Source organism: Lepus europaeus, chromosome 17 (assembly GCF_033115175.1).
Source record: "Lepus europaeus isolate LE1 chromosome 17, mLepTim1.pri, whole genome shotgun sequence".
Lineage (NCBI taxonomy): Eukaryota > Metazoa > Chordata > Mammalia > Lagomorpha > Leporidae > Lepus > Lepus europaeus.
Genome location: NC_084843.1, coordinates 62,896,984 through 63,007,795, shown reverse-complemented (window position 1 = coordinate 63,007,795; position 110,812 = coordinate 62,896,984). Strand labels below are relative to the sequence as shown.

Here is a 110,812-nt window from a genome sequence, read left to right as displayed (position 1 = left end):
AAGTTCACATATTGGGACTGGCACTGTGGCGCAGCGGGTTAACGTCCTGGCCTGAAGCGCCGGCATCCCATATGGGCACCAGTTCTAGTCCTGGCTGCTCCTCTTCTGCTCCAGCTCTCTGCTATGGCCTGGGAAAGCAGCGGAGGATGGCCCAAGTCCTTGGGCCCCTGCACCCGCATGGAGACCAGGAAAATGCTCCTGGTTCCTGGCTTCGGATCGGCGGAGCTCCAGCCGTTGCAGCCAACTGGGGAGTGAACCAGCGGATGGAAGACCTTTCTCTCTCTCTACCTCTCCTCTCTCTGTGTAACTCTGACTTTCAAATAAATGGATAAATCTTTTAAAAAAAAAAAAGTTCACATATTATATGATTCCACTTACAAGGATACTTCAAGAATTTGTGGAAAATGGAATTCAAAGAAGTTTGTGTTAATCTAAAAATTTTTTGTTTATTTATTTATTTTAAACTCCTAGAGTGACTGTGTAAGTGTGTGCGTGTATGTGTGTGTATATATGTCTGTGACAGAGAGACTGTGAGAGAGAGAGATCATCCACTCACTGATATACTTTCCAAATGCCTGCAACAGGAGGGGCCAAGCCAAAGCCATGAGCCTGGAACTCCCATCTGGGTCTCTCACATGAGTGGCAGGGGTCCAAGCGCTTGCGTCATCATCTGATTCCTCCACAATGCAGTAGCAGGAAGCTGGATTGTAAGCAGGGCAACAGAGCCTTGAACCAGCTTTCCAATACAAGATGCAGGTATTGGAAGCAGTGGCTTAACCCGCTGCACCACAGAGCTGCCCCTCAACCTTTATATTAATTAATTAATTTTTGGAGAGGCAGTGATGGAGACAGCAAGTGAGCTTCCCTCCCTTTTGCTCCACAAATACAACAGCTGGGACTCAGCTATATGAAAGCTGGGAGCCAGGAGACTCAGCAGGGAGGTGAAGCAGGAGCCAAAGCCAGGAAGTGGACCCAGGTATTCTGATATGGGATACAGCTGTCTCCAAAGGGGTCTTAACCACTGTACCAAATGCCTACCCTGGTGGAAAAAAAAAAGAGAGATAGAGAGAGAAAATTTGAAATGCATACATATGAGGGATCTTGAAAAATTTCATAGAAAATGTCTATTATGAAAAAAACTGAGTGGATTGAAATGCATGGATTTCAAAAATCCATGTTTGGGCTGGCACAACAGGTTAAGCTGCTGTTTGCAAAGCTGGAATCCCAGATCAGAGTGTTAGTTCACATTCTTGCTGCTCCACTTCCAATCCAGCTTCCTGCTAATGTGCCTGGGAAGGCAGCAGAAGATGGCCCAAGTAATTGGGTCTCTGGCACCCATGTGGGAAACCAAGATGGCATTCCTGGCTCCTGGCTTCAGCCTGGCACATACCTGGCCATTGAGGCCATTTGGGGAGTGAAGTAGCAGATGGAGGATCTCTTTCTCACTCTTTCTCTCCATTTCTCTGTAGTTCTGCTTTCCAAATAAATAAGTAAATCTTTTGTAAAAATTCATGCTCCAGAAATCTGAGTATTCCATAATCCCAGTCTTTGCTTCTATCCCTAGGAACCTCACTAGCCCCTCACCTCTGAGAATTGGCCTTTCTCTGTGGTAGCACAACCGCCATTGCACATGAGGTACCTGGAATAGGTAAGTTCAGGGTCATAGAGTAGAATAGCTATTACCAAGAGAGATGAAGATGGGAGTTACTAGTTTTGAGTGCAGAGCTTCTGTTTTGAGACAATGAAAAACTTCTGCAAATGTACAGTAGTGATGATTGCCCAACAGTGTGAAGAGCCCTGAACTGCACACTTAAAAATGATTTTAAAAATGAAATTATGTTATGACTACTTTTCCATAAAAAAATTATAGGGGCAGGTGTTGTGGTGTAGCGGGTTAAGCTGGTACTTGGGGTACCCACATCCCATGTTAGAGTTCTGCTTCAAGTCTCAGCTACCTCTCTTCTGATCCAGCTCCCTGCTAACACACCTGGGAAGCAGCAATTGATGACTCAAGTACTTGAGGTCTGCCACTCCACAGGAGACCTAATGATGTTCTTGGCTTCTGGCTTCAGTCTGGCCCAGCCCCAGCTATTGCTTCCATCTGGAGAGTGAACCAGCAGATAGAAGATCTCTCTCTGTCACTTTGCCTTTCAAATAAACCAATTTTTTTAAAAAAGTGCAGTTCCAACACAGAGCTATTAATGTTAACAATATTTTTCTAAATTACAAAACAAAAATAAAAAGAATCCAACTACACAGAGATCTACCAGGCTTTGAGAATGAGACTCAGAGACACAGGACATGAAAGGGCAGCAGCAAAGACATTCAGAGGTGTGAGACGAGCTGGGGATGGAGTCCAGAGTGGAGACAAAGAAACCTGACCACAGGTAAAACTATGAAGTCTAAGGGTCAGACGTGAAAATATAGAAGCTGACCCAAAGGAAGCACTGCTAGAGAATAGGGCTAAGTATAGAGAAAGAAATGGAATTGGCAGATCTGATTTCAAACATGACTCTGTAGTCTGGACCCTTCCTGTGGCAGGCACGTGGATTCCCGTGTTTAACCCCCACAGAGCTTGTGGTGGACTGCTTCTAGGACCTTTAGCCACTCCGAGGTCATCAGTCCGCAGTTGCTCTCTGAAGTTTCCTGTCTCATTTTAGAGCGGAAAGACACCACAGTGAGTCAATTCTACCAAGGCTTGACTCATTTTTGACCCAGTTTTAGTGATCAAACACATACACTGGAATTCGGCACTGTGGCTCAAAAGATGTGGTGGGAAGACCCAGGCTCCCAGCTGCTTCTTTGTGCCTCTATCCCATTGCTCTGTAAAGGCTGAAGTGAATTTGGGCTCAAGAGACTCGGGTTCAAGTTCTGGCTACTCAATTACTAAGCTGTGAGACCTTGGAAAGTTACTTAACTTCTATGAGCCATGGTTTCCTCATCTGTAAAATAGCACTGTTTGGGAAATTAGATGGATAATATACTCTATTTGCCACAAAGAAATTACCCAGTAAATTAAGGTTATTACTATTACAGGTTGAATATCTCTTATATGAAATTCTTGGAGCCAAAAGTATTTCAGATTTTGAAATTTTTTGGATTTTGGAATATTTGCAATATACATGAGGTATCTTGCAGATGGAACTCAATTTTAAACCCAAAATTCCTTTATTTCATATCTACCCAGGCTAAAGATAATTTTATGCAATATTTTTAATGCACCTGAATTTTGACTAAAAGCCATCACATAAGATTAGGGTGGAATTTTCTACTTGTGGCATTATGGTAGTGCTCAAAAGTTTTTGGATTTTAGAACATTTTGGATTTCAGATTTCCATGTTAGGGATGCTCATCCTATATTACCACTACTATTAGTACTCTCAGATCTTTGATTATTTAAAAGCACTCGCTAACAAAGTCAAGGAATACTTATATGAGGAGCAACAACTCAGACTGAATTTAGAGCCAGAAGACTTGAATCTGCCCATTTACTAGCTGTGTGCCCTTGGTTATTTTTCACATTGAGTTTCAGTTTGCTTATTTGTAAAATAAGGAGAATTACAAAGAGTTGTAAATGTCCAACATAATAATGGGTACAAAAGTTTTAAAAATAACCAAAAAAAATTTTTTTTAAAAAAGCACAAATGTATAGTATACTTGGCATTAGAAATAAGGATATAGAGAGCCGGTGCCGTGGCTCAATAGGCTAATCCTCCACCTGCGGTGCCGGCACACCGGGTTCTAGTCCCAGTCAGGGCGCTGGTCCTGTCCCAGTTGCTCCTCTTCCTGTCCAGCTCTCTGCTATGGCCTGGGAAGGCAGAGGAGGATGGTCCAAGTCCTTGGGCCCTGCACCCGCATAGGAGACCAGGAGAAGCACCTGGCTCCTGGCTTCAGATCAGTGCGGTGCTTTGGCATCAGCGGCCATTGTGGGGTGAACCAACAGCAAAGGAAGACCTTTCTCTCTGTCTCTCTCTCTCACTGTCCACTCTGCCTGTCAAAAAAATTAAATTAAAACAACAACAAAAAAAGATACAGGCCGGTGCCACAGCTCACTAGGCTAATCCTCCCTCTGTGGCGCTGGCACCCCGGGGTTCTAGTCCTGGTCGGGGTGCCGGATTCTGTCCCGGTTGCCACTCTTCCAGTCCAGCTCTCTGCTATGGCCCAGGAAGGCAGTGAAGGATGGCCCAAGTGCTTGGGTCCTGCACCCGCATGGGAGACCAGAAGGAAGCACCTGGTTCCTGGCTTCGGATCTGCACTGCCCACAGCACACCAGCCGTAGCAGCCATTTGGGGAGTGAGCCAGTGGAAGGAAGACCTTTCTCTCTCTTTCTCTCTCTCACTGTCTAACTCTGCCTGTCAAAACAAAAACAAAAACAAAACACAGAAGTAAGGATATGCCTTGGCTAAGGTTAGGATCAAGATGAGAACCAGGGTTGGGGTTGGGGCTGGCACTGTGGTACAGTGAAATTAAGCTTACTGCCATTCCATTTTGGAGTGCCTGTTTGAGTCCTGGTTGTTCTGCTTTCAATCCAGCTCCCTGCTGCCACAACTAGGAAGGCCGCAGACGATGGCCCAAGTGCTTGGACCCTCTCCCTCTCTCTCTCCCTCCCTCTCTCTCTCTCTCTCCTTCCCTCTCTCTCTCTCTCTCTCTCTCTTTCTTTCTCCTCCTCCTTCCCTCCCTTTCGCTCTGCCACTTGGGCTTTCAAATAAATAAATAAAGAAAACCCCTTTTTAAAAAAATCAAGTCTAGGATTGTCACCAGGGCTATAAAAGCAATTGTGATCAAGATCAAGGTTGGCTGGAGCCAGTACTGTGGTGCAGTGAGTTAAGCCTCCACCTGCAATGCCAGCTAGCATCCCATTTGAGCAGCAAGTCCCCACTGTTCCACTTATGATCCAGCTTTTGCTAACGTGCCTGGGAAAGAAATAGAAGATGGCCATTCGTGTGAGAAACCCAGAAGAAGCTCCTGGCTCTTGGCTTCAGCCTGACCCAATGCTGGGTGTTGTGACCATTTGGGGAGTGAACCAACAGATGGAAGATTCTCTCTCTCTCTCTCTCTCTCTCTCTCTCCAGTCTCTCTCTCTCTCTCTCTCTCTCCTCTCTCTCTCCTCTCTCTCTCTCTCCTGTCTCTCTCTCTCTCTCTCTTTCTCCTCCTCTCTCTACAACTCTACTTTTCAAATAAATAAAATATACCTTAAAGAAAAAAGATCAGGGTTGGCACTGGAGTCAGAGTTTTGGACAAGGACAGGGAAGGTGTCAGGAGCAGGATCACGGCAGGGGGTTGGGTGCAGTTTGGGTTTGGGATGGGAATTCAAGCCAGGAGGCGTGCTCGTCTGAGCCCTGAGGAGATACAGCAGTGCTGTGCAGTGACTCAGAGGTGGCCGTGCTGCCTCAATTAGGGATCTAACCCAGTGATCTTGGCTTCAGGGAAAGTAGAGCGTGGGATTTAACAAATCCTAGGACTCCTACAAAAGTATAGGCTTTTACAGAGATAAATCACTAACGTAGTTCCACCACTGCATTTCATTCATGCACCTCTTCCACACTGGGGGGCAGTTTAGTCAGATTAAGTAACAACCTGTGTGTGGGGATGTCCTGCACAGTGCTGATCCTCGTGGATTTCTGATTACCACTCCTCCACCTATCACCCATCACCCACCACTCATCATCCACACATGCATCCAAAAAAGACTTGCTGAGTACTTTTGAGGTGTCCAGAACTTTGCTAGATCCTGGGGAACCCCCCAAGGACCCCCTCAGCAGGGAGGGAAGCACGTGACCTATTCCCACGTAGCTTCAGTCTAGAGGGAGAGATACATGAACACAGTGGATATCCAACTTCCGCATTTGTGAGTACTTATGGCAGTAGTGGTAGATTCTAAGATCAGTTTAGAAGATAAAGATTGCAAAATGGGAGCTAGCGCTGTGGTGTAGTAGGTTAAGCCTCTGCCTGAGGCACCATATGAGAGCCAGTTCAGTGGCTGCTCCATATCCAATCCAGCTCCCTACTAATGACCTGGTAAAGCAATGGAAGATGGTCCAAGTGCTTGGGCTTCTGCACCCATGTGCAAGACCTGGAAGAAGCTCTTGGCTTCTGGCTTCAAACCAGCTCAGCTCCAGACATTATAGCCATTTGAGGAGTGAACCAGTGGATGGAAGACCTCTCTCTCTCTCTCTCTCTCTCTGTTTGTCCCTCTGTCTGTAACTCTGCCTCTCAAATAAACAAATAAATCTTTAAAAAATTAAAAAGAAGATTGTAAAATTATTCTTGAAAATCTCTCAAACGACCAGAATCTATGCTAATAGAAGCACAGAAGCCTTTGGTTATAACCCTAGGGCAATGGATGTCATGGTAGGCTTTAAGGGTGGCATGTGACCTTAAATAAATGAAATTTCTTAAGCAAACTACATACATAATGGGGGTTCTAGTGCCAATGTAAATTAAACCAATATGTATGCCGTTACCATGAATATGTTAAGGAGGCATACAGAACATTGTGAGAACGCATAGCCGGGGACATCCTGACGATGTGGAAATGGAAGGAGTGGATGATGAGAAGGTGATTTTTTTTTTTTAAGATTCTATTTATTTATTTGAGAGGTAGAGTTACAGACAGTGAGAGGGAGAGACAGAGAGAGGTCTTCCATCTGCTGGTTCACTCCCCAAATGGCCGCAACAGCCAGAGCTGGGTCGATCCAAAGCTAAGAGCTTCTGCCAGGGCTGCAGGCAGAGGCTTAGCCCACTACTCCGCAGCACCAGCCCTGAGAAAGTGACTTTTTTTTTTAAGATTTTATTTACTTATTTATTTGAGAGGTAGAGTTACAGAGAGAGGGAGAGATAAAGAGAAAGGTCTTCCCTCCCTTGGTTCATTCCCCAGACGGCTGCAACTGCCGGAGCTGCGCCGATCCGAAGCCAGGAGCCTGGTGCCTCTTCCTGGTCTCCCATGCAGGTGCAGGGGCCCAGGGACTTGGGCCATCCTCTACTGCCTTCCTAGGCCGCAGCAGAGAGCTGGATTGGAAGAGGGGCAGCCGGGACTAGAACCTCTTAAACTGAGTCCACAGGATGAGTGTGAGCCAGTCTGTCCTAAGGGGGGAAAGGACTTTCTAGGCAGAGGAATTAACACCGAGCGGAAAGGAACAAGGTGCATCTCGGGAACTGAAAGCCAGTCAGGCTGAAGATGTTGCAAAGATGACTTAGCACCTTCCCTCGTTAGCCCTCCAAGTGAAGATCTATCTCACATGCCCTGACACATTGGATTTAATAGCATGGAGGTCAGGTGGTCTGCGACTCAGGAAATTAAATAACTCAGATTAGAGGGCTAGAGAAACAGAAATAATCAGTCAACATCTTTTAGAATCACTGAAATAACTGCCCTGCAGGATGAAAAGTTGAATAGGAAATAAACCATTGGAAACAGAAACACCGGGGTTCGTGGCTAGAGTGGAGTAGCCTATACATAGACATAAACCAGGGGTCACAAAAGCAAGCACCTGAGAGACTGACAGGTAATATCAACAGAGAAACAGGCTAAGTGTAGGACAGTAGGGAGAGGTAAGGACTATGGAAAACCAGAAAACTCTTGCCTTGACTAAAAGGATATCTGTTACTCATCTCTCACTAATTCTTGCCAACTTGAAACTGAGGCCAGTTTTACTAAATCCTTTCTCATAACACATGCTAGCAATGTCAGCTTCCTCCGGCCTCTGTAGCTCACTCTTCCCTCGTGCACAGCAGGCCAGAAGTTGCACAGGAATTTCCACCATGGTTACCTGTCCTCCCCCACAATGTATCAGCCCCCAGACAAGGATGATGGGTTTGGTTGATAAATACTCTAATACCTTTGCCTTCCAGGTAGAATAACTATGAGCTGTGCATTCTAGATTTTCCCTGATGTAACCCAGCAATACTAAGCTGTCTTGCTATTTGATAACTTACTCTTGGGCCGGTGCCGTGGCGCAGTGGGTTGAAGCCCTGGCCTGAAGCGCCAGCATCCCATATGGGCGCCGGTTCTGGTCCCGGCTGTTCCTCTTCTGATGCAGCTCTCCGCTGTGACCTGGGAAGGCAGTGGAGGATGGCCCAGGTCCTTGGGGCCCTGCACCCATGTGGGAGACCCAGAGGAAGCTCCTGGCTTCTGGCTCCTGGCCCCTGGTCCCTGGCCTCGGATCAACGCAGCTCTGGCAGTTGCAGCCAATTGGGGAGTGAACCGTCAGATGGAAGACCTCTCTCTCTCTCTGCCTCTCTCTGCAACTCTGTCTTTCAAATAAATAAAATAAATCTTAAAAAAATAGATAACTTACCTTATTTTTATAAGATTTATTTTATTTCTTTGGAATACAGAGTTATAGAGAGAGAGGGAGAGACAGAAAGACCTTTCACCTGCTGGTTCATTCCCCAAATAGTCATCATGACCAGGGCTGAGCCAAGCTGAAGCCAGGAGCCTGGGACTCCATATGGTGGCAGGGGCCCAAGTTCTTTTTTTTTTTTTTTTTTTTTTTTTTGACAGGCAGAGTGGACAGTGAGAGAGAGAGAGAGACAGAAAGAAAGGTCTTCCTTTGCCGTTGGTTCACCCTCCAATGGCCGCTGCAGCCGGCACACCGCGCTGATCCGAAGGCAGGAGCCAGGTGCTTCTCCTGGTCTCCCATGGGGTGCAGGACCCAAGCACTTGGGCCATCCTCCACTGCACTCTTGGGCCATAGCAGAGAGCTGGCCTGGAAGAGGGGCAACCGGGACAGAATCCGGCGCCCCGACTGGGACTAGAACCCGGTGTGCTGGTGCCGCAAGGTGGAGGACTAACCTGTTGAGCCACGGCACCGGCTCGGGGCCCAAGTTTTTGGACCATTTTCCACTGCTTTCCCAAGTGTTTTAGCAAGGAGTTGAATCGGAAGCAGAGAAGCCAGGACTGGAGCTGACACTCCAATAGGAAATGCGGGCATCCCAAGCAGCAGCCTAACCTGCTGTATCACAACACTCACCAAGAAATTTAGATTATTTAATATTAAAATTTCCCAACTAAACCTGTAGATATCAACAAAAATAAATCTGAAGGCTGTATTTGGCCAAGAGACCATCAATTTGGAATGCTGACATAAACGAAGACTTTGTCTTTCTTACAGCAAGCACTCAGGAAAGGAACACATACACTAAAGTGTTTGAAAGCTGGATGAGAAAGTTCTAAGGATGGAGACTTACGCCACATAGAAATGACTGCTTAAAATAAAGGGGATTCAAGAAGGACTCAGCAATGATGAATGTTCCTGCTAGAACAGCAGTTCTTACCCACGGCTCCCTGCTGCAAGCTTTCTCATTTGCATCTGTCCTGGCAGCCACCACTCCCACCAGGGTAAGTCATATGAAGGCCCCATGGGAAGTCTCAGTGTTGAGACAAGCCCAGCAGCCCACAGAGAGGCACCCTAGCAGCTACACACCAAACTGGTTCTGTAGCTATAGTGACAAGCCAAGGCCTGCTGGCTGCAGGGTCCACAGAATCAGACTTGTCTGCCACCCAGTCCACAGCCCTCCTCAGGGCCACAACAACAGCTGCTCACTCTTAGCCCAGCTCACCTGACCTCTTGGTACAAGGAGAGATCCCAAGAGTGCAGGCATGAGAGCCGTGAGAGAAACAGAAAGCCCCCTCCCCTGGCACCCTGAGCCAAGCCAGTTTCTAAATAGTCATCCAATTCAGCCACCCAAAGTGCTGACAGCAGGCCCTGTCATGCTGGTGCTGTATAAAGACAGACCAGACCCTGGAGGGTGGAGGGCTGTGCCTGGCTGGGATGCCCCGACAGGCCCGCGGGTAACAGCAGCACCTCATGCCCCAAGCCCAGTCTTCAGCCGTGTTTGCAGAACCTGTGCTATTTTAGGTTACTTTGCCATCACTGCAGGCAAACTGGACTGGAGGAGTCTGATTAGAAGAGAAAGAACCGGTTTAACAGAGCTGGGGACTGGGGCTTGCTTCCCTGGGTTGGCACCATTGCACCAGGCAAATGAGTCTGCGTCGAGAGTCCTGGCTCAGGACTGGGTTAGGATTTCAGCACTGCTTCAGAGTAACTTGTCAGATGAAAAAGAAAAAAAAGAAAAAAGAAAAAAAAAAAGACTCAAAGACTCTGAGGTGCAGGGCCAAAGGCTGGAATTCTTGTCTGAGGAATAATCATGACAACAATAATCCCTTACCACAGCTGTGCTTTATGGTTTGCAAGGTACCATCATAGACATTATCTCTTTTGATCCTTGCTGCAATTCTATAGGGCACGCAGGTTTTATCCATCTCCCTGAAATAAAGGGCGTCTAGGTGTCACCATGGTAAGTGACTTGCTTACTGTCCATCATAAGAAAGTGGCAATGGCAGGCCCTGAATCAACTGTGGAAGGTATGGGGACCCAGAACTGTGCACCTGGAGGGCTTCACAGAGAGAGGGGAACTCCAGGAATGAGAGGGAGCCCTGACCTTCTGCTGATGGCCCCAGGCATTATGAGGCATGGATCTGGGGTCTGAGGAATGGACTCACACACAGAGCCTCTAGGTGGTCTGGCACCACCAGACTAGGGCGTCACAGGGACCTCAGGGCAGCTTTGTCTGCTCTCTTAGCTGGTGGGTGGGAAGGGTTTTTCTGTTCCCCTCGTGCCGCCCCCTGAGTCAGCTCTCTGGCATTGCCATGGCATGTCCTGGGCCCCACGCCCAGGCAGTGAGGAGGCACTGGCAGATTGCCTGGGGAACACTGCTGTCTTTAACTCAAGCCAAGTCCTAATTCTGACCCCCCTTCCCCAGAGACACCCCAACAACTGCCACACTGGGGGCCATGACTTACAGGCACCTGGCCCTTGGACTTCCTGCTGCAGGTGTCACTGGGCACATGCCTCTCCCTGACAGCCATAGCCCGAAAGTGGGGTGCAGTAGCCAAATCCATTTGCTGGACCTTGGCTGAGCCAGGCTCCTACCCTAGAACCCTGCTTGGGTTTCTGGTCACATCCAAATAGCTAGGGAGGGAGTTGTTTTTGGACAGAAAGGGGGAACGTGGAGCCAAGACTCCAGCCTGAAGCTGCCTCAGCTCTTTCTGGGGCTCTGACTCAGAAGCTGCTTCTCAGGAATGTTGAGCTCAGAGGCCCTGAGTCCCTTGTCCAGGCACAGTAGAGTGACCAGCCAGGTATAAAGGGGCTTTGGCCTGTCCATCTGTCCTCTGAGAATACTCCTTGCAGAGAAGCCCACTGCTGGGCCTGTTGAGGGCAGCTTCTGGAAGGCCCCAGCCAGCTCGCTCCGGAAGGCAGTCTTTCCAGACCCTTCAGGCCCAGCAGCAACTGCAACAACCAACTTGCACTCATAAAAATGCTGCATTGCGTGGGAGTCTGTCTTTTTCCTTCTATCTTATCTCTCCAGTTTTGTTGTAACCATCTCTTTCCTCTCTCTGTCTTACCTCTCCAGTGCTGCGCTAACTTCCCTGACCACATGCTTCTGGGTGAAAAAAAATGCACTGAATATCACATTTCATCTCATATTCACACAATATTCATTTTGTGAATATGTTGATTGACGGACGATCTGAGAAAAAGGAACTAAGACAAGAAAGAGGCAAAGAGAAATCAGTGAGAAAGCCAGCAGCTGATTCACACCCCAAAATCTGGAGTATCTGCTTGTTTCCCAGGCTGCTTAAAGAAAGGAAAACAGCAAAACAGTGTCAGGTTGGCCTGGTGCTTCCTCATCTCCAGTGCCCACCTCAACCTCAAATGCCTCAGAGATGCCCAAAGACACAGGGAATCCTTCCATACCCACAGAGGAGTGAGCTCTGCAGTGATTTTCCAAAAGCTGGCCAAGGTTCTCTTTTTCTTTCTTTCTTTTCTTTTTCTTTGACGATGGCCTCCTTTCCCTCAAGCAGGTAGCTTTCCCATGGGATATGCACAGTGCAAAGAAACCCAAGAACTAACCCTGGAACAGGAATCACATCAGCAGCTTATCACACAATGCAACAATTTTAGGCGTACTTACTTCATTATATCCTGACAGCTGGGAGAGCAGGGACAGAGTCTGTATTGTTCCCCAGACCCTAACACTCTGCGGGGTACACAACTGGTGCTTGGTAAGGTACTCAGTGTCCATTTGTAGACCTGGCAAATTGAAAGACGGCTGGAACCAGCCGGGACATCATGCTATGCAGCTGCCACCAGCTGTTTTTTTCACTCTGGAGCTCATCTCTGGTACAAGACTCTGATGATCTGTGGGAAGAACCACCGACTGTCTCTGAGGCCTTGGGTTCTAGGATAGACTTGGGGTTGGAGATGACCCCTGAGGTGGGGTGGGCTGAATTGCTGGCTCTCTAAAACTGGGCTTAAGGCGGCCTCTAGTGGACAAGCAGAATCACTGCCCTTTGGGGTGGAAGCCCCGTTCCCTCACCTCCCAGGATTTCCTTGATCTCCCTCATTGGGACCCAAATTAAGAGCAGTCAAGATGGCACCACCAGCAAGAAAAGTGGGCTATACCAACAATGGACCAGCCATCCAACAGACCCAACTGCAGAAGCACTCGTTAGGTGCAGTACAGAGTGCTGTGGTGAAAGCTGGGAAGAGAGAAGCAAGGGAACTATGAGGAGAAAAGGACAAGGGCTCTTCCCTCAGGGAACCTATGAGCTAAACCAGGAGGCAAAAATTAACATTTTTAAAAAGTGGGCCGGCACCGTGGCTCAATAGGCTAATCCTCCGCCTGCGGCACACCGGGTTCTAGTCCCGGTCGGGGTGCTGGATTCTGTCCTGGTTGCCCCTCTTCCAGGCCAGCTCTCTGCTGTGGCCCGGGAGTGCAGTGGAGGATGGCCCAAGTACTTGGGCCCTGTACCCCATGGGAGACCAGGAGAAGCACCTGGCTCCTGCCTTCGGATCAGCTCAGTGTGCTGGCTGCAGCACTTCGGCCACAGCGGCCATTGGAGGGTGAACCAGCAGTAAAAGGAAGACCTTTCTCTCTGTCTCTCTCTCTCTCACTGTCCACTCTGCCTGTCCAAAAAAAAAAAAAAAGTGAGGGGCCGGCACTGTGGCTCACTTTGTTAATCCTCTGCCTGCGGCACCGGCATCCCATATGGGTGCTGGGTTCTAGTCCCAGTTGCTCCTCTTCCAGTCCAGCTCTCTGCTGTGGCCCAGGAAGGCAGTGGAGGATGGCCCAAGTGCTTGGGCTTCTGAACCCACTTAGGAGACCAGGAGGAGGCACCTGGCTCCTGGCTTCAGATCAGCCCAATGCCGGCCATGGCGACCATTTGGAGAGTGAACCAACGGAAGGAGGACTTTTCTCTCTCTCTCTCTCTCTCTCTCTCTCTCTATAACTCTACCTGTCAAATAAATTTTTTAAATTTTTTTTATTAAAAAAAGTGAGCCTACAAGCAGGCGTCAGCCATTCCAAGGGCTACATTCAAGGAATCAGTGCAGCCTCTTTGTGCCTCAGTTCTCTCATCTGGCTCCTGGCTTCAAATCAGCACAGTTCCAACCGTTGTAGCCATCTGAGGAGTGAACCGGTGAATGGAAGATCTCTTTCTCTCTCTCTCTCTCTCTGCCTCTCTGTAACTCTGCCTTTCAAATAATAAATAAAACGAATCTTTGAAAAAAAAAACTATCAGAGATGAGAGCTACTAACCTAGGGCAGTGGGTGAAGCTGCTGCTTGTGACACTGGCATCCTATATTGGAATGCCAATTTGAGTCCCAGCTACTCTGCTTCTTATCCAGCTTCATGCTAATGTGCCCGGGAAGACAGGAGAAGATAGTCCAAGTACTTGGGCCCCCGCCACCTATGTGTGAGATAAGGTTGGAATTAATAGCTCCTGTCTTTGGCCTGGTCTAGCTCTGGCTGTTGTGGCTATTTGATGAGTGAATCTATCTAATGATGTATATGCCTAAGTATATGGAACATGTCTGCAAAAGCAGGGGCACTGTGGGAGTAGGAGAAAAATCATAATTAACTAGAATTAAGGATGTTCTAGAAAGTTGTACACGGGCACTCATACTTAATCCTGAAGGAGACAGCACTTCAGCCGAGACATGGCCTTAGAAAGTGATATTATTTGCTGCAGATCTCTGCTTCTATGTTCATTGTAGCAGGAGGCCCTTCATGACCACTTTATTAAATAGCACCATCCCCATAACTCTCTATCCCTTTTTCTTGCTTTAATTTTCCTCATGACACTACCACCACCTGATATATTAAATATTTATTTGTTCACTTGTGGTTTTTTAAAAGATTTATTTATTTATTTATTTGAAAGGCAGAGTTACGGAGAGGCAGAGGCAGACACAGAGAGGAAGAGAGAGGTCTTCCATCCGATGGTTCACTCCCCAAATGGCCTCAACAGCAGGAGCTGGGCTGACCTGAAGGCAGAGGCAAGGAGCTTCTTCCAGGTCTCCCACACAGGTGCAGGGACCCAAGGACCTGGGCCATCTTCTACTGCTCTCTCAGGCCATAGCAAAGAGCTGGATCAGAAGTGGAGCAGCTGGGACTTGAACCAGTGCCCATATGGGATGCCAGCACTGCAGGCAGCGGCTTCACCCACTAAGCCACAGCACCGGCCCTTGTTCATTTGTTTATTATTTGTCCCTCTTATCAGAAGATAGGCTTCTTGAGGGCAAATACGTTGTATGTTTTACTTCCTGTTATATCTCCAGCACTGAGAAAGAGAAGCTGCTCTGAAAAAAGAAGTTGTTCAATTAATATTTCTTGAGTGAATCAATGAAAGTGGAATATAAAATAGGGCAGCAAAGTTAGGGAGAAAGCCACTGCAGTAACTCTGGAGGGTGAGGCAGGCCTAGTTTAGAATGGTAGGAAAGCAATAGAAAAAGATGGGATGAGGGCTGGTGCTGTGGCCATGCAGGTAAAGCCATCGCTTGCAGTGCCAGCATCCCATATGAGCGCCGGTTCAAGTCCTAGCTGCTCCACTTCCGATCCAGCTCTCTGCTGTGGCCTGGGAAAGCAATGGGAGATGGCCCAATTCCTTGGGCCACTGCACAGGCATGGGAGACCTGGAAGAAGCTCCTGACTCCTGGCTTCAGATCAGTGCAGCTCTGGCCATTGCAGCCTTCTGCTGAGTGAACCGGCGGATGGAAGCCCTCTCTCTCTCTCTCTCTGCCTCTCCTTCTCTCTCTGTGTAACCCTGAATTTCAAATAAATAAATCTTAAAAAAAAATGAGATGGAGTCAAGGGCATTTAAAGAGAAAAATGCATGAGTATTGGTTCCTAATGATACACACGATGGTGATAATAGCAACTACCATTTCTTTAGCCCAAAGCATCAAGCCATCCAACTACAAATATTATCTCCACGTTACTGAAACAACTCCACAGTGATAATTATAACATTTAATTTTACTGATAGGGAACGTGAAGCTCAGGGAATGTAAGTAAATTGCCCAAGGTCACAAAACTAATAAATGGCAGTGCCAGAATTCAAACCCTCTGAGATAAGGGATGACTCAAAGATGAACTCCAAGATTCTGAACTAGGTGATGGGCAGACAAGTTAGATCATTGTCAGAGCCAAGGAAATAGGAAGAAAAGTGTCAAGGGTGGTAAAGAAAATAGCTATAATAGTTAATATTTATTGAGCCTTTGCTATTTAAAGCACTGTTTTGACTTTTGAATGTACTAAGAATTTACTCCTTATAAAAAACCTTGTGATAGATAGAAGGAATAAGTTCAAGAGATAGGCAGTAGGATATAGTGACTATAGTCAATAACAATGCTTTGTATTCTCAAAATTGTTAAGATTGTAGATTTGCATGTTCTCATAACAAAAACAAGTATGTGAGGTACTACATATGTTAATTAGCTCTACTTAGCCATTCCATAATGAATACATATTTCAAAACAGCATGTTGTACATAATAAATATATGCAATTTTTAATTTGTTGATGAAAAAATGTAAGTAAGGGCCGTCACAGTGAGTAAAGCCACTGCCTACAATGCCAACATCTCATATGGGCACTGACTCATGTCCCAGCTGCTCCTCTTCCAGCCCAGCTCCCTGCTAATGGCCTGGGAAAGCAGCAGAAGGTGGTCCAACTGCTTGGGCCCTTGCACCCATGTGGTAAACCTGGAAGAATCTCCTGGCTCCTGGCTTTAGCCTGGCCCAGCATTGGCTTTTGCGGCCATTTGGGGAGAGAACCAGCAGATGGAAGATCTCTCTCTCTGTCTCTCTTTCTCTGTAACTGTGACTTTCAAAATAAATGATCCTGGCCAGCGCTGTAGCTCACTAGGCTAATCCTCTGCCTGCAGCGCCAGCACCCTGGTTTCTAGTCCCGGTTGGGGCACCGGGTACTAGTCCTGGTTGCTCCTCTTCCAGTCCAGCTCTCTGCTGTGGCCCGGGAAGGCAGTGGAGGATGGCCCAGGTGCTCGGGCCCTGCACCTGCATGGGAGACCAGGAGAAGCACCTGGCTCCTGGCTTCGGATCAGCACAGCGCGCCAGCTGTAGCAGCCATTTGGGGGGTGAACCAACGGAAGGAAGACCTTTCTCTCTGTCTCGCTCTCTCACTGTCTAACTCTGCCTGTCAAAAAATAAATAAATAAATAAATAATCTTTTAAAAAAATACTTTTTTTTTTAAGAAAAACAATGCTATGAGGTGAGTACTACTGCTTTGCAGATGATAAACCTAAGGCAGAGAACTTGGCAGGCTCCCGAGTAAGAGGCAGAGCCAGGATTGGGCTTCAGTGTTGGGTGTGTTTTTTTTTTATTTAAATGTTTAAAATCTTTTATCTCATGTGTGTCACACATATACCCACTTTCTGTTTTGCTAAGACAGAGGTATTTAATTGTAGAACAGTTTCTTTCCCACAGTGGAATGCCACAACTGCTACCATAAGAACAGCTGCAGACCAGTAGTTGCGGAATCAGTGTTCTTTTTTATGTTTATTTATTCATTTTCATCTACTTGAAAGTCAAAGTGACAGAGATGGAGGAGGGTAGGACATCTCTTCCAACCACTGGTTTACTCCCCAAATGCCTGCTACAGGCCTGGGCTGAGCCAAATCCAAGCGAGGAGCCCAGAACAACACCTGAACATTCCACTTGGGTAGCAAGGGCCCAAGGACTTGAGCCGTTATCTGCTGCCTCCAGGAATGCATTAGCAGGAAGCTGGGTCAGAAGCAGAATAGCCTTGAATCAGCACTCTAGTATGGGATGCTGGCATCCCAAGTGATGATTCAAGCTACTGTGCCAAACACCCATCCTTGTTTCAGTTTAAGATATATTTGTTTGAAAGGCAGAGTTAACAGAGAGAGGGAGACCAAGAGAGATCTTCCATCTGCTGGCTCACTCCCTAGATGGCTGCAGTGGTCAGGGCTGGACCAGGCCAAAGCTTGGAGCTTTTTCAGGGTCCCCCACGTGGGTGACAGGGGCTCAAACACTAGAACCATCTTCCACTGCTTTTCTCAGGCCATTAGCAGGGAGCTAAATGGGAAGTGGAGCAGCTGGGACATGAACCAGTACCAGTATGAGATGCTCACGTTGCAAGCAGCAGTTTTATCTGCTACACTACAACGCTGGCCCCTCCTTCAGTGTTCTTTCATTTATTTAATTTTTTTTAAAGATTTACTTGTTATGGGGCTGGAGCTGTGGCATAGCAGGTAAAGCCACCGCCTGCAGTGCTGGCATCCTATGTGGGCACTAGTTCAAGTCCCAGCTGCTCACTTCTGATCCAGCTCTCTGCTACAACCTGGGAAAGCAGAAGATGGCCCAAGTCCTTGGGCCCCTGCACCTGTGTGGGAGACATGGAAGAAGCTCTTGGCTTGAGGCTTCGAATCAGTGCAGCTCTGGCCATTGCAGCTTTCTGGGGAGTGAACTAGCAGAAGGAAGACCTCTCTTTCTCTCTCTGCCTCTCCTTCTCTCTCTGTGTAACTCTGATTTTCAAATAAATAAATAAATATTTTTTAAAAATATTTACTTGGCCGGCGCCGTGGCTCAACAGGCTAATACTCCACCTAGCGGCGCCGGCACCCCAGGTTCTAGTCCCAGTCGGGGCGCTGGATTCTGTCCCTATTGCCCCTCTTCCAGGCCAGCTCTCTGCTGTGACCCGGGAGTGCAGTGGAGGATGGCCCAAGTGCTTGGGCCCTGCACCCCATGGGAGACCAGGAGAAGCACCTGGCTCCTGCCTTCGGATCAGCGCTGTGCGCCGACCGCAGCACGCCAGCCGCGGCAGCCATTGGAGGGTGAACCAACAGCCAAAGGAAGACCTTTCTCTCTGTCTCTCTCACTGTCCACTCTGCCTGTCAAAAATAAAAAAATAAAATAAAATAAAATAAAATAAAAAAGATTTACTTATTATTTGAAAGGCAGAGTTACAGAGAGGCAGAGGCAGACACACACACACATACACACACACAGGTCGTTCACTCTCCAATGGTCAGAGCTGGGCCCATCCGAAACTAGGAGCCAGGAGCTTCTTCCAGGTTTCCCATGCAGATGCAAAGGCCCAAGGACTTGAGCCATCTTCTACTGCTTTCCCAGGCTATAGCAGAGAGCTGGATCATTAGTGGAGCAGTCGGGATGCAAACTGGCGCCCATGTGGGATGCTGGTACTGCAGTCGGTGGCTTTACCTGCTGTGCCACAGCACTGGCCCCGCTTCAGTGTTCTTAACTGCCATTTTATACAGCCTCTCAATTTGATTAATTTGGATTTGCATCATGTTAAGTTTGTGTAGACTGCAGAACATTCAAGTGGAAATGTCTGGTACGTAACCAGGTCTGGGAACTTGGAGCCTCTGGACCTGCCCTGGAGTACAGAAAGTTGAACAGTAGGTGAGTGGGCATGGCCATCTGCCAACACCCTTCCCCTCCTTCCATATTCTCCATTAAGTTTTTGATTGGCCCAATTAATTGGATTATCCCTCCTTTAAAACTGTCATACATAGTATTTTTTCTTTTTCTTTTCTTTCTTCTTCTTCTTCTTCTTCTTCTTCTTCTTCTTCTTCTTCTTCTTCTTCTTCTTCTTCTTCTTCTTCTTCTTCTTCTTCTTCTTTTTAACCTTCCAAGCATTTATTGAGTGATTACTCCACCCCAGGCACTTTAGATGCTGGAGACAGCAGGATGAACATAAATAGACACAGACCCTACCCCGACGAGACATCTGAAGTCACACAAACACACGTAAAATGACACTTGGGACAGTTCTTATCGGTCCCCCCAGGAATGTTCTTGTTTGGATCTTCAAAGGACTAACTCATTATCGTCATGTACATATCTCCAAAGTCACTTTCTGAAAGGAGTCGTATGTGAGCACCTCAAGGAGAGGAATTCCCCATGCCCGCCATGATCCCCACTATCTACCTGCATTGCTTGGTTTTATTTTCTCTGCAGTAAAACTCACAAAGGTCTAAAATGACCTCTTTCTGTTTTCATTGCCAACCTACAAGAACGCAAGCTCCCCGAGGACAGGAACCTTGTGGGACTGTTCTCGTCCATTTCCCAGGTGACTGGGCCAGAGGAGGTCATCAGGAAAATGAATGAATGAATGAATGAATGAAAGCATGAGTGTCCCCTCTGAGTAAGTGCTGGGTGTGGGGCGGGGACTGGATTGGGTCAAATCCACCTTGAGTTTAAGATTCTGATCTAGTTGCTACTAGCAGAATGAACACCTCTGAATTCCCCCTTGACGCCATCTACCACTCCACACCACCAGCCCCTGCCCTGTATCCCGCTGTTCATTTGCCCTCAACCAAGTTCCTACCTGTTTGCCTTTGAACAAGCTGCTGCGCCTTTCTAAACTTGTTTCCCTCTCTGTAAAATGTGGCTGATGGCTGCCACAGTCACAGGGTGGTGGTAAGGGTTAAACTGAATAGCTTATTGTAGAGTGCTTAGCGCGCGTGCCCTGCAAGCAGCAAACGTTAGCTACCCTGGTTTTTGTCATCTTCACCACATCCCCATTTGTGTTCACGTCCCTTCGCCGAAGCGCCCCGAGCGTCTCCGTCCGCCCACTAGGGGGCCCCACACGCCGCTCTTCTGCCTCGGCCATCCCCGCGGGTGCAGGCAGCAAGCCGCGTAATCCAGGTCCCTTCCTTTTGCCTCTGATGACAGCTCCGTCACCACGCCACTGGCGCTGTCTTCCCTGCAGGTATCTCCGTCCCTCATCCCCAATATTTCAGTTACCCCACAAAGAGTTGCTGAGCGCCTAGGGTGCATGGGCTTCTCAGCAGGAGTTGAAGATGCAAGGGAAAAACCCCCAAAGAGTGGGTGGTCTCTAGGGAAATGGCAGAGAGCGCAGAGGCAGGGGGAGACCGAGCTGGGTTCGAGGGTGAGAAGGTCTGGATCAGACTGCCTTCTGGAACCAAGCCTCTAGCGGAAAAGTGGAAGGGAGTAGCCCAGGCAGCCCTGAGCGCCCCACTTGGAATACCTCGGCTCTGACCTTTGTGGGACATTGCGTAGTCCCACAGTTCCCCAGAATCTCTGAGCTTGGCTCTTCGTCAGCGCCTCAGTTCCTCACATGAAAATCTGAGGCCCTTAAGCCCAAGCCTTCAGGAACCCAGCCTTTCACCTCAAATAACTCAGCTTCTCCTCTAAGAAATACCACAGTCTGATTGAATCTGTGGTTCTTTGCCCTGTTCCAGCTGTTAGACACAGAAGGGATGGGAAACTACCAACGACAGTGGCTCTCACCAGGTTTGAGGCTTTTCAACTTTTCTAGGCATGGTTGCTATGTGCCAAAGCCCATCAGCTTCTTCTGATGTGTCTTTCAGGGAAGAATCAGGCAGCCCTCACTCCCTCCTGGTTTGGGGATTGTTTATATAAATATTTTCAGTTGTCTGTCTCACTCTATCCCTTTGATCACATCTCCTCTCCAGTTTCAAATACCTCATCACTAATCATCCTCTCAGAGTTCCTTGTAAAGAGGCCACGCATTCTTCACCTCTAATTCTCCAGAACTAGTCCTAGAATCTTTTTCTCTAAGTATTTATTTATTTTTTGAAAGGCAGAGATACAGAGAAAGAGAGAGAGAGATCTTCCATCTGCTAGTTCACTCCCTAAATGGCCACAATGGCTGGACCTAGGCCAAGCCAAAGCCAGGAGCCATGAGCTTCTTCTGGGTCTCCCATGGTTGCAGGGGCCCAAGCACTTGGGCCATCTTCTGCTGCTTTCCCAGTCATTAGCAGGGAGCTGGGTCAAAAGTGGAGCAGCCAGGACTTGAACCGGTGCCCATATAGGTTGCCAGTGCCGCAGGTAGAGGCTTAACCTTCTGCTCCACAGCGCTGGCCCCTAGTCACAGAATCTTAGAATTGGAGGGAAACTCAAAAGTCACTGTGTATTTCAAAACTTTTTTAGCCAGGGACTCTTCCCCAACCAAACCTTATATGGAACCAACATATGTATGTTGAACCCGCATGGGAGATCAGGAAGAAGCACCTGGCTCCTGGCTTCGGATCAGCACAGCGCTGGCCAAGGCAGCCATTTGGGGGGTGAACCAACGGAAGGAAGACCTTTCTCTCAGTCTCTCTCTCTCACTGTCTATAACTCTACCTGTCAAATTAAAAAAAAAAAAAAGTGTTAAAAGTAAAAAAAAAAAAAAAAAAAGAAAGAAAGAAAGGAAAATCTCTCTCGGACATAAAACTGATTTCTGGCCGGCGCCGTGGCTCAACAGGTTAATCCTCCGCCTTGTGGCGCCGGCACACCGGGTTCTAGTCCCGGTCGGGGCACCGATCCTGTCCCGGTTGCCCCTCTTCCAGGCCAGCTCTCTGCTGTGACCAGGGAGTGCAGTGGAGGATGGCCCAAGTGCTTGGGCCCTGCACCCCATGGGAGACCAGGAGAAGCACCTGGCTCCTGCCATCGAAACAGCGCGGTGCGCTGGCCGCAGCGCGCTACCACGGCGGCCATTAGAGGGTGAACCAACGGCAAAGGAAGACCTTTCTCTCTGTCTCTCTCTCTCTCTCACTGTCCACTCTGCCTGTCAAAAAAAAAAAAAAAAAAAAACTGCTTTCTCTCTGAAGCAGTTTTACAATATCGCCCAACAAGTGGGTAAATAGTTTTCCCTTCCAGTGGCATCATCTCCCTTACACTTAAATACCTCACCTTCCAAGGCCCTGTTTTCCCTAGGTCTGAAAAGTGAGTGCCTTCATGCTCTAAAATTGGGTTCTGAAATTCAGAGGTTAAAGATCAGACTGACAGAGGGTACTGCCCTGTGGGGCATTGATTTGAAGACACTGATTTCTTGTGTATTCCCTCTTCCCCAAGCTCCGGGCAAGGTCTGAGTGCCTTGCTGCCCAGGGGACCAGCTGCAACTGGAACAGCACAGCATGAGGACCCCATGAGGTTGCCATAGATACTGATGCGCAAGGAGCTGGTGAGCTCGTTATTATTTACATGTATCTTCTCTCTAATTGCTGTGGGGTAGCTAGAGGTTGTGTGGGTGCTACAGCAATGAGGATCAAGGAGGGTGTGTGTTTGTGTGTGAACACAGAAGTGTCTTGAGGCTTGAAATTGCCACCAAGGACACATCAGAGTCTGAGCGGTTGAGAAGCAGTGAGGGAGGGGGAAGGGAGAAGTGAGGTGGAGATAGAAAAATGGAGAGAACAGATTGAGTTTCCTTTTTATGTGTAAATTCAAATTTTCTACTTTATTTGAGTGATTTGCAAAGTAAGAAGCCATGGCAAGCACATAGTAGGCAGTTGATATTTGCTGAAAGGCAGCTAGCTCCACATATACAGGAACATGAGTCATCCCCAAGGCTTCACCCCAATATATTTCTTACCACTCTTCCTTTTAACCCAGAGATGCAAGGCAAAATGCTTTAGATGGTCACCCTGAAATGCCTAGTGCAGGGCCCTTTCCCTCAGCCAGGGTGATAGCCCTCACTCAGCAAGCAGGTGAGACTGGTCATTGGTAACCGCAGTTATGTTTACCCCTGGGCGGCAGTCCTAGTCTGTGCTGTTACAACCTCCTCATTGCCTCAAACCACCTTCTATCCAAGAATGTAAAAAGTTTCAGATATTGGTGCCTGGAGGTCAAGAACCAGGTCTCCTTGAGCACTCTGGAAGGCACACTGATCACCAGCTGATACGAAGCCTCCATGCCTGGAGTGCAGGCCAGCAGTACTGCTTCTGCTTAAAGGTGGATGACAGAAACCCAAGACCTCCCAGCATCCCCAGGTACACATTCTCACTGCTCTACCTCATGCTGGAACCTGGGACCTGGCTGTTAACCCTAGTGCTTTGAGATAGGAAGTGGCCTTACCCCTCACCGCTTTACTTCCTGTTGCCCTGGGGCGAGGTGAGGTTCGGTGCTCTGTCACCTCTCCCCTTTCCCTCTGTCTTTGCTTTCCTTCTCCTAAGCACTCTCTGAACACATTTCCTCTTAGGCACCACTCCCTTCTACTCCCTACTCACCCCACACTGGGCAGTCTGGTTTTCAGAGCGGCACCCAGGGCTGTTGGGTAGGGAAAGGAGGGAGCCAGCCCTGAGAGCTTTGCTCCACCCACCCCTCGGGGAGGCAGCTCGGAGGGCTGGGGCGCCTCTCAGCTGCCTCCTCCAGGCAGAGCGAGCCTGCAGACAATGGAGGCCTGCCTCCCAGTGGGCGTCCTGCTGTAATCAAGACTGAGCTGCTGCAGTTGGCTGAGCGCCACCCTGCCCAGTCGGGGCTGGCGCTGGACTTGGGGTACAGCTCTCTCAGGCAGGGTGGAAAACTTTCCAGCCTATTTCTCCTCCATTGAGAATTCCGTGTCTCTGTCCCACCAACCTGTCCTGGTAGGGACAGAAGAAGGGGTGATAACTCCCTTGGACATTCTGCAAATATTTACTGAGTCTGCGGCTGAGTATATGGTGGTGAACAAAGGAGGCAGAGGCCTTGCCCTATTGGAACCTATAATTTAGTGAGAAGGCAAATATTAAACAAATTATAACAGCAAACACAGTTCTATTTAGGTACCAGGTACTATTCTAAATGCTTTATGTGGTTTAGCTCATTTAATGCTCACAATGCTATGAGGTAGATACTATTATTATTCCTAATTTCAGATAAGGTAACCGAGGCAGACAAAGATTAAGTGACTTGCCCAAGTTCACACAACTGGCCCCTGAGTTGCCCAGAAGTCTGAGCCTGGTGGTCTAATCTGAGTTCCCTCTTTAGATAAATATGCTGTAGTTCTACTTGTCTTTCACACCAGAAAATCCATCCTGCCACACAAGTGCAGGGTGCCCGGCAAGAAAATGGGGATGTTTTCTCCATCTTTCCATTTGCTCTTGTAGTGCCCAAGCACAGAGCCTTTTGAAAGCATTACCGCACCATCCCTTTCATTCACTGGCCTGAAAGAGCACATTCTCTCATCTCTAAGATCCAGCGCAGGGCAGGAAGGCACAGCTCTACTTGTATCCTTGTCCCTGGCCTGGTCGCTCTGATCCAACGGCACCTGATGCAAGTTCTCCTAATAATGGCCCTGATGCTTGCCCAAGTCTAGACTGTCAGCTCCACGACCTCAGGCTGCTAGCAGCTGGCTCTGCACCAGCTGGGCTGTGACTCGGGCTGCTTGACCTTGGCACGCTTTGCACTCGAAGTGAGCCCTGGGTAGGGATGGGGGGAGCCTTGGGACCCCGCCTGTGGGGCCTCTCCGGTGAGCTGGATGGTCCAGACCCTTCCACCACTCCTAACACGTACACCCTTGCACACACATTCCCAAGCCCTTGCAGGGTGGGCTCCGGGACGAGTCTACTGGTCGCAAACCTCTGTCCGCTCTGGCGGGTGGCCTGGAGCTGGGACCCCCTCCTCCAGGTTCCCTAGCACGCCTGGCCCAGCCCGGGCGGCTCCCGGGCAGGGCGGGGCCAGTGGCGGGAGGCCCCACCCCGGGGGCGGTCCGGGGGCCGGGCGGGGGGGGGCCGGCGAGGCTGGGGGCGGGGCGGGCGGGCGGGCGCGGGGGTGTCCCTCCCTCCCTCGCTCTCCCCGGTAAAGTCTCGCGGTGCTGCCGGGCTCAGCCCCGTCTCCTCCTCTTGCTCCCTCGGCCGGGCGGCGGTGACTGTGCACCGACGTCGGCGCGGGCTGCACCGCCGCGTCCGCCCGCCCGCCAGCATGGCCACCACCGCCACCTGCACCCGCTTCACCGACGACTACCAGCTCTTCGAGGAGCTCGGCAAGTACGGCCCGCCCGCCGCCGCCCGCCGCGGCCCCCCACCCAGCCCCCGCCGCCCGGGCGCTATGCGGCTCCTCGCCCCGCCCCCGGCCCTGCACTGGCCGCTGCAGCGCCCCCTCGGCCCGCCCCACCCCCAGCATTTCCCGCCTGCTGCCTCCGGAACCCCCGCGACCCCCACTTCATGCCCCGCAGCCCCCACTGCGCCCCGCAGCAGCTGCGCGGGCTGCTGCACTCCGCTCTGCCGCGGGGACTGCAGCCCCCCAAACAGCTCCTGGGCGCCCTCCAGCCCCGCCCCTCCCTCACCCTTGCCCCGACCCCTCCTGCTCGCCGCCCCCTCCCCACCCTGCTCCGGAGCGCACTGTACACCCTGTCCCCACGTCCCACGCGCCTGGCACTCAGGACCCTCCCCAGCCCTGCAGCTTCAGACCCGCTGCGGTGCCTGGGAGTGGGGGGGATGTTTGGTGGCCGGCCCCGCCCCCCCGCCCCCCGCTAGTGCCGCTTCCAGGATCCCAACCCCGCTGCTGGGCAGCGCTGCAGCACCCCCGGCCCCTCCCCCCACCCCTGCAGTGGTCCCGGGAGCCGCGCGCCGCAGCCGCAGCATCCCCCTCCCCTTCGCACTGAGCTGGCCGCTGCTGCAGCCCCGGCCCCCCCACCCCCACCCGCGGCGCCGAGCCCGGCCACTGCAGCCCCCGCCCTGCCCGCCCCCCAGACGTTTCTAGAGCCCGGGAGTGCGAGCTCCCATTTGGGGGGACGTAGAGGAAAATATCATGGGGAAAGGGCGCTGTTGATGTCAGACTCACAACTGTGTCCTCTCTTTTCCTTTGCTGTCAGTTGAGCTGGGATGCAGTGGGATGAAGCCGAGTGTGTGTGTGTGTGCGTGCGCGTATGTGTGCGCGCGGAGGGGGATTGAGCCTCACTTTCCCCATGGCTAAGAGGGATTGATTATATCCTGTTTTTGACCTCTCCTTCCCCTACCTTCAACTCTTCCTGCTGAGAAGGACAGGGTCTCTGTGTTTCCTTCTCTCCTCTGGTTGTGTTACCCAGGGTTATCAGTGAGATGCAGCAGGTGTGTGTTTTAAGCATCGCCCACTAGCTCCTGATGTGCAGCCCAAAGCTAAGGCTGCTGTCTTGCCCGGGGCCTCCATCAGGGGTGGGAGCAGGGTGGTACTCCAACCACGTCTGTTCAGTGTCACGAGGTGGTCACGGCGCAGTGTGTGAGTGTGGCTGGAGGTCTGGTGGTGGGAGCATCCCTGTCCTCAGACCTGAAGTGTGTCTGTGCCACACTGCGCTGCTCCGTGTCCCAGTTCTTTCCCCCTTCTCCCTCCAGGGGTGCTTTCTCTGTGGTCCGCAGGTGTGTGAAGAAAACCTCCACGCAAGAGTATGCAGCAAAAATCATCAATACCAAGAAGTTGTCTGCCCGAGGTGAGCATTCCTCCTTCTTGGCCTCTCCATAAGGGGTCCTAGGGGATGTGACTCTGAGAAGCTGCCCCAGGAGTCGGGTGCTGTGTGTTTTAGCACTTGGATAAGAGTTGAAATTTCAGGGTGGGTGGACTTTGAAGCAAGACAAGGAGTTGCACTGGGGAGCTGAAGTGCTTAGGTTAAAAAGACAAGACGTCAGCAGCGCGGCTCTGCCCTGGTCCCTGAAGGCTTGAAGGAGTTTGGTCTTTAAAGAGGGGGAGGGCTGGGGGTGGTGTGTGGTGTAGAACGGAGAACTCTTAATATGAGGCACGTGGAGCCTCTGTCTTTGAGGCTGTCGTTGGCCATTGCAGGCCTGTCCTGGTCCCCATGCCCTGGTCTGGTGGTGACTTAGGATAGACGTGCAGTAAGTGAGCAGCTCTGACAGACCCAGCCTGCCCTGCCCACCAGGCGGCAGAACAGACTCCCAAGGGAAGGGAATCTGTAAACATCAGGGGAGGCTGCTACTGGCGAGGGCTTCTCGGGAACAAATCCTGCCAGATGAACTTGATTGCTTTTTTGATCAAATTACAAAGTTGGTGGTGCAGCAAGCAGATGTAGTCTGTCCAGAGTGGAGGGTGATGCTTCGTGGGCTGCAAATCCCAGTGGCCTGGTCTGGGCAGGAGCTACGCTGCCTTAGGCTCTGAGGAGCAGAAGGACTCAGGCCTTGGAGCCTCACCTGTGAGATCCTCCTTAGTACCTGAGGCTGGGAGGGTCAGGGCCGGTCTTTCACACCTCGAACGTATGCTCTCTGAACCTTGTCCTGGGTGCTTGCCAAGCTTACCTCATCTGATAGGTGTAGACCCAGCCGTGTGTAGAGTGCTCCGTGAACAAAGGCTGCTGAGTATGGAGGTGAGGTCTTAGAGGGTTGCAGGATGCAGCCAAGGGGACAAAGGTCATGACACTCAGAGGAGGGAATTAGGGCTGGGCTGAAGGATGCCACAGGTATGTTAGGAACCAGGACAGATGCCCTGGGGAAGATATGGGCTTTGGCCGGTAATGACCATCTCTGGGGCAAGAGATGTAATAAATGTTCCCAGCACTCAGAGAAGCTAAGAAATTCCAGAGATGACATGGAATTCTGACATGTTGGCAGGTGTTCTAGGACCTGTTTAGCAGGGTCCTCTCTGCCTGCTGGCTGGGGAGACTCTCCGTCCCACCAGCTGGGCTTGAGCTGCCTCCTAACCAGTCCCTCTCTCTTGCTGTTCATGTGTACATTGGCTGTAAGGTTGACTTGTTTATTTTCTTTCTCTCTGGGTACCTTAAGTCCAAGACGGTGGTTGCTGTAGAGATATGTGGGAGGTCAGATGCCCTCTTCCCTTGGGTCATGGGATACAACGGGGGCACTGGGCTCTCTGGGAGATACCCGCTGGCCAAGGGTGCAAGGTGTAAGCAGGGATGACTGTTCCATTCAAGAATGGATACTTCTCCATACCCACACAGCATAGCCCTGGGTACATCAGAAATGGGACAGGTGTCTGGTGTCTTCAGTTGATGATGCAATGCTTTGCTTTCCTCTGACCCGGGGTAAGGGAGGGAGACACAGCTGGGAGCTAGATTTTGGGATGTGAGGGCCACTGTGGAGCGGCTGGCCTTCAGCTTTGGTTTTTTACTCCTTCCTTACCTGCTGGAACTTCGCTGACCCTCTGACCTGTGTGATAACATCCCCTTCCCTCCCTCACGTCCTTTCAACCTTGTCCTGTCTTTCCCCCAACTGGTGTCTTTATTTTCTGGCCCAAACTAGATGAGATTTAATTTCCCTTTGATTTTGTTGTTGTTGTTGTTTTTAATTCCTTGAGAAGAGGATCCTTGTGTAAAATCATATGCTTCAGACAACTACTCCCCCTCCTGAGCTGGTTATGCCAACGGAGGCGCTGTTGTATGACGTGTGTTCCAGGGTAACTTCATGGTGGAGGCCTAGTCTTGGCGAATAGGGGTCAGAGATGGGCAGGTGGCAGAGTGGGAGGATGTTGTCTTGGAGATGGAGGGAGTAAGGGGGTGGCTGGGCTATATAGGTGCAGGCATGAGGGATGTGAGTCCCTGGAGAGGGGCGGGCCAGGGTCCCTACTGAGCTGGTGCCCCTGGGGTTAGGGAGCGAAGGCCGTGGCTTGTCTGCAGCCTCTCAGTTTACGCTGTATATTTTATAAAGGTGCAGTGGCTAGGGCTGGGTTTCACTCGTCGCTGTCTGTCTGTCTCGGGCTCTGCAGGTGTTGGATTTCTGTGTCTGGGAACGTCCCGGGCCCACCAGGGTCATCTATGAAGGTCTGAAAGGGCTTGTTTTGTTTGCTGGGTCTCCCTGCCTGCCTTCTTTCTTGTTTGTGATTCTCTATACTGCAAGCCAAAAGAAAAAGGTATAGAGCTTCTTCCTCCTTGGTGTCTGTGGTGAGCTGGCCTGAGAGGCAGAGGCAGAGACCATCGTTCTTCCTGAGGCTCAGATCTGGATGGGAAACCTTATTTTGGGCTGTTCTCTTGTCATGGTGGTCTCCAAAGCCCCCAGTGTTGGCTGGATTGCGAGGTAGGGAGTTCATGCCGATAGGTGATGAACACCGTCTCTGTGGGCCTGTCTGCGTAGTCACTGAAAGTCGCGTGACGTCACTCCATTTGCTTCAGAAAACAGCCTTAGGTGTGGGGTTTGGGCTCTTAGGGGAACCATGGTTCCAAGCTTAGCTCCACTAGGCCGAAGGAGGCATTTAAAATAAGCTTGGATGCAGGAGCTGGTGGGCCAGGTGATGGCAATGATAAGTCGTTATTTTAAGATTTAAGAGCACCCCCCCACCCCAAAGAGCCTGAGCCCTTATGTCTTTTTTTATTTTTAAATCTTCATATTCCCTTCTTATCTTTATTCATATGCATACAGATTTTCACCTCGTGGAGCATAACATTTTATATCCTGCTCTCTTTGCTTGTATCCAAAGTGTCTTCCCCCTATTGCTACAGCTGAAGGGCAAATGGTCTTTTCTTTCTTCTATGCAGTTTAGGATTTGTCCTTGCAACAATTAGCATCCTAAGAAACCTCTGCATTTGGTCCATTTATCTGGATCCCAGACGCCTTCACTAAGATGGATACTGGGGTAATGCCCTTGGCCTTACTAAGAGATGCTGCCAAAAGTTCTTATAAAATGTATTAGGACACTTGCTTTATTCACTTATTTATTTAATCTGTGTACCCCATGTGAAGAAATTTCTGTTGAAACAGAATGGAAGCTAAAGCTTTCCACTTGGTGAGAATCTGGCAGGTGAGAGAAGGGGTCTTTACCTGTTTCCCTGCTTCTGTGCAGGGTGTCACTGATGCAGACCGAGCGGATACACATGAAATGATGGGTTGAGGGGACTGTGTAATCCATCATGGTTGCCTTTTGGCTTTGGTTCCCAGGAACTCAGAATCAAGTTGCTGGAGCCCTTGTACACCAGTGCTGGCTTGGGTTCTCCCTTTCAGATCCAGGGAGCCAGGCAGCAGGCCTCAAACGGCTACCGGAGGAGAGGACAGATGAGGATAAAGACCTGTGCCTGGGGCGTAAGGCAGGGTGGGAGATGCAGGAAGCCAGATGTAGTTTATGATTCATGAATGACCTTCTAGGGATGTTGTTGAGACCTCCTCCGGGCAGTGATTTTCAATCAGTGTGTATGGGATCCATCTGAGTGCGAGTTGAAACTGTAGATTCCTAGGCTCTGTTCACCTGGCTTCTGCTTCAGGAAGTCTGGGGTGGGGCCCTAGAATCTACATTTTTAACATATGCTCCAAGAAATTTTGTGTGCGTGGTCCGTGAACATTCTGAGAATGCCCTCTTGAATCAGCAGCAGCAGCGGCAACACTGGCTCTTGCCAGGTGCTCTGGGATTCACCAGACACACTCGGCCCAGCCCCTCTCCAGGTGGTGTCTCTGCGGGCGCACAGCCGTCTGTGCGCATGGGCTCTTCTGTGACTAGGGGCCTTGTTCTAAGCCCCCAGATCAGAGTGTCGGTCTGTGTCCAAAGCTGTGGCAGGCTGAGTGGCTGCTGTGGTGGCCTGTGGCCACCAGAAGGGTAAAGGCTGTCCCTTTCTGGGTCCAGCTGGCCCTGGAGATTGAAATGGGATCCCCCTGGATGGTGCCAGCTGAAAGCCCCACCCCTTGGTGTTGGCCTGAGTAGCCCCCATGACATTTGTGTCCCCTGTGGTATCTCCAAGTGAGACTTTCCTGTTAAGGATCTGGGTGATGGGAGGGGAGGAAAAGGGAGGGTGAGGCAGTAATGGAAGGCAGGGGAATAGGAGGAGAAGCTCCGCAGCCCTGCCGCGCTGGGACTCGAGGAAGCATTGAAGGGACGCTTCAGAGTGCAAAACTGCTTTCCTCCTGAGGATAAAACAGGCCAATTTCTGTTAGCAGAGAAACGGGCGTCCTGCATTTAAGTGATTGGACTCCTCTGACTTCTCTGCTGAAGTGGATGAGGAAGCAGGATGCAGGAGCCTCCTCTGTGCCAAGGCGTCTGCTGGGCCGGTGTCATCCTGCAGTCATGATGTGACCTGTGGGACTGAGTCCTACAACGCTGGCCTAGCACCCTGGTCTCCACACACCTTCCCAGCGTAACTTGAGGGTGTGCATCAGGGAATGGGGTTGGAGGTTGGAAGGTGGCCTCACGCTGTAGGAGATACCCCCCTGCTTTCTTCCTGCTGCTTGCTCTGGTCCTCTGTCATCATACCCTTGTCAGAAGCTGTGCTGAAACCGTAGAGGTGAGTGGCTGATTCGGTTCTCTGCAGAGTCTGGAGGTAGGGGAGGAGGGTGGGCGTGACCCACTCCTGCCCCCGTCTCTGTGCCTGCGGCTTTCGGAACAGCCTTGGCAGGCCGACAAGGCCTGATCCCATGGGTGCCAAAAGGGTGGTGACAGGAAGAGATGGGTACTTTGCACCTCTTAAGTGCTCTCTGTGGAGGGCCTTAGTCATTTGCCCATGGCTAGACAGATTTGCCTCAGGACCATTGGCAACACAGAGGCCCATAATATTTGTTTGGGGGTTTTGTGTTTTTGTTTATGAGCTTTCAGTTTGCCCCGGACCGTGCCATGCTCAGACCCCAGCCTCTTCAGGTGGTGTGGCCTTGACTTGCCCTGGAGCTGTTGCCTTTGAAACCCAGGTTCTGGGTACTCTGGTCCTACGTTGAGCCCTGGTGTATCACCCCAAGCTTCTTCATGCAGGCCCTGTGCTCTCAGCCTGCTGCAGTAAATCCCTGCTTGTTGCTGGCTGAGGTCCCACTCTTGTCTGTACCCATCTTTTCGGATTTGGTGGTGGGGAGATTTCCAGCCACTCCCCCCCAACACCATCTCGACTTCCTGGGCCCTATCAGTAGCAGCAGCAGCTTCCCATCTGCTCCCCTCTTTTCTCCTCCCTCTCTTTCCCCTCCCCCTCCGCTTGCTGCTGCCCTGGGAGGAGCTATTTTTAGGGGCTGCTTCCTGGGATGTTTTACTTGGGGCTGGTTACCATGAAGGAAATGTCACCAAAACAGTGGGCAAAGGCTGCAGGCACCAGGAGCCCTGCCGGGGGCACAGAGAACTCAACGGCTGACCCTGTTCTGACCCTTGAGAGTGGCCAGAGTGGCCACAGGCAGAACCTTGCCTTTTTGGGGTTTGCTAGTGACCCCCATGGGGATTTTCTCCATCAAAACTGGTTTGGGAGCCTTGAACTTTGGGGCACTTCTTGGCCCCTCTCTCCTTCCCCTCAGTAGCTACTGCTTCCCCTATCCTGCAGTCCAAAGGCCACAAGGTGCTCAGATCTTTGTGTGGCCCAGTTCAAGCTGCCAGAGCTAGGGCTGAAGAGAATGGGGGACTCTAGGGGCTGAACTCTGGGGAGTCAGGTAGGCTTGATTCAGCCCCCATGTCCCTTGTATTCACAGCCATCAGCTTGTCCCTGGGTGTAGGGGCGTGAAGGAATTAGAAGCCAAGGTCCCTTATGTGGTGGCTACACTTTGCTCTTAATTGGAGGCTCTTTGCACCTTTCGAGTGAGACTGAAAGAGGAAGGGCTGTGGCATCGTGGTATCAGGGTGAGGTCAACGGGATTGTGGCTTGAGATTCCCACTGGTCAGTGCCCAAGGCCCAGGGCCGTTTATAAGCAGCTGGGGAAGGTGGATTATGACACCAAATCCCTGTGCTGTCCTTGTTTCTGCTCTTCAGAGTGCTGCCCAGGGGGCCAAGCAGGGCCTCTGCTCCTTGGGCAAGGGGGAGGGGGAGCACTCCAGAGGGCAGCACGATGAAGTCCCCCCTCCCCATCAAATGTCTGAAATCGATAGGACTGCAGGAGACATCTCATGATCTCTGCTAGGGATCATGGACACAGACCTGCAAAATATTCCTGGCAAAATTCAGGGCATATTTGAGTTGGAACTGTGAGAGTCCTCTTAGCTGGAGTAGGGCTCTGTGTCCTTTCCCACTTGCAGAGGGCTGCACGTTTGGGTGGTAGCAGGATCTTATTTAAAGCTAGTGCCGCATTTGTGATTTTAGAGAAATGTGTCTAAATCAGCAGGCATGTCCCTGGCGGGTATGTGGAGAGCCAGTGACTGGCCGTCCCTGGCCTCCTGATGCTGTAGGGGGAAGAAATGCACTTGGAGTAGGCTCCTCTCATGGGGGCTAAGGGGGTTTCGGGGCCCCGTGTGCCCCTCGGCTGCATGCTGTTGCTGTCGCCTCACTATCTGCTTCCTCTTTTCTGCCTCCTTTGGTGTGGCTGGTCATTTTCTGCTGCCCTTCCTGTGAAACTGCAGCATCCTGGACCAGGCCTGGAAGCATTTGGGCAGCAGGCGGGAGAGGCCAGGCTTCTAGGGATCCTTGTTTCCCAGGGCCTGGCTCGGCCCTGGCTGGATCGTGGAGAAAGGACCCACACCTAGCCTGGAAGGCCGCAGCGGGACCCTGATCAGGCCGCTTCTGCTTTCTGCTCCTGTTGCCACCTCTGCTCTGGGGGGGAAAACCTCGCAGAGGGCTGTGGTTGGAGCTGGGCTGAGGGCCGGCAGGGGTGGGTCTCCATGGCAGTAGCACACAGGCAGGCAGGAAGTGGCCCTGTGCAAAAGCGGGAAGTGGCTGTTGTTGAACAGGAAGGGGGGGCTGGGCTGTGGGAGGGGGTGGGGACAAGCTGGTAGAAAGGTGGGTGGGAGGAGGGTCAGCTTTGGAAGGTCCAAGCTGCTCCCTAGTGGTTACTGGCAGGAGGGGTGACTCCAGGGAAGAAGTGACCCTTGTGGCGAGAGCTTGGGCTGGTGTGTCACCTCCCCGAGATGCTGAGCCAGGGCCTATTCCTGCCACTATGGACCAAGCCAGGTCACTGGCCTTGCCCGCTTTGGGGTTGGGGGGGGGGGGGATGCTGTGTTCCCGTGGGACACCCCTGCCCTTAGGAAAGATGCACTTTGCACCATGACTTGTTGCTTCTGCTGCCGCTGGAATGAAGCACTCTGCTTTTCCCAGCCATGGACCAGCCCTGGAGATGACTACAGCACGGTAGTGTGAGGGACCGAGACAGGAGACAACAGCAGGAGTGGCCCACCTGTGTGTGGCATAGGAGGCCAGGAGAGTGTGGTAGGCAGAAACCGCACGGCTCATTGAGCAGAGCGCTTCTGGATGGCAGAGCGCCACTGCCAGCGAGGCCGAGGAAGAGGAGGGACCCGGTGGGGGAGGCCATCTTATCTCTGAGGAGCCCCTGTTGCTCACTTTTACCTGCAAGCTGTAGACGCAGGTGCCCCCCCTCCCCCAAAATGGGCAGGAACACTGCCCATACCTAGTACAGCCGTGAAGACCAAGGCCAGGTCAGACAGCTCTGTTGGGGTATTTTGGATCCTGCGTCGTCCCCGGCTGAGGAGAGAGCATGTCTGACTCTCATCCCTGTTGCCCAGCAGGACACCTTGTCTGCTTTCTTCAGATGGGGGCCCTCGGGGAGGAGGCTCTTAGTATGTGCCAGGCAGCACGTTAAGCCCTGTGCCCATATTACCTCGTTAAACCTCAGCTAGGGCTGCCTCTCTGTGGAAGTGCGGAGACTCTCAAGATCTGCACCTGGCTCACGTGCTTGCATCTTCTGAAGTGAGAGTCAAGTGTTGTCTCCTTGCCGGGGCCTGCCTTCCCCGCCTTGTTTGCTACGTGAGTTTTCCTATTGTCTGCCTCACCTCGCACCCAGCCCCACCAGAACGTCAGCTCCCAGAGGGCAGGCCTTGCTGTCTGTTTTGTTCCCTGCTGTCTCCCCAGCAGTTCGAACAGTACCTGCAGCAAACTGGACCTCAGTAAACGTTTTTTGAACGACGAATGCGGTTCAGGTGCGTTGAATAACTTGCCGGATGTGGCAGAGCTGGACTCAGTCCAGGGCTGTCTGACTCTAACACCGACGTGTTAATTGCTGTGCCGCATGGCTGAGAATCAGACTGAGGACCAAGGCTGAGCTCCGGGGTTCAGAGAAGACGTGGACCTTGTCCGGAACGTGGGGCTCAGCTCCTCGGAGAGCGTTGAACTAAATGGCTGACGAGGCCCTTTGGACCTTGTGTAGCTCCTTCGAGGAGCTGGAGCCTGAGACTGTGTCTATCCTCTCTCTACTCTGAGCCACTGGAAAAGCCAGAGTGTCCTTATTTTTAGTGCTGCTGCTGTTGTGGGGCTGTAACCATTAGCCAGTAAGAGACTTAAGGGAGGAGATAAACATTAATCTCTAGGCCTTCCCCTCAGCTGCCACCTCCTCATTGCAAGATGCTGTTCTCTTGCACCTGCCTGGGCAACCGAGCTGGAGAATTGTGGGGTGAGGATGGTGAGGTGCACGGTTAGAGAGGAGAGCAGGCAAGTAGGCCTGCTGCTTGGGGCAGGCTAGCATGGTCCCTCCATCTTGAGTCCCGGGGGCTAGGAGGAAGCTGGGGCTGCCTGCAATCTGGCCAGACCTGGGGAAAGCAAGCCCCTAGCCACCAGGAAGGGTGGTAGCTGCTTCCTCGGGTGTCCCAGCTTTTGGAGGTCCCTGGCCTGATCCCTGTGCCTGGACCAAACGATACAAGGCAGTGTGGGAGATGGGGTTCCCTGGGGGTTCTTCTGACTGCGTCCTGGTCAGTGGTCATGGACCCAAGTATGGGAAGAAAGGCCTGACCCAGATCTTTGGGCAGCTGGCATGGATTAGCTGGGCAGCAGGAACTAATCTCTGCCGTCCCCACCTCCTTGCACAAAGCAGAGCTATCGCTAGAGGGAAAATTTAGGACAAAGCTGGGGGTGCTTGGAGAAACAATACACACGAATTGCTTCTAGTCTAAAATTTCTACATGATCTCAGACTCAGAGGCCTGGGTTTGACTCCCAGTTCCCTCTCTTTCCTGCTGTGGATCTCTGGGTAGGTTATTTAACTTTTCTGGTCCTCAGTTTTATCATCTGTAAAATGGAGACTATCATAGCACCTTTGTATTGGGGTCATTGTGAGGGTCATGGGCGACTTTACAGAGGTACAACACTGTTTAGAGAGTGTTGGGGTGAGGGGAATCCACTAACAAGGGAGATTGGAGTCTCTTGGCAGGTATGTGTGTGAAGGCACCTGCCTGGGCCCGGAGAAGTCAGGGTGCAATGGGCTCTGCTCCCCAAAGCCTGGAGTCTTTAATGACACTCTCTCTTTTCTTTATCTGTTCATCAGGACACAGTGGTGGGGAAAGAGCTCTAGGCCCAGACCCCCTGTAGTCACCTCCCATCCCTGTTACCTTGTGCCGGCTGCTTTGTCTTCTTACACCCAGTTTCCTCATTTGTATTGTAATAGAGCTACTCAGACCCCTGCTTCCCAGCATCAGTAAGAATGAAATATGATAACCCACGCCTCTGCCTTGGCATAGGAAATGGTTAATAAATGATAGTGATTATTACTACTGCAGTGATTGATAAACCCATATTGATAGAGGAACTCGGGGAAGTACTAGTTAGGAAGCCTCTCCCTCCCTTACCGAGTTTGTGACTGAAAGGTAACCGGTGGCATATAATATGAGGATCGGGAGAAGCCGCAGTCTGCTGAGAGGAGCTGCAAGGACTTGGGGAGGGCGGTGACCTTTGGCAAGATTCCAGCAAGCAGAGGTGGGGCAGGAGAGCAGGGAGGGCTTCTTGGCCTCCTTGCTATGAGTAGCGTCCTGTCCTTCCACTTCCTGGAGTTCTGTTTTCCTGAGGAAGGAATTGACCCATGTAACTCACTTAGATCTGGGGACTCACGGATTCTGGTTGTTTCATTAAAACGGAGTCATCCCAGAGAGCCTGAGTGCGAAGAGGTCAGGTTTCACAGTGGTGGGTTAGCTAAGAGGATCCTAGAGAGAGATGTAGGATGTGTGTCCTGGTTTCTCTTTCTATAAAATGGGCATCATAATTATGCCAGTCTTGTACAGTTGTTATGAGGATAAATTAAAAGATATGTCTGCATGATGTAGAAATGAGCTCTCCATAAATGTTAGCTGTTATTTAAATCATAGTTATCTTGATCATCAACATCTTCATTGTCAGCATCATTATATATATATATATATATATATATATTTTTTTTTTTGACAGGCAGAGTGGATAGTGAGAGAGAGAGACAGAGAGAAAGGTCTTCCTTTTTGCCGTTGGTTCACCCTCCAATGGCCGCTGCGGACAGCGCATCTCACTGATCCGAAGCCAGGAGCCAGGTGCTTCTCCTGGTCTCCCTTGCGGGTGCAGGGCCCAAGGACTTGGGCCATCCTCCACTGCCTTCCCGGGCCATAGCAGAGAGCTGGCCTGGAAGAGGGGCAACCGGGATAGAGTCCGGTGCCCCAACCGGGACTAGAACCCGGTGTGCTGGCGCCGCAAGGCGGAGGATTAGCCTGTTAAGCCACGGCACCGGCCAGCATCATTATATTTTAAGATTGCCATGAGGGCTACATGAGAATATAAGCAAGGCTCCTAGTGCTTGTGTGTTCATATGGTAGACTCAGTACAGCTTAGCTGGATTCAAACCTGGCGTTGACACTAGTTGAGGTGTTCAACCTTTCTAGTTATTTCCTCATGTGGAAAAGGTGTTCAGACTTTTCCCACATCTAAAAGCAAAATTGTGGGAAGTACAGGGTTGATGCCTAAGAATTGAGAGACTGAATCGCCAGCTGACTACGAACAGAGTGGATGGTTGATGGCTTTTGTCCTCTCTCTCCTGCTTTTAGATCACCAGAAGCTAGAACGTGAGGCCCGGATATGCCGACTTCTGAAACACCCCAACATCGGTGAGTGCCCCGACACAGTATTTCATGGGTTGTGCTATGGAAGGCCAGGAAAACAGAAATCTGCTCTTTTTGTCTTTTTTTTTTTTTTTTTGCCAGAGGGGTACAGCAGTTGTGTCTCTGAATTCTAGAGCATTCCAGCTTAGAGACCTGGTTATCTGTCTTACAGTGGTGCCAACTCAGGGCTTGGATGGGAGGCATTGGAGTAGGTTTCAGACTCATTTTTTTCTCTTTCTCCTCCCATCTTTGGGCTAAAGTCCAGGGTCCTCAGTGTGTGGGGTTCCGGGCTAGTAGCCTGCCAGTGTCCCTCACCAGGCGCCATCCATGGCCCCTGTGAAAGGGTCAAGATTTTGTTTCTGGACCTGAAAGAGTTTTGTTCCTGTTGCAGTGTCCTGCACCCTCTGGGGGTTTCCATGGAGCTTCCGTTTGTATTCCCCAGAGCCAGGAGAGTGAGCTGCCCACCCGCCTGGCCTCTCTGGAGAAGAGATGGCAGGAGCCACTCAGATGGGGAAGGAGAAAAAATGAAAAGGACTTTTCCCTGCTCCCCCCCTGACTGTGGGACAAGAGTACATTGTTGGTTGTTCTAAAGCCCGAGGAGGGTTGCCTGCCACAACCCACTGCAGCTTAGTTTTTACATTGTTCCAGGGAAGCAGTCTTTGCCAGACGCCTTGGCTCTGATTTGGTGTTTCTCGCTGCTGGCTGCAGTGTGTGAGCAGAAGCCCCAGTGCTGCCTTGAGACAGAGCAGGGAGCATCTCCTAGGTTTTCCCTGAAAGCCCTGAGTCATCACAAAAGACAGCACGTGTTCTGTGCTCCTCAGGCATGGCCTAAATATCAGGGCTCCCACAGTGCCCCGGAGGCTGCCTGCTCCGTTCTGCCGGCGGCCAGCATGGCGATTTGCTGGAGCTTGGTGCGCACTCCAGAGTCACCCGGCCTCTGGCTTCCCAGCTCTGGGGCTCGAACCTTCAACGTGAGCTCTTGTGTGGAAGAGCTGAGGTCGCACTCCAGCACATGGGGAGAGGAGCAGCCCTGGGGTAACCAGAACTCCAGCTATGCAGGGCTTTATAGATCGCAATCAGCAGCTTGGATTCCATCTGAAGCAGATTGGCGTAGCTGGTGCTCTGCTCTGCCCAGTGCAGTGCGTTCCCCAGAGCCAGCACCTCCGAGCCGGCAGATCCTGGCCTTGGAACTGCTGGGGCTCCTGGGTGGTCTCTTCACCTGCAAACAGCACCATGGGAACCAACATGTTGCCTTGGGTAGGAGAGGGCCAATGGAGAGAAACACCTAGAACAGTCACAAATTCAGGCATGTTTTGTTTGGCTGGCTCAATGGTCTAAAAATATTTTTATTATTTGCCAATATTTGCAACTGAGATTTCACATTTTGAAAAAAATTCTGTTTCTCAGCCTTTTGGATCTCGAGGGTTGGCTCTGCTGAACCAGTCCTGTGCATGGCCAGCATCAGCAGAGGCTGAGCGTGGCTGTCCCTTTAGTCCCACTGGCCACTGTCCTTGCTACTCCCTCTTGTCTTACATTTGCCTAACTGGTCCCTGTAGGCTCTGTGAGCTTCTGACTTCCCACCTGGAAGTCCCAGAACTGGAAGAAAAAAAGCATGTGGGTGCCAAAAGGCGCCCACCAGCACGGAAACGTTTTGGTGTTCCAGTCCCAGGTGTCAAGGTCTGAAGACAGCAACTTCCTTTCCTTTATGCTTCTTGCAACCAACTCATACAGCAGTGATGAGTTGTCTTCAGGTAGGGAAGAGAACAAGGTGTAAAGGGACGATGATGCTGGAGGCAGAACCATGCCTGTGTCACCTGCAGCCCAGGTGTGGTTGACTGATTAAGGGATCAGGGGTATAGTGAAGACAACAGAGAAAGAACAGGAAGGACAAATATGAGATTCTAGTTGAAAAGAATGAATTGTAGACTTTTTGACCTCTTCAGCTTGACTTGATAGCCTTTTCCCGGCTGCCCCAGCTCAGAATGAAGGCAGATGAGGGGCCATCTGTCCCAGCCTTCTGTGCTGTTAGGAAGGTAGAGAGACCCAGGAAGGCCAGGCGTGGCATAGTCACTTTGAATGAGTTGCCTAGAACTGTGCTTCTGGTTTGTGACTGCTCCTTGGTCCCAAAGGATGTTGGTCTGAGGACCTGTTCGGGGTCAAGGGCAAGCTGAGGGAAGGGTGAGTCAGTCTGTGTCCTGGAACTGCTGGCTGGCCAGGCTCTCTAGCTTGTGGTGGGAACCAGGGCTCTCAGAGATGTGGCAGAGCTGCGGGTACAGGAGGCGGGGGTTGCCATGGTTCCAGGCCTGGCTCGTGGCAGAAGAGGAGGCAGTTTTGTGCCCCTGTTTCGTTATTCCTCTCCTCTCTCTGCTGCTCCATCCTTCAAAGCTGTGGCCCCTCTGGCTCTGGCCTCTGTAACTCCATCCTAAAAGGAGACAGGCAGATCAGGCCAACAATGGCACACTCATTATTAAGGAAGCAGAGAGCAGAGAACACCCCGTCAACCTCTGGTTACTCTCAGACCGGGAGACACTGAATTCGGAAGGATATTTGGTGCCAGAGGCCAGGCACACCTGGTTTTTTTTTGTTGTTGTTGTTGTTTGTTTGTTTTCCTAATAGATATTCTGTCCCAGCAGTTAAAAGCCTGTTGGAAGGGTGAACCCTAATGTAAACTGTGGGATTTGGGCAGTGATGATATGTCAGCATAATCTCATCGGTTGTGAGGGTACCAGGCTGGTGTGGGATGTTGCCAGTGGGGGAGGCTGTGTGTGTGTGGAGACAGGGGGTACGTGGGAACTCTCTGTACTCCTCATTCAGTTTTGCTGGGAACCTGAAACTGCTCTACAAAGTAAAGTTGATTAATTAAAAACAGACAGATAGGTGCCTGTTGGGTGTGCGGCTCGCAGCTGAACTCAGAGCGGCCCATGGTGGGGAGTTGAGAGGAGGAGCGCTTAACACTGAGGGTCAGAGTCTGAAGGGGGTGCGTCCTCCCTGTGATCCGCAGGCTCCCTGCTCTCAATTCCTCTAATGAATAGACTCTGTCTTCTTTCGTGCTGAGCTGCCCCAGCAGTTTCGATCACAGTCTAGCATTGTGGTTTAGAGCAGCACTTTTCAAACTTTTATGTGCGTGTGAATCAGCCAGGGAGCGTGTCAAAATTCAGATCCTGAGTCACTAGGTCTTCAGGTGATTCTGCTGCTGCTGGTCTGTGGCCCATGGTCCCTACTTGGAGAGGGTAAGGTTTGTGGCTTCAGAGTCACATCCACTAGGCTTGAATTGGGGGTTGACTGGTTAGTAGCTGTGACCGCTGATGAGTTATCTGAGTGGTCTGCCCCTGTCTTGTCATCTGGACCCCTACATGAAACTGTTGTGGGAGGGTTCGGCAAGGTGGTGAAGATGGTATCTTGGAAGTGTTAGATCCTAGGCTCAGCCCTAACTCAGCTCTTCGCTTACTCAAATCCTGATGCCCTTTACCTTGGCTAACAGGGACCATTCAGCCAACAGTAAATGGCAAAAACAGTTGCAAAGAAAAAGGAAACGTTGAATCAGGACGGAGCAGCTCCTAAATCCCTGGAGTGGGCGTGGGGGGATGAGGTGAATCCTGGCACAACTGGCTCCTGGGGGGTGGAGGACAGCCGGCTCAGCCCCCACAAGCTTCACTGGGTTGTTGCCAAGGGGTTTTTAACAGTGACTCTTTTTTGGGTGCTGTTTTGTGCTGTTGGGTGGTTTTTAAAGAATTGTAAAATGCCACAACATTTGGGTGGTGACTTTGAAGGTATGAAATACCAAGAAAGGTGTTTCAGTGTTTTGGCCTGTCCTTCCTTCTAGTGTTTTTAAGGAATGATAATTAGGTGTATTGCCCGTATGTAGCAAATGCTTACTGCTGCTTTTCCTGGATGTTACCGTCTGCAGCCTTCATGCCTTGCTGTTACCATGACAGATTATTACTGCATGCATCCCTGGTCCCCATTCCTTCTGCCTCAGCACCCCTGACACAGTGGGGCTTGGTTACGTGTTTGTGTAATTACTGGGTTAAAGCCTGTCTCTCCCCTTGGCCTGGAAGCTCTGTGGTAGTAGGGCCAGGCTCCTCACCGGCGTCAGGGGAGGTGCCTGCTGGACACTGCCGAGCCAATCACGGTGGCCATTGCTACTACTGGGGCTGGATTAGAGCTCCTTTGCCTAAGAGGATGGAGAAAGTGGCTCGCTGGTGAGGTTATGATGTCGAGAACCGTGATGTCAGATTGTCTTGGCTTCAAGTCCCATTCTTCCACTTAGTCTGATGTTGGGCAAGTTCCAGAGCCTCAGTTTCCTCTCCTGTCAGGTAGGGGCATTTATTGTGAGTAGGAACCCAGCGTGAGAAGCACAGAGCGCCACACCTGGCACAGAGGAACAGCTCCGCTAACTGTGGGTTGTGATAATTCTGATGACTAGTTGTAAGAATCTGCTAGGCAGGCACTTGGAATGGCATACTCAAGTGTACCCTCTTGTCCTCCACTTCCTATTAATTTTCTTTACAAAAAAAAAAAAAAAAAAGATAGCAGTCTCCTGCAGATAGGCACCCCCTTGTCTTGGCAAGCAGATGCCTTGCTCTGGGCCCACATCAAAGCCGTTCCCTGGGCTGGGTGGCCTGGAAGGATTAGCTTCCTTTGCTTCCTCTCTCTCAGTTCCCCTCCCTGGCTTCCACCCACTTGTGCTCTGTGTGTGGCCTCCCTGGAGAAGGGCGATCGAATGCCAGTGACTCCATGTCTGGGCATGGAGTGGGTGCCTGCACTTCTTGGTCTGTTCCCAGTCCTGCTGTGCTGGACCAGGGCGTTGATAGGGGGTTGGGGCTTTAGGTGAGGCAGGGCTCAAGGCCAGACAGAACCAGGCAGAGCGGCAACTGCACACACACACACACACACACCCCGGGAATGGTTGTTAGCGAGGTACCTGCTGTCCTGTCAGCTCACTGTGCTGCTGCTGTTAGTCACCTCCCTAATGAAGCCAGTCTTTGGCTTCTGGGACAGCTGATTTCCAGGGGATTATTTGTATTACACACTTTAATGCTTTTTAATAGCAAATTTTTAATTAAATGGAAAGTCCTTTTGGAAGCGAGGGAGCAACAGCCGCAGCAGGACTCAGAACGAGGCACCGACTGTGACCAGAGAAGCACAAGTAAGGAGGTGGTGGCAAGACTTTGGGGAAAGGCGATTAAGTGGGTCTCGGTTCACCTTGTGGGAGGAGGCAGGGGTCTGGCTGATGCTCCTTCCTCCTGTCCTGAAAGCCCTCCTCTGTCCCTGGCAGGCCCAGGGACGCCTGAGCTTGTTTGTGTAAGTCCAGGTGATAGTGGTTAGAGGAGGAAGGAGATTAGAAATTTTGTCTGCCTTTGGTCACATTTGTAAACCACAGAAATATTGAGATTGGGGTGGGATTGCAGGGCTGAGAACCAGAGCTGATTAAATGAAATAGGCAGTATTGTGTGTCATCGGCAGGAGGCCCTGGCCCAGCCTTCGGCAGGTGAGAAAAAGGGGGTGGGAGGGGTGGTGCTGTGCATTTTGTTTGCATTCTGCCTGATCTTATTTGGTGGGGAGGGGGGGCTAGGGCAGGGCCTCAGCTCTCAGGAGACCTTTGACCCTTTAAATGAGTGCAGCCCGGGCCTACCTAGAAAGAGATGTGGTGATTTCTATGTACCCTAGCATTCCAGCAGTTGGTTTGTGTCAGGCCATTCCTCAGGTGCTCCTGTGCCTGCTGAAGATTGGAGCAAAGGTCAAACAGAGGGAGCTCGTAGGAAGAGAGGGTCTCCATCCAAAGAGTTCAAGAAAAGGGAAGGCTGGGAACAGTGGGGACCGTGGGCCAGAGTGAGTCCTGTTTGCATTGGGATGTTGCTCAGGGCTTGGCATTTGACCCGAAGGTGCCTTTGTGGGCAGAAGCTTGAAGAGGACACCTCGGAAGACACTAGCTTGGAGCTGGGGTGGGAAAGGATTCTGCTTGCCAGTCTGTCTCTTGGTTGGTGGATTGCCCTTGTCTCCACCTGTGATGCTGCTGTTGGGTGTGTCTGTGAGCACCTCTCTCCTGGGCCCCATTGCTGTTGCACAAGTGTGTGGGCTGATTCTCCCTTCATACTGGAAGCAGTGGTGTGGACCAACCTTTAGGTCAGAGAGCACTGGTTTGACATCTTGACCTAGCACCTACAAGCTTTTTGACCTTTGGCAAGAGACTTCGTATCTGAGAACTTCCAGTGTCCTCATCTATAAAATGGGAACCACATTCGTCTCGGGGGAGATTAAAAAGAACAGTCAACCCTTCAAAGGCAGGCGCTGTGTCCACTGTTCCTCAGAGTCCTACCACCTAGCACAGGGTCCAGCACACAGTAGGCACTTGAAAATGCTGGGGGAACCAATGATGTATGCCAGGAGCCTCAAACAAGGCCCAGAACATAGGACACACTTGATAAGTGGCTCTTGTTCTTGTCGCCTGAATGGGCAGGTGGCCTCATGAGCTCACCATCTGTTGTCCTGCTCCATGTGCTTCCTGCTAGCTTGGCTTTTCTGCTTTCTTCCCTTCCTCTTCATTTTGCTGTTCCTCTTTGCTCCTCAGGAAGAGCTCTCAGTTTCCCATTTTGTCATTCTTTGTCCCCTGCCCTGCCCGGCCCTGCTGTCGGGTGGATAGTTGTTTGTCTGTGGGTCACACCCTCATGCGTCAGAACCCAGGACCACCTTCTCTGGCACTAGTCCCTCTGGGAAGGCTCCTGCTTTTCTCCCTCTTGACTTTATTTTTAATTAAAAAAAGACTTTTTTTTATTTGAAAGTAGAGAAGAGTGAGAGAACCCCCAGCTGCTGCTGGTTCACTTCCCAAATGCCTTCAATAGGTGTGGCTGGGCCAGGCCGAAGCCAGGAGCCTGGCACTCAATCTGGGTCTCCCATCCGTGTGGAAGGGAGCCATCACTGCTGCCTCCCAGGGTGTGCATTCACAGGGAGCTAGAATTGAGAGTGGAGCTGCGACGTGAGCCCAGGCCCTCCGATGTGGGATGTAGGCATCCCAAGTGGTGCCTTCCCCACTGTGCCAAATGCCTGCCTTGGCTCCTTAGCCACAAAGCTTCCATCTCTCACCTAAGTCTAAAGTGGAGATCAGAATTCCAGTCTTTGACTCCATGGTGGCATAACCTTGGGCTGGGGTGTTGGAGCACTTCTCCCTGCAGCTCCCTTAGGAGGGAGCCCCAGGAGGCTGCCAGGATGGGATGGGGTGGGCTGCTGGAGAGAGTAGGATTTCCAGGTTTCCTCTCTGTTAATCTCTGTCCCCATCTCCTCTCTTGCAGTGCGCCTCCATGACAGTATTTCTGAAGAAGGGTTTCACTACCTCGTGTTCGACCTGTAAGTGCTGTCCGAGGGCGTGGGGACCTTTCTTTCCTGCTGGCTCAGGACAGAGGCTGAGGAAGAGGCCTGTGCTGGGTCTCCAACCTCTACAGAGGCTTCCTCTCCTATGCTTGAGGACGTGAACCTCCTCTGGTAACGGGACGGACCTTGGGGTCTCGGAGCTCTTTCAGTGACTCCCCCAGGGCCCTGAATCCCCGATGGCCTTGTTCTCACATTCTGTCCAGCAGCACACCTTGTGCGGACGTTTTTTTCTTGTTTTTCCCTGTGTCGTCCTTACTGGAGGAATAAAATACAGCTCTTTGCATGACCTTAAAGATTCTGGGAAAGTGAAGATAGTTGTGATTAGTTGTAAACGAGGCTCCACTTGCTTTCTCCTCTACTTCGATTGTGGTCTAATGTCTTAAAAGTGGCTCTTCACGCCTGGAAACACATCTCCCTCCATTCTCCTCCGGGTTCAGTTTCTGTGTCTTTGATTCTTCAACTTTGTACCAGGCCTGTCCTGCCTGGACTGCTGTAATTGGAGTGTTCCTATTGATGTCAAAGCTCTGACTTTTTGGGTAGGCTGGTTATTTTATCTTCAATCCCTGAATTTTATCTTCGTCTCTGCCTGAGTAGTAGCTTATCTGTAGGTTATAGAACTGTCCACAGGAAGGGAGGGCTTGTGATACCCCAAGGGGAAGCCCTGTGTTGTTGAGGGATCAAGCGTGTTCTGGTCTCAAAAAGTTCATGTAACATGACATTATGACAAGACTATGCGTGGATTTTGAACATTTTTACACCAAAATAAATCTCTTTTTGTAAATTTTGAATTCTAAATTTTTAAATTTATCTGAGAGAGAGAACAGGCCCCTATAGACTGGTTCATTCTCTAAATGTCTGCAATGACACCCTCTGCCCCCCAACTGAGGCCAGAGCTGGAAGCCAGGAACTCAGTCCAGGTGTCCCACGTGGGTGGCAAGAATCCAATCACTGGAACCATCACCACTGCCTCCCAGCACATTAAGAGAAAGCTGCTGGCCGGCGCCGTGGCTTAACAGGCTAATCCTCCGCCTTGCGGCACCAGCACACCAGGTTCTAGTCCCGGTTGGGGCGCCAGATTCTATCCCGGTTGCCTCTCTTCCAGGCCAGCTCTCTGCTATGGCCCGGGAAGGCAGTGGAGGATGGCCCAAGTGCTTGGGCCCTGCACCCGCATGGGAGACCAGGAGAAGCACCTGGCTCCTGGCTTCGGATCAGCGAGATGCGCCATCCGCAGCGGCCATTGGAGGGTGAACCAACGGCAAAAAGGAAGACCTTTCTCTCTGTCTCTCTCTCTCTCACTATCCACTCTGCCTGTCCAAAAAATAAATAAATAAAGAGAAAGCTGCTGTCAAAAGCTGGAGCTGGGACTCGAACCAGTGCGGGATGCAAGCACTTTAATGGCTAGGCTGAACATCAGCCCCTAAGCTGACCTTTTAATTCTGTTTTTCCATGAACTTTTTGAAGGACCCCCATACACGTAGGTTGGCATTTCTCTCCACACTGTTTTACCATGTGATTCTTTGACCTGTTGTGCGCCAGGGCTGGCTAAGGGGCTCCAGCCTCCTCTGACTCTCCTTTTCTGTTGGTTGCAGTGTCACTGGAGGGGAGCTGTTTGAAGACATTGTGGCCAGAGAGTACTACAGCGAGGCAGATGCCAGGTGAGATGAAGGCCCCATTGTTCAGGTGCAGCTGTGGAGTTTAGGATTGAAGTAAGTGTCGGCTGCCTTAGGGGGCCAGCATGGTGCCCGCTCAGATCATCTTTGGGGAAGATCAGAAGAGCTCTTATCTGGACAGAGGTTGTATAGAGCTGGGCCAGGACCGCATTCTCTGGGTGATATTAGAAGTTGAAACATCAGCACTCCCAGGTGAATTTTTCTATAACTCTTACTGGTCTCCTTTACCTCTCACCCTGGGAAGAACTGTTCATTGCACTGCTGTGAACTCAGTAGCTTGACGAGGGGCCTCTCCACCCCCTCCTTCTCCTTTAACATATCCTAGTGTATGCACATCACTGGGCTGAGGGCCTGGGGTATTCGAAGATGGGGAAAATGTGGTTCTGTCCCCAAATGGCGTGAAGTTCTGGGGCAATAATTCAACAAGGGAGCCTCCTTGGGAGCCTTGGGCTTCTCACTTCACCTGGTCTCGCTCTCTCTCTTTTTTAAGATTTACTTTATTTATTTGAAAGGCATAATACAGAGAGAGAAGGAAGGGTGAGAGAGAGAGAGAAGCTGGTGCCGTGGCTCAACAGGCTAATCCTCCGCCTTGCGGCGCCAGCACACGGGGTTCTAGTCCCAGTCGGGGCACTGGATTCTGTCCCGGTTGCCCCTCTTCCAGGCCAGCTCTCTGCTGTGGCCCGGGAGTGCAGTGGAGGATGGCCCAAGTGCTTGGGCCCTGCACCCCATGGGAGACCAGGAGAAGCACCTGGCTCCTGCCTTCGGATCAGCGCGGAGCGCCGGCCATTGGAAGGTGAACCAACGGCAAAGGAAGACCTTTCTCTCTGTCTCTCTCTCTCTCACTGTTCACTCTGCCTGTCAAAAATTTAAAAAAAAAAGAGAGAGAGAGAGATTGATCTTCTATCCGCTGGTTCACTCCCCAGATGGCTGCAACAGCCGGGGCTGGGCCAGGCTGAAGCCAGAAGCCAGGAGCTTCATCTGAGTCTCCCAAATGCTTCGGGCCATTATCCACAGCTTTCCCAGACTATTTGCAGGGAGCTGGATCGGAAGTGGAGCAGTCCAGACTCAAGACTGAACCTATATACAATGCTGGTTCTGCAGACTACTTAACCCACTGCCCCACAACACCAGCCCCTCATCTGGTCTCTTGACTGCCGTAACCAGTCTCACTGTAGGGCTCCTCTGGCCGGAGACCATTCCCTGGCCACACACCTTAGCCCCCAGCCCTGCTCTCCACGGAAGCCCCTGTGCTTCTTCATGTGACACAGCAAACTGTCCCCACGCCCGGGTTCTCAGGCACTCATGGGGCCTGCCTTTCCCGCCTCGCTCTTCCCCTGTCCCTGCTGCTCTCTGAGGGTGCCGTCCCAACAGCCTGGGTTTGATCATCCTGCCTGTAGCTTATCTGGCTTATGCCTTCGCTCACGCTGCTGCCTCTGCCTTGGGAGGGTGGGGGAGTGCAGCCTCCACAAGAGAATTTCTCAACCCCGGAGAGGCCAATGTTTGCTGATCAGCTTCAGATGCTTCAGCCTCAGGAAAAATTCTCAAGTGGGGAGATGGATTCCAGTGCCAGCAGGGGAGGACCAGGCTGTGGGTGGGAGGAGGTGATAGCTCCGGGAGCCTGGGGGGGTGAGGGGCGGTGACTGTACCAGTGGGCTTGGCCTGGCTCTGCTGGGACACTTCGCACTTTTGCCATTTTTGGCCAGAAGGCTCTCCCTGCTAGCCCGGCTCTGTTCTAATTATACACTTCTGCGGAGCCTCGCCTCTGCAGCTCGGTCTCTGAACCTCTTTGGCCCACTCTTCGGCTGTGTCCTATGGCGAGGCCTCAACCTCAGCCTCTAGGGGCCTAGTCGGACCCCTTTGGCTCCTGCTGGAGCCCCAGCATCAGACTTTTGAGAAAGGAATCAGAAGTGCAAGCCACCCAGCCCAGCACACCTGGATACTGCAGGCCTGCCCAACACACCTAGTAGTGCCTGTTGATATCGCCTCCCATTCTCTAGGCCGGGCCTCCTCAGCTTCAATGCTGCTGACCTTTGAGGCCAGATCATTTCTTATGGTGGGGGCCATTTCTGTGCATGGTAGGCATTTTTTGTTTTAAGATTTACTTATTTGAAAGGCAGAGTGACAGCGCGGGAGAGACAGAGAAAGAGATCTTCCATCCACTTGTTCACTCCCCAAATGGCTGTGATAATTAATAGGCCAGGCTGAAGCTAGAAACCAGCAACTCCATCTGGATCTCCTGCGTAGTATACTTGAGCCATCTTCTGCTTCCTTCCCAGGTGCATTATCAGGGAGCTGGATCGGAAGCAGATCAGCCAGGACTTGAACCAGTGCTCCAGTGTGGGATGCTGGTGGTGCAGGCTGCAGCATAACCTGCTGTGCCACAAATCCAGCCCCCATCTTAAACACATGGAGGTGTCGTGGCCTCTGCTCACTAGATACCAGGAGTACTTTCTCCCCTCACCTCCCAGTTGTGACAATCAGAAATGGCTGTGGCACTGCCAGATGTCCCCGGGAGACAGACTCACCTCCTAGTTGGAAACCACTGCTGTAGACTGCTCACTCTCCCTGCCAGAAGTGTGACCACAGGGCCACCAAGATGGCCTGCAAGATGGACAGTCTGATTCAAGATCAGCAACTGAATCGAAGTCTGGGGTAGTTTGTCTTTTGCACACGGAGTCATCAGAAATACTTCTTAGGTGTCCCATTTGGAACCTTCTTAATCCATCACTTAAATGTATCAGTGTGCTGGTTTTATCTGCCCTGCTGAGTGAGCAACTTAAGGGCAGTCACTGGGTCTGGTTCCTCTTTATATCCTCTGTGGTACCGAGCTCAATGCCTTTTAGGTTCTCCATAGATGTTCGGATAAACAAATGAGCGCACCCTTCCCCAGAACAACTGAGGAGACTTAGCTTCTCCATGCTGAGTTTCTAGCACAATCCCATTCTCGAAGAAAAAAGTTATTGTATGGGAAAGGAGAAAGAAGGAATGGGGTTAAATGGTTTCGTCTTTCTCAGGAGACTAGAGTCTCTCCTAGCCTCTTGGAAAAAAATCGGTTGCATTGGACGCTTACAGAACAAAGCAGGCAAGGTGGACGCCTTTTCCAGTCTCTTCTCTGCCTTTATCTGTGTAGCAGGTGACTGGGAAAAACACCAGATCTGTCTGTGCCTCGGCTCTCTCCGTGTAAAATAAGTGTTGATGAGGCTGTGGAGAAAAGAGAACCCTTCCGTCGTGTTGCTGGTGTCATAAATGAGTACAGCCATTTTTGAAAACATTACAGATATGCATCAAAAAAAAAAAAAAAGGGAAAAAGAAAAATGGAATTCTCCAAGAATGCCGGTAGTGGGAGGTTGCTCAGGAGCTGCCATCAGTTTCTTGATGAGATGCCCGCACTCCCATATTTTACAGCATTATCAGCTAGCCAAGATGTGGAAATAAGCTGCGTGTCCCACGACAGATCAATAGGTTTTTAAAATGTGCTATGAATACGGTGGAATACTAGTCAGCCTGAGAAAAGCAGAGAATTCTGTCATTTGTAGCAACGTGGATGAACCTGGAGAGCATTATGTGACGTGGAATTAGCCAGACACAGAAAGACAAATACCCTGTGATCTCACTCATGTGCAGAATCTAAAAGAGATGGTCGCATAGAAGTAGAAAGTAGAATGGTGGTCACCAGAGCTGTTGGAGAACAGGGAGTGGGGAGACTTGGCTGTGGGGTACTGAGTTACAGTTAGAGAGGAGGAAAAAGGTCTGGCATCCTGTTGCACAGCCCTTTGATGGAAATTAATGATATATGTTTCAAAATGAGAAAAATGAAAGATTTTAAGTAGTTTCACCAGAAGGAACTTGAGGTGATGGATATACAAAGTAAGCTGATTTAATCACTGCTGTGTGTACATGGATTGGAACATTACATTGTACTCCTTAAATATATACAATTCTTTTAATGAAAAATAAAATGAAGGAGTGGGTGCTTAAATGATTAGTTAAGATACTACTTGGGACACGCACATCCCAAATCAGAATGCCTGGGTTTGAGGCCTGGCTTTGCTCCTAATTCCAGCTTCTGCTAATGTAGATCCTAGGAGGCAGTGGTGATGGCTCAAGTATCTGGGTCCCTGCCACCCACATAGGAAACCCAGATTGAGTTCCGGACTCTTGGCTTTGACCTGGTCCAGCCCTGGCTGTTGCAAAGATTTCGGGAGTGTTCCAGTGGGTAAGAGAGCTCTGTCTCTCTGTCCCTCTCTCTCTTTCTCTCTCTCTCCCTCCCTTTTTCTCTCTCTGCGTTTTTCTGTTTTTAAAATAAATTAACTTTTTAAAATAAAATAAAACAGATTTTCAAGGTATGTTGAACTAGATGAGGTCAAGGTCCTAGCTCGTCATTCAGTGATTCTCTGTGAACCTGGGACCCACTGTTCCCCATGCTGTTAGTCTGCAGCGTGTAGTTGTGGATGAGGTGGTTTAACCATGCACTGACATTTATTTTCCTTCTGCTCTTTTAGCCACTGTATACACCAGATTCTGGAGAGTGTTAACCACATTCACCAGCATGACATTGTACACAGGGACCTGAAGGTACTACCCAGGCTCCGCATCCCTTGCCTCCGGCTTGTGATATGTTGGCGCCACCTGGTGCCAGATCTTGGTACTGCGTGGGCCCAAACTAGGCTCCCTCTGGGCTGCAGGGTGGCTGCCTCATAAGATTTTCTGTTCCTTCTGCAGCCTGAGAACTTGCTGCTGGCGAGTAAATGCAAGGGTGCCGCCGTCAAGCTGGCTGACTTCGGCCTCGCCATCGAAGTGCAGGGAGAGCAGCAGGCTTGGTTTGGTAAGGTGACCCTGTCTTCCCGGAATGCAACCCCCGCCCTTCCTCCTCTTCCTGATCTGCCTTCCTCTTTCAGAACCAGAAGCCAGACCCTAAATGGTCTTGGCCTCCTTGGAGACTGGAGGAGGGTGGGAGGGCACAGAGACTGCGCCTGGCCCTATGTGACTCAGTATGGCGAGTCCAGCTGTTGTCAGCACTGCGTTCTTGCGAGCTCTGGGGAGGAGTTAGGAGTTCCTGGTAGGCATGTAGACTTGCCCTCTGGCTTAGATTCCAGGCACTTGCAAGAAGCCCAGCCTACCATTTCTTGCAGTCTGTGTGCTAGAAGCTTGCATAGCGAAAATAGCAGGAATGAGAAGGGACTTAGGGGGAATTGCTGATGTGGATCTACTGAGAAAGAAAGGGGGTTCACTGTGCCTCTGCCTTCTTTTCTACTACAGGTTTTGCTGGCACCCCAGGCTACTTGTCCCCTGAGGTCTTGAGGAAAGATCCGTATGGAAAACCTGTGGATATCTGGGCTTGCGGTAAGCCCACTCCATGCCACCCGCTTTCCTGTGTTCAGGGCCCTCGACTTCCAGTAATGGCGAGAAAGAGGCGTCACGCTTCCTTGCCATGGTGCCTGGTGTATGTGAAATCACAGTGTTTGCTCTGATCCCCTGGGATGGCTGTTCCCATCACACTCCCCCTCCCCGTACTTCCTGGATTATGTCCTCTGCTTCTTGGAGAGGGATTTGCCCACGCCTTGGATGGGTTGTGCCTGAAGAAATCCCTGGTGTGACTTGGTGACGTGAGGAGTGAGGTGTAGCAGGAGGGGCTAGCGGCACAGCATTGTTGGCTGGCACCCACTTCCAACTCCGGTTTGGCCCTTGCCTTTCTGGGTGGCTCTGAGCCCTGCATGGCTTTTCTTGGTTCCTCAGGGAAGTAGGTGACTGACCCCCGTGACCTGTGTGTTCTGTCTCGCAGGGGTCATCCTGTATATCCTCCTGGTGGGATACCCTCCCTTCTGGGATGAGGATCAGCACAAGCTGTATCAGCAGATCAAGGCTGGAGCCTATGATGTAAGGACCGGTTTGCTGGAGAGCCGAGCAACCAGGCCGGGCTGGGCAGATTTCTGCCCCTCGGGCTCTGTCCAAGGAAGGGGGTGTGTTCAGTGTGTCACGTGACACAGGGGGCTGTCAGGGGACTTTGAGGACCCAGGGACGGGCATACAGGGCTCAATTCTTGCCACCCCATTTCACAGGGAGCAGTTCACTTTTTTGGGCAGCCTTCTTGGTAGCTATAAAATTAAGAAGCCCAGTGAAGCACTTTGATCCTTATTTACAAGGATGTGTGGTGTGTGACACAGGGAGACAACATCCAGAGGCTCCCGCCACTGCAGTGGTACCCAGACACAGCACTGAACCTCTGTTTCCTCCTAAGTAGAGAGATGGGCTTGAACCCGAGGATGCCGGAGTCCCCTTCCGGCTCTGCTGTGATGTACTGGCATCCTAACCATGATTGTTCTGTCTTCTTTCCCAGTCTCTAAGCTGACACAGGTTCTGGGGTACTCTCAGGGCTTCTCTGGCTCTCTGCTGAGTAGCTCTGGGTACCACAGACAATCCCAACTGTAGTATTTGGGATGAAGACAGAGCCTGCGTTCGGGGGTGTGAGGCTCACATGTTTCAAATCACTCCTCCCCCTGTTCCTGCTTCTTAGTTCCCATCGCCAGAATGGGACACGGTGACTCCTGAAGCCAAGAACTTGATCAACCAGATGTTGACCATAAACCCGGCAAAGCGCATCACAGCTGACCAGGCTCTCAAGCACCCATGGGTCTGCGTAAGTGTCTTTACCTGGGGCCAAAGAGTTCCATGGTGTTAGTCCTCCACGGGTCTTAGGTAAACCACAATCCCACCCCCCACCCCACCCCCCGCCGTCCTTTGTGCCTGCGGGAAATCAATCTAGGCCATGAGTGGGGACCCAGCAGGAGGGAGAGGGCCTGGGAGGTCCAAAGTCCACACATATCAAGGGGGGAGGGACACAGGGAGGCTAACAGATCTTTACCTGTTTCTTGTGCACTCACTGTCGTCAGGCTGTGATTTGGTTCCATTACCGTGTGAGGGCTTAGGCTGACGGTTGCAGACTGCAGTAGTGGATGACAGAAAGCAGTTGACAGAACCCAAAGTGGGTGCCAAGCTCAGGGCACACTCAGAACCAGCTCTTACACAGCTCTAATGGAGCTGTTACCAAGACCTGACAGATAAACACAGGGGCCTCGGAGCAATTAAAAAGAGCATCCTGCAGCTCAGTGGCCAAGCTGCCACACCGAATCCCTGGGAGGGCCCTGAGAATATGGGTGTGGCTTGACAGACTGTTTTCATGCAGTCCTGCCAAGCTGGAATACCTGCTTTCCGTCAAAAAAAAAAAGATCTAGTACACTTGGGACATCTTGGCAACCATGCTGTGTGTGTGTATTTGTCCTTTCCTGTGTTTGTTGCATGTCACTTTGACGCAGGTGTGGGAAATATAGAGATGACTAAGGCACTGGTCCCTACCCCCAGAGACCTTAAAGGTTACCTGGGAAGAAAGGTACTCAGACAGGCAGCCCTGCTACATTGTGACAAGTATATAAAAGAAGCTAACCAGAGTTCAGGAGTTCCTGCTGTCCCTAGTGGACAGCGGAGTTACGGAAGGCTGCATGGAGGGGGTGACCTTTGTCCTCATTCTTGGAAGATGAGTACGAGTTCCCTAAGATGTTACCCTGCAGACAGAGGCTAGCATGGGCCAGGGTGAGAGGCCGTGGGAAATTGTGGCAAATCTGAGGAATGTTAAGTGGTTTGATTGTAGATGAGGCTGTGACTATAGGAATACAAGAAAATATGGCTAAGAAGATTCCATGACATGCGAGTTTCTCCCTAAGGATTTGGCTTTTATTCGGAAAGCATAGGGAACCATTTGAGGGAATGAAGTTGCACTTCCGGAAAGATCGCTTTGGCAGCTGTGTAGAAAATGGAATTGAAGAGGAGCGGCTGTAGGCTGAGCACTCAGGAAGCTGCTGCATTTGTCCAGGCAAGACCGGATGAGGTCTCATCGGAGGGCAGAGCTGGGCGAGTGGGCAGTGTGGTGAGGAGTAGACAAACTCAGGAGATATTTGGAAGACAGAATCAAAAGGATTTGGTGACCAGTTGGGTCTGGGGAATGAAAGAGAGGGAGGAATCTTTGACTGCCAGTTTTGGGAAATTGAGCAAAATTGGCGAGAGTTGGACCATTTGCTGACCCATAGGAACCCCAGAGGAGGAGCTGGTATGTGAGAAATGATGGTTTTAATTTGGTGTCTCTGGAGAGAACCTGGTGTCTGAGGGCCTCCAGCTGGACACATTGGAGGGGCAGGTAGAAATAGGGTTCTAGAAGTCAGAAGAGGAAAATTGGAAATGTCGGTTGTATGGCAGTTGTGTACCGATGATAAGACTGTCAAAACAGAGGCGCTGGTTGTGATGCTGCCCGCATTCTTCTGTGGGCTTGCATTGTTTCGGTGGGAGAACAGAGGGCCGCTACACGCCGGCATCAACGGCAGGGAGAGCTGCAGCAGCCAGCAAAGGGGACTGAGAGTGAGAGCTTGCATCCCGAAGGATCAGCAGTGAAGGTTCCGAAGGTCTCAGCCAGGGAGAGGCAGTGCCTGGAGGGGCGAGCGAGGTGCTGAGCTGTCGCTCTGAGCAGCCAGAGACCATTGTGTCATCGTTGCAGGGATAGAGCGAAATAACTGGAGCCGCTCTCAGGGAGGCGAAGAGGGGGTGGGGCCCCGGAAACCAGGCCGTGAAGGGGAGAAGAGTGTACTCCCTAGAGGAGAGGATGGCGCAGGGCAGTTTCAAGTCTTTTTTTAAAAGATTTTATTTAAGGAGAAGCTTAAATATAATTTTACAGACGACAGAGAAAAATCTAGTCCAGAAGAAAGAGTTGAAAACAGCGGCCAGTCAAGGAAGCAAGGTTTTGACAGCTAAAAGACAGGGGCCTCTCACGCCCAGGACGAGGGTTCCACCCCGGGCATGAGGAGTGGTGCTTCGGGGACTTGGGCGAGGCTGGCGGCAGGTGAAGATCTGCTTGTGGGTGGGAGGCTGAAGTGGAAGCAGCTTGACAAGCTTTCATTTCTGCTTGTGCCAGTGGTTCCACTGAGGTGGAGGAGGAGGAGGAGGTGAAGTGAGAGACTTGGGAAGATGGAAAAGGTGGGAAGCACTGCTTTGGGAACCAGGACAGGGAGTGACCAGGGATGAGGGGAAGGATTTGGGGTTGTGGGCCCCAGGCGACCAGTCTTGGGGTGTATTTTCCAACAGGCTGGTCAAGAAAGCAACCCCAAAGGGTGAGGGTGAGCAATGCAGAACAGGCACTCAAGAATCAGAGACATGTTCTGGGGGTCATCGCTGGGACCCCACCCTCTGCAAGCTTGGATGTCTCTGTGACCCCTGAGGACATGACTGTTAGGACCTTACGTAATACTTGATGCTCATCTTGATGACCCTGAGTCATCAAGGAGATGCAGGGGGAGGCAAGGAAGTTAACAAGTACACTGAAGAAAAATTTCCATCCAGAATGATGAAAAGAGTTGATGCTTCAAGGTAAAGACCCTTAGCATCTTAGATCCCAGTTTCATTCAGGATGTAGTGGGGCAGTGTTGGGTTCTGGGAAAGAATGAACGTTCTCTATCGAGAGCAGGAGCCCTGCTGCTCTCTCGCCGCTCAGAATCTGGAATGTAACAGGTGCTCGGTGCACAGTGCCGAAGGAGTAACCGAGTGAGGATCACAGCATGTGGGGCACTCGCTGTGTTCTGCAGCCTCCACTTCCCAAGGAAGATTAGAGCCGTCTCTTGGCACCCTCATCGGCCTTCGGTTATCAGTGGTGTTTTCATGTTCAAGCTGTCCTCACGTAACCTTGAGTTTGGGTAGTGCTTTTGTTTTAAAAGCATTTGCACATCAGTGACCTCATCTTATCCTCTGAGCAACTCTGGGGTGGCTGAGTGTACAGCCCTGCCTAGGCACGGCCATCGATGCTGGGGCCATGGTAAGGGGCAGAGGTTCTAGACTGGGGGCTCACGGGCCTGTCTGTTTGGCTTCCAGCAACGAGCCACGGTGGCTTCTATGATGCATCGTCAGGAGACCGTGGAGTGCTTGCGCAAGTTCAATGCCCGGAGGAAACTGAAGGTGAGTCTGGTTGTGGGGCCACGGTGAGATGCCACAGCTCGTGCCTTTTCACAGAAGGAAGCCCCCTTCCTGGCTGCAGCTGAACTGTGAAGATTGTACCTGGTGTCGTTGGGCTCCAGCCAGGAGCTGTCTTGGCCCAAGACAAGGTTACCTTTTTCTGGGGCCCAGGTGAACTCATAGGACCCTCCTCTCTCCCCAGGGTGCCATCCTCACGACCATGCTGGTCTCCAGGAACTTCTCAGGTACGTGTTCTCAGCTGCGCACTTTAATAGGCCCAGGTGAGTGGGTCAGGAACAGGCCGCCGCCCGCCCACGCAGTGCTGGGTGTTGCGGGCGGCTCTCTGGCCAGGACGACCGAGGACTCCATTCTGAGGGGCTGCCGCCGTCAAGTCCTGTTGGTGAAACTCTGGGGAAGGGGGGTTTGCTGGGGCTCCTTGTCCCTACAGATTCTTACTGCATTTCTGGAGACGCGGAGAACTCTGAGGGTGCGAGTCGTCCTTGGGAGATGAGGGTCAGGGAGTCTTCTCGGTCAGCACAGTTGCCTTGCCCCTGGGACGATCACTTAACTCCACCTGTGTCCACACAGTGATGACTAATAGGAATTGCTCCAGATGCTTAAACCTTTTGCAGTGACTTGTGCTTAAAACATTCTCCGTGACACCAGCTGTCAAAAATGAAGAAACAGGCCAGAAAGCGGGAGAGAAAAGTTGCATGAGGAGTTTGGGGAGACCAGTGATTTGAAAATCATCCTTGATGTTTCTTTTTAAGATGCAAGACACTCCCCTCCCAGAACCCACCCCCCCAATACACCCTGTACCCCATCCCTGTGGGCCCTCAGTTGGTAGCACAGTGGCTTTTCCTGTGCAGAAAAGATTAATGTCCAGGCTTAACCGAAGACAGAGGGGTGCCTTCCCGGCTTGCTGTTTGCCCCAGGCTTCCCTCCCTCTAACCCCCCAGCATCGCTCTTGTGGTTTAAGAGCCCCACCCACCCCTCTCATCCTCCTAACAAGACTCCCTCCCTTGCTTTCTTCCTGCACTGCCGTGGACAGGGGCTTGTACCACTGCTCAGGATGGGCAGCCACTTCTAGGCAGAGGTTGACCCCTGAGCTGAAGTCCCAAAGGCTCTGCTGTGCTGGCTCTGGGTAACCCCAGTGCTTGAGCTCTGAGAATACCACAGGCAGCAAGGCCTAGCGCTTCAAGAGCCTTGGTCTAAGAATTACCACAGGGCTGTGGAATGTCCGAGCTAGCCAGTGAGCCAGGGGAGCACCCCACCTCAGGCCAATCCCCTTGCCCCCGATCTGGGCTTGTTTTTGTGCTTTGGGAACCCATGAGGGGAAGATGGTGGTTCTGGAGTCTCCTTTCACAGTTGGAAACGAAGGTGTGGCTGGCCACCTCCAGCAGGTGGGCAATTGCAGCCCCATCCCAGGTTTTTTTTTCTTTTTTTTAAGATTTATTTGCTTGAAAGTCAGAGTTACACAGAGACAGGAGAAGCAGAGGGAGAGAGAGAGAGAGGTCTTCCATCCGCTAGTTCACTCCCCAGTTATCCGCAATGGCTGGCTGGAGCTGTGCCAACAGAAAGCCAGGCGCTTCTTCCAGTCTCCCACGCGGGTACAGGGGCTCAAGGACTTGGGTCATCTTCTACTGCTTTCCCAGGCCATAGAAGAGAGCTGGGTTGGAAGTGGAGCAGCTAGGACTCGAACCGGCACCCATATGGGATGATGGCACTGAAGGTGGCGGCTTTACCCACTATGCCACGGTGCTGGCCCCTATCCCATGGTTCTTGTCCTCGAATTCGTTGCAGCTTCTACTCACTGGGCTTAAGAGCCACCTTAGAGGATACTCAGGGCCTTTTGGTGCTGCCCCTAGAGTGATGATCTTTCCTCTCTCCTCTCTCAGTCATGGGAACATGAAGACAGGTGCCAATCTAGCCAATCCGCGGCAGGCGCCCTGTCTCGTGGCCTCGGGCCTCCACAGCCACCTCCCCCTCATTTCAGGAACCTGGTTTCAGGAAATTGGGCTCTCCCTTAGGAAAAAGCACTTTAATTCATCCCTAAAGAGCTTCCTGCCTTTGTTGCCTGGACCTTGTCTGGCCTTTGAGCCCACTTTGCTCTGGGCCAGAGGAGACCTCCCTCCCCCCAGACGCTTACACGTGTTCTGGGGCGGCCTCTTCTGCCCAGTCTCCGGGCCAGGTGGGGACAGTCAGTCTCCAGAAGCTTCTGCTGTAAGAGGTGTCTAGATGCAACCGAGAAGGAAAAGCACCCGTGTGTTTCCTTAGGGACAAGCTAGGCTGTTCCTTGAGATGACCCCGAACAGGAGGTGCGGTGCAGCCCTGGATGCTGGTAGCTCAGCTAGTGACACAGTTGGGGCCTCTACATTGTGTTCCTTCAGCAGCCTCTGTTTTCTATCTGGGGGCTTGTTTTTTGGGCATCCTCACCTCTAGCACTCTGTGAAATACAGGCTGGGAAAAGTGCCTTTCTTGGCCCCATCCCTTAAGAGGGAAGGGACCTGTGTCTCTGAAGAGGGTGGGGTACATGCAGCTGGGTCCATCTGCATTCTTAGCAGCACAAAGGCCTGGGACCCTGCCTGGGCCCCCAGAGCCAGTCCCTCTGCTGTCCCGAGTGCCATGACGGGGAGGGGCTCCTGAGTGCCCCAGGCTCCCTGCTACGGCGCTCAGGTAGGTCCTAGGGAGGAAAGGCCTCGCGGGGAGGCCCAGTGTCCACACAGCCTTCCGCTGCCGCTCAGTTACCTCAGAAAGGGCACCAGCCTCTGCAAAGCAGGCTTTTCCCTGCAGCTCCTCACCGGGAAACAGTCATGAGACACACCGAAGCCACCACGTCCACCAAGTGCAGCGTGGCTTCACCCACGCCCTGTCCCCGCCCCAGCCCTGCCCTCCCAGGCCCCCAGACTGCCGCAGGGCTGGTTGCACCTGCATCATCAGCCTGCCCTCCCCACCCCCGCCCGGCGCCTCCGCTCCCCCGGCTCGGCTGGCTTGGCCACGCCGCCTGGGCCCTGCTGTGCGTGGGCAGCCAGCGGGTTCCGCGCTGGGGCATGCTGGCTGCTGACGCCCCCGTGGCTTTGCGGCAGCGCTGTGCACTGAGAGATTGTATCCCCTCAGTTGGCAGGCAGAGCTCCGCCCCCGCCTCGCCTGCCGCGAGCGCCGCCGGCCTGGCCGGGCAAGGTACGTGGCATGAGTCCTCCCCGACCGCCTGCCTCGGCTCCCTGCCACCCCACCGGAGGGCCAGCATGCCAGGCCCGCTCACCAGGGAGACGAGTCCCATGCTTGCGGGCTGAGATGGGCATGCCAGAAGGACCACCTAACTTGGCATCTGCGAGCGCATTGGTGTTACGGAGCCCCCTAACCAGCCGTGCATGCTGGGCGCTTGCCAGCTCTCAGGAGGCAGAAGCCTGGGGACGTGGAGCTGGGCAGGCGAGCCTCTCCTCCCGCCGGCCCGAGGACCTGGCCTCCCTGGGAGGACTGTGGCTGCCGGCAGCCCTGGGCTCGGCCCCAAGCTGCCCAGGGCGGGGACTAAGACCCCGACAGAGGAAGCTACGCCTCTCAAAATTTCCAAGTCTGGCGTTTGCAGGCCTCCAGCTCTGACCTTCTCTGGTGTGCAGAAGCCTCAGGGTCCCTGGGTTTGGATCCTAGCCCTGCCACACCCTGAGCAAGTTACGGCAGCTCTCCCATGGAGATAAAACAACAACAACAAAAAATCCCCCATGGAGATAAAAAAATATATATATATCCATGGCGATGCTTAAGATCATTATACGTGGAAGGCTCTCTCAACCCTGCCTGCACAGGACAACCAGTTATCTGGGAATGTGTTTAAACAAGAAAGAAAAAAAATCTGTTGCTGGGACCCCACCCCAGCAACATCAGACAAAGCAAATCAGAATTCCTAGGAGATGGGATAGGCGTTGTTAAGCACTCTTAAACTCCCCAAGTGATTCTAATGGGCAACCAGGATTGAGAACTGGTTGATGTGTCAGAAGCACCTAATCAGTAAGTGCTCAGGCATAATAATAAATCCACTTAAAAAATAACTTTAAAATCCAGTGTAACTGGAGATGTTTTGGAGCCAGAACCCTGTGATGGAAGGACCCCTGTTCTCACTGGCGAGAGATGGGACATAGCTTGGGTAGGAATGGCCACCTGTGGGACAGAAGAGAGGCTCACTGGTGACAACCTGAGTGACTGCCATGTGCCAGGCACTCTGCTAAGGGCTTGTCAGGTGTGATCCCCTTGGATCCCCACTTCTATCCTGTGACCTAGCCCTATTTTGTCCAATATTATAAAGAAATTGTGGCTCAGAGAGGTTAAGTCACTCACTCAGGGCCACACAACTGGCAGATGGTGCAAACCCAAGGTAGTCCAGGTGGATTGGACAGTTTGGCTGAGCCCATCTTCCTCTGCCTTCCAGACTGTACCACCGGCTGTCTGCTGCCTTCCTGTAGCCTTTATGGCCAGCAAGAGTCACCGGCCTTGAGTTTCACCCCCATGCCTGGCTAGAATGTATTTGATGGTGGATTATTCTGCCTAGCCCTTCCTGCTCATGGAGGCAAAGAGGGGACTCTGGGGGAAGGGTAGCAGCTAGGACCCAGGAAACCTGGTGAGAACCTGCCCAGTGAAGGCTTCAACCCCCTGGCAAAACCCTCCTGTAGGTGGTCCTGGTTTCTGTCTGTGTCTGTCCGTCCTCACGTCTGGTCGCCTTTGTGAACTGTGACACTGTTCCTTGAAACACTCAGGAGATGTCTTGCATCCTTCCAGAGATCCTCCAAGGCATCTAGGGACGGAGCCCTCCCCCTTTCACCCAAGCACCCTGCTTCCGAGGCCTGGGTGGAAGCTGTGGAAGGCACGGCTCCCACTGCCCCAGGCAGCTCCAGTACTGAGCGCGGTTTCTCCTAAGCACAGTGTGTCTGGTTCCGCCGAGGCCTCCTGCGTGGTGGAGGAGATGCCGGGCGTGCCACTCCGACTGCCCTTCTTGCTGAGGGACTACTTGGAAGGACCCTGCTTCACGGGTTCCGGAGAGCCCTGGCCCCCGCGTCAGACACAGCAGTCACTTGTGGATCCAGCTGCCGGACTTGAGGCTGGGGAGAGGGTGCAGTGCAGGAGACATGATTTTCCTCTTTGTTTCCACAGCTGCCAAAAGCCTATTGAACAAGAAGTCGGATGGTGGTGTCAAGGTAGGTGCTCCTCAGCCCTCTGGTCAAGACTGCCCGCTCCCAGCCACCACTCTGGGAATTCTTGGTACCTTCTTCCCCTCTTCCTGGGAACATTCCTGTCCTTGCTCTTCTGCTTTAAACCAAAAGCCTTGGTGGTCAGAACAGCAGGTTCCACTGGCCTGAGCGGGAGGAGGGGAGAGGTGCTTCTGAGCCCGGCAGGATAGGAACCGCTCTGGGCGAGTGCTCCAAGGTACAGCCCAGCAGAGCCCAGTCCTGAGCGTGACTTCCACACGCCGCGGCCTCTCCACGGCTTGACTCTGGCTTTTTTGTGCTCATTTGATGAATCTTTTTCTTTTTAAATTACAAAACCCCTTTTAATGACATGAAAGTGAAGTGTGCCCTGGTGATTCCGGCAGGGTACCGGACTCAGAACCTGAAACCGCTATTCTGTCGGTCTCTAAGGAAAACAGAACCCAGCTCAGATACCACTGAGTGAAAGAGTCTTAAGCCTTCTCAAGGCATGGGCTCCTCAGAAAAAGGGCATGGCATAGCCTAACCTTTTCTATGACTCTGGGGCAAGAAGATGGACCAGGGGCCTGCAGGGACCACTAAGAGGAAGCCCTGCTCCAGTGGCTGCTTGTTGGTTAGAAGGGAGGTAGCTGGGGGAAGCCCCAGGGCCGAGGCATGCTGTGGATGCTTTGGAGACAGAAGAGTCTTGGGGCTGGGGCGCAGGATAGGAATTCATGCTCTCCTAAAGCCTATGAACTCCCACAGTAGAGAATTGCAAACCATGAAATTATCCAAACCTTCAAACCTCCAATACAAGTTTTGATTGGGCCTTTTCTTGGGATCTTGCGTGCACAGCTGAGGTATACACACATGCCCGTCCCCTACCCCTTCCTCTTTCCCTCATTTTCTGCATGCCTGCTTCTGTGTCCCTCTGCCCCAAGGAGGGAGCCTGGGCTCTGTGCACACCTGCTGACCTGGAGCTGGTGGGGCCGGGCACCACCCCCGTCAGCCCCCTTCCATTTTGGGCATGAGCTAGACGGGTGGGGCCAAGTTAGAAAAAGAGATGCGTTTAGTTGGTGAGACTTTGGATAGTTCTGCCTGAGTCAAAGAAGCAAAAATCAGTCCGTGTTTACAAAGGTTTTCATCAGTACCTGTCACAGGTCTGATGTCGTACTCAGTCCTGAGAAGTACACAGAGGATGCAGAAGGACACAGCTGGAGTTATCTAAGTGCTGGACCATACCGGGGGAGATTCAGTCCAAGAAGTGTATGGGGAAAGCTTGTTGATAAAGCTTTAGGGACGTAGGAAGATGAGAACCAAGTCAGGGATTGCCTGTAGGGTATAGGATTGGAGGTGCAGGCAGACACTTTTGTTTTTATGGTGTACACCTACATGTTTTCTTTGTAAAGAAAATATTACTTCTCTAACTTAGAAACAACACCACATGTTTCTGTGGATTCTCATACCTACTGATGTTTTCTGCACAAGTAGAACACAGGGTGGGTGTATGGTAGGTGTCAGAAATGTGGCTGGATCATCCTGGTTGGGTGGAATTGGAGGTTCAAGAAGCATAGAGGCCACTGAGCAGGGAAGCTATGGTAAGAGCAGTGGTAGGAAAGATTTGAGTGAGGGCATAAGGGTGAAGAGAACGAGACATGGAGCTGTCAGTTGGGGTCTGTCATAATCCAGGGGTGGGTGGAGGAGAAAAGGTAATTAGAAATAGAGAGGGGTAATTTATTCAGAACACGTCACCAGAGGTGAGCACTTGGCATAGCCGTTAAGACAACATGCGGGAAACCTGCTTCCTGTATCAGGATTTCAGCTGTGGCTCTGCTTCTGACTCTAGCTTGTTGCTAATGCATGCCCTGAGAGGCAGCCGGTGATGGCTTAAGTAAGTGGGTCTCTGTCACTCACCTGGGAGACCTGGATTGAGTTCCAGGCTCCCAGCGTCTGCCTGGCCCAGCCCCACTTGTTGCAAGCATTTGGGGAATGAACCAACGCTTTCTCTGTCTCCATTTCTCTCTTTATCTCTATCTCTCCCTCTTTCTCTTTCTCTTCCCTCTTTCTCTTTCTTTTGAATGAAATAAATATGTAAAATTGCCCAGCGGGACAGCACAGGCACCAACACTTTAGAAGGATTGTTGCCAGTAGGAGACTGGTCCAGCTGCTCCTGTGATGCTGGAAGTATCAGCTCTGATAAGAGACTTGTCAGAGATTCAAAGAGGATCCAGAGAGAGAGAAATTGGTGTTTCTAGCCTTGAATGATGAACGAATTGGTGGTAGCTGTAGTAAAACTGGGAGTCGAAGGAAATGTCCATTTATGCTGGAAGAAAGTAACTGAGGAATGATGGAGCACTTGAGTAGAGATGTCTACCAGCCCTGACAAACATCTTGTGTAGCCCAGGGAAGTGGCCAGCAGTACTGGCCGTGTAGATTTGGGACTCACATGAGTGAATCACATGGGCGCACTTCCTCAGTTTATGAGATGCCCGCTGTCCCCTGTGAGCTGGGAGACCAGTGGCATCACCACCCTTCAAGGTGTTCACAGTGGGGGAGTTCTGCGAAGTGCAGTCTGCTAAAGTCCTGGTGTAGGTGTGCACAAGGCAGGTGCTAGGGGAGCAGAGAGATGAACACTGAAACCAGAGATGGCCTGGCCCCTGAATTGGAAGGACTGTTGGGTTTTGCCTGGTCAAGAAGAGGAGAGGCACAGGAAGGGCGTTCCAGGCAGGGGATCAGCACACACGAGGATACACAGGTTTGAAGCAGCGGTGATACTGGGAACTTCAGTAGCTTCTGCAGGACTGGAGAACTGCATTGCTCATGACCTGAAATAAAGCAGTAACTGCTGAGGTTGAAGGGAGAGAGTAGATAAAGGAGCTTTTAGGGACTAGATTGCTGGCAGAACTTTCTAGATGCTAGTCCCAAAGATGAATGCCAGGGCCAATCATGCACCTAAGGGGCTAGTTTAAAATATACAGATTCCAGGATCCAGCTTGGAATTCAGATTCTTGTAGGCCTTTGGTAGGAAGCTGAATCTTGAGATTTTAGTATTATTTTCCTTCCCCCACATGAATCCAGACCACTTAAAGGTTTAAGAGTCTGATAGAGGCCACATTTCAAAGTTACCTGTCAATAAGGGGCTAAAAGAAGAGGACTCAGTGAAGGAAATAGAGAAAGAAGAGAGGTGTGCATCAAAGTGAGCTCCTACAGGAAGGCTGAGGAAGGCCTGGCAGGCAGACCGTAAGATAAACTGCTCTAAGTGAGAACGTGTTTGGGGAGCCTAGCCTTCCGTTTGGTATGTGTCTGACCCTAATATGCGCTCAGTGAGTTTTATGCTAATTTTGTAATTTTGAAAAGCATTTTTCAATATCGTGGTGGGACCAGAGGCCAAAATGCAGGTGTTTTAAAAGGGATTGAAGGGCAGGTGTTGGGCATAGCCGTTAACTGCTAGGCTTGTCCACTTCCCAAGTCTGAGTCCTGGCTCCACTCCTGCTTCCAGCTTCCTGCTCACGCACAGCCTGGGGGGCAGCAGGTGATGGCTCCAGTAAGTACTTGGGTCTCTGCTGTTTCCAGCTCCTGACTTCAGACGGACCCAGCCATGGCTGTTGAGGGCATTTGGGGAGTAAGCCAATAGATGGGAGATGTCTCTCTGTCTGACTGAATCTCTCTCCTTTTCAAATAAATACAATTTTAAAAATGAAATGAAAAGCAAATGACCAACCAAAAGTGAAAGGCCGGCCACAGATGGGCTGGGAAACGTTCACAGGAGGTGTGCTGGGAGGGGTTAGCAGTACTTTTATTCAAAGAGTTTCTCTAACAAATAAGAATTCCCCCTAAAATCTGCAGAAAGATGATCAACGAAGATGAGCTGACCATCTGAAAAAGGAAAGTAGAACTGGATAGCCAGTGTGGCAAAGCTACACTAGTATAGCATCACTAGCCTCAGAGAATTGCAAGTTGAAACAACATTCTGTGGTTTGGCTCCGAAGTGAGTGATGGCAGTGAAAACCAGAATAGACCTTTGTGAAACAGCCTGTGGATCCACAGTCATAGAAATGTCCCTGCCTGTATTATCCTGGGACCCCACTTTTGTGAATTTCTCCTCACTGTTTTTGTAAAGAAATAATTGAAAATAGAGAAATGCTGAAAGCAGAAAGATAGTCAACCTGGCATTATTTACAACCGTGAAAAGATTCCAGACAATCTCAAAAGCCAAAGAGGGAGTGACTAATTATGGGCATCGATTTAATAGACCATTAGAGTTACTAATCTTCAAAGACAGTGTCGTGACAGCAGTGCTTTGTATTACATGGGAAAAGTGGGATATCAAAGAGCACACATACTGTCACCTAAGTTGTGTTTAAAAAAAACATGTAGATACTTATTCAGTATGTAATAGGTGGGTAGAAAAAGAACCAGAAAAAAAGCACTGAACTTCTAATAACTTCACTTGGTGATTGGAATTTAGAAACCTTTTGGTTTCTTTTAATATGCTTTCCTGTTTTCCTACATTTGTTCGTGTAAACCATGTATTACTGTTATAATCACAGTAAAAATCAAAATACTATTTGTTTTTAAAATAAAGCATAAATTGGGCGGGCCTCGTGGCTCACTTGGTTAATCCTCCTCCTGTGGCGCCAGCACCCCAGGTTCTAGTCCTGGTTGCTCCTCTTCCAGTCCAGCTCTCTGCTGTGGCCTGGGAGGGCAGTGGAGGATGGCCCAAGTGCTTGGGTCCCTGCACCTGCATGGGAGACTGGGAGGAAGTACCCGGCTCCTGGCTTCAGATCGGCACAGCGCCAGCCGTAGCAGCCATTAGGGGAGTGAACCAACGGAAGGAAGACCTTTCTCTCTCTCTCTCACTATCTATAACTCTCTCTCTCTGTCTCTCTCTTACTGTCTAACTCTGGCCAAAAAAAAAAAAAAAAAAAAGCATAGATCTGTATAATTATAATGATTTTTAATTGCATAAGAAAGGAGACCTAAAGAGTGATAGAAGTGTGTTTTTTCTCCCTCTTTGTTTTCCAATTGCTTGTAATGTGGCTGCAGGCCTTTTATGATAACAGTGGCCAGATGCAGTTCCCTGAAAAGGCTGATCCCAGAAAGAGGAGGACAAAGCAAGATGTGGGGGGTTTGGACCCTTCTGGGCTGTTGCAGGTCAAGGTGATGATCAGTGTTAGGTGGGAAGCCTGCGGAGTTGCGCAGAGGGTCCTGAGCGTTCAGCATCCTGAATTCCTTTGCCCCCATCTCTCTCAGCTCCGCCTTCCCCAACGCCTTACCGCTTCGGTGAACACAGGGTGGTTTCTTTCTCACTGTTCAGAAGCTTTCTGTGAGATACGCGAGGTACTAGCATTGGTTTGAGCAACGTGTGTGTCTGCTCCTCAGTCTGCTTAGCTCCTTTGACGGCAGACACAGTGACCTGGGTCTGTGCAGAAGTGCGTCACTTGTGAGGACAACCTGTGCGTTCTGGAATGGTCATCCAGTCTCTAAAGAAGCAAGGGGTGGGGATGGGGGAGGAAGGTAATAGTACTTCCCTAAGTTCTGTTTGTGTATTTGTTGAAATTAAGTATGGAAAAGAGACTGAAACCCTTCCCAGTTCACGATTTTAAATACGTCTATAATTCAGAAGGAAGAGTGAGAAAGCCTCGTGTGGCTCTTCAACCTCATGCGGCATTTGAACGACGCTGCCGTGTGCTGGTTGAGAAAAGTGCTCGGCTGAAAACGTGGAGGGCGAAGCGGACAGGTGTTCAGTAGCGTGCAGAACAGCCGCCTGTGGAGGAGGATGATGGTGGGTTCTCAGGAAGGACAGTTCAGGAGAGCGAGCCAGCTCAGGAGGCTGAAGCCAGCCCCGGGTGTTCGGCGTTAAGGCAGGGTGCAGGTACCACTGACGTGCCACAGCTTTCGGCAGCAAGCTTCTACAGATCAAGACCGAGCTGGAGGGTGAGCGCCCCGGCAAGTTAGAAACCTGCGTTCTGCTTTAACCTGGGCTGGAACCAGAGTCAGCAAATCCAGCTCAACTCAGCAAGCATTCGCTGACTGAATGCTAACCAGGAGCATTTCACGTTCGCGACGTGGCCCTCCTCAGAGCTTTACATACACTCTAGCTGGGTAAAGGGCTGGGGGATGGGTGTGTCAGGCAGCTCCTCCTTGCTGAGGGATCGTTTTGGAAGGCAAATCTCATCTTAGCATTTCAGCATATTCGAAACCTAAAGAGGCCTCATTATATTTAGGTTTTTATTTATCTTTACACCAAATTCTCAGTTGTGGACTCTCGTAGGTATTTGTAGCCCATTCCTTTTGATTATAATATTTTCCCCCAAATTTCTTAAGTAAAATACCAGCCCCTTGAGGGCGGGAACGATTGATCGCGTGTGGTTAGAGCCATCAGTCGGTGTTGGGCGTTGTTACATGAATGTGCAGTGTCAGCAGACTCGCACATTCCAAGCTGGGAAATTTACAATTCCCCCTCATCTTTCAGACATCTTTGGAGATGTATTGCCCGTGTTCCATGTGGTCTTTATGTTGATGCTCTTGTTTCGCATCTGAACATGAAGTCTGTGAGCATCTGATTGAGCTAAGGGAGTCAACAGTTTCCAGCCTTGCCCAGGGCCTACATTTCTGCACCTTTGTGTTGACTCTCCCTTTAACACCCAGTATATCTGTTTTTCCTTTGCCCACTCTTTGCTAAATGCGAAAAAACATGTGACTCCTTTAAACAAGCATGCTAGTACCGATGAAGGAGGGGCGGCCAACATCTAATTGCTACATGACTTTCAGAAGCTCTTCACCTTTATCTGAAAAAAAAAAACAGTTTAAGGGTACAGCAAAATATAGGTTCAGAAATCCAATGTTCCTGAAGCAGAGGACAGCCTGTAGTAACTTTTGCTATTTACCTGGTAGCCACGCACCCAGATTTCAAACAGACCCAGTGAGGAGAGAAAATACACAACTGTTGAGGCGAGCTAGACGTATGAACCCAAGTCTAAATTTGCAGCAAAATGTTACCTTTACAGACTGGGGCTTTCGTCTCCTTAAGAACCCTTCTCAGAGCAAGGCTGAGGCATCTCAGAGTAAACTAGTCCGTGTCTGTGAACCTGAAAGCAAAGGAGTGCTTCCTCTCCGGGGTCTGGAGAGGGGCGAGCCTGCCCGTCTGTATAACACACGTGCTGTTTTACCTTCTCTGGTGCTGGACTCCTCGTCTCCTTTCTTCTACTCTTTTCTCTCCCTAATGCAGAGCCCACGCTGGTGCACTAACCTGCAGTGTCTCTGTGCTTCTCTTCTTACCTCCTCTTTCCCCTTTTCTTTCCCTTTTGCTGTGGTGTGTCCAGAAAAGGAAGTCGAGTTCCAGCGTGCACCTAATGGTGAGCCTTGCCTGCCCACCCATCGCCCACTCCATGCTGCCTGCGCCCGTCTGCCAGCCACGCAATCCCATTCTGCCATGTGCGTGTGCTTCACTCATCCTCACTGCATGTCTGTGCTGTGTGGGCAGGTGTGGCCTGTCCTGCCAGGCGGGGGGCCATTGCCCAAGGTCACCCAGTGGCCTAAGGAGTGGGCATTGCAAAGCGTGGTATGGCAGCCCTGCTGTGGAGGTTGGTTGGCCCCCAGCAGCACAGGGCAGTAAGCGAAGCTGGCAGGGACTTGGGGCCAGTGGCACACACAGGGAGAGACCCCACCCTCTGTGTTGCTCAGGAAGAGAGGCCCTGAGCACCTGGCAGGTGCTCCTTGAGCCTGGTAGTCAGTGGGCAGTGGGGTGGGGTGGGCTGAGGAGCTAGCTATAGGCTCTGTGTCTTGCTTTCCTGGGTTTTCCCCTGTGTGAGTCCCACACAGTGTTTCCTCCTGCCCACCCGGCCCTCAGGGGGAACAGCTGAAAGATCAGTGAGTGCAGCCTTTTTCTCACGGGACAGGGGAACACAGCCATCTGTATTGTTGTGAAACCATCCATTAGAAGCAGAGGTGGGGCCCCTGGGGCAACATCCCAGCCCTCTGCAGACAAGGGAGGTTTTACAGGCTCCCTGGGATCCCTGCCCTCAGCAAAGGTTTGGTCCCAGTGGGGCTGTGCTGGCAGAGAAGCCTGGAGGAGCCAGCTGTGAACAGGAGGTCAGCAGCAGCGGCTGGGCCAGGAAGGCGGTGCGCTTCCCTGATGGGAACAGATGAGAGCAGCGCTGATGGTTTTGTAGCCACATCCTGTCTACTGGGACCTCTCTTCTCAGGCCTGCAGAGTTCGGTGGAGGCTTGTAACACTTGCTGTCTGGCTTGAGTTTCCATGCCCAGCCTTGACTTGTGGGATGGCTCAGCCATTGCCAGCAAGTTGGGGGTGGCTTCAGTCTGAAATAAGAGGCTTCCAGGTAAACTATAGGACAGTCTGGACGCTGTCCGTGTGTGTCCTGGGAGAGAAGACGTACGCTGTGGCTGTCAGCATGTCCTCCTTGGCACGCTGTGCACAGATGGTGCCCATTCACTGTTGAAGGACTTGCAGGTACCAGGCTGCTCCTCAGTGGCTGCTGACTCCACTGGTGTTCCCAGTGAGACCAAGGACACAGGTTAGGGAGTCACAAGAGGCAGAGAGCATCAATAAGGCCCCATTCCCTGGAGGTTGGCCTCTTCCCTTCCTCGCCATCTTCTCCCCACCTCTCCCTTACTGTGACACTCCATGTACCATTCTGCAAGGCAAGGAGATATCCCTGGTGGCTGTGTTGCTGTTGGGAGCTTTGGCCCCTGGGCAGCCTGCCCTTTCTAGGGGCTGGGTCTCTGCTGAGACTCGCCCGCCTCTCCTTGGAGCTCCGCCCTCTTCCAACTGATCAAGTCCAATATTTTTCAGGCAGAAAGGTGAACAGCATAGCCCTGTCTCTGTTCCCTGGAATCCATGGATGCATTTTGTATCCAAAGTAGAAATTCCACCCCATTCCTCTCTGCACAATCTCCTAGGCCTGGCCTTGTTTCTTTTTTCCTTCCTCGTCTTTGCAGCTCATTCTTCAAGCTGGTGTTTTAAAGCAAAGGAAATGCAGATGCTGGGTTGAAGGGCATCGGGAGGCTGCCCTCAGATAGGGGACCAGCGTTTCTGAATTGTGTTCTGCTTTCTTATAAACCACTGTCCGTTCCCATTGTAAAGTGGGAAGATCTGGACTTCTTTGGGTCGAGTACGGTTGTGCAGTGACACGACACCTGGCATAAGCAGAGACTTCAGAGCGAAGCTCGAAGACAAGTCTTTGGACGGTTCTCTGGGCCCCTTCTAACGTTTCTGTCCTCTGACCATCTGCAGCCATCGCTCCCGTGTGCACAGAGTTACAGAGGCCACCTCAGGCCTGGCTCCTCTGGGCCAGGCCAGGGGGCAAGGGAGGTCTGGGAGTCAAACCGGCGTGGCTTTGGTGACTCTAGAGGAACTAAACCATCTGTTTTCTTGTCTCAGCCACAGAGCAACAACAAAAACAGTCTCGTAAGCCCAGCCCAAGAGCCCGCGCCCTTGCAGACGGCCATGGTACCTCCTGACTACAGCTTCTCCGCCTCTGCCCCTGGCTGCCTCCCGCTCCTTCCCTCTTCCTCTTCTTGCTCTCCCTCCCAGGCCTCCTGGGGCTTTTGCCTCTCTCCATCCCCGTAGAACAGGCTGCGTTGTGTGCACCCCCAGGGTCCCTGCCCTCCATTGTCCCGCTTGGCCACTCTCCATCCTGCATGGCAGAACTGCTGCTCCTGCTCCTTTTGCTGCTGGGGGAAGAGTGATCAGGGCTCTCAGTTAAACCTCCCAGCCCCAAGCTGGGACCCCCAGGGGCTCTGTATTGGGGGGCCGGGAAGGTGAGTTGCTTAGAAAAGGAGAGGTCTTGGTGGATCTCTTGAAGGGCCCTTGGAAAGCCTGCCTCAGCCTCTCCTTTGCAAAGCCAAGAACAGGAAGGAGGACTGGGGTCCCCCACCTCTGGATGGTGCTGAGGACTTGGAGCTCCTGGCAGAGCCCCAGGCTGCCTGTATTCTCTTTGGGCTCTTCCAAGGGAGCGCCTTCTTCTTGAGGTGCTAACTAGAGTGTTAGGAGGGGGTGGCTGGGAGAGAAGGAGGAGCCATAATACCTGCTCCTTCTACTTCTTGCAGATGCCAGTGCTTCCGGACACAGTGTTGGAGGGCTGGGAACTCTGGGGAGGGCAGAAGGCGGGAGAAGAGGCCAGCTCCCTGGGCTCAGCTTGCAGGGGCAGTGTCCTGGATCTTTCTTAGAGGCCTTACCATTCTGTGTCCATGCCTCCCATGCACCCCTGGATGAATCCTATTGGCAGGGCCTGGCCTGTGCCTTCAGCCCCACAGCTTCTCCAGTGTATCTGCCCCATAGGACCCCCATGTGGGAGAAACCCTGGGAGCCAGCAGGAATCAGGGACGAAGGCTCCTGTTGTCACGGCTTCCCAGGCACCGCTTCCACTTCAGTGCCAGGCCTCTCCATACCAGCTGGTGCTGTCGCCACATTCCGGGGCTTCCCAGCTGCCTGGGATCCCAGTTAAGCCTGGATATTCTGGCTGGTGGGCAGGCCTCAGTGGTTATCACAGGATCTGTGAAGGTGCCGGGGTAGGGGTGGAGTCCCTCAGGGAAGAGCTGAAGGTCTGTCCCCAAGTTAGGAGGGTAATTGTCATCTTCTCTCACAGGAGCCACAAACCACCGTGGTGCACAATGCTACAGATGGGATCAAGGTGAGTGGCTCTGGGACCTGCCTCCCGCCTTCCAAGTTGGCAGCAGACAGCTGGGCTGGGTCACAGGGGCAGGTGCACCTGTTAGTTGCTGCATTCCAGGGAGGGACTTACTGATCTGAGCCCAGGCTCTTTAGGCAGGCAGACCTGGTTTGCATCCTAGCTCTGTGCCTGTAGGCTAGTCACATAACCACTTGGCACCTCAGTTTTCCTATCTGAAAATCGGGGATAATAATAGAAACTTCCTCCACGAATTGTAAAGTTTAAATGAGAGTCTGTCTTAGCGTAAAAAAACAGAAGCAAGAGGATTTCAGACCTGGAGCATCAGCCATTGCTCACGCCTTTGTGTCTTCTGTATTTTCACCAACATTAGTAGATGTCCATTGAGCCAGACACCCTGCATGGCCCTGGCTGCAGAGGTGGCAACTTCCCTGCCCACAATGGGGCAGGGCAACACTGCAGGGAAGGCAGCTAACTAACCAGTCATCAGATCACATCAAGATCCAGTTGTGGCCGGTGCCGTGGCTTAACAGGCTAATCCTCCGCCTTGTGGCGCCGCACACTGGGTTCTAGTCCCGGTCGGGGCGCTGGATTCTATCCTGGTTGCCCCTCTTCCAGGCCAGCTCTCTTCTATGGCCTGGGAGTGCAGTGGAGGATGGCCCAGGTCCTTGGGCCCTGCACCCGCATGGGAGACCAGGAAAAACGCCTGGCTCCTGGCTTCGGATCAGCGTGATGCGCCGGCCGCAGCGGCCATTGGAGGGTGAACCAACGGCAAAAAAGGAAGACCTTTCTCTCTGTCTCTCTCTCTCACTATCCACTCTGCCTGTCAAAAAAAAAAAAAAAAAAAAAAAGATCCAGTCGTGACAAGTGCTCTGAAGGAAAGGGCACTAAGTAAGGAGAGCGTGGACAGAGCCCTTAATTAAGTGATCAGGAAAGGGCTTTTCTCGGGAGGTGATGTTTGATCTAAAGACTGAACAGGCAGGAAGAGGCAGCCAGGTGGGTTCTGGGCCAGAGTGCCCTAGGCAGAGGGAACTGCAAGTGCAGAGGTGTGGCATGTATGAGTGTAGGGACTGGAAGAGGCCAAGCAGGCCTGAGTGTGGCAAGCAAGAGGCAGAGTAGCAGGAAGGGCCTGCTCCCTAGGCCCTCACAGAACTTGCCTTTTTTTTTTTTTCCTGGCACCACAGAGAGGCTATTGGTGGCTCTTAGCCAGGAAGTAATATAAGCTAATTTACACCTTGAGAGATCACTCTGTGTTATGGACAAGAAAGGAAATGTAGAAGTAGGGAGACCCTTGGGCTGGCGCCGTGGCTCACTTGGCTAATCCTCCGCCTGTGGTGGCTGGCATCCCATATGAGCACTGGGTTCTAGACACAGTTGCTCCTCTTCCAGGCCAGCTCTCTGCTGTGGCCCGGGAAGGCAGTGGAGGATGGCCCAAGTCCTTGTGCCCTGCACCCGCATGGGAGACCAGGAGGAAGCGCCTGGCTCCTGGCTTTGGATCGGTGTAGCATGCCGGCCGTAGCGGCCATTTGGGGAGCGAACCCCAAATGGGTTCTCTCTCTCACTTTAAAAAAAAAAAAAGTAGGGAGACCCAAGAGCTGTTGTAATTCAGGTGTGAGTTGTCAGTAGCTTGGACTCACATCATAACTGTACATCTGAAGAAGAGGTGAGAGACAGGACTTGTTTTGTTGGGTTTATTTAGTCAGATTATTTAGACAGATTTGCTTTTTTTGTATATAGATTTATTTATTTCAGCTGGTGCCACGGCTCACTAGGCTAATCCTCTGCCTGTGGCACCAGCACCCCGGGTTCTAGTCCTGGTCGGGGCACCGGATTCTGTCCCTGTTGCTCCTCTTCCAGTCCAGCTCTCTGCTGTGGCCTGGGAGTACAGTGGAGGATGGCCCAAATGCTTGGGCCCTGCACCCGCAGGAGGAAGCACCTGGCTCCTATCTTTGGATCAGCGCAGTGTGCCGGCCGTAGCGGCCATTTGAGGGGTGAACCAACGGAAGGAAGACCTGTCTCTCTGTCTCTCTCTCACTGTCTAACTCTGCCTGTCAAAAAAAAATTAAAAAAAAAAATTTATTTATTTTACTTGAAAGGTGGGTGGAGTTACGGAAAGGGAGAGGCGGAAAGAGAGATCTTCCATCCGCTGGTTCACTCCTCAAATGGCCACAATGGCCGGAGCTGGGCCGATCTGAAGCCAGGAGCCAGGAGCTTCTTCCAGGTCTCCCATGTGGGTGCAGGGGCCCAAGCACTTGGGCCATCTTCAACTGCTTTGTCAGGCCACAGCAGAGAGCTGGACTGGAAGAGCAGCAGCTGGGACTTGAACTGGTGCCCATATGGGATTCTGGCACCATAGGCGGAGGCTTAGGCCACTAGGCCACAGTGCCAGCCCCAGGTTTGCTTTTTAGGTTGGGTGATTGAGACGTGGGGAAAGAGAGAACAGGAAGAGTCCAGGATGACAGCAGGTTTTATTCTAAGTAACTGAGTAGATGGTGCCATTTGAGTAGATGAGGAAGATTGGGAGGGGGACCTGGGGGCCCATGGTTTTCTGAGACAGATAGCAGAGGTAGAGGCCAAACCTATGATTCCTACTCAGACCTCTTGTAGGAGCATTTGTTCTACTTGGCTCCTCCAAGCTCCCAAGGGCCTGAGCATATAGAAATATGTTCTTTTTGGCCCACAGGGCTCCACAGAGAGCTGCAACACCACTACAGAAGATGAGGACCTCAAAGGTAGGTGCTGACCCTGGGAGGGGAAGGGACTCCCCCGGGACCTAGGTACCTTGGCTCTGATGGGGCACTTGCCTTGTCTGCCCCCAAAACTGGGATTGGAGGCTCCTTACACCCAAGGAGAGGGAGTGGCATGAAAGTTCTTTTCCTTGGGTGTTGCCGGGCTGGACAAGAGGCTTCTTGAATTGTTTGATCCCAAAGATAGAACAGCAAGCCTGGAGCTTTTGCAGGAGCGGGGGCCCAGAGAACTGTTGCTGTTGCTGACAGTGATGCAGCATGTCAGGACGGGGCGTCTCAAGGCCCTGAAGAAGCAGCCCACAAGCGTCACAGTCCTAAGCAGGGTGACTAGTTGTCTTGGTTTGCCCAGAATTGAGGCAGTTCCCAGGATGTAGACCTTTTGGCTCTGAAACAAGGACCGTCCCAGGCACACTGGGATGTGCTGGTTGCTCTATTCCTGAGATCTGGGCATGAATGATGGGGCCATCCTATCTGTGAGGGCACACTTGGCCGTGTCCTGTAAGGGCCATGAGACTAAGCCTGGAGCTGACCAGAGTGCCAGGGGGTATGTGGGCTTGGCATGCCCTGTTCCACTCTTTGGTTTCACTGCATGGAATTACTCCCTTTGCCTTCAGTAAGTGACCTGTAGCCAGGATAACAAAAGATGAGGAAGGCTGTAGGTCAGAGTTGAGAGAGCATGCCTACGGGCGCTGAGGGGCATCCAACATTCAAAAGAAATAAAAAGCTTAAATCTGTAAGGCAAGGAAGATCGTTTCTGCAGGGCTGCTGGGATGACGGTCAGGTGAGTTCAGTTCCAATGATAGTGGCAGAGTTTATTCTGGGCTCTTGACCTCGGGGCCTGACCCCTCAGATGTCTTCCCCGGGAGCAGGGGTCCTTGTCCCAGCTGTTTCAAGGCTCCTCCAGAAACCTGGAGTCCAGGTCTGTGTGCCTTCCTGGTGCTGTCAGCTGGGAGGCCTCTCTGGCAGAGGCGGCAGCACGGGATGTGGTCCAGCGTCCACAGCAGCCCGAGGCGTCACCTTGCCCCGGCTCTGCAGTGCCACGGGCTTGGGTCCTGTCCGGCTTGCTCGCTCACCTGCCTTGTTCTGTTTGTTTTGGCTGCACTGCCTTGCCCTGCCCTGCCCTGGCTGGCTAGCTGCCCCGCTCCGCACTGGGAATGGCAGCTCGGTGCCTGAAGGAAGGAGCTCCCGGGACAGAACAGCCCCTTCTGCAGGCATGCAGCCCCAGCCTTCTCTCTGCTCCTCAGCCAGTAAGTGTGAGGGAGGCACATTCTGGCTTCCGTCTCCCTGGCTTGTCCTGAAGCCTCCCCCGGGGATCCCTCCCAGAGCTGTCAACCCAGCCCAGCTGCCCGTCTTAGTAAGCTTCGGGAGCGTGGCCTCTGCCGGGTGGGGGAGTGCCTGGAGGTGCTGATGGTCCCAGGCAGGGGCCCTGAGTCTGGGGTACCTAGAGATGCTGGAACGGGGTGCAGGAATGTGGCGTGGAGGGAGGGAGGAGAAGGCAACGGGCCTTGTGGTGAGTGGGCCTCGCCTCAGCCCCAGCCAGGACAAGGGCAGTAGGGTGAGGCCTGAGGGGCTGGGAGTAGAGGCGCTGGTGAAATGCAGCAGCGAGGGGCCCTGTGAGGATGTGATCTTTCCAGCGGCTCAGCACGATGTCCTGCTGAAAGCCTGAGGCTTGGGTAAGGCAGGTCTTTGGTAAAAATCCCAACTACACACCTTCCCAAGTGTGTAAAGAACAAAACTGCAGTTTCCCTAGCTGTGAGGTGACAATCAAACGGCCCCTACCTCACAGCATGGTCATGAATGACAAGGGAGATGGGAAAAGTTCGTGACCCGGTGCCTCGCCAGGTTAGCAGCGGCTCCATCTGTGACAGAGGAAGGCTTGTTCTCCTCTTCCTCCCACCACTTCTCACTGTAGAGTCTCTACACGCAGGCCTCTGCCCCCATGGCGCCCCACTCGGGTCCTGCGGATGGGTGTGGTGGGGCGGAGAGGGGCCGTGTGTTGTGTGCGGGACCTGCTTGCCCCTTCAGAAAGGGATTGAGCGCTTGGGTGTTTTCCCTGATCTGCTGCTTGCTCAGCTGGAGCTGCCGCCACCTGGTGGCGCTGATGGCTGTGGGGCGCCCTCCTGGCTGCACCTCTGGTCGTGCGAGCCCATCTCAGCTGTGCCCATGGCTGTGCTGGGCCAGCTGGGCCGTGCCCGTGCTTTTGTCAGGCTTGCGTTTGTCTTGCAGCCTCTCGCTCCTGTGAGGAAGGGCTTGTGGCCTGGGTCATCCGGGGCTCGGGGTCAGCCTGGCATCACCACCTGCTAATAGTGGCGCTCCCTGGAGGAGAGCTACCTGCGAGAACAGGACATCACACGCTGTCCTTTAACTCGAGGTGTGCTGGGTGGGGAGCTCTGAAGACACACACTGTGCCTTCCCGTCAGTCTGAGCTTTGTCTTGGTTTTCCCGAGGGAGAGAGCTGGTTTGTGAGAGTCTCAGCTTTTCCAAGGCTTGGTCCGGGTAAATGGAGCCATCTCTCTGGTGAGAGGCTGCCATGGGTTTTCACAGTGCCAAGATCCTTTATCCCAGAAAGGCCCCGAGGAGGAGATGAACAGGGCGAGGAGAGAGCACCCACCCTAGGGTTCCGGTCATCCTGGCGGAGCCCTAGCCCCTAGCTGGATTCTGCTTCTGCAGCTGCCTGTTGCCCAAGCCTAGGTTCTGGACCACTGAGTGAGGGCTGAGAATGGGGCTGGTGACAGATCTGCCTGAGATGTAAGTGGGGGGGGGCTGGGGGAAGGGGTGGCAGGCATACGAGGCGGGGCTTCTCCAGCGGCTGAACCTGCTGGGGACGGGGACCCTGGGCAGGGCCCTCCTGATGTTCCAGGCTCCTCAGCTGCTGCAGACAAGGGTGCTTTCTGCAGTGCGGTTGTTGATGATGGGAAGGTAAAAGTCCCAGAACTGTGACGAACAGAGGAGCTCTTTGGCTCAGCAGACACAGAGAGGGGCATGGAGACAAAGACGGGCTTACTCTTCCTGCAGAGGTCCTTAAAGACAGAGAAGGGAGATGTCTTTGTGAAGGCCATCACAGGGGACTCCCTGAAGGATTGGGGAGGGCTTTCTGCCCCGTGGAGGTTGCATAGCAGGTAAATTGGTGGCTTTTTTTCCTCCCTACAGTGCGAAAACAGGAGATCATTAAGATCACAGAACAGCTGATTGAAGCCATCAACAATGGGGACTTTGAGGCCTACACGTGAGTAGGGACCCATTTCCTTAGTCCTAAGCCATCTCCCAAGGCCTTTCTTTCTTCCAAAAAGCAGCCAGGACCCTGGGAAAAGGAAGAGCTGAGCCTTTGGGCACAGTGTCTGGGCTAAACCCCAGACCCCTAGGCAGAGAGCCCTTCGGGTACATTCTGTGTGACTGAGCCTGCCCGTGGTATCCTGGTGGTGGGCTGAAAGGACGGGGCGGGGTGGCTCAGCAGGCAGCCCTGGAAGATCTTGGATGGTTCATCAGGCTTGGCCAACCTGCTTCCTGAGTACAGACAAGAGGCCATGGAACTCCTATGGGAGCCTGACTGCCCGTTTCTGTTTCCCCCTGCAGGAAGATTTGTGATCCAGGCCTCACTTCCTTTGAGCCGGAGGCCCTTGGTAACCTCGTGGAGGGGATGGATTTCCATAAGTTTTACTTTGAGAATCGTGAGTGGGTTCGTGCTGCTGATATACTCCTGCCTGCCCCTTCACCCTCTGCCTCTGTCGCTCGCCCACCTTTTCTCCCCACTTGCTCACTTCCTGTACTTGACCTTTTCTGCTGTACCTCTTTCTGCCTGCCTCCTTGTGCCCTAAACTGGCACCCTGGAGGGCCCTGCTCCAAAGTGCCCAGAGAGTCCCAGTAGGCACACCCAGGGTCACTGTACTTCTTGAAGCCTCACCTCTTTCTGACACAGACTGAAAACCTCTGAGATTAGGTTGAGATGTTCTTAGCAGGTAAAGAAGCTGTGTGTCTGCAGGGGTCACCGTAGAGGAACTAAAACCAAAATAAGAATGTGTAAGCAAGTAATAGGGCACTGGTGGTACTGGGGAGATCCACAGTTGTGGCTTGGGTCCTCCTGAGCATCAGAAAGCAGGCGGTCTGGATGGGGGGTGGGTGTACATCTGGAAAGTTGATGGTAGTTCCGGGGAATAAGGAACTGAATCATTGCCCCCTCCCATTTTTCCCCTCCACTCTCTGAGACCCTCCCCCTCATTTTTTATTATTATATTTTAAATCAGCATATTGATGGTGTACAGTGAGACAGTCCAATACATGTCCACAGCGTATGATGCCTCCCCTTCACCTTTTTTCTCTTCCCCACTTTATCCTAGCCCTTCCCCACCCTGCCTTGAGTTATATTTTGTCATGGTTTTTTCTACCAACTCCTACTCACTCCGCATCTCAGCTCCACATGTAAACCCTCAGCCATCTGAGTTACTCTGTTAGCTAGAAGCCATTCCGCAGTTTCTGTTCGTTCTAAGAAAGGTCTCGTGTAGCCCTTAATATCTGAATTGAACTAAAAATGTGAATCTCAGTAAAAGCCACATGGTTTGCCAGCACGTGCTGATAACAGCAACCCACCTTCTTCGGCCTTTCCCCCAGACGATCCTGGGCGCTCCAGGGGATTTCCTAAGTTCGGTGCTTTGGTGATTTTATTTAAACTCCGGTGCCTTTAAAAAAAAAAATCACAAATCAGTTTTAATGCTTTAAGGTCCTAATTTCGCTCTGCAGCCCTAGTTCAGGACAAGCCAACCCTTATGAAATCTAAACATCAGCCCAACACAGAAGCAAAGCCAGAGGCTTCCGTTATGGTCACATGGTCCTGAGTTCCTATGTGTGATCTGGGCACATTACTTAACCTTCTTGAGCTTTATCCTTATAATGAAGTGATTAATATAAACCAGGGTTATGCATGTCAACTCCCAGCACAATGTCTGATGAAAGTAGTAGCTGCCGTTGGCATTGGTACCCACCTTTCTCTTCCCTTTGGATCACTGTAGCTGCTGTAAAAGTATCCTGGCCTCTGGGGGGTGTCCGGGGACACTTGGAAACTGGAAATGGTTGCTGGAGATGGGGTGAGAATTGGAAGTGTAGGCTGGGAGACAAATGCAGGCGCCCAGGTCTGACACCCTCCTACCTACCCCACCCTGCCCTGCCCCCTGCAGTCCTGTCCAAGAACAGCAAGCCCATCCATACCACCATCCTAAACCCACATGTCCACGTGATCGGAGAGGACGCAGCTTGCATCGCCTACATCCGCCTCACCCAGTACATCGACGGGCAGGGTCGGCCCCGCACCAGCCAGTCGGAGGAGACCCGGGTCTGGCACCGCCGGGATGGCAAGTGGCTCAATGTCCACTACCACTGCTCAGGGGCCCCTGCCGCACCACTGCAGTGAGCTCAGCAACAGGTGCATCTGGTGGGGGCTGATGGGGAAGGGGCTGGGACAGATGGGGTTAGCGGGAGAAGAGAATGCTGGGCGGTGGCCGTGGGAAGAGGAGGCATGGACTACCCCAGAGGAGTGGCAAAGGCAGGACAGTATGGTTGTGATAAGTTGTACTCTACAATCGCACAGACTTGGATCTGGCTCCTTGACTCCGAATCGGGCGACCCCGGACAAAGTTCCTTCTCCTTAAGCCTCGGTTTCCGAGGCTGTCAAAAAGTGGGAAGGAGGGATGGTTAACTCAGTGAATGGTTGTAGGGGTTCAATGAGATGCAGTAAGTAAAGCGCTCAGTAAGTGCTCCGCAAACTTGAAGCAGTGTTGTGTGTAAACATTAGCTTCCCCCCCGAACCCCCGCCCCCCACACTTCTCAGGCAGACTGGGCCACATGCGTGGTGGGTTTAAATCCCTGGAACTCGCCCACATGCTCACCGTCCTCTGTCCTGTTACCACGTTCTGTCCTGTTTGACAGGGGCATTAAGAGATTCCAGCCGGAGGTCGAACCTTCGCAGCCAGTGGCTCTGGAGGGCCGGAGTGACAGCGGCAGTCCTGTTCGTTTGAGGTTTAAAACAATTAAATTACAAAGCGGCAGCAGCCAATGCACGCCCCTGCATGCAGCCCTCCCGCCCGCCCTTCGTGTCTGTCTCTGCTGTACCGAGGTGTTTTTTACATTTAAGGAAAAAAAAAAAAAAGAAAAAAAGATTGTTTAAAAAAAAAAGAAATGGAATCCGTACATGATGCGTTTTGAAACCACCGACAGCCCTTGGGCTGGCAAGAAGGCAGGAGTTTGTGTGACGCCCATCCTGGCACGAGCAGCGGGCTCACCCACCAGCCCTGAAGAGGCGTGCTCGGCCTCTGGCCCCACGGACTCAGGGGACCAGGCAAGAACTCTGACAGAGCTTTGGGGGCCGTGCGGCCCCTGAGGTGGCCTGCTCGTCCCAGGCCTCAGCGTGGACTGCTTCAGAACTTGCACAGGTGCCTGGAAGGAGGCTGATGAGAACATCGTGGACGGGAGACCGACTCGGGAGAGGATGAAGAGCTCCCAGCCTGCTGTGGAGGCAGCTGAGAAGCAGTGACCTCAGGAGTGAGGGCCCAGACGTTGCTGTAGAGGGGAAGAGAATTGGTGCTGCAGGAGTGTGTTCGCCACGGAGCTGAAGAGAGACCTCGTGTTAGCCTGACACGCACTACTCACTCATCCATTTCTATAGGCTGCACAGTGCACGCGGCCCTGATCTTGAAGCCTGATCCCTGCGGCTGGGAAAGGGGAGGGGTTGCTGCTCGGCTTCCTGTTTGTTTTCTTACAACTTAGCAAGGAGAGAGCCAGAGCCAGGCCCTGGCCCAGCTTGCTGTGCCGGCCTCGGCGGTTCTGTCTCCGTGCCGATCTGGGCCATCTTGGTCTTGCCGTTTCATGGTGGTGGTCCCCATGCTGACCCTCATCTGGGCCTGAGCCCTCTGCAAAGTGCCCCTGTGGGATGGGAGGAGTGAGGCAGCGGGGCGAGAGATGGTGGTTGTTTCTATGCATTCATGCTGCCCGCAGGGCTGCCTCCCTTCTTAACGCTCCCCTCGCTGCACGTCCATCTCTTCCTGTCTTTGAGATTGACCTGACTGCTCTGACGAGAAGAGGTGTCCTCGTTAAAGAGGCCTCTTACTGACCAACTGAAGTATAGACTTGCTGCTGGACAATCTGCATGGGCATCACCCCCCTTACCTGCATGTACCCCAAAGAGGTGTCCAGAGCCAAGGCTCCTACCTTCATTGTCCTTCTCTGTGCTCAAGGAGCTCCACTGCAGGAGGGAGAGAGCCACACCCTAGCAGCTAGCAGAGAAGATAATGGAGGAGCAATTGGTCATGGCCTTGGTCCCACCCCCCCCCAAAAAAAACAGCTGTGTAGATTTATCTGCACTTTGAGGGGAAAGGTGGGTGGACCCCCGTTTCCTGGACTACCTTCTGGAGGCACAAGAGCTGGGAGAAGGGACAAAACTACAGTTTTGCTTTGGAGCCAGCTGACAAGCAGGCGAACTCACAGGTGCTGGTGCTTGGATTTAGCCAGGCCCCACCGAGCACCTCCTGCATGCCCCGGCCCTTCCCTGCCCTGCAGCCTGCAGTGCCAGCACGCAAATACCTTCACCACAGGGTTTGATTTTGCTGGCTTGAAGACAAACGGTCTTAGAGTTCATTGAGACCCATAGCTTCATATGGCTGCTCCAGCCCCACTTAGCATTCTTACTCCTCTTCTGGGGCTAATGTCGGCATCTATAGACAGTAGACAAAATTTAAACAAAATCACCTTTTAAACAGGAAATGGAAGGCATTTGATGCAGAATTTTTGCATGATGACATAGAAATAATTTAAAATTAGTTAGTGTTTGTTCTGAATGTTGGTAGACCCTTCATAGCTTTGTTACAATGAAACCTTGAACTGAAGATATTTAATAAAATAACCTTTAAACAGTCCATTGTGTTATTGCTTTTGGAGGCTTATAGCAAGAGGCTCAGATTTTAGCAGACTGCGTTGGAGGTCTCAGATAAAAGAAGTATCTTCTCCCACTCTGTTTGAGCCCTTTATAGAATACAACTTTCTCGCATAAGCTCATTAGCCATCAACCCCAGCTACCCCAGCGGCTGCGGAGGATTTCTGGAGGGGGCGGGAGGATGTGGGCCCTAAGTGGTAAGGCGAAGGGTCTCGCCCCGCCCCCGCCCCCCCCGCCTCTTCGTGGGCCGACCCGGCACCCCCTCTGCAGGGCTGAATGGACGGGCCCGCACCCTCGGCCCGCCCCTGGGGGGAGGAGCCGCGGCGCCTGACGCTCGGCAGACTGTGCCACCCGGCGAGGAGGAGGGGGCGCGCTGCCGCGGGCGGGGCATGGGGCCCGCCGTTTGGGAGGCCGCGGCCCCGCTGCACGCTGCGGAAGACTGGTAGTCCCGGCCCTCGCTCGCGTGGCTGCCGGGCCTAGAGCCGGCGGGGACCCGAGCAGGTGCTGCGAGCGCGCCCCCTCCCCCTGTGGGCGCAGTGGTTGGTTCCGGCTGCGGCAGAGCGTTCGCTCGGAGATGGCGGAGTCGCCGCGACGCGGCCCGAGGCCCCGAGAGCCGGGAAGTCGGGCAGCCCCGGGACGCGGCGGAGCCCGGGGACAGCGGGGACGCCGCCCAGTCCGCCGGGTGAGCTGCCCTTGAGGGGAACCTTCCAACACGCCGCGAGTGTGGCCCCCACCCACGGCTGCCCCCAGTTTCCCCGCTCCCTGACTCCCCGTGAGTGTTGCCACCATAGCCACCCGCGGGGTCGTCCCGGGCGGCCCCTCGTGGTGCCTCATCCGCCCAATTCGCCCCTCACCTCGGGACTCCTGCTCTCCTCCAGGTCCCCCAGGATCGCCTCGGCGCGCCCCTTGCCCTTTCCCGTTAACGCTCTCCGGACCCCGCTCTGGCCCCGCACTTCCCCTCGGCAGGGTCCCTCCGTCCCTGAGACCCGGTCCCCGCGCTGCACCCCGCCCCCCGCCGCTTCCAGCACCTGCCCGGCTGGTGCCCATGCAGCCGCAGCTCCCGGCGCCTGCCCCTGCCCCTGCACGTGTGACTTGCTCAGGCTTGGGCCCGGGGGTCCCTTCGATGTCTGTCGCCTGGGCAACCGTTCCCTGCTGCACACAACACCCCCTCCCAGCCCCGCCCCACAACACACACCGTGTTCCTGCTTCAGTACTTGGCAGCCCACACCCTGCGCCCTACCCCAGCAGCTCTGCCGGCACCCTTCTCTAAGTCTGCCTGCTCTTCTAGGTATGAAGCTACGTGCAGTGGTTACCAGCACAGGCTCTGGACCTTGACAGGCCTCACTTGGAATCCCAGTTCCTCCACTGACAGCTGTGTGATCCTGGGCAAGTTACTAAGCTTCTCTGGGCCTCAGATTACTCTTATGTAAAGTGGGGATAATAGTAGTATCCAGCCCTTACTTACCTCTTAGGACCGGAGTGAGGATTAAGTACAGGTGCTCCTTGACTTAAGTGGGGCTGCTTCCTGATAAGCATAACAGAGGTTGAAAATATCTTGAATTGAAAATGTATTTAATCCACCTTGCACAAACTTAGCAACACGGTGCACTGTGGTGTGCGGGTTGCTGCTACTGCCCGGCATCACGAGAAAGGACCACGCCACATATGGCTAGCCCTGGGGAAAGATGAAAATTCAAAATACGCTCTCTGCTAAATGCAGGTTGCTTTCACACTGTTAAGGTGAAAAATCCCAAGTCAGGGACCCTCTGAACAGGTAGAGCTCTCAGGAGAATGGCAGATAGTAAATGCTCAACGAATGGTCAGTGTTGTTAACATGAGTGCTGCGGCCTGAGGGTCGGCTGTCCCTCAGGGACTCCTGCGAGCTGCTGTGTTCCCCGACAGCCACTGTTTCAAGGAGTCACCTCTTCCCATCAGATCACGCTTCTCCCAGCTCTCTTCTCTTGTCAGTCTTACCCAGGCCAAGGGTGAACTTTTCTTGAATACTCTGTCCCAGTTCTAAAGGACCCCTGAGACGGCTGTGTGTAGGGGTGGGCGACGAGCGGGATTGCCAGCCACCAGCCTTCCTAACAGTGGCTTAGGTGGGGGAATGAGAGCAAAGCAGTGTGAGAAGTCTCTCAAACTAGGGTCTCCTTAAAGCTGTGTTTTCCAGTTACTGTGTCTCATTGGCTGCCATCTGTCATCCAGCCGCACTCCGTGTGCTCTGATTCTGTAACCGGACCCAGTCCCTCACATGTCTCCGCTAGCTCGGGGACCCTTTGGGGCCTGTAGGCCTGAGGGTGTAGTACCACCTTGGCTACGTTAGGAAGAGCTGGAGTGGACAGGGAGGTAGACTCTGGATTCAACTCTTCGCGTTTCCTCGGGTTCCAGTCCTCTGGTTACATTTTTGTCTCCTCTCCTGACCAGCACAGAGGGGTGCGGGGTGGGGGGTGAGTGGTTTATAATAAGCATCGGAAGAGTCCCCAGGTTCTGGGGTGGAAGTTACAGAACGCTAGCTGGCTGCCTCTGTTTCCTCTTGAATTCCTCCACCATGTGTCCACGTGACTGCTCACTTGTTAGTGCTCTTGGCCTTGGCCGTGATGTTGGGTTTCGTTGATGAGGAAGAGTACCAGAATCATGAGTTCCCTCTCACCTGGTATTTCGTGGGAGCATGGGACTTCTGGGGCTTCTCCATCTGTTTTTCATGGAAAGATCAGAGACTTTTCTTGCTGGCCAGCTGTGCGGTCACAGGCTGGGAACTGTTTCCACAGCAGACCCGTTTCCAGCTTCCTGGGCTGTCTGTCCTTTACTGCACTTTGCTGAGGGAGGCGTTGGGCACTGATTCGGCTGCTCTAAGGAAGGGAATGCACTCTGAAGCTCGGGGCTGGGGCTCAGCGCATGTTCTTCTTCTGCAGGACTCACTGGAGAACACACCGTCCAGGGAGCAAGAGGTAAGAGAGAGGGGGTGAGGAGGAGAATGGGTTCATGGCACAGTTTCCAGGAGAGAAGTAACCCATTGATCTCTCTCTCTTACAGACAGTAGGGGCGAGAGATTGTGAATTTTGCTGACCTGTGATGTAAGGAGCTCAGCCAAGGCCAAGAGTAGAGCCTGGCGAGAATTGCAGCCTGAAGCCATGGGCCCCGTGGCCATGGTGACCTGAGACCTGAGGACTCTGTCCACTCACCCCCTGCTGCCCCTCCTACTTCCCCTGTCCTGTATTGAGAGGACTTGTCGCCACCTCTTCAGGAAGCTAACCCTGAGGGAATCCCCTCCCCCTCTTTTCCTGTCCTTTCACCCTGCCAGGACAGTCTTAGCCGCTAGAACTCCTGCCTCCTGTCCCGAGGTGGTCCCCAACCCTCCTTCCCTTCGCCCGCCATGCTCCAGCTGTGGAAGGTGGTACGCCCAGCTCGGCAGCTGGAACTGCACCGCCTCATACTGCTGCTGATTGCTTTCAGCCTGGGCTCCATGGGCTTCCTGGCTTACTACGTGTCCACCAGTCCCAAGGCTAAGGAACCCTTGCCCCTGCCCTTGGGAGACTGCAGCAGTGGTGGGGCATCTGGCCCTGGTGCTGCACCGCCTCCAGTCCCACCCCGGCCTCCCAGGCCTCCAGAGACAGCCCGAACTGAACCCGTGGTCCTTGTGTTTGTGGAGAGTGCATACTCCCAGCTGGGGCAGGAGATTGTGGCCATCCTGGAGTCTAGTCGTTTTCGTTACAGCACTGAGCTGGCACCTGGTCGAGGGGACATGCCCACACTGACTGACCACACCCACGGCCGCTACGTCTTGGTCATTTATGAGAACCTGCTCAAGTATGTCAACCTGGATGCCTGGAGTAGGGAACTGCTAGACCGATACTGTGTGGAATATGGCGTGGGTATCATTGGCTTTTTCCGAGCCCATGAGCACAGCCTACTGAGCGCCCAGCTCAAGGGCTTTCCTCTTTTTCTACACTCCAACTTGGGGCTCCGGGACTACCAAGTGAATCCTTCTGCCCCCCTACTGCATCTCACCCGCCCCAGCCGCCTGGAACCCGGGCCTCTGCCTGGTGATGACTGGACCATCTTCCAATCCAATCATAGCACATATGAACCAGTGCTTCTTGCCAGCCTTCGGCCAGCTGAGGCCCCTGTGCCAGGACCAGTGTCTCGTCGGGCCCGGCTTCCTACTGTGGTACAGGACCTGGGGCTCCACGATGGCATCCAGAGGGTGCTCTTTGGCCACGGCCTTTCCTTCTGGCTCCACAAACTTGTCTTTGTCGATGCTGTTGCATACCTCACTGGCAAGCGCCTCTGCCTGGACCTGGACCGCTACATCTTGGTAGACATCGATGACATCTTTGTGGGCAAGGAAGGTACCCGCATGAAGGTGGCTGACGTTGAGGTCAGTCTGTCTTTCCCTGCACTTCAGAGTTTCTTTTCTTAGAAGCCATTCAGGCTCTGGCCTGTCCAGCTCTCTTCCTTGATGCTGAGCTTGCCGTAGGGGTACTCTGTCCTTCCAGGCAGGAAGAATGCTGGTTCTCATATGTTTCCCACTCATTCTGCTCTTTCCTGATTTCTCTTGTCCCTGGCTCTGTTCCCAGGCTCTGTTGACCACGCAGAACAAACTCAGGACCTTAGTTCCCAACTTCACCTTCAACTTGGGCTTCTCGGGCAAGTTCTATCACACTGGTGAGCTTGTTATTCCCCTGCTCCTTGAGCGTGGCAGCCTCAGTTTTAATTATCTGTCCCTTGAGTGTGCATTTGCCTGGACAGCCAAGGAAGTGGGGACGGGTTGGGTCAGACTGCTTGAGGACACAGTGGTGGGCGTGCGTTACTGGCTTGGGTGGCTGGAGGGCAGGTTGCCAGTGTGGCAGAGCCTCCGTGGGCAGGGTCAGGGATGTTGTCCCAGGGTGGCAGGTGATCAGGCTGTCAGGAAACAAAGCAGGCGCGGGCCTGCCGGCTGTGGTCAGCGGTCAGTGTGGTTGTAGGGACAGAGGAGGAGGACGCAGGGGACGACATGCTGCTGCAGTACCGCCGAGAGTTCTGGTGGTTCCCTCACATGTGGAGCCACATGCAGCCACACCTGTTCCACAACCGCTCCGTGCTGGCCGACCAGATGAGGCTCAACAAACAGTTCGCTCTGGTGAGACCCTCGGCGCTCTCCCTCGTCCTCCCTCCTCTTGCCGACGATGCCTCCTTTCCAGTTCTCCTAGGGGGATCCCCTTCCCCAACCCTTGCCATTCTTCCTTCTGTCGAGGCATCCCCCCCCTTTACCCTCTGCTCCCCGAACCTCACCAGGTCCTGGTGAGAGTCTATGCCATTCCCAGGAGCATGGGATTCCCACGGACCTGGGGTACGCTGTGGCCCCCCACCACTCGGGCGTGTACCCCATCCACACGCAGCTCTATGAGGCCTGGAAATCTGTGTGGGGCATCCAGGTGACCAGCACTGAGGAGTATCCCCATCTCCGCCCTGCCCGCTACCGCCGAGGCTTCATTCACAATGGCATTATGGTGAGGGACTCCCAGTCAAATGTGCATCACATCCCCGCATTTAGACAGCCTCCAGCCTGCATTGACTGCTAGGCCCAGTTCCTACGCTTAAACAGGGTTTAGAAGGGTGAACAATGACAGTGCACATAGTAGGAGCGTTATTGCTGTAACTTCAGACTGAATCCTCTGTAGCCCAGGGAATCCCAGTGCCTTAAAATGTTTGTCCTTCATCCACTTACCCAGCCTTTCCAATCTCCTCTGACCCTGTTCTTTGTCCGCCAGGTGCTGCCCCGGCAGACGTGTGGCCTCTTCACTCACACAATCTTCTATAATGAGTATCCTGGAGGCTCTCGAGAACTAGACCGGAGCATCCGAGGGGGAGAGCTCTTCCTGACAGTGCTGCTTAATCCGGTAAGGTGCCAGGAGGAAGGGCTAGAAGATGGGAGAGCAGTGTTGCAGGCTGGGACTTGACTCCCCCAGGCTGATCTGAGATGGGGTAAGCTTGCCAAGTCTGATATGCAGGCACCCCCCCTTGCAGATCAGCATCTTTATGACCCACCTGTCCAATTACGGGAATGACCGGCTGGGCCTGTACACCTTTGAGAGCCTGGTGCGCTTCCTCCAGTGTTGGACACGGCTGCGCCTGCAGACCCTTCCTCCTGTCCCGCTTGCACAGAAGTACTTTGAGCTTTTCCCTGAGGAGCGAAGCCCCCTTTGGCAGGTAAGGGGGCCGGCCAGAGACACGATTGGGTTGGGCTTCAAGAGATTAGACTTCATCTGATTCTTGGCCTCACCTACAGAATCCCTGTGATGACAAGAGGCACAAAGATATCTGGTCGAAGGAGAAAACCTGTGACCGGCTCCCCAAGTTCCTCATTGTGGGACCCCAGAAGACAGGTGAATCATCCTTAGCCAACTTCTGTTGCCCGGCATTGAACTCCAAAGGATTCTTTTACCAAGCAGTACTCTCCTCATACCTAGCACTCTCATTAATCCATCCTCTTTAAAAAAAAAAAAAAAAAAAAAAAAGTATTTAAAAAGCAGAGTTAGGCAGAGAGAGAAATCTTCCATCTGCTGGTCCACTCCCCAAATGGCCACAACAGCCAGAGCTGGGCCAATCCAAAGCCAATAGCCAGGAGCCTCCTGTGCGTCTCCCATGTATGTACAGGGGTCCAAGCACTTGGGCCATCTTCCACTGCTTTCCCAGGTTATCAGCAAGGAGCTGGATCTGAAGTGGAGCAGCTGGGACTCAAACCAGCACCCATATGGGATGCTGGCACCACAGGTTACACACTACACCACAGCACTGGACCCAGTCCATTCTCTTGAAAGTTGTTTGTTTTTTCTAAGATTATATATTTACTTGAAAGGTGAGTTAGAGAGATAAGAAGAGAGAGATCTTTCATTTTGCTGATTCAATCCCCAATGGTCACAATGGCCAGGGCTGGGACAGGCTGAAGCAAAGAGAGAGCCAGAGAGCCAGGAGCTTCTTCTGGTTCTCCCACATGTGTGTGTGGGGGGGGGGGGGGGGGAGGGACTTGGGCCATCTACCACAGGGACCTGGATCAGAAGTGGAATGCCCAGCACTTGAACTGGTGCCCATATGTGATGCCATTGCTGCAGGTCACTATTTAAGCCACTGTACCACAGCGCTAGCTGTGATTCCTAGCCTTGGTTGGTTATCAGGATCATATGTGGAATTTTTAAAAGATCCACAAATGGTTCTGGTACAAAGATTGAGGAGCAGTTTTAACCATTCCCCAGGGCCTCTCGGACTTTTCCTTCTCTTGCTGCAGTTTGGCCACGGGAGTTTAAAACCTACAGTGGGCCGGCGCCGCGGCTCACTAGGCTAATCTTCCGCCTAGCGGCGCCGGCACACCGGGTTCTAGTCCTGGTCGGGGAGCCGGATTCTGTCCCGGTTGCCTCTCTTCCAGGCTAGCTCTCTGCTGTGGCCAGGGAGTGCAGTGGAGGATGGCCCAAGTGCTTGGGCTCTGCACCCCATGGGAGACCAGGAGAAGCACCTGGCTCCTGCCATCGGATCAGCGCGGTGCGCCGGCCGCAGCGCGGCGGCCATTGGAGGGTGAACCAATGGCAAAGGAAGACCTTTCTCTCTGTCTCTCTCTCTCTCTGTCCACTCTGCCTGTCAAAAAAAAAAAAAAAAAAAAAAAACCTACAGTGCTGGTTTTCTTACCTCCTTGGAGTTCATGCTATTGACCTGGCTTCTCCCCCACAATGGCTTGGTCTTCTCTCCCACTTAGGGACCACGGCTGTTCACTTCTTCCTGAGCCTACACCCCGCTGTGACCAGCAGCTTTCCCAGCCCCAGCACCTTTGAGGAGATTCAGTTCTTCAGCGGCCCTAATTACCACAAGGGCATTGACTGGTGAGATTGGGACCCCTTGGAGTGCTTCTCAGAGGGACAGTCCTCCAAAAACACTTCATTCCAGCTTCCTCCAGCACAGACGTGTGGCTTCTTTGCAAATTTCTCTGCCTCTCTGCTACTTCACAGGTACATGGACTTCTTCCCTGTCCCTTCCAATGCGAGCACTGACTTCCTGTTTGAAAAAAGCGCCACCTACTTTGACTCGGAGGTTGTGCCACAGCGAGGGGCTGCCCTTCTGCCACGAGCCAAGATCATCACTGTGCTCACTAACCCTGCTGACAGGGCCTACTCCTGGTACCAGGTGTGCCTGAAGCGAGGGGGCAGCTGCTGGAGAAACAGAAAGGAGTGAGGGTGGGCGAACTGGTGTGCCGGGGAGGGACGCCTGGGCCGGCTGTCAGGGACGAGAGCAGGCCATGTCTGTGCAGTCACTGGTTCTTCCCTTACACCGTGCCCTTCAGCACCAGCGAGCACACGGAGACCCAGCTGCTCTGAACTACACCTTCTACCAGGTGATTTCGGCCTCCACCCAGGCCCCTCTGGCGCTTCGCTCCCTGCAGAGCCGCTGTCTCATTCCCGGCTACTACTCCACCCACCTGCAACGCTGGTTGACTTACTACCCCTCTGGACAGGTACCACCCCTAAGAGCCCTCACTGGGGTTCCCCTTCCCTTCGGCTGGAGGCTTCTTAGGGACACAGAGGGAACCGCACCCCTGTCCTTCAGTTGCTGATCGTGGACGGGCAAGAGCTGCGCACCAACCCAGCCGCCTCAATGGAGAGCATCCAGAAGTTCCTGGGTATCACACCCTTTCTGAACTACACACGGACCCTCAGGTGGGAGAGCACGAGCCAGGGGAGGAGTGCTCGGGGGGAAATGGGGAAGCAGGTCAGCTCCTTGTGTGTGCAGGAGACATGGACTTCCCTTGGTTCACAAGGAGAGACACATGTCCCTGTGGGCTGGGTAGGGCAGTGTGCACTTGAGAGACTTGAATCTCTCTCTTCCTTGCTACCTAATGGCCTCTTCCTGTTGAGCAGGTTTGATGAAGATAAGGGATTTTGGTGCCAGGGACTTGAAGGTGGCAAGACCCGCTGCCTAGGCAAGAGCAAAGGCCGGAAGTACCCAGACATGGACACTGAGGTAAGTAAAGCCTGGGGCAGGGGATTCCTTCCTACTTGCAGGTGGAGGACACTGTCCCACCCCTCATCATTTGTTTCTGCCCTTCATTTTTCTCCTGTCAGTCCCGCCTTTTCCTCACGGATTTTTTCCGGAACCATAATTTGGAGCTTTCGAAGCTGCTGAGCCGGCTCGGGCAGCCAGTGCCCTCATGGCTTCGGGAAGAACTGCAGCATTCCAGTGTGGGCTGATGTTCCAGCCTCTCATACCAGCAAAAAGCCCCCTACTTCTCTAAGGGGCGAGCCCAGAGCAGGGCCCACAAGGGGATTAGAGTGGCCTGACCCCTCCCCCTTCTACCTCAGTGGCCCCCAGACCTGGGATGTCTGAGAAGGCAAAGACTTCCCTTAGCTTTGGGGTCTAATAAAGGGGCTCCCTTGGTGCCCCATGTCATGGTACTAGGCACCTTTGACCCCTAATTTTGGAAGGTGAGGAGTGAGAGGGTCCAGGCAGGGTGTAGGACAACATAGAAGTCCAGTGATTTCTCTCATCACCCCCGGCAGTGTCTTGTCTGTACCTGGCTCCAGGTGGGTCTGCTTGCTGTGGTCCCTTGAGTCAGGTGGTGGGATCTACCTGTGGCCCGGCCTCCCTAACGTCATTCACATTGAATGGGGATGAGGTCGGACAGTAGCTCATAGAGCTGAGTCTGAGCCCTAGCAGTGGGCTAGAAATGTCCTTAATAAACATCCTTATTTTTCTGTTTTGTCTGCCTCACTGGAGCGAGAGAAAAACAAAAACCTGTGATAAGGCAAATGTCAGACATTCAACCCCTATACTTCCCTTCCCCTCCCCCACCCTTAGCTCAAGGTTTAACCACAGATGGAGGCAAAGAAAGGAGGAATCCAGGCAGTCTAGAGTAAAAAAGGAGTTTATATATTTATAAATGCCAAATAAATACCAGAAGCCACCCAGCGCCCCCTCCCAGACAGGGCTGTCTCTCCCAGCCCTAGGCTTCTAGGGTCTGAGACATCTTGGCCCCAAGCTACAGCCCAAGAGCAGCTGCCAGTCTGGGCTACCAGGGAACTGAGTGGGGATGATCTGTCCAGCCAAGATTCACTCCCACTGTGTGAAAGGCCCCCATAGCCACAGGCCTGTGTCCCTGTATAGGGCCCAATGGGGGCCAGACTCAGGGGGAGAAGGTGGTCATCTCGAGTGAGACCCGCTGCCACAGCTCCTTGGTCTGTTTGCTGCGTTTGAGGTTCTGCAGGATGTCGTTGAACTGCATCATGCCCATGGGTGTCAGGCAGAAGGCGCTGCGGGCACTGCGGATCGCATTCACAAAGTCGTCGTAGTCGGCAGGGGTCAGGTGGATCAAGCGGTGGTGGATGTACTGCGGGAAAACGAGCCGGGCAGGGACCTCAGTGCACAGCACCGAGTCCGTCCCCTCCCTCCCATGCTGCACAAGCTGGTCTGTGCCAGCCCAGGACGTCCTCCTCCCTCATCTCCATACTTCTTGGACTGTCACCTGCATGTATGCCTGCTGGCAGCGCTGCACCAGTTGGTGGAAGGCCGGGGCACGCAGATGGTTGTGGGCGTGAGCAGGGCTCAGCCGCTGCAGCGTCTCCATGACGATCTCCTGCAGCACAAACGGGCTCAGCACCCCCTTGGCTGCCCCCACACAGAACTGGTGCACGTAGTTCACTCCTGGGGGGCAGGGGGAGGGGCATGAGACGGGGGTGGCCACCTCTGCCCTAGGGACCCAACTTATAGATCTCAGCTCTGGCCTGGCCGAAAGCCTCCCTCCACCCCAGGAGCTGAGGTAGCCCTCCGCCCCCCACGCCCGCACACGTACCCGACCAAGGCCTCAACTCTGAGCAAGAGCTAGGAAGGAGGTCTGGGATAGGAAGGTGGGGAGGGGAATGGATGGGAGGACTATGGTCCTGGGGAGGGGAGGTGTTACCCAGCTTTGCTGCCAGCCCCAGCAACCATTTGACATCATCAGTGTATGGGGGAGAGCGGGAGAAGTTGTTGGGGTGATCGTTGTGTGCCCGGCGACCCAGCATCTCCAACGCCAGCATCCCTAGGAGATAAAAGGTGAGCCGTGGTGGGGTGCTTTCTCCTCCCCCTCTGCCCCAAGCCTGCAATAAACAAGAGCTGGTGGAAGGGCACTCCTGAAGCGCCTGTGGCACAGGTGCGGGTAGAAGCACTTTGAAAGGGACCATCTCTCACCGACACGGTAGGCAGCGTGCAGGTGGTGCAGGCTGTGCGGATTGACCGGTTGACTGTGAGTCTCCTCCTCGGGCGGTGGAAAGCCCCCGCTCACCAGAGGGCTGGGCTGTGTGGTCAGGGCAGGCAGTGAGGCACCCTGGATGGCTGGAAATGTAGATGCTGGATGGACGCTGCTCACTAGGATGGGATGAAAGGCATGTGAGCAGCTCAAAGCCCAGGCAGGGGCAGACTAAATGAGAAGACTCCCTCCCCTCCATTCACCTGCTCCCTGTCCCCACAACTCACAGGCCACACTGGTGGGCAGTGGCAGCCCTGGCTCTGTATGGTAGGGATGTACTGTGATGGGTGCCATGGAAGGGACGGGGAAAGACACAGCAGTGGCAGCAAGTGAGGGAGGAGTCACCGAGTAAGGGTACTGAGCCCCCAGGAATGCAGGATGCACACCCTAGAGAAGGGGAGGAAAAGGAGGAGAACATGACGTTACTATGATGTAGCTCTCCTCCTTCACCCCATAGGGGAGTCCCTACATTTATCATCTTAGTTGAGCTGGGTCCCCTCAGACTTCCCCCCACCGAAGATGCTTGGGGCAGCCCTATTATATTCCTAGGGTACCCTGCCCCAACCCCCAGTGAACTCCCACAAGCCCTACCCCCAGCAGAACTCTGGTCTCACCTGTGGGTATGCAGAGCTGGGCACAGGGAAGACAGCAGGCCGGGGCATATGAGGCAAGGGGTGGGCAGGGTGAGCTGGGTGTGTGAGGTACTGAGGGCTACAGGGTAGGTGGGGCTGTAGAGCAGTGTAGGGGTGCAGGCCAGGAGAGTGACCATGCCCCAGACCTGGACCTGGATATAAACTGGACCCGACTGAGATGACTGGCACTACTGTGGCTGCTGCTGTCACTGCTGCTGCCGCCGCTGCCACTGTAACTGGCTCAGTCCCTGGGCCCCCCCTGCCCTCAGGCAGCCCCCGCCCAGCCTCCCCAGCTGCCCTAATCCCACTGGCACTACAGCTTGTAGCCCCTTCACGGGCTGTGGATGAGCCACCTGCTGTTTGCTCATATAGCCAGAACCACTGGTGAGCAACCTCAAACAACACTTCGGGGTATACGCCCCCACCCTTAGCCGCCTCTTCCACTGCCATGCAGGCCTTCTCCAACATCAGGTTGTCCTGGAAGGGAGGGGCAACAGAGCGTTAGTGGGTAGCCTTTACCCCAGAGATGGTGTCAGATGACATTCCACTGTCTCCCCTCAGAGTAGGCTGGTTCCCAGGGAGGCCTTAGAGTCAGGGTCAATACTTGGTATCACAGCAGTGAATGTGCACAGATTGTACTTGCTGACCGACAGGAGTCAAACCCAAGTTACAGTCCCAGTTCCACATCCTTCCATCTAAGCCATGTAATCTCTAAAGCCTGCCTTAAATTTTCCTTCATAGGTGATCATCTTGCTCCCTAAAGTATAAGCCTCTATTTCCTTACCTGTAAAATAGGACTATTCCTAACCATAGAGTTGCTAGGTAAAGGAGATGATGGATATGAAAATGTAATTGCAGACTAAGTATCCCTAATCCAAAAATCTGAAATGCTGCAAAGTCTTCAAACTCCTTTAAGCACTGACACGATGCCACAAGTGACAGTCCCAGCCATGAAACTTTCTTTCATGCACAGAATTATTAAAAACCCTTCTCTAAAGTACCTTCAAGCTATGTGCACAAGGTATACATGAAACAAACGAATTTCAAGTTAAGACTTGGGTCCCAGCCCCAAGATATCTCATTATGTTTATGTGAATACACAAAAATCCAAAATCTTAAAACACTTCTGGTCCCAAGCATTTCAAATACAGGATATTCAAACTGTAATATGTAAAATGTCACTGTAACGGGACAAACTGGATAATCTGTAAACTCCAGGATGTGGAATTAAAGAGCTGGGCCTTCAGCTTTCCCACACCCAACCTCCCTGCTCAACAGCTCCAGAGCAAGTTCCCAGATTGCATGTAGAAATACCTGCTCCTTGCACTGCACCAGGGCCCGCTGGATCTCATTGGGGTTCAGCGCATGGGCATGAGGCAGGCAGCTCAGGGCCAACTCTGCTGCCGCCCTCACCATATTGGAGTCTCGTGCCCGTGATGCCCTGTCAGCCAGTGACGCCACCTCAGGGGGTGTCAGATGTCCATCCCAGCACTCTACCAGTATAGTCAGGGCTGCGCTGCCGATCTCCATTGCCTGGCCTTCAGGGATAGGGGAGAAGAGCAGAGTGGGGTTAGCACAGGCACCACTGGGCCATGGGAATAATGTCTCTCCTGTTGGAGCGCTACAAAAGCTCTTTTCTCCACAACTATATCTCCCTCCCATACCCAAGTCAGGACACTGGCTTTACCTGTAATCCAAGAAACGTGGGAAGAATAGGTACGGGAGAGCCAGTTGGGAGAGACAAAGTTGTGCAGGCCAAGGGCATAAAGCCCAATCTCGAAGGCGCAAAGGTGCAGGTTGCGGTGAGGACCCTGGTGGCCCCCTGAGGAAGATGGATGTGTGAAAATGGAAGTGCTGCTGTTGCCCCCTGCCTTGATCAGCACCGTCTTCGCCAGCTCGAAGTAGAAGTGTGCAGCTGCCTCTGATGGCTGATTGGGTACATGGGGGGCATGACTCTCGGGGCGGCGGCCCTTGTACCTGAAGGGGCGATGGGGTAGGGACGGGGGTTGGGGTTTCTTTGAAATGGGTGTTCCAGGTAGGTTGTGAAGGACCAGGGTGAGTGAGGATGTTGAAGGGAGGGGCAATGGCTGAATTACACTAGGGATGTGGCTCAGGGTGGGCTGGATCAGGAGAGACAGGCATTTCTTCCCACTGACCTGCCAACCTCAACCGTCTTGGCCCGGGCCCCTCCACTGGCACTGGCTCGGCGACTTCCACTGGAGGATGAGGAGCCCAGGGAGTCTGAGGAAGAGCTGCTAATGCTGTCACTGTCTTGTCCTCGACCCCAGGAAGTGGGGGCCCAGCCCCCTCGAAGTGGCCTCCGGCTTAAGGTGGGGGAGCTGTCCGATGTTGTTTCAGGGGCACTGCTGTCAATGCTGGCCATGCCTAACCCCCCAAGACAAGGTAAGTCTCAGAAATCAGGAGTCTCAGAAGCAGGCTGTAACCCTGAGGACTGTCTGTCCTGTTACGCCATCCCACAAGTGGTCCTACCTGTATGCTTCTTCTTAGGCCGCCCTGGGGAGCCCCAGCCCCGTCCATTGTAGCCTCCTCGACTGCCAAGTGCCAGGCGGCTGGGAACCTTCCCCTCCGGCCTTGGAGTCAAAGCTGCCTCAGATGGAAGACCTTCACAGGGGGAATGGGGGGAACTTTCTAGGTGGGAAAAGTAGGACATCGGGATGAGCCTAGGAAAGGGAACCCCACGTGGCTCTATACCATTCATTCCCCCAGCCCAGTGCCCACACCTCACCAAGCACATTCTTCTCTGTGAAGCCCTCAGTGGGGCCTGGCCCAGCCCCTGCCACACTCCCTGGCTGAGCAGCTGCTGCAGAGCCTGAGGTCAGTGGTTGCAGGGCCCCAGGGGCAGACGGGCCCCCGTGCTTTGACGGAGACCTCTGGCTGGCGGCTGCTGGGCGACTAGATGAGTAGAAAGAACTCAACGTCTGTGGCTTATGGGTCTGGCTCTCTCGGTCCAAAAGTTTATCCAAGATCTGAAGGACAGAGAAGCGGTGAAAGGATGCCCTTTGTCCCCCAACTTCTATTACCCACCTTTCTCCTTGAAACAGCCTGATGCCACCTCCTCAGGAAGCTCTCCCCAGTTATTACTACAGGATGACCTTGACTCTTGTACCTTGGCATTCTCTGTTAGTGCTGCAGGACTGAATATCCTGATGTTCAATGAATATTAAGCAATAAATGAATGAATGACCTTATGCCTCTGCCTTTCTTCCACCCCACATCCAAACACCCCAATGGCTTTTTCCCCCATTTTATTTCAAAGAAACAGACTGAGTGCTGGAGAGGCAGATGGAGAGGGATCTTCCATCTGCTAGTTCACTCCCCAAATGCCAGCAATAGCCATAACTGGGCCAGGACAAAACCAGGAGCCCAGAACTCCAGCTCTTCCATGTGGGTGGCAGGGAGCCAAGTACTTAAAGCCATCATCTGCTGCTCCGAGTACACACTGGAAAGAAACTGGATTGGAAGTGCAGATGCTAGGACTCAAACCCAGCACTCGGACACAGGACGGGTGGCACCTTAACTGCTGCACCACCACACCCACCCCAGTCTCTTGTTCTTTATGTAATGCCCCAATGACTTCCTACTTAACTCTTATGGGCAGAATAGCACTTTTCTCATTATACAGGAAATCCCTGAGAAAGGGTGAAGCTTTTGTGTTATATCAAAAGCCTAGTGCCTCTGTCCCTTACCTTCTTGAGCTTGGCCTGGTCGTCCTTGTAAGTGATCATCAGCGATAATGCCAGGTCACCCTTCTCCCGACGTGTGCCTTCACACAGGAGGGGATGTTCTGCCTCGCTTACAGTTGTCTTCATGCCTGTGGAAAGGTGGGCCTCATGGGGCCTCACAGTGGCCCTAACTCCCCAGACAGCACAAGCAAACACAGCACTCTTCAGCCCCTGGCACGTGATATAAGGAGTTCCCTTGGTCCACACCACATCACCTGGAGAAGGTTCCCACTGCCTGCTACATGCAATCTAAGCTCTTGTCTGCTTTTTGAGATCTTTACAACCTGGCCTACTCTGCCTACCCAGCATGCACCTAGCACTTTGGGGAGGTCTTCTCCCGAGGACTGTATTGCAGCTATGTCTCTATCCATGGCAGTCCCCTATCTGGAACTCATTCATCTTTGAATTCACTTCCTACATTCTGCTACCCCCCAGGCTGCAACAGTCAACACCCATAGCTTGCAATGCCCTGAATTTCTGACTGTCTAAGAGGCATCAGATGGCTTACCCATTCATGCTGACTTTCCCATTATCATATAGCCCCTCAGGAGCAATGCCCAGTTCTCATGTCCTCCAAGGCCTGGGCCAGGCTTAGCTCATGGATGTACTCAAGGCACCGACAGACTTACCCAAGGCAGCAACTGCTGCTTCGAATCCCAGTTCCTCATCCCCAGGCATCTCATTGCTCCAGTTGCGACTTGGGGGCCGGGAACCCGTGGGAGAAACCACTGGATCAAAGTTGGGGTAAGTTAGAAGAACCATGGGAAAGAACATAAGGGAACCCAAGACCCTCATCATCCCAGACCTACCCATGCCTGATGGGTCCTAAAAGTGATTCAGAACCTTGGTACTCTTGGTTTTTCCTTAGAAAAAGTTATCTCTACCCAGTTCCCCCCTTATTCTAGGGTCAGGCACCATACCTGGAGCACAGAGAACATCAAAGATGAAACTGGCCAACATGAGGGGCAACACAGGCCGATAGTCACAGAGCGTCCCTTCCCGAAGCTCTTCAGCTCGACACCGCATGGTACTCATCTCACTGGGACCCAGAGGGATCTTCTTGAGTAGAGTGGCCACCTCAGACTCCTGGTATGCCAGCTTCACCTGTGCACAGAAGTGGACTCAGACCCCCAGGTCTGCCTGGAGATCAAGGTGCCAGGCTTTAAGGAGACTGAAGTATGAGGCTCCGATGGAAGCTCTCACCTCCAAGGCCTTGGTAGAAGCTGGGGGCCGCTGTAGCTCCAAGGCAAACATGCCAACTCGGAAGGCCAGGTTATGATGCTCTGGGCGCTCACTTAGCACCGTCAACAGGAAGGCTGCCTTGGTCAGGGTGTTGGTAGCCACCCATGTCTGACGGCTTGTGGATACCTTGTTCTTCTTGCCCTGGAGAGGGAAGCACAAGGAGGCAGGCAGATGAGTCTGACTCTCTTCGGTAGAGACAGTAGGAGGCTCTCACTTGGTGGGGCGTGGGAACAGGATTCAGGTAAGTGGGGCTGGGTAAAGCAAGGGGGTCTCTCTCACCTTGGCAGGGGGCGGCTCTACCTTGAGGTCGGGTGGGTTGGCTAGCAGGTCCTGGGCAAGCTCCACCGTGAGGCGAGAGGCCTCACTGCTATAGCCGTGCGCATGCAGGGCCTCAGCACAGGCAAATAATACCTGGAGAGAGGACATGGGGCCAGACAGGTTGAAGCCTCAACTTGCAGGGAGGGGTGGGGCACAATTTTCACTCATGTAACAAACATTCCTTGAGCACTTGCTGTATGCTGGGATAGTCCCAGTATATCACAGAAGCTCAACCTGATCAGAGAGACAAACACATAAACACACAAGCCAGTGTGATGCCAGCAACTAAGCAAGCAGGCAGGATACCCCACTGGAACTTGGGGCAAGGGAGCAGTACAAGGACGACTTCCCAGAGGAAGTGAACTTTAAGATGTCTGAGACCCAAAGGGCCAGGAGCTAACCAGGCCAGACAGGCTAAGTGCATTCTAGGCAAAAGGCTCATCCACACAGAAGTATGGAGCAGGAAGGGCATGAGGCTATGGGAGAGGCTCGGCGACGGCAGTGTGAGGACAGAGCAGCCAGACGGGGCTGGAGAAGCAAGCAGAGATCAGACCGAGCAGCGCTGCCTATGCCATGCCAAGGATCTCCATGCTTATCCTCAGGGCAATGAGAATCTGCTCGCTTTCAGCAGCAGAGTGACATGATGAGACATCTAAGAAGTCAGTGTGCGAGCAGGGCAGCATGTGGACTGCAGGCAGGGAAGCCAATCAGCAGCCAGCTATGGGATTCTAACAGTCATGCTGAGCGTCATGACACTCCCACCTGGGGCCGGGGTGGGGGACCCTCCCAGCTGTGGCTAAGGGGTACCCAGTTCTCCCTCCCTCAGTCCCAAGTCCCCTCACCTCCATGCGGCTCTCCTGTTCCAGCGGCTTTAGCCCGGCAAACAGGTCGTGCTCCTCCCCAGCCCCGCCCTCGGCCTTCTCCTCCTCGCCCCCAGCCCCGTCCTGGGCATTCAGATAATAAGCCTGGTAGTCGTCATCTTCCTCTCCAACTGCTGGGGCTGCCTCTTTGGTTTTGGAGAGCCCATTGCCACTCTCATCTGTGGAAGGGAGTTCATCCCGGGTGCAGACCTCCCCAGGCAGCAGGCCAGGGGGCCCAGCAGAGGCTGTGGGAGGCTCAGGCCCCTCCGAGAAGTACACGCCCCCATCTTCTTCGTAAGTATCTGGGGGCTCAGGAAGGAAGGCGGAAGGCCCTCGAGACACACCAGAGGGATGGCAGGGTGGAGGGCTCTCGGGAAATCCACCAAAGGTGCTGGCTTCTGCACCCAGGGCCAGGCTGCTGTCATCCAGGCTCATCTCCGCCAGATCTGGCTCCAGGGAGCTGTCCTCACTGCTCAGCCGTCGCTTACTCACGCTGCCTGCCGAGCCCTTGCTGCCACTGCCAGACCCTCCCAGTGCCTTGGCTTTTCCCCCACCTGGACCCATCTTATGCAGAGCCTTATCTCCCCCTTCAGTGGAGAGGCGGCGGGGACCCCGCTGCGATGAGGGAACCCCCTCACCCAATCCCTTGCGCTTGGCCCCAGGCTCCTTAGGCCGCACAGCTGGCTCAGTGGGAAGAGGTCGGGACCGATCGCGGGATTCCTCCAGGCCCCCAGAACGGGAGGCACCTGGCCGAGGGGGCAGGGCCCGGGCCCAGCAGAGTGCCAGCTTCCGGTCAGTGCCGCTGTAGGTAACACCAGGAAGTGGGTAGGCCTCTTCCCAGTTGAAGTAGCAGGCCTCCACGGCTGGCCGGAAGCCAGGGAAGAGCCTCTCCAGGGTCTTCTTGTGCTGTCCCCGCTTTACGTTCTCAATCACCTTCAGCTGCCACTGGCGCAGCTGCGCACACAATTCCCGGCGGCTGTGGGAACACAGGGAGGGTTCGTTGGAGGGGAGCGGGGTCCACTCTGCACAGAGAAGGGAAGGGAGGCCATGTGTGTGCCTCACAGAATACAGGGAAAGGACACAGAGGAACAGTTTTGGAGCCTGTCCCATAGGCATCATTGCCACGCTCGGGAACCTCGGAAAGTAGCTGCCGCGTGGAGGACAGAGGAAAAACGCCACTGAGAAAGGGGTCCTAAGTCACGAAGAACCCTACATCTGCACCTCGCATCGGCTCGGGCCAGAATAATGGTAGATGTCAGTGTACAGGGAAATGTGGGCTCGGCCTGTCCTGGGATGGCTGTGGCGAGCCTCGGGGGGAGACTCACCGCTGGGGGCTGAGTGCAGGGTCCAACACGGCCAGCCTCCACAGTGTGACCATCTCATCACACATGCTGGCGCACGCGTGGGCTGCCACCTCTGACTGCCCATTGCTGCGGCCTGTGTGCCCGCTGGCGCTGCTGTGTGAGGCTGAGGTGCGCACGCTGTACCACCAGCCTGTTATCTGGGGACAAAGAGGGCTGTGAGCAATGGCTGATGGCTCCGTGGAAGACAGAGCAGCCTCCCCAAGAGCCCTGGAAGGAAAGAATGAGGCGGGTGAGGGAAAATGAGCCAGCACAGAGCTCAACTCAGGGGGATTACCTGTTCGTAGGTGAGGCACTGGTCAGTGAGGATTTCCAACAGCGGGGCAGCATTGCTGTCCCTCCGCTTGAACATCTCCCGCACAATGCTCAGCAGGTTCCAGACGCCCTCGGGTTCGCGGCCCCTCAGAGGGCGCAGCAGACATGCCCATTCAGCAGCGGCCGGAGGCTCCGTGGAAGACAGATACATTGAGTTCACATCACTAAGAAAATAGGAGAGCAGGGGGCCGGCGTTGTGGCGTAGTGGGTAAAGCTGCCACCTGCAACACCAGCATCCCATATGGGTTCCAGTTCGTGTCCCGGCTGCTCACTTCCGATCCAGCTGCCGGCTAATGTGCCTGGGAAAGCAGCGGAAGATGGCCCAAGTGTTTGGGTCCCTGCACCTATGTGGGAGACCCAGATGCAGTGCCTGGCTTCAGCCTGGCCTAGCGCTGGCCATTGTAGCCATGTAGGGAGTGAACCAGCAATGGAAACTCTCTGTAACTCCTTCAAAATTAATAAATCAATAGTTTTTTAAAAAAAGAAAATTAGAGAGCAGAAAGTGATGAGTCAAAGATGGGGCTAAATGAAGTGGGTGAAAGTGCAACTGGGTTTTGGCCTAGAGCACAGGGGCAAAGAGATGTCCACGAAAAAAACGCCCATCCTTCTCTGCCTCAATCTCCTGATCTGTGAAAGAAAGAAACTCTTGGCCGGCGCTGCGGCTCAACAGGCTAATCCTCTACCTTGTGGCGCCGGCACACAGGGTTCTAGTCCCGGTCGGGGTGCCGGATTCTGTCCTGGTTGCCCCTCTTCCAGGCCAGATCTCTGCTGTGGCCCGGGAGTGCAGTGGAGGATGGCCCAAGTGCTTGGGCCCTGCACCCCATGGGAGACCAGGATAAGCACTTGGCTCCTGCCTTCGGATCAGCGCGGTGCGCTGGCCGCAGCGTGCCGGCCGCAGCGGCCATTGGAGGGTGAACCAACGGCAAAGAAAGACCTTTCTCTCTGTCTCTCTCTCTCTCTCTCACTGTCCACTCTGCCTGTCAAGAAAAGAAAAGAAAGTAACTCTTGCTCGCCCTAAAGACTGGTCATTCTGATGATGCGCGATCACCATCAATCATTGATTTGTTGGTGACATCTTGTGCACCAGGCACTGTGCAGAGAATAAAAGGTGGGGGACAGACATTAACAGAACAAAGAATCTGTCAATAGCCTGAGAGCTGCTCCCCCTCCATCACAGACACATATGCAGAAAGCCAACTTACCTGAAGACCACGGGGGAGGGGCCGCAGAACTTGTGCAGAGTCTTCTTGATGTTGTCGGTGAGCGTGGACTCATCCAAATACCAGGTGCTCTGGTCCGAGGCAGAGGGCCCTGCCGTGGGGTCTGAGACAGGCAGTCCGTCACCTCGAGACAAGGCCCGCGCGCACCTGACAACAGCACACCGTGCCCTGCACTGGCTTTCTCACCACACTCACCTGGGGCTCCACACACTGTGTTGATGGCGGTGGACTGGGAAGAAAGGAGCTCATCCAGGAGACGCTGGGCTGTGGGAAGAATCTGAGGAAAAGGGACAAAAGCAGAGGGAACACGGCACAGGTGAACCCAGTAGGCCCGGGCCTGGAGCTGGTTGTGGGAGCGTGGCCAACCCCTCTCACCTGCTGAGGAAGCTCACTGATGAGGTACTGAGCAAACTTCTGCAGCTGGTCCCTCTGCAGCCGAGACAGGGACTCGGAGACTGGGGCACGCAGGCACACTGCGGAAGCCTGCCACGGACACAGAGAAACACGGCACACCTGAGAAAAGGTTTGCTGAAACTGCAGCTGGGGACAGAGAGGCAGAGCAGAGGAGGCGAGGGGGCTCACACTGTGGCCAGGCATGCAGCGGAGAAGGGGGGCGGGGTGCAGCGCAGGATGGGGCCAGGACAAATGGGGAGGGCCTCACGTTGTGGATGCGGAAGAGACAGAGGGCCACGACGTGGGTGCACCATTTGGCCCCAGCCCCACAGGTACAGCTACAGGAAGTGACCCGGCAGCGGTCAAACATCACGGCCACGTTGTAGGCCCCTTTAGGAGGGACCATCTGAGGCGGTACCACTGTAGCACTCAGGTGGAACCCTGGGGAGAAATGCAGACACGGTCAAGCAGAGCCGCCAAGACTGGATCTGTGTCTGCAGCCCGGCCCGGGCAGTCCTCCAGACGACCTGCTCCCGCTTCTTGCAGTGGATCCTTAAGTCTCAACACAGGAGACTGGCAGGGCAGGCGCGCCCCAGCGCATGACGGAAACCTCACCTATCTGTAGTGGGTCCTTCACAGCCCGCATGCGGAACAGCTGATCCCCTCGCTGGAACTCGTCCGCGCTGCCATTGGCCAGACATGAATACAGCCTGGGGTGAAGGACATGGGCGCAACTCAGCAAAAACCTCGAACAGACCCCAGCAAAGGCCACGGGCCTCCCCGGCACTGCCTCTTCCTCCCCTCACCACAGCTCCACACATAGTATCTCCTTTGTTAGGTGGGCAGCCCTGCCGACAGCGGGATATTAGGGCCCTACTGGCCACCATCAGTCCTCACCGAATGTCCTCTTCATTCTCAGGGAAGCTCCAAAAAGCAATTCGGAGCTGCAGCTGCTCGGGCACTGGGGGGTACACCTTCTCCACCACTTCAAATGGGATGTGAAATGCCACCTGCTTTGCTGACAGCTCCACCAGTGGGATCACCAGTCCATCTTTGGAACAAAGGTTGGGAAGCAGGGAAGAGAAGGGGAATGAAAAGGGACATAATTACTTGGCATTAATGACAGTGCCACATCCTGGGCCTCAACTCACTATGAAACAAAGAAGAGACCTGCATGAAGATCCCAGATACCCTCTGTCCTGGTATACTAACCCTATCCCAGATACCCTCTGTCCTGGTATACTAACCCTTAGACCTCCACCTGGGGGGCGTGAACAAACAATGCCCAGCCCACAGTCCGCTGCCCAAGGCCTAGAACAGATCTCAGGGACATCCCAGGGAACTCCTGGTCAGGTGTGTTCCAGGAGATTAGCTCACAATCTGGCTCACGTGGCCCGGCATCGAACTGCCCGTAGACTACATGCCCTTCAGACTCCGATTTCTCTCCTCTGGCACTCTGGGCTCTGACAGTGTTTGAACTATCCCTTTCTTCTAGAGGACTCTAGACCCCTCGCGGGAGAGAAGACAGGACAGAGCACAGCAGAGCAGAGTTAAGAAGGGACCTCAAGAAGACAGAGGCTACACTCTCTTGGACACACCTAAGCCCTGACTTCCCACACTGGAAGCCCTTGTGGGGAGACATTTACCCCAGGGCCCCACGCTGCTGCTCCTGGGATCACCTGGAACAGGACGGAGTTATCATTCAAGAAGGATTTCACAATGTTTTAATCAAAAAGTAGTACTACAGCTCTTACCAGACTGCCGATCATATTAGAAGACAGATCAGAAAATCAACTAGCAAGAACCTCTTCTTAAAAAACAAGTTAACTCTTCTATTTGACAAGTAACTGAGGGTAGCCAGAGGGTGGGCAGGTGGAACTGACCCTGTTTCCCAGACTGTAACCTGTCCAAGAAAACACCAGTGTGTCTACACCAGCAGGATTGCAGACACTTCCCCCAAAGTGGGCAAGTGCCACAAGGCCACGCACACATGCAAATAAAAAAGCAGAGGGGCCAAGAAAAACCAATCCTGAAACTGCCTACCATCCGCGTGTGGGTGGATGTTCCAAGCTGACTGTCAATACCACCACTTGGCAGTCACTCCTAAGAAGTGACCCCTGTCAATTTCTGTCCCAAAGGGACACTAGGAATCTCTGCAGAGCAGTCTGTGAAACAGGGCTCTTGGAATGGCTTGAGCACAACCACACAAATTGAACTTCTCAGTTGCTGCGGCCAACTTCCAGTGACAAAGTGGGAGGCAGGCAAAAGAGGCAGGGTCCTGAGGCTAGCTAGTCTCTCTTGTCATTCTCCCCTCCGTACCCTCTAAAAAAGCACAATTCCATACACCACTAATCAGTTTATTCAAGGAAAGACCCTAGGATGTAAGAAACCCACAGACATAAAAGAATGGAAAGTGTTTCACGAGGACACTACCCCAGGCAAGGAAACTGAAGGCTCCAATCTACAAATCCCTGCCTGGCTTCTGACAGATGTTGGGGACGGTCAGGAGCAAAGCTTTTCATGGGCATCTATGGAGGCTGGAACCTCCTTCCAAAGGCAGGTTCGCCCCCACGGAGCTCTGGGGGGGTCGGGGATCCCTTCTTGGTGCAGCTGTGGTCAGAGGTCAACGCCCCGAGGCAAGAAGCTCCCAAGCACTTGGCAATGGGCTGACACACCCCAAAGGGTCACTTCACGATCCGTTCCCTGCCCACATTCTTTCGTGGTCTACTTTCCGGTTTGCTCAGGCTGAACTCAGTGAAGCATTCCCAAGTCCGAGAAGGGATCCTCCTTCTCCACCAGGGAGAACGAAAAACAAAAGATCTGCTCGCTCTCCAGTGCAGGATTCCCCCGCTCCCCCCCACACACACACACACACGCAGGCAGCCACCGCACAGTCCTGCCGTGCACTTGAACTTGAGACAGCTCCCGGGCCGGGACAGCTCCGGGACAGCTCCCGGGCGAGGCCCGGGCAGGGCCTGCCCGCTCCCCTTCCCCCACCCCGCTCCCCCTCACCTCGCATTCTGGTGCCGCCGCCGCCACCTCCGCCCCCGCCGCCGGTAGGAGAGTTGGGCCCCGCCGACTGTTTGCGCCATCCCCGCCAGTTCTGGCAGAGGCTCTCGGCCTCGGAGATGAAGGAGCAGAGGGAATCCTCCTCAAAGCGGTCCGAATCCTCGAATGAGAAGCGCTCGCCGTCCTCCCACTCGGCGAACATCAGCTCCATGGGGCCCGCTCCCCCCGGGGCCGGGTCCCCCCCCGCGGATCCGGGGCCTGGGCCGCCGGCCGGGGACTGAGGGGAGGCCCGGGGCCTGAGGGGCGAGCCGGGGCTGGGAGTGGTCGGGGCGCTCAGGGCGGCCGTGCCGGGCGAAGATCTCAGGCCTGGGAGAGGGACGGGACCGGGCCTCGCCCCACAGCGAGGTGCGAGAGGCAATCGCGGCCAGCCTCCGAGACTCGGGGCCCGGACCAAGCGTTCGGCGGCCGGGGCCTCTAGGCGGCTGCGGCACCGCCTCCCCCATCAGCTGATCTGAACTTCCGGCCGCGCCGGCCATCACCACTTCCGCTCTCGCGCTCTCGGGTAGCGGGCCGGGTACGGGCGGGTGGAGGGGACAAGTTTGTTTAATTACTGCTACGTTTCCTGCCTTTTTCTTTGAGCCCAGCCCTCAGACACCGTTAAGAGGAAGCTAACCCCCAAAGGTATACGAAACGACTGCAGATCCCAGCAGTAACTTGGTGTCCATAGTGTCCCCAAGGCAGAAGCTGCCGCCGTGCATTTTGGGAATCGTAGGCTGTCAGGGGCCTCACGGGAACCATTGGATGGAGTTACTGTCCTAACTCCGGATAGGCCCTGGGGCCGCATTGCCTGCAGGGAGTTGTAGTCCAGAAGCCTGCAATGAAGCCGACTTTTTACAGGGGCTAATGGGAAGCGCCACGGAAGACGCTGATTTCAGGATATGGTTTGGTTTCAGGATATGGACTTCGTCACCGCTTCTTGTTTGTGCCGGGAAGCCGTCAGCAGTCTGGTGAAGTCTGTGGGTCCTCTGCCCAGGTTGTGTATAAATACACAAAATACAGGAATGACAAAGGAAACAATTATGCTGAAAAACTTTCGACAGAATATTAATAAACTTCAACATAGTACTGCTTCCTAATTTAAACATTGAAAATGACAAAAATCTAGCAATAAGGGGCCGGCGCTGTGGCGCAGCGGGTAAAGCCATCGTCTGCGGCACTGGCATCCCATATGGGCGCCAGTTCGAGACCCGGCTGCTCCATTTCCGATCCAGCTCTCTGCTATGGCCTGGGAGAGCAGTAGAAGATGGCCCAAGTCCTTAGTCCCTTGTACCCACGTGGGAGACCGGAGGAGGCGCCTGGCTCCTGGCTTAGGATCAGCGCAGCTCCGGCCGTTGCGGCCATCTGGGGGCTGAGCCCGGGGATGGAAGACCTCTCTCTCTCTCTCCCCCTCTCCTTCTCTCTCTGTGTAACTTTCTCAAGTAAAATAAGTAAATCTTAAAAAAAAAAAAATCAAGCAATAAGTGTGATAACTACCTTAGCTTTGAAACTAGTGATGAGCATAAATGTGATTGTGAGGGGCAGCTATTCGGCACTGCCTGGGACCCCACATCCTCTATCAGAGGATCAGCTTCCAATTCCAAGTTTCTGTTTCGAAGGCAGCAGTGATGGCTCCCTCTTCATGCGGGAGACCCTGCAGTTCCTGGTACCTGGCTTCAACCTGGCCTAGCCGGTTGTTGCATCTGAAGAGTAACGCCACAGATGGAAGATCTTTCTCCCTCTCTGCCTTTCAAATAAATAAGTCAGTTTTTAAAAATTAATGTTATTTCAAGATCTTTGTAACCAATTATGAAAATACTATAATTTCATATAGGTATTGCTGATGCTATTGTGGTTTGAATTGAAATGTTAAATTTCAGTTGTGGTTAAAGATAGAAATTTTTTTTCCCATTCAAGTTTATGTATCTCTTTCTGAGAGTCATATTGGTTAAGAACTCTTACATCTAGAGTGGGCGTTGTGGTGCAGTGGGTTCAGCAGCTGCTTGGGTTACCTGTAGGTCACATCTGAGTGTCAGATCTAGTCCCAGCTACTCTGCTTCCAACCCAGCATTCCTGCTAATATGCACCCTGGCAGGCAAGAGGTGACGGTGCAAATTCTTGGGTCACTGGGGCCCACCTGGGAGACCAGCATCAAGTTCCTGGCTCCTGGCTTTGGCTTGGCTCAGCTCTGGCTGTTGTGGGCATTTGGGGAGTGGACCAGAGGATAAGAGATCTGTGTATCTCTCTTTCTGCCTTTTGAATAGATGAAAATAAGTAAACATTAAAAAAAATTTTTAAAAAATAAAAAAAAAAAGACCTCTGAAATCTAGTCTGAAGTGCCTTAGCATTGAGCTGCTTACTGTAGCTAAAAAGCTCAGTTTACAGAAAATTACATATTGGCCCAGTGCTCCCTCCATGGGGTATGAGGACTATGAGAAGAGGCAGCTTTCAAACCCTAACAACTACCCCATCTGGAGCATTAAAAACTCCACTGACCTCTTTGATCAACATCTAAAGGTGTAAGGTACATCGAAAAAGATGAGCTCAATCAGAGGCCAAAAGGGCAAAGAATACAAAAAAATGCTATGCAACTGTTCCCAGAATCAGGGAATCACAAAACTAAGTGCCTTTAGCAACCAGACATATAAATTGAGACATCTGGGGCTGGCGCTGTGGCGTAACGGGTTAATGCCCTGGCCTGAAGTGCCGGCATCCCATATGAGCGCCAGTTCAAGTCCCGGCTATTCCACTAATGATCCAGCTCTCTGCTGTGGCCTGGAAAAACAGTAGACGATGGCCCAAGTCCTTGCGCCCCTGCACCCGCATGAGACCTGGAGGAATCTCCTGGCTTCAGATCGGCACAGCTCTGACCATTGTGGCCAATTGGGGAGTGAACCAGCAGATGGAAGACCTCTCTCTCTCTCTCTCTGCCTCTCCTTCTCTGTGTAGCTCTTTCAAATAAATCAATAAATCTTTAAAAATAAATAGATGTCAACAGGTGAAACACAGATAATTGCTGAGTAAGCCTCGGTTTCAGTATCTTCAAGGGTCTAGTGGTGAGGAGAATGGGGACAAGTGATAATCAGCTCTACCTAATTACTGCCAGGAGAGAATAAGACAATAGAATTGCCAGAGTTTTTTTTCTTAAGCCAAAAGTAGGTTTTCTAAATTTTTTCATGTTTTTAAAAATATTTACTTGAAAAGCAGAGTGACGAGAGGCAAAGACAGAGATTTTCCATCTGCTGGTTCACTCCTCAA

General features: G+C 52.8%; 3 protein-coding genes and 1 non-coding gene across 11 annotated transcripts; 2 read left to right on the top strand and 2 right to left on the bottom strand.

Moving 5' to 3' along the window:
* Window positions 1-16,711: 16,711 nt before the first annotated feature.
* LOC133776430 (small nucleolar RNA SNORA41) lies at window positions 16,712-16,844 on the bottom strand. Its single transcript, XR_009868378.1, has one exon. It is a non-coding gene; the product is annotated as a small nucleolar RNA SNORA41 (small nucleolar RNA).
* An 8,095-nt stretch (window positions 16,845-24,939) lies between these two features.
* CAMK2G (calcium/calmodulin dependent protein kinase II gamma) lies at window positions 24,940-81,310 on the top strand. Of its 3 annotated transcripts, XM_062214033.1 has the most exons (22): window positions 24,940-25,061; window positions 26,385-26,479; window positions 37,614-37,673; window positions 44,957-45,011; window positions 46,625-46,690; window positions 51,208-51,280; window positions 51,428-51,530; window positions 51,965-52,048; window positions 52,488-52,582; window positions 53,220-53,342; window positions 56,612-56,695; window positions 56,895-56,937; window positions 59,810-59,872; window positions 61,835-61,878; window positions 71,270-71,338; window positions 72,477-72,521; window positions 75,202-75,250; window positions 76,399-76,512; window positions 78,416-78,491; window positions 78,839-78,933; window positions 80,434-80,678; window positions 81,182-81,310. In XM_062214033.1, the coding sequence occupies exons 1-21, from the start codon at window positions 24,997-24,999 to the stop codon at window positions 80,664-80,666; spliced, it is 1,734 nt and encodes a 577-aa protein (XP_062070017.1). In that variant the 5' UTR covers window positions 24,940-24,996; the 3' UTR covers window positions 80,667-80,678; window positions 81,182-81,310. The 3 variants fall into 3 exon arrangements, with proteins under 3 accessions (XP_062070017.1, XP_062070015.1, XP_062070016.1); XM_062214031.1 differs by lacking the exons at window positions 59,810-59,872; window positions 76,399-76,512; XM_062214032.1 differs by lacking the exons at window positions 59,810-59,872; window positions 71,270-71,338; window positions 76,399-76,512.
* Window positions 81,311-86,091: 4,781 nt separating this feature from the next.
* On the top strand, window positions 86,092-93,073 carry NDST2 (N-deacetylase and N-sulfotransferase 2). 3 transcript variants are annotated; one of them, XM_062214570.1, is made up of 14 exons: window positions 86,092-86,128; window positions 86,214-87,558; window positions 87,758-87,845; window positions 88,145-88,299; window positions 88,484-88,669; window positions 88,931-89,059; window positions 89,187-89,369; window positions 89,449-89,545; window positions 90,907-91,030; window positions 91,157-91,331; window positions 91,489-91,659; window positions 91,752-91,861; window positions 92,063-92,165; window positions 92,267-93,073. In XM_062214570.1, exons 2-14 carry the CDS (start codon window positions 86,554-86,556, stop codon window positions 92,390-92,392), a joined length of 2,652 nt encoding a protein of 883 aa, XP_062070554.1. In that variant the 5' UTR covers window positions 86,092-86,128; window positions 86,214-86,553; the 3' UTR covers window positions 92,393-93,073. The 3 variants fall into 3 exon arrangements, with proteins under 3 accessions (XP_062070554.1, XP_062070556.1, XP_062070555.1); XM_062214572.1 differs by having other exon boundaries at window positions 91,752-91,824; window positions 92,267-92,354; XM_062214571.1 differs by lacking the exon at window positions 88,484-88,669.
* ZSWIM8 (zinc finger SWIM-type containing 8) lies at window positions 93,051-107,992 on the bottom strand. 4 transcript variants are annotated; one of them, XM_062214566.1, is made up of 26 exons: window positions 107,522-107,992; window positions 105,407-105,560; window positions 105,125-105,219; window positions 104,778-104,950; window positions 104,492-104,599; window positions 104,312-104,393; window positions 104,099-104,219; window positions 102,859-103,060; window positions 102,546-102,721; window positions 101,203-102,196; window positions 100,322-100,453; window positions 100,004-100,183; window positions 99,721-99,904; window positions 99,430-99,528; window positions 98,765-98,889; window positions 97,804-98,044; window positions 97,548-97,706; window positions 97,214-97,442; window positions 96,745-97,034; window positions 96,372-96,595; window positions 95,040-95,534; window positions 94,653-94,812; window positions 94,368-94,544; window positions 94,099-94,218; window positions 93,664-93,774; window positions 93,051-93,528 (listed from the first exon to the last, which is right to left on the bottom strand). In XM_062214566.1, exons 1-26 carry the CDS (start codon window positions 107,727-107,729, stop codon window positions 93,068-93,070), a joined length of 5,700 nt encoding a protein of 1,899 aa, XP_062070550.1. In that variant the 5' UTR covers window positions 107,730-107,992; the 3' UTR covers window positions 93,051-93,067. The 4 variants fall into 4 exon arrangements, with proteins under 4 accessions (XP_062070550.1, XP_062070551.1, XP_062070552.1 ...); XM_062214567.1 differs by having other exon boundaries at window positions 100,343-100,453; XM_062214568.1 differs by having other exon boundaries at window positions 93,232-93,528; window positions 93,664-93,842.
* Window positions 107,993-110,812: the final 2,820 nt, after the last annotated feature.

What these genes read in the sequence shown, in the direction of transcription:
- NDST2 (XM_062214570.1), top strand. Translation starts at nt 86,554, where the DNA reads ATGCTCCAGCTGTGGAAGGTGGTACGCCCAGCTCGGCAGCTGGAACTG. An exon ending in GGGCAAGTTCTATCACACTG is followed by an intron (nt 87,846 to 88,144) that starts GTGAGCTTGTTA and finishes GTGTGGTTGTAG; the next exon opens with GGACAGAGGAGGAGGACGCA. An exon ending in TCATTCACAATGGCATTATG is followed by an intron (nt 88,670 to 88,930) that starts GTGAGGGACTCC and finishes TTTGTCCGCCAG; the next exon opens with GTGCTGCCCCGGCAGACGTG.
- CAMK2G (XM_062214033.1), top strand. Translation starts at nt 24,997, where the DNA reads ATGGCCACCACCGCCACCTGCACCCGCTTCACCGACGACTACCAGCTC. An exon ending in CACTACCTCGTGTTCGACCT is followed by an intron (nt 45,012 to 46,624) that starts GTAAGTGCTGTC and finishes TGTTGGTTGCAG; the next exon opens with TGTCACTGGAGGGGAGCTGT. An exon ending in AGAAGATGAGGACCTCAAAG is followed by an intron (nt 75,251 to 76,398) that starts GTAGGTGCTGAC and finishes CTGGCTGGCTAG; the next exon opens with CTGCCCCGCTCCGCACTGGG.
- ZSWIM8 (XM_062214566.1), bottom strand. Translation starts at nt 107,729, where the DNA reads ATGGAGCTGATGTTCGCCGAGTGGGAGGACGGCGAGCGCTTCTCATTC. An exon ending in TCAGTGAGCTTCCTCAGCAG is followed by an intron (nt 104,394 to 104,491) that starts GTGAGAGGGGTT and finishes CCTTTTCCTCAG; the next exon opens with ATTCTTCCCACAGCCCAGCG. An exon ending in AGCAGCAGTTGCTGCCTTGG is followed by an intron (nt 98,890 to 99,429) that starts GTAAGTCTGTCG and finishes ACCTTTCCACAG; the next exon opens with GCATGAAGACAACTGTAAGC.